Below are 144,179 nucleotides of genomic sequence, written 5' to 3'. Positions count from 1 at the left end.
CAGCCTGCAGTTGGGCTTAATCCTGTGAAACTGCAATCAAGATACACAGCTAAAGAGGCCAGAACCTCTCTCATGTTAAACATTCAACACCCAAAGCACTGCTTTCTAGGCACCACTAATGATAAAAGTCAGGAAAGAGCTCAGGGTGTGCAAGAGCAGCTCACAGATTTCCAATGGCTGTTCTCTGAAGACAGTGATACTCACAGCAACCAATACCAAGAACACTCATGCTGATGGCACTCTTCCAGCAGAATGTTATCAACACTCTACTTCTGTACACAGCTAATTATACCGTGCCCAAATGCCACAGGGAGATGGCTGCTCTATCAGGAAGTGCACAGAAACATATGCTGCCGTATGGAGGAGACAGTTTTCACTGGGACCACTTCTCTGTGTGTAGGAGGCTCCCAGCCCTATTCAAGTATTGTTTGCAATGCAGGTTCCCTAGAAGATAAGCAGGAAAAGGGAAAAGCAGAAAAACATGGCAAAATATTTCTACCCAACTTTTGGTACAAGAGCACCAGCAAGTGTGAAGGAAGGCTATCCCTTCCCTGTGGAATCATAGCATAGTTAGGGTTGGAAAGGACCTTAAGATCATCTAGTTCTAAACCCCTACCATAGGCAGGGACACCACACACTAAACCAAGGGATAACAAAGCTGCATGAACATGTTGCAGAGTCCTAAACAGGAACTTTGCTTTGCTGCTAAAACATGTCAAGCTGATACATCCTACTTTGGAAATTTAACCTAACTGAAGGCTTATAAACCACTTGAAGCCCGCTTAAACATGCAACATGGCTCAGTTAAAATGCAGTTGTGCCAAATTAAATGTCTTTATTTCTAGCAGTGGGCTGATACACAAGGAACAAATCTTGCTTAAGAATGATGAACCTCATACTAACCAAAACCCATTTTCATTTTTGTCCTCAAAGCACAATACCTAACATACTGACATTTTTCCTCAGCTTAAGAGTCTTTATCCATATTCTCCTGTCCTCCAGATAAAAAGAAACAAAGGGATTCCTTCGTGGCTTGTCTGCCCACTCCTACTAACCTCATACTTGGATGGCTGGTGTAACTATCAGTTGCCAGCAATCATTTCCATCAGTTGCAAAGTGACTGGAAGATGGTGCTAAATAAGAATGGCAGCAGTTTGCATCAATGTACAAATCACAAAGTGGTAAATTACAACTGTCCTGCTCCTCTGCTTGCAATCCCAGCTAAGAATTTGCCTTTTACCTTTGAGCCTGTTAAATTATAGCTTTGACATTCCTGGGTCTTGGTGCTTTTAATGCTAAAGTCTCTCAGTTCTCTGCACCAGTGAGGAATTCATATTCCACTGTTTACTGGTGTGACACAAAATCTGAGTAGAAGAATAAAAACAGTTTCATTACACACATGCTATTTAGCTTGAGAGCCCTTTCCTAAACCCATCCTCCCATGGCTTGCATCCACTTCAACTTCTCCCATCTCCATCAATCAGGATGAGATGAGAAAAGAGGTTAAGAAACCTCTCAAAGTTGTAATCTGGAGGCAGTGGTTACAAGCAAGAAGCATTTAAATCAGCCAGCAATAGAAGGAGTGCTGAGTGGGATATCAGCAGGGGCTACATGCTCAGTTTTTACTATTTCCTATTGAAATTCTTGCCCTGGACCTACCACAAGAGATTGTGTGATGCAGTGCAGGGGGCAAAGGCAGCAAACAATGATAGAGGCAACTGAGATAATCAGTCAGAAATGTGATTCACATGGGAATTGTGTGGCAAACAACTTCAGCCCTCAGTAAAGGGGATGAGGCAAGAGTATTCCTGAATACCATTGTGAAAAAGCATCCATCTTAGTACCATATAAGGCTTCCTGAAGAACCTTCAAAGAAAAGGGGCTCATGTTCTAAAGATGCTTGTTATTAATAAAATCTCGTGTGATTTTTGGAAGATTCATACCCATTGTTTCACCTTGCTGAAGACTTCCTCACGGGCACCAGAAACAGAGATGTTGGGCTACCTAGGGTGACTTGGGGTTGATGGTGACTTGGGGTCAATTTGCTTTTATGTCTAAGGTTCAAAATACAGTTGAAGCTTATTCCATGGTTAGAGTTTTAATTAAGGATTTTTAATTTCTCTGCTTCTCTCCTTTCATATGGATTTTCTGATGTCTAATAGGATAACTAATATTGCCATGTTCCTTGAAAGGACTCATCTCTTCCTAACCATCCCACTTCAAAAATCATCTGTAGTAGTTTAACAATCTCTGATACTGATGCTTCTGAAAAGAAAAACACTAAAATGGGTTCAAATAGTATCAGAACAAATGATCATATAAACCTTTCCTTGCCATAGGAAAGCAGGCTGCAATTAGAAAGCAATGGTTTAATAGTGCTACTGTGTTCAGCACAGACCTACAAGTACTTCTACCCAATCAATATGCTGCTGAGGAACTTGCAGGCAACTTCCTAGTAGTGTTTGCTAGCTGGATTGCAGAATGATGCAATGTAGCTCAAGTTGGTGGTGTCAGTATAGCTTCGTAGGGCTGTCTGCTACCCTATGGTTGTCTGATGTTGCTATTTTAAGGTTAAATTTAGGCATGAATTTGTTCTGAAAGTGTTATAGTTGAACCTGATCTGTACCCTGTGCAGTACCAATCCTTTTGGCTTTTACAAGAGCTTCTATAAGCTGTCATTGTTGATGCAAAAAGCTCAGTCTGGACTGGAAGTTCTTGCAGATTCTCCATTGATTCAGTATAGACCAAGTTATTCCCTGCTGTAACTCAGCCCTGTATCTATCTGTCTGTCAGTGGGGCTTGTAACCCCTATCTAACAGGGGTCTTGTAAGATTTAACATCTGCAGAAAACATTAAAGTGTTCAAATGGAGCCAGACACAGAAGTGTTATTCTGTGTTCTGCTCTTGATGGAAAGGATTTAGGCATTTCAATTATTAGTCTCCAGCAGAACCTACCTGTTGTTCACGGATGGATGCACTAATGAGCAGAGCAGGACGTAAGCTTTCTGATAGAACAGTTTTCCATTTGAGAAATGCCAGTTCAACAAAAGCAAACTATTTCATGGGAATGGACCTGCTTAATTGAATTTTCGGGGAGAAACCTGCACATTTCCTCACAGGTTCTCCTGTGTACCTGAGCAGTGAGAACTGAGAGCCCAGCAAACCCAGCTCCAGCTGGGATAATAAAGATTTTCCTGGCAGGAAGCCTGCAAGCCAAGGAGCCCTGTTTGAGTCAGGGCAACCAGGACTGCTAGGATTCCAGCTGTGTGGCAGCAAGACTGAAAGGAAAGCGATGGCAACTTCAAGCCATTTGGACAAATCCGCTTCATTTAAAAACAATTATTCCAAGACAGACATTTGAATGATGCTGTTCAAACTGAATCATGAGAATATACAGCTTTTGGTCTCATGGAAGACAGTTTTACTGTTAGATTTTTATCCCAGGATGGGGTTGTGAGCTGCAGGCAGACCCATGGTTAAGCCTAACTGTCCTGATTTCCCTTTAATTCATGTTCATACCTGGAGGTGAGGAGAAAACAAGAACGGATCAGCAGGAGGAGAGAAAGTGAAGATGTTTGTGCTGATAGTAGTCCATCTGGGCTTCTTTCAGGGGCAGGTGGTAAGGGAGGCCTGCGTTGACCTCATTAGAGGCTTTTGACTGTTCAGGGCACAGGTGGTGATAGAGGGTGTGAAGAACCAAAGCAGAAGGTCAAAAGCCACCAATTACTTTAAAAAACAACCCCAAAGTGATAAGCAGCAAACTGGCAAGCTAAGCAGTGCACAACATTAGACAGCCAGTATAATGGAGTCACAGTCCCTAGTGATGTCTCCAGGGAGTCAGGAGGCCAGCAGATGGGGGAGTGCAGGCGCAGCTGTGTCCAGGTAGACCTGATAGCCAGTGTACTCAACCACAGCTCCTGTTCTCCACAGCTCCTGGTTCTTTCTCCTCTTCCACAGCTTTCAGTAGTCTCCATCAGGCTCTCAGCCACTAGACCCATCAAATGCACATGTCCATTCTCTCTACAAATCTCTACAGCTGTTCATCCAGCTGCTCCAAGTGTTGAATTCATATAAAGGGAAGATGAAGACAGAAGAGGTGCAAGGAGTTCACAAAGCCCAACCATCAAGCTCTACGAATTAAAAGTACAACCCAATAAATAGCTGGAAAGGCCATATTTCCTGGTCCATGTCTGATTGCAGTTCTCCAGCTCTCAAGTCTGCACTTTCCTTCTATTTTTAAGGAGAAAAGCATTTATGAAAAAGAAGAAAACCCAAACTTTTTCTAAGTTTCTTTTTTTAGAGGCCAGACTTTCTACTGACAGTTTCAATGTGTGACCCCTTAAAAATGCACATCTCCCTGCCAAGAGACCCAAAGCTCTGCGTAGACTTGGAAGATTCAGTGCCAAAAGAAGAAACTCCCTTTTTTCCTCTCAAATGCACAGTTAAAATTAAAATATTACTAAAAACATTGGTAGTAGCTCTCATTACATATGTGGAGTGGAGTGGAGTGGAGTGGGGAGAGAAGAGTGAAGAAGGTCATACTGATTCTTCACCTCTTACTTCAGATTTCATAGTGGTAACAATTGCTAATGATTTGCTAGCAGAGCTAATTGCAAAGAGGCCAAGAGGGTGAGAATTTTGCAAGGAATGTTCACTCTCTTTCAAAGATTAAAACATTTAATGCTTCCTACAGTCTGTTGGGAAGGCGATAAAAAACTGGGAGCATCCTCACAAAATAATGCTGGAAAGCCTTCGGTTTTCACTGATTATTGCTTTGATTTCTGATTTAATTGCTGGTTATTGCTTTGATTTCCAAAGTGAAGCAGCTCTGGTTGCTAAGAGCATCGAATCACAGAATGGTTTGGGTTGGAAAGGACCTCAAAGCTCATCCAGTTCCAACCCCCTGCCATGAGCAGGGACACCTTCCAGATTGCTCAAAGCTGAGAGCTTTGAGAAGAATGAATCACCCTGTTGCAGGAGGACAAGACACCAGCACAAGAACAGAAAATGCAGCAGAACAGGTACACTTGCAGCGTTCTGGAGAGAGGGGAGGCTCAGAAAGGATACCTTTCTTACCTTACTCAGAAAGGGTAAATCTGCACCCCGATTTTCCCTGCATGTGTCTTCTTTCATGCGTTCTGCTGACACAGATTCTTGAGTAACAAACATGTGTTTGAACTTCCCCCAAAGGTAGAATCTGGGGCTTTTCTTCAGAGAGGGATGCTCACAAAAAGAGAGCAGCATCGCCGGGGCAGGTATGGCAGCAGGCTCTGGGGAGGGAGAATGACAAGAGGAATAGGGAGCTGAAAATTCAGAAGCAGATGGTACCCTTTTCGTTTTGCATCTTCTCTCTCTCCTCCTCCCACTTGGGCACTTCCATGGTGTGGGACTACAGTTTAGTCTGGAGATCCATTCCTAAAATGAATACCCTTTCACTACCCCACCATCACAACAGAAAACCATTCCTCTCTCCACAGCTTTCACCCTGTCAGCACAGTCATAGCCTATTGTTGAGACAGCAAAAGCTTGTTGAAGGCACAGACTAGGAAATACACTCAGAAACATGGAAGTGAGGAGAGAAACCCAGGTTTGTGATAAAAGAAGAGTGGGCTCAGAAAAGCTCGACTTGCTGCTTTGCAACAGGCCTTCCTCAAAGCAGCTACAGTTCTTTTAGCTCTTGTTCCTTGCATAAAACTTACAATGCAAAGCAGGAAAATCCAAAGAGAGCCTACCAAACTCTTGGAATACCAATGTCAGAACAGAGCTGTGAACTGTCATCTTTGAAAGAAAGAGAGTTTAAAAGCTAGCACTGACTTAGAGGCACTGAAGAATAGCTCAGTCAAGCCAGCAGTCTCAAATCTCACCTTTGATAGAACTTAGCTCATACCAGACCCACACTTTTTGCTGAGCAAAAAGCATAATATCTTGTTAATAATGAATAGCTCTGTGTCTCCTGTACTTAACACTGGAGCTTTGAGCAGATCCACAGCACTTTATGAATTATCTATTGCAGCTGATTCAGGGCCCGTTGGGAGTGTTCTTGCAGCGAGCATCTTGCTCGCCTGTAATGGAATCATACCATTAGTACAATTTCAATTAGACATACATTACAGTGCACAGGTGTCTAAGCAAACAGGCTGCAGGAATCCTTCCCCAAGGACTCATATCCTAAGGAAAAGGTGTGCAAGTTGGAGACTTTCCAAGGGGTCTTACAATCGCACCTAAAAGGTGCCAAAGAAATAAGCAAAGCGCCTCGCTGGACTGAAAGGAGGGATGTGTCTGTAAGGCAAATAAAGTAATTCCAAACTTCCACCTTTTCTGGTTATGACAACTCTCCCATGCTGCTTCATCCAATAATCACTTCAAGAACAAAAACCCAATAATGTTCTTATCAGGTTCTGAGGCTGAACTCATGGTCTCTGATAGGAAACCCTTTTCTCCTTTGGAAACTGCTAACTCATCCATGGAACAAATATTCAGTGGTCCCATGGTCTGGCTGAGACTGAGCCAGTTGGGTTCCCAAAGAAGCAGATGCTCACCATCTCCATAGTCACTCTGGGAACAACAGTTCAGACTCCCACGTTGCTGGCACCAGTAATAGGCTGGTGATGGGGTATCTTGCCAGCTCTCTAACCAAACAAAACCTTCGGTGTATTACAAGCAGTGTTAGTCTCCCTGGAACCAGTGTATCAGAATATCACCCATATCTACATGAGGATAAGCTTTCCCAGTCTACTGCTCAGGTCTACACCCATTCTACACCCAACCTGACCCACCAGGACCCTTTCTCTGAAGGTATTGATAACTTAGGGGGAAAAGGAGCAGTCTCTATCAGGTTGGCTCTCCCTGCAAGGCTGCCAGTGAGGCATCTAATTAGTGTCAGTTATGGCTGATGTTCTTTTTTTGAGGGGAAACCAAACGAAAGATTTGCTATTTTATTTCATACAGGGCCTACCAAGATACATCAGACACTAATAACTACCAATCACTACTAAGCTGAACTGGGTCTGAAACTTGCTGTTTGAGACCCCGTTAGAGACAACAGTCAGAGATAAAACCTTCCTCATCTTCTCTGCTGTCCTGCCCCCTGCTGATCACCCTTATTGATAAATTCTAATATAAATGGCAAAAAATATGAACCAGATTGAACTCATGTCATAATAGTTGCCCGAAAGAAGCATTGCCATCAGTTAATGCAGGATCTTTCTCAATGCTGCGTGAAGACCTCATAGCAGCCTCCCAGTATCTGAAGGGGGCCTATAGGGATGCTGGGGAGGGACTCTTCATTAGGGACTGTAGTGACAGGACAAGGGGTAATGGGTTAAAACTTAAACAGGGGAAGTTTAGATTGATATAAGGAGGAAATTCATTCCTGTTAGGGTGCTGAGGCACTGGAATAGGTTGCCCAGGGAGGCTGTGAATGCTCCATCCCTGGCAGTGTTCAAGGCCAGGTTGAACAGAGCCTTGGGTGACATAGTTTAGTGCGAGGTGTCCCTGCCCATGGCAGGGGGTGGAAACTTGATGATCTTAAGGTCCTTTCCAACCCAAACTATTCTATGATTCAGCAAACAACCTCTGCTCTCTTTCTTTGTGTGCTTGGGTTCAACAGCCCGTCTTTCTTCTCCCATGTCTGTGGCAGCCAAAACTTTGGGAACTTCCAGCTGCAAATAAGCAATTGGTTCTTGAGCTCAAAGTCAGGCTCCTAATCATACAGCCATTAACAATTCATGCTCTCAATAATGAAATGAGAGCCTTTTAGGGGGCATCCAACAGAAGCATACTGCAGTTCTACATGATCACAGCAGGCACACTCTCAAAGCCTGCACTCCTATGCCTTATGAACACACTTACCCCAGATCCTCAAAGTAAGAGAGACATGAAAGACAGACCTGTTCTTCACTTAGTCATAGAATGGGTTGGGTTGGAAAGGATCTTAAAGCTCATCCAGTTCCAGCCCCCTGCTATGGGCAGGGACACCTTCCACTAGAGCAGGTTGCTCCAAGCCCCTGTGTCCAACCTGGCCTTGAACACTACCAGGGATGGAGCATTTACCACTTCTTTGGGCAACCTCTTTTAGTGTCCCATCAACCTCACAGTAAAGAACTTCCTTATACCTAACCTGAACTTCTCCTGTTTGAGTTTAAACCCATTCCCCCTTGTCCTATCACTACAGTCCCTGATATCCCCTGAACTCCCTTAATGTGGAGAGCATTTCAGAAAGCCAATGAAAAGGGTATTTTTATTTGCAACCCACTGATTTCTCTACATAGCAAATGTAAGTCAGATTGCTTTCTCCATTAGCTTTCACTGACCACTTAGAAGGGAAGTGGACGTATCACAGAAAAACCTCTGTGTAGTCATTCACTGCCTTATGAAGGGCATTGATGCCTCCACCTGTTCCACCTTTAACTGACAGGCAAGTAACCAGAGTAGATGTCCCTCACACATCTCCACAGTAACGGAAAAAGCAGGCTCCTTTCAGCATGGCTGAAGTCTCTCCAGGCAGATTCTTGCCATTGCTAGAGGCTGGCTCCCAAAAGTCGAACTGCCTTGACTGATGGAGTGGCTACTGATCAAGGCATCAAAGGGTAATAGAATGCTACTGCAGTATCTGACACTGAACAGCAACTGTAGTGATAGTGACCTTAAGAAAGGGCAGAGCATTAGATCATACAAAACAGTGTCCAGACCTCACACAGCTCCAGGAATGATGGTGTATATTGAGGAGCTGCAAGATACCACCTGATAGATGATGCTGTCCTTTACACCTTTAGAGGAAGAAATACATTTGTGCCACTGTTAGAAACTACAAAACACACAGTAAATCTCCTTCTTCCTATGTTTTTGGTGGCATCTTAGATATAGATAAGGTGTCTGACAGAATGACTTATCCTTGTCATGGTTTCCTCAGAACCATGCTAATCACCACCTTTCAACATACAAAAAAGGAGTCAAAGCAGAAGGCCAAGTGCTCTAATATGGGCTTTTGACTGCTTTTTGTGTTTTCTAAGTGTAGATCACATACACATGGGCCATTTCAATGGCTGTGAATCATATTTCCTGTTTAGACTTAGGGAAATAAACCCCTTTTAACCCACATATCCTCCACTGCAAGTAGCTGTGCAAATCCTTTCCTCAGCACCAATGCTGTGAGAGAAGTCCAGAGGTGATGCACTTGAGCAAAATCATCTCTCAGCAACAACCCCATACACAGAATGTGCTGCTCCTCTGCCAGTGCATCCTTGAAGTGCTGGCCTTTAAAAGGTAATTCATGTGCAAGGCTCCAGATTTAATTAGAAGGCTTCCCCATTTTAACACTACCAAAGGATTAAAGTAATTAGAAAGAAGCAGGCAAGCTGTGCGCCCCTGAGGCTTGACAAGCAACACGGGGTGAAAGGGATAGAGCCCAGGCAAGGTGGAAAATTCCACTGGTTCCCAACTTCTCTGCCCTTAACCTCATATGTTCTGCAGGCTGTTAATTTAATCTGCAGCCTTTCCTCAGCCCCCGCTGCCACAAACTAACCTCAAGGCTCAAGAAGGGCTGAGGTTATCACCTCATTTCCAAAAGAGCTCGTGGAGGGAAACAGCTGGAATTGTCCAACGTTCCCTCAAATAAAGGAAATGAAGGAAAAGGAAGTGCTGTGAGACCGCGTGAGGACGGGAGGCTTTGCAAGCAACAGCAGAGAAGGCTCCTCTGAAGGAAGAGCCTTTAGAAGAGTATTTGTACTAATGGGAGCTGCAGTGAAACACATTGGTAGCAATGAGATTGCTTATGGAACCCACAGTAGCGCTCAGAGTAAGCAGCAGGGAACTGAACCAAGGAAAATAGCACTGACTGCACAGGCTTTGTTCATAGATGAAAGTCCATGAGCCTTGCAGTGACTGCACGTGAAGCACTTAGATGGCCAAGACATCAGATCAGCATCCAAACAGCTCCCTTTGTTGAGCCAGAATACTGTAAACTGCATGCAGATTTGAGTCAGCATCTTCTATAAGCCCATCCAGGAGCTGGAGTGCCCTGAACTCCCATTTACAACCTTGCATTACGGCAGATGAATGAAGGGGAAGGATGGTTTCGGTGTAGTGCCCAGCTGAATCAGAGATTGATCACTCCTGGTTCTGTTCTGCAGTTCAGTTTAGGCATTTCAGGTCATTACAACTTTAGTTCAGTTCCCCCCCCTGCTCAGTGCCTCAGCTCAGACAATATACATAGACTGACCCTCCTATTCCAGTCCTGCCTCACCTCATTTGAGATTCAGTCTTGAATCATAGACTCATAGAATGGCTTGGGTTGGAAAGGACCTTAAAGACATCTAACTCCAACCCGCCCTACCATGAGGAGGGAACTGTCTTGCTTCTGTTCCGGTCCAAAACCTCAGTGGAGTAAAAGCCGCTGACTATAGGAAAGGAGCATGAGTAAGTCTGAGGAGGAGTCTGCACCAGCAGGGCATTCTGAGAGGATCAGGTAAGCAAACTCTCCTGATATGACCTTGTCAAAACCTAATCCCAAAGCCGCAGAGGTGAAATGCCATTTCACACTTCCACTGCCTCCCTGCTTGCTGAATGCTTCACCACATCCTGGGTTTGGCAACAGGAGGCTGAGAACTTCTGTTTCTGATGGCTGGTGAGCACACAGGTTCTGCTTCAGCCCATATGCAGCTGTAACAAGAAGAGGGGAGAGACAATACGAGTGTCTCTGAAGCACTAAGGCAGCATCTCGCTTGCTTTGAACAACTTAAAAGGCAGCTTGTTGCACAAAACTCCTGTGTTTCTCCAGGAGCGACAGATTAAAGTGGAATTTGAATGGTTTGAAATGGTTTCAGGAAAGCTTTAGAGATTCACCTAAAAATAATACTTTCCTCTGTCCAAACTTTCAGTTCTCCCTGGCTATAGATGCTTCAGTCAGTTTTGCTTCAACCCACAATGTTTCTTTTAGAAGCAGGCTTATAACGTAGGAACCTTCCACAAGAGAAATCCCAAATTATAATTCAGAGAAATTGCATATAGGCTGAATTCCAGTGAAAGTGCATTGCTCCTAAAGGAAGGAATGCAATAGTCAGCCTTCCCTGAGGATAATGTGAGCCTGGGTCCTACTGGCTAAAAAAGACAGGGAGGAGTCCTTTTTAACAGAGTAATGTGGATAGAATTCCTAATCCTAGCAAGCAGAATGAACAGCTTAAAAAACTATCACTGAAACTTACTGACAATATCACAGCCTTTAAGTAACCCAGATAACTTGATCCAACTTGTGACATCCAGCAAGAGTCGCTCAAAAGCCTGTGTAGCATCTAGTGGTGAAGGTCAGGATGTGAGAACTTTGCTTTATGTCTGCTTGGGCAAAATATGCTTTACAGATCTATACCTTATAATGATAATAATACCTTATTATACATTATAATACCCACATTCATTGAAAGGTTTGCTACCCTTGAAAATTCCAGCACCTACAAAGGGCAAAAGGTAAGGAACAAGTGAAGTGTTACCCTCAGAAATCAATGGTCTATCACTGAATCAAAACCTCCTCACCTAAGTATAAAGCTTTATTATTCTTCTTAAGCAGGTGCATGTTGTATTATCTCTTCATGCCTACCACCTATAACTGGTAGCTAGATCTGCAAGGCCAGGTTGGACAGAGTCTTGTGAGACATGGTCCAATGTAAGGCATTCCTGCCCATGGCAGGGGGTTGGAACTGGGTGATCTTAATGTGCTTTCCAACCCTAACTATTCTATGATCCTATGTAACTGATTTGCAGAAAGCCTGTGATCTGCCATCCCTATTACAGCCTCCCCAGTGTCCTGCATTCTGCCTTAATGGTGCTGTTCATTGATACTGAGAAGAGGCTGTAAGAAGCTCTCCACAGCAGCAGCCTCAGTCTTTAGTCATGTATCCTGGATTTGGGACAATGTTAGACTGCCTCCCAAAACACACAGAATCTGCTTTCACTTGCAAAAGGAAGACATACAAGAAACTTTGTTGAATGGCAAAATGCTCCCATCTCTGCATCGAGTGGTTACTGAAAAAGGGTTGGGATACCATTAGGGTTAGCTCAGCCCACCGCAAACTAATGATGTGCAGAGAGCTCTTTCCTACGAAAGCCCTGACCTGCAAGCAAATGTCTCATCTCCTTTACTACATAAATATTCACTGGGAAGAGCACACATCATATGTGAGACACATGCAAGGCTCTGCTGCTGGAATCTGGGACTGTTGCAGGATCTCATATTGAAAGGCACAGGCGCAGTCCATGATAAACCATCACCACGTCCTCCCCACAAACTGTGATTAGTTATGGGTTTCATTCTGTCAGAGCTGTTGGTCCACCTTTCCTGACTTGCTAACAACTTGCAGGTGTTTTTCCCATGTATCCAGGCAGATTAAAATCCATAAAATTGTCCCCTTCATCCCCTTCCACCACAGCACGCTAACACAAACCCAGATATATTCCCAGCAAATCCTGTTACCAGCTACAGTCTTTGTATCCTGCTGTTGGTGACCCTGACAAATCTAAGACAATATGGTCTATATAATGGCTACAGCCTATTCTTTAAGCTTCATGAAACCCTATTTCTGTACAGCAAGGAAGCAACTTTTGATGGTATGCCAAGTATGGAAGCTGGTTGGAATTTTACATTCAAAGTTGTTTTTAGGCTGGTTTACTAAAGAAACAAGGAATTAGGAACCCAGATCTCCTTTTGTCCTTTTAATATCCCAGAAAACTTTAATCCTCTGGCCAGTTTAAACCAAATTGAAGAGGGTTTTTTGTCCCCAGACTATGCAGTTTGTGTCTTTATTTGACCAAATCACCACAGTTTTACACAATCTTTGCAAGTACATGTAGTGACAGGACAAGGGGGAATAACATTAAAATTAAAGAGGATAAATTTAGATTAGTTCTTAGGCAGAAGCTCTTCCCTGTGAGGGTGCTGAGGCGCTGGCACAGGGTGCCCAGAGAAGCTGTGGCTGCCCCAGCCCTGGCAGTGTTCAAGGCCAGGTTGGACACAGGGGCTTGGAGCAACCTCCTCTAGTGGAAGGTGTCCCTGCCCATGGCAGGGGGGTTGAACTCCATGATGCTTAATGCCCCTTCCAACCCAAACCATTCTGTGACCATTTACAGGACCTCTCCACCGCCTCTTCTTCCTGTTGCAGACCCTTTACAGATCTGCTTACAGACCTGTTCTCCTTTACACCTAAAGCCCTTTACAGCAGGTAGCTTTGTACACACATGCTCATTTTCACTGAGCATAACAGGACATGTGGGTGCTATTGCATTGAGGATCATAGTTCTGCTGAGAAAGTTAAGTGTATGAAACCAGCACCGTGAACAGGCTGAAAATGCTGATACTCAGTTCTAGCTTCCAGCTGGCTTTGACACCTACAGGTACAATCTAGTCCCACCGAGGCACCTCTTATGATCCTTCCTGTATTTCTACCCTGGCATGCAGCCGTTGTGCAATGCACAAGCGCGGATGTGCCCAGTCCCCGATGCACTCCAGACCCATAGCACCAATTTGCTCTGGGCTTGCTGCCATTTTATGAATAGCTTCCAGTTTAATCTTTGTACAAAGAGCACTGCCTCATTATTGCTTTAGAGCGTGAGGACTCCAAAGCAAATGTCAAGATATTCCTGCCATTACAGGGTGCAAGGCACCTTGTAATGGCATGAACAAGGCAGTCAATATGTAAGCTACTGCCAGAGCTGTGCCTGCTTCGTGGTTCATTTCTAGTCCATTCAGATACTAGAAGTTGAGTTTTTCTGCTTTCCACTCCTTGATTTTCCTTCTCTTCTTGGCCTATGCAGAGATACACCAGTTTATGAACTGTCCCATTGTAAAACATCCCCCAAGGAAGCCGAAGGGAGACACAAAGCTTCCTCTTTAGGAACAACCCCTCTGCTTTAGAGGTCTGTAATATACACAAAGACCATGCAGGACCACTTCTTCATGTATATGTCAAAGGGAAGAGCTTTCTCTTAATCTCCTTTTTCCTTCCTTTCATCATTTTTACTCCAGGCAGCTTTTGCTTTCATGCAAGTTCTTGAACCCCCAACATAAACCTATCCATGTAACAGAAATAAAATTGCTCCATATACATAAAGTTGCCCTTTCATCCATCAAAGGAAAGGCTAAGCATGAGGATGGGGAATTTGTCTAGGGAAACCCAGCCAGGAGCTGTCAGGCTGTAACCACCTCCCTTTCAAGCTTTTATGTTCTGAACATCTATCTGTATCAAGCTGCTCTGGGTCTCTGACCTTATCTAGTATCCTTTCTAATCTGGAATCTACTTAGCGGAAGAGTATTCAAAACACCAGGAGAAGTGCACACTTTGCAGCCACAGGGAAGGAAAGGATCACTGGACCCCATCCTAAGAGAGGACGATCCTTCTGACTCCAGCAATTGCAGCATCTCCAGTACAAAGGCAGAGAGCAACCAGCAGGTACATAGTGCCAGACTTCAACTTGCTTTTCTAGTTACCAGTACTACTTTTGTTAAAGGCAAGGAATACCCACGCACAGAAAGGAGAAAAGGAAATGAAATAAAACCTATTTGGACTACCCAAAAGTCATTTTACATATGGAAGGTTGAAAGACCTTGTTTTATGCAAAAGAAGGGGATAGATGACAACTGAAATTCCCCAAGAGTTTCACTAATTGCCAAAGCATCATCTCAGGAAGAGATCAGCTGAGCAGTTTGGTCCTTAGGCCCGTCAAATCACACAGGAGGAAGGGGAGACCAAGGGAAATCAGTCCCTTGCCCTGTTGTGGATGAACCCACAGTCCCTCCCACCTGGCAATGGTAGCTTTATTCTATGGGTTATCACTTTGTTCACATTGTCAAGTTCTTTCCAGCTGGATGGAGTATCCAGTTCTCATGCACTTTGGAGTCAGCTTTGGGTTCCTTATTGTGCAGTAAGAAAAGGAGATGGGGAGGGTCTTGTGAAGGGATGGGAAAGGGAAGGTTTCGCCCTTCAATCAGTGCAATGAGCACTCAAACATCACCTCTGTGCACTGCTTGCGGCTCCCTGCAGCCTCTGCACCATGGAGCAGCTTTGGCATGATAAGTGAGACTAAATACTGCAATAATTCACATGCTTCCCTTCCCCCTCCCTGACCTTAATGCAAACCACATGAGGAACACAGGACACAGCGGAAGATCACTGGGAAAGGCAAAGCTATGCGAACAATTAGTGACTGAGCTGACAGCATGAAAGCCTGGCACTGCTTCACACCTCTGGTGCCAGGGAGCCACCCTGCTGCCTCCAGCTCTTCATAAGCACAAGCTGCACCTCCTGTCACTGCTGCGAGGTGGCGAGGCAGTGAGTGAGGACACAGAGGGCCAGGAACTGAGACAGAAAGGGCAAATCATCTCCCAACCCTTCCCCTGCTACCTGCACATCCCCAGTGGGATTCTGTTATTACTGTTGCTAGACTCTCAAGCAGACATTCATTTTCTCCTGACCCAAAAACACGACAAGAAGAAAAGAATTTCTTCAAACTTTCCAAAACAATTAAACTTCAAACAGAGACCGAGCCTGAAGCATTTCAGTCTGAAAGCAGATGTTTTCAAAGCTCCAACAGACATCAAAATGGGGCTTAGAAAGTCCTGAAGGATGTAACTACCTTTACAAAGCTATCATGCTGAAAAGGGAATTAACATCCATAAGAAGAGATAATCCACAGGGTGAAGTTGACCTACAATGATGAATAGGATTCTCTAAAGACTATGTGCCAAATGACCGAAGCAGTGATTGACTCTCATACAATTAGCTGGGTTAGCACAGTTCATTGAAGAAAGACTGTCACCATCTTAAATAATCTCTAAAATATACTGTCTCCTCATATACTTTCCCATTCACACAGTTTTCTAGGGAAGGTGATGTAAGGAATTATTGTCATTCAGTCACAGTAGGGTATCGGAAAGCATATCTGTGTATGTGTGTGCATACAAGCATGTATGTCAAACGGCTGCCCTTCCCACTACCTTTTCATTGCAGTCAGTGGATTATTGACTTCAAATTACATTCTCCCGGTCAGTAACGTGAAGGAGCTTACAAACCTTCTCTGGAATCTCTAATGGATCATGGAGGAAAGCTGTTTTATTAGTAGTGCTATGTGTCCTGGGGCTTCAGCGATCAGTTCACAGCTATAACCACTGCCTTCCTGTGTGCCACACGGGGTGAGAAACACCTAACCTCGCTTTCCCTTCATTTCCTTCTCCAAAGTAGAAACAACGTCATACACTTCAAATTAGTCTGCAGCCCCAGAGAGCTTTGAAACCCTCAAAATGAAGCAGGGGAAAAAGAAGGGGTTATTTTGAAGAGCCAATTGATGAGGGTGATCCCAAAAGAAAGAGAGAAGAAACACACAAGAGTGGTTCAGAAAAAAAATATTGCAAGGTAAAGAAAATGTGAATTTTATTAACTGCAGCTCATCTATTCGAGTAACCTTGGAACTGAAGCAGCATTGGAAACAAGAAAGATGATTCTGTATTGATCATGGGATTCATTATAATTTTTCAGTGTATGCATTTGAAAGATGTGATGTCTCCAGAAGTGCTCCCTAATGTATAAAATCCACTAGCTGCCACTCTCTATTAAATGTAGTTAATGAGATCTCTGTTCACCCTACAGAGGAGAGGGTTGTGTCTCCATAGTTCATTGAAAATGGAGTTAAAACACGGCTGGGATTTTAATTGGTTATTGTGGATAGCACCAGGACATGTCTCCTATGGTCTGTCTGGTGTATATGAGGTTCATAAAATCCAATAAAGCACTTAAACAAAATCCAATAGATGCCTGAGGCTCTGGGCTTTAATACCAGAACATGAAGCAGGCATACACAGCAGTGACAATTGACAGGGTATCTGTTGCTGATCTATGCATGACAAAAGAGAAGTAGCTTTCATAGCTGTATCTCCTCCCCTAAGTGCACAACACAGTTTATCCCATGTCAACACATGCAAGAGAAACAAGTTAGAGGTGCCACCCCTATCATGTGCCAGAAGGAGAAAGTGTCTTTTGAGAGCCACCAAGGGGCAACCCTTTGCTTCTGGGGACTCATGGGAGACAAATGATCTGGAGGAAGGACTTGGCTGTTGGGGTGACCCTAGAAACTGGAGGTTGAAAAGGTTGATAATAGGGCTATGCTATTTCCTACAGTTGTCTCATCAGAGATTCATATGGTTTGGTGTTAAATGAACAACTGAAGTTTACCCCTCACCTCTCTGTGGGTGACCTCCCAGAAAGTGACAGATTGGAAGGTGGTCTTGGTTGAAATTCCTCTTCACTTTGTTTTATGCTTGGGCTCCCAGTTCATCCCTAGAACCATACTGATCTCTTTCGCTGACTTCTTTCAGCAGCTTGTTGAAAGTTCCTTTCTCCTCTGGAAAGGGTGCAGGAAGAAAGCTGAAGTGGGGGATCCCTGCCTGACTTTGCTTCCAAATCTGTTTTTCTCCTGGTCACCAGCAAAGAGGGAACAAAACCAAAACAAAACAAGTCAACATTGCAAATTCAGCACATTTCTTCATCTCACAGGGTCTAAAAATACACTGGAATTATTGAGCTGAAAATCACAGTTATAATAAAGTGGAAACGATCCCATCAGGCAAGACAAGCCAGCTGTATCATTACTGTTGCCGGGCTGAATCCTCAGAGAGACCATTACAACATCAGCTGAGCAATTACAAAGACTCTAACTGCACTCCCTGCAATAACTATCCTTAAGTGGGTACTGGCCTAACAAACTGTGCAGCAGCCAGACACAAAGCTGAGCTGAGTGCCTGGGAAAGGGGGTGAATGAAGATTAGATGCCTTCAAGCAATAGGCTGAGTGCTGCTGTATGTTAGGCATCAGCAGTGTTCACTCACGTGTTTCTTGCACTGATTTCCTATGGATCCTCATATTTGGGTTTCTCCTCAAAACACTGCTTTGGTGCACGTAGGACAGCAGCCTCCCAGGCTCACACCTTAATCTATGTGATTCTTACAAGCTTCCAAACTTGGAGGTATAAGAGTGGCTCCAGAGGCTGTAAGTTCTCAGAGAGCTTTAACTCAGGACAAAGCCACATTAACTAGCAGCAGCTTGTTAGCTTTTGGGCTAATCAGCTAAAGCAGGAACTGCAAGTTACAGATGGCAGGACAAGCATATCCCATCCTGCTCTAACTTAGAGGAACTTCGCTGTGATTTGTTCAGTTGGCTCTTACAGCAAAGCTAAGTTCGGCCTTTTCTGTGTTTCCCTCTCTCTTTTTCCTCCTTTGTTGCTAGTATCAATCTTCTTCGCAGTTCCTGTTAAGAAGCCCACTATCACATGAGCTCCATATCTCATCTGGTAACATGTCTTCCCTTTCCCTCTATTTCATGGGCTGGTTCTGCCCCATGGTGCGACGCGGCTGCAATGTGGTCAATTGGGATTACTCTGTTTTCCTTGGCACGGATGGGGCTGCTGTGCAGCAATGGGAGGGCAAGGGAAGAGCTGCTGATTCACTGCAGCTGTTCAAACAATCCAATCACCTCATCCTCTCCTTTCCTTCCCAAAGTCCCACTCAGCACTTCAAGGCCAGCCTGGGCTCCCACTTGCTTTTGTTTTCCTGCTCCTTGAGGTTGCGACAGCAGCAGAAGCATGTTCTTGGGTCATTGTTTTATCTCCAGCCAGGGCCCACCTTTTGCAGTATCCAAACCCACACCTCAGAGTACACATCCAGCACCCCAGCTTCCCCTAAGCAGGGTTTCACGAGCACTAATAGAGTGGCTGAATGCAAGCTGCGTTTATGGCCATGTCCAGGGTGATTTTGCAGGGGAAATAGAAAGCTATCTGGAGGGCAGACCTTAGCAAATCTCCTGGGATTAATAACACTGTGTCAGGAATGTTTTTGTCTTTTCTTGAGGGAAATTTTGACAGATTATAGTAATTTAAATTTAATAAGAAAAACATACTTGTGGGACCAGCAGGAGAAGTCATTCTTTTGCAGGTAATGGAGGAGGATTTGGCCTGCCAAAGGGTGGAGGCTCCATGCATTTTCAGAATGAGCTTATGTATAGCATGGAGATACATGGCATTAAATCCTAACCTAGAAGTTTAAGGAGGCAGCCAAAAGGACTCCAACGTAAAGCTTAGTATGCATAGGACCTGGGTTCTAGAAATGCCTGCAAGAGCAGGGATTAAGATTTATATACACAACTAATAATTCTGTAAGAATTTGTTCTGTTCTATTCTATTCTACACATGATTCTATGATTCTAACTCTTGTGTTGCTATGAGATGAATTATGTGACCTCAGGTTTTGTAGACATTACAAAGACTCTGGGGCACTGACAAGGGATTAAAGGAAGATAAAATGCATTCTATGGCCTGGACTAGCAACCCAGGCATGTGAACAACAACCACGGTGCCTTTAGAGAAACTGTGGTCTAACTGGTGATCAAATAGATTTTAACTGCCTGGATCCTGGTTCTGCTCCTGTTTTGAACAACATTGTGCAAGTTCCTTCACTACTCTCTGCTTTTGTCTTGCTTTTCCTTTGTCTGCTAGAGCAGCATCATGAACTTCAGCACCGTATCCAGACACCTTGGTAATAATGATAATTGAATGCCTTTTCCACACTGATTAGCACATTAGAGACAAATGTAGTACATTAGAGACAAATGGGAGAGAGACTTTCAGGATGCTAAGACATAGATAGATGGATAGATAGATAGATAGATAGATAAATAGATAGATAGATAGATAAACACCTCTAGTAATGGGTGTAAGACAAACTGGGATAGATAGACAGACATCTCTAGTAATGGGTGCAAGACAAACTGGGATGGATAGATGATAGATGGATGGATGGATGGATGGATGGATGGATGGATGGATGGATGGATGGATAGATAGATAGATAGGCAGATAGAAGATAGATAGATGATAAAAAGATAGATAGATAGCTAGATTATAGATAGATAGATCGACAGATAGACAGACAGACATCTCTAGTAATGGGTGCAATACAAATTGGAATTATCAAGTTGACACAGGACATTTGTGCTTTCCCCAGTGAAGGGCATTACCAGCTTCACATTATGTGCAGAGACTGGATGGAAACAAGACCCTATCAACCGAGGCCAAGAGGAGACTCCCTACGTGCGACTGTGGTTTGGGACACACTTTCCTAAGTACTTGGCGTCTTTCCTTTCTCATTAACACAAGAAGGAAAGCATGTGGAAGCTGAGCTCTGCATGGGAAACTAATGCATAGTTTTGGGGCCTGGAAGAGTGATGTTATGTGCTGGAACTGATCTCATACATGGAAAACCTCTGGAGGGAAGGCAGAAGCCAGGGAACACTGAGCACATGCTCAGCACTGCCTCTCCCTGTGGATTGGTGTCTTGTTTTTGTCATGAAGTGACCACTTTTTAGCAAGTTGTATGCTCTATTTGTGGATGAGAGGACAGTGGTGAATGTTGTTTTACCTGGAGTACAGTGGCACATAGCATCATTATAGTCAAACTGCTGAGATTTAGTTCTAATAGGTAGAATATGAAGTAAGTGGAAAATAGGAAGCTCAAAGGGTTGTGCCTGGTGACTAGAGATCTCTAGGGATCAATACTGGGACAGTACCTTTTAATGTCAAATATTGTCTCTGTTAATAAACTATACTTTGAGACAGAGTGCACCTCAGCAAGTTTGCAGATGGAACCCAGTTTGGATGCTAAAAGACAGGGCTCTATCCAAAGGGTCACTGATAGGCTGCAAAAATAGGCTGAGAGGACCTTGATGGGGCTCAAGAAAGAAAAATTCCAAGTCCTGAAGCTGGTACAGGATAATCCCATGCAAAAGCAGCAGTTTAAGAACCTGTATTTCAGTCAATGCCATTTGTCCTGACCACAGCCAGGGAATTTTTTCACCCATTGGGTTGGATGGAAAGTGACCTTGCAGAAAAGGACCTGGGGATTCTAATGGAAGACAAATTCAACATGAGCCAGCAATGTACCTTTGCATCAAAGGCAGCCAAACACATAATGAGCTGTATTAGCAGTAGTGGACTCAGGGGTGATTCTTCTCCTCTGACACTGGTGAGGCTATACTTGGAGTACTGTGTCAGTTTTGGGACCCCAGCACTAGCGGGACACTGACATACAGCAGCAAATCCAAGAGAGGCCACATAAATTAAGCCAGAACACTTGACAACCAAGGAAAGGCTGAGAGAGCTGGGTTTCTTCACCAAAACAGAAAGTTAGGAAGAGAAATTACTATTATCTTTAATTGTATTAGGAGATCCATAGAGGAAACTGAGCTAGACTTCCCTCAGAGGTACACAGTGACAGCCTGAGAGGCCATGGACATAAGCTGCAACATGAGAAATTTCAGCTAGATGTCATGGGAAAAATATCATAATGGGGGAGTTAAACACTAGAATAGGTTCCCCAAAAAACGGAGGAATCTTCATTCTCAGAGATACCCAAAACTTGAGTAAATACAAAACCCTGAGTAACCTGGACAGAGCTGACCCTGCTTTGATTAAGGGGTCTGGACAGGGTGATCTCCAGAGGTTCCTTTTGACCTCAGCTGGTCTATGACTATTTCCAGAAAACATGGTCTTCATCATCTTCATCATATGGGGATGCTGGGGAGGGACTCTTCATTAGGGACTGTAGTGATAGGACAAGGGGTAATGGGTTAAAACTTAAACAGGGGAAGTTTAGACTGGATATAAGGAGGAAGTTCTTTCCTGTGAGGGTGGTGAGGCACTGGAATGGGTTGCCCAAGGAAGTTGTGAATGCTCCATCCCTGTCAGTGTTCAAGGCCAGGTTGGACAGAGCCTTGGGTAATATGGTTTAGAGCGAGGTGTCCCTGCCCATGGCAGGGAGGTTGGAACTGGATGATCTTAAGGTCCTTTCCAACCCAAACCATTCTATGATTCTATGATCTTGCATTCAGGCCAGAAGCATACCTGTGTTTTGAGACTAGATTTCCCATAGTACTCTCTTCCTCCTAATGATCCATCAGGAAAGCCACCTCCCAAGAACAGGGGAAACCTGGCTTAAGTTTCTTTCCCTGCTTTGTGGCCTGAGAGACTCATGCATCCATGAAGCTTTCAGTAGACTTGGGAAGAACAGGTATACCTTTGGTTTGTTGATGAAGTCTTCTGCAACAAACTGATATCAAAACTCAGTGTTGCAGATGAATGCTGACACTTGATGCAGGCAGAACATATCCTGAGGACCCCTCAGTCCTGCAGGCAAGTCAGCCCATGGGCCAGCCTACTCATATGGGGCCAGAAAGTATGGAAGGAGCTGGGCTTCTTCCTGCCATCAGATGGCCACTGAAGTTGTCTTTTTGTTTTGAATATGTGGAACGGCAGCCAAGATCCCACCAGTTTATCTATTTGCTCTCGTTCAGCATGGACCTACCTGGGAGTTGAGAAACCTTTCCCAAGAATGGCATTTTTCCTGACCACCATCTATATGTTTCTTTCACTAACGTTACCAGGCAAGTAGCATGTCTCTCAGAACAGGGCTGCAGCCAGAATGGACACTGAACTAGAGCTGTTATCACTGAACAACATATATGTTATGCATTAGTATAACAAACACTTGATTCAAGCCAAAGTAAAACCAGGCCCTTAGATGTTTATCTAAATTAACTGAATCACATTACTATTTCGGTAGCAGATGAATCAAAAGGAGTTCCATGTCTTATCACAACCCTTCCCCACTTCTTCTTTGCAAGAGCTTAGGCTGTGGGAAAGGCTACATCCTAGTGTAGGAAACCCCAACTGCTACCTCACCCATCTTGCATCAGTTGTCAGGATAAAGCTGTGGGGTATTTTCCATCAGTGAAAGCTTGGCTGAGAAAGAAATTGAATGATTCCAGTTTGGATTGGTAGGATCCTGCCCTGTGTGGAAACAGGCATCTTGGATATAACAAACAATTTAGAATGAAATTGCAGACTCGGTTCCATATGATTGACTTCCCTGGGATTGTGCTGACAGAAATAAAACCAGAACTGAACTCCTCAGATTTCAATTAAGTAGATAAGTCATTGTCTATGCCTCCCTCCTGGTTACTTGGAGAGAAAAAAAAAGTCCATTATTAACTTACAAGACTGTCAGACTTGGAATTCTACAGTTGTCAAGCTGTGTAATGTAATATACACCCAGAGAAGATATTGTCAAACCTAAATGTAGACGTGATGTGAATGAGAGGACTGAGGAAGCTCAATGCACCAAGCGTGAGCCCCCTTGCTGCTGCCTCAATAACACACCTCAAGGTAGTCACAGTTTCATCAGGTTTTACAGTTTTATTTTGCTCCACATAATGCTTTATGCAGGGGTGTGTGATATAGGCTGATCGCTCCTGGTAGCTGACCACAAGAAGCCAGGCCAGTCATTCACAAAGGTATGTTGTTACGAGTATCTCAGACTGCTCTTTGTAGACTCATTTGGCCTGTTAACCTCATGTTGCAGTGCACATTTAAATCTAAGTGGCAGCTAAAACCCCAGATAATGACCTAGTCATCTTCAAGTGCTTTCTTCATTGCTTTTCTTTCTGTATCTGTTTTCTTTCTTGCATCTATTTCTGTATCTGTTTTCTTTCTTTCTGTATCTGCTGCTATAAAGCAGGTCCTGCTTGACTGACCTCATCTCCTATAACAAGGTGATCCACTTAGTGGATAAGGGAAAGGCTGTGGGTGTTGTCTACCTAGACTTTAGTAAAGCCTTTGATACCATTTCCCTCAGCACTCTTCTGGAGAAACTGGTTGCTATGGCTTGGATGGGTATACTCTGCTCAGTAAAAAAACTGGATAGAGGGCTGGGGGACTGGAGAAGTGAGGCTGTATCTCAAATCCTGTGCTCAGTTCTGGGCCCATCACTACAAGAGAGACATTGAAGCGCTGGAGGGGGGCCAGAGAAGGGCAACGGAGCTGGTGCAGGGCCTGGAGCACAAGTGTGATGGGGAAGGGCTGAGGGACCTGGGGGGTTCAGTCTGGAGAAGAGAAGGCTCAGGGGGGACCTGATCGCTGCCTACAACTGCCTGACAGGAGGATGGAGCCAGGAGGGGCTGGGCTCTGCTCCCAAGGAACAAGGGATGGGACAAGAGGAACCGGCCTCAAGCTGCACCAGGGCAGGTTTAGATGGAGCTGAGGAACAATTCCTGCCCCAGAGGGTGCTCAGGCATTGGAACAGGCTGCCCAGGGCAGGGCTGCAGGCACCGTCCCTGTGAGTGTTCACACACCATGGAGATGAGGCCTCAGTGCCATGGGTTAGGGGTGGCCTTGGCAGTGCTGGGGAACAGTTGGACTGGATGAGCTTAAAGGTCTTTTCCAACCCAAACAACTCTATAATTCCTTGATTCAACAATAAATTAGTTTAATGTGTAATGGGTACAGGGGGTGGGTTTTTTCTCCCAACATCCTCAATACATGAGAGAGAGGAACGAAAGAGTGGGGAAAGAACATATTCAGCAGAAAAGTTCTTTTGTGTTCTTCATATTACAGTATAGTATCATGTATTATTCACATTATATTATAGTATTATGTATCATAGTAAATACATAAGAAGAATAACTCCTACACTCTGTCAGCAATACATTGTACTATCAAACCTCATACTTCACCTTTCACATGAAGAGAAAATATTTCAATTCCTGCTTTTTAATCTGCTATAGTCCAAACACAGATTTATCCATTTACTATGAAGTGGAAATCCTTATATTCCTCTTATTCCTCACTTTAAGAACACATCGACTCCAAGGTTCTGAAATGTTGTTCTGAACATGTTTTCAGAGTGTTTCAGGATATGAGAGGAGCTATGACAACTGCTGACATAAAGCTTAATAGAATAATGGAAATACTCTATTACATTTAATCACTAAGGGCACCTGCTACTTAGTACTGATTGAAGCAACTTATCTTAATTTCTAGATCAAGTGTCTTCTGTTAGTGCCTTAATGAAACAGTGTGACATACAAGAAAAATTACTTTGCTTTGCATATTGCCAGTTAAAATGATTCAGGAGGAAAAAAATTCAACCCAAACAAACATTTCAGTATTTTCCCTGTTTTGTCAACAACTCATTTTCCATGAAAAAAAACCTTATTAGAACCAAAGTGTCTCTCGGGTAACTTTAGTCTATGCACAACATAAGCTCATTCCTAAAAAGAAAAAAGGCTCAGCAAAGTCCAAGCAGAAATCATATAGAATAGCTAGGGTTGGAAAGGACCTTAGGGTCATCCAGTTCCAACCCCCTGCCATGGGACACCTCACCCTAGACTATGTTACCCAAGGCTCTGTCCAACCTGGCCTTGAACACTGCCAGGGATGGAGCATTCACAACTTCCTTGGGCAACCCATTCCAGTGCCTCACCACCCTTACAGTAAAGAACTTCTTCCTTATATCCAACCTAAACTTCCCCTGTTTCAGTTCGAACCCAAAGGAAGGGCAATCTTATCTTTGGAACGTACTACTTTAGTGCTGTTCAAATCACTTCATGTTGACTTAAGCAAAGTGTAGGCTCCTGCTGCTCCAAAACATGAATATTCTCATGGCCATGCTGCACTAAGTTAAAAATACCCAGTTTAGTTAAACAGAGGCCCAAACTACATATAGTGAAGGCATTAAAACCAAAGCTTTGCATGTCAAAAGTGGGAGTGTGTTAGTAAGGATATCCGTAAGCATTGCTCCAGAAGTAGAGGTCAGATGATAGGGCTTTTAAGGAAGCAGAGGAAGGAGGGACCAGGGCACAAGCAGCAAGGAGGAAGAGAGAGCAGTAGTGCAGTAGCTTTCAAAATCAGTGTGTGCATTACACTGTTTTTCCCTGTCTTTCTTCCTGTGCTGCTTCTCTCCCTTCTTAGAGAACCCCTGCAAGGGATAGCAGTTGCATTTTGCCTTCTGCTGCTTTGATTCCAGTCCCATTTCCTCCTCTGGTGTCTCCCCTGAGGGATGCTGTTATCCCGCTCTTCCCAACCCCACCCAATTTGTGCTCTTTCCTCTCCAGGCTTAATTTCCCTGACTTTGATCCTTTAATTGGCTGTTTCCCGCTTTCAGCCATTACTCTGCTTCCCTGTGTGCTGGCCACCATCCCATGATTAATCTACATTAAAAGATGGCTAAAGCATAGACCAGAAATAGCACCTGGAGCATGCAACTGAAGGAACTGAATGGGGCAGGAAAACAGGAGCATGTATCTGTTAATGGAGATAATTTGCAGTCACTGTTACCTGAGGTTTTCTTATGAGCAGCCTTTGATATCTTAGTGCAGTAGTTGTGCAGCTTTACGAGATCTTGTAGCACCCAAGACTGTGACATCCTCTGCAATACAGAATGATGAGATCTCCTACCATAAAGATTCTGTGCATAAGGATTTTAGTCTCAAAACAAAACACAAAAACCCAACCAAACCTCAAATACTTCAGCTTACTGCAGGATGAGAAGCTAAGATCAAAATTAAACCCTTATAAACCAATCACAGATGTGCAACAGCTAGTAAGGAAAACATTTACTAGTGTGTGGACATCTTTGAAATGTCTCATATTTTGGAGAGGGACATTCACATGGACTGGAAGAAACTTCCTGAAGTGTTGTAAATCCAGCTCCAAGTTCCTTTTCTACCTTCTAGGTGACTGTCATAGAATCATGGAATGTTTGGGTTGGGAAGGACCTTAAGACCATCCAGTTCCATCCCCTGCCATGGGCAGAGACACCTCACACTAAACCAAATTGCCCAAGTCTCTGTCCTTGAACACTTCCAGGGATGGAACATTTACCACTCCTTTGGGCAACCTGTTCCAGTGCCTCAGAACCCTCACAGTAAAGAACTTCTTTCTTATATCTAACCTGGACTTCTCCTCTCAGACAGCACTAGAATTTTCCTCACTTTCCTGCCATTTTAATCAAACCCAGTACACTCATAAAGTATCTCCCCAGAAAACCCCAATATGTCAAAAACTTCCCAGCTGCTTCTTGAAAGAATTCCTAGGGCTTGGAATAATTTCCTGCATGATTCTGACGTCTTCAAGCCATTAGGCTGGAGTGGGGGGAAGAGAGATTAAAATGAGAAAGAACTATATAAGGTAGCAGCAGGGGAGTGAAAAGGGAAGCTGTGATAAGAAGGGAAACGGAAGGAAGAGGAAAGCAGCATGGGATGCAGAGCAGCATGGAGAGATAATAGGATAGGCCATAAGCTAGGGGTTTTTTTTCCAGGAGGGATCAGCCCACCTCGCAGCTGCTAAGAACATGAGCTGGAGGATGGGAGGGGAAGCAGGAAAAACAGCATTTCAGTGCCAAGCAGCAATTGCACTGGAAGCAGGCACCTGGGAATGTACGAGATGGGATTTGCAGGCAGGGTTATGCAAGGTGGGGAAAGAAACCGTGTTCTGTAGGGTAGGAAAGGCCACTGAAGAGAGCTCTGGTGCCCAATGGGATCCTTCTTCAGAGCTAATTCCCAAAATTTGGAGAAGAAAAAGGAAAACTGCAATAAAATCAATTGTTATTTCTATAGCAGCATCACTCTGTTAGTGCCTATCCTCACAGTGCTGGGTCTCTGGCCATCACTTGTGTGCTGTCCCTTCACTGAGCTTGGGAAGTGACCCAAGTCCAAAGGCACTACCTAAATGCTGCCAGAAAGCACTTTCCCAAGGCACTTTCTCCTCTAGGAACAGATCTTCTGGATAGCAGGTTTCGTGGATCTGTCAACCACAAGGATTTCTAATGGGGGCCATGTAAAAGCACAGACTCTTCATCATCCAAGACTCGCTCGCTGTTATGATATCACAGTCTGGGACTGATATTTTGGGTAATGGAATCAGCCAGAAAGAGCAGTAACTTCATTTTCCTCACGTTTTGTATATACAGGAAGAACTTACATTATAAACACTGACTGAAGTTCAAAAAGAGAGCTGGTCAGGTTACTTTTAGAGCCATTTCTAAGCGAAAGCATGGGGGTTTGAAACTTTAAGGAATTAAATACTCGTGGGAAATTTCACAATTAAAATATTTTCTGAAACAGGCAAAATAAAAGAATAAAAAATCAAAACCAATTTCCATAAGTGAAAATTAACTTTTAACTTTGAAATGGAATTCTGATTCAAACCCAAACTTAATGATATTTTAATCAAATGTATGAGAGTTTTGTTTATGAAACCTTATTTTAACGAAAAAAACTATGAATAAAATATGCACAAAGTAAGAACTTTTTTGACAAGGAATGAATTTTTCTGGTATTAACACTATTTCTTATTTTCAGTTTGAAAGTCCAGCAACAGAGATGAAACGATTGATATTCCCCAGAGAAACACTGAAGTGATTAAAGCCACAGGCATGGCCACCAGGTTTGTGACAGCGTTAGAAGGCAACTGGGGGCATTCTGTAAAGAGATTCTTAAGTTCTGCTTATCAGAACTGACAGCAACTGCAAGTACATTTCATCCTTATCTATCAACTGTAAAGCTGATCTAACTGGATAGGAGACCAGTTTTATGGAGCTCTGCTGCCCACAGTTGTACTTAAGCAAATGCTAATGGTCCTCCAGACATTATAGACTTCATGATGTCTGCACACGATAGAATCATAGAATCATAGAATAGCTAGGGTTAGAAAGGACCTTAAGATCATCTAGTTCCAACCCCCCTGCCATGCAGGCATTTGCAGCAGTGCAAAACTGCATGTGGAATGATTTCCCACCCAAAATGGCAGCAGTTTACATTTTCTTGCCCATCCTCAGAAGAAAGGAGTCCAAAGGGTCAGGACAACCAAGAATGTCGGAGACAGGAAGAGTGCAATTACTATGAGTTACAGCACTGTCAGGATGAACATGTCTCTGTAACAAATAGTGCAAAGGAATCTCAAGACATTAAACTGTCTAGCTCCCAGCTATTATATCTGATCCACAAACACTACCTTCAACAGTACAGTGCCCTCTAGCACTGCTAAAAAGTATTAACCACTAGTTAATACTGACCTTCCAAACTGCTACTTAGAAGCCTCTTAAAGTCTTCCCACCCAAATACCTATCAAGAAAGAACATTCAATCCCCATTTAGAACCGATGTTTTACTGTCTTGAAGTTGTTAACTCTTCCTCATCCCCAGGGGAAGCAAAGCTATCACTCATATTCCATTGGTTTCTAAATGAAAGGTTTGATTAAGCTTCCCCTTGAGTTTTCAGCAGCTCCTTATGACAATGCAGGTGACCTTGGCAGTGCTACAGTAAAGGTTGGACTTGATGATCTTAAAGGTCTTTTCCAACCTAGTTGATTCCATGATTCTACTTCTAATTGCTTCTTAAGTTGCTAATCCCATACAGCTTCTGTAGAGGATCTAAAACTTCTCCCAAGCTCACATTCTTGACATTTAGTCCCTCCTTGTGGACATGAGCATGGACTTTCTAACTGCATTCACCCAGAACATCTCACCCAGTTTCTGTTGCATGGAGAGACAGAAATCCTGTCTTTGAGATCCCATCAGTGCTTTTCCCCAGGACAATCCCCAATGACCAAAGGGGAATCATTGAGATAGCATACAGAAAAAGGAGACCTTTTCCTCCTCTCTATTTCTAATATCTATGTTATGGATGTCACACACAGCAGCTTACATCTATGCCTAAAAGCAACAGGTTACACAAGGGAAACCGCACTAATTAAGTATACAGGTTGATTGCTGTCTCATTTAGTTCCTATCTCTTCTACCCTGGAAGGCACCACAAAGAAGGGATTGTGGAGACTTCAAGACACATGGATGAGGTTTTGCCACAGTTTGGGATACTCACATGTTGGGAAGCCTGGAGTCAGTTTGGGTGGTATGCTCTTCCTTCCATATTGGCTTGATCTTAGAAGTCCGGACCTGTTACTGCAAGCAAAGTCCATTCAGTGCGGTGGGAATTCTTTGCAGACAAGAGAATCTCTGGGCAATGAGGAGCCAGTGATTGCCAGCCAGCAACCTGCTTCATTTGCTGATGGGAGAAGGACCCATCGGTTGTCCCAGTGGTCCTAGTATCTGAATCTGGGAGCTTAGGTGGGATGCAGAATGTGGCAAGAACATTGGAAGCCAGAAAGGGAATCACAGCCAGAAAATCACATGGCCACCTCGTATCTCCTCCAGTGTCCTGTAAGAGGCTTTTATTCTGGCTTGTTTTCAGTCTCTTTGGTCAAATAGTAAGGGAGCAGCTGGAAAACACTTTCCTAATGGCTGTGGTAAAATAATCTCAGCCCAACACACATGGAAGATGACCAGAGTAATTCCTGTTGCTTGCAGGAACTGCGGTAAGGGCTTCTTTCAGATGAAGTGCAAGATCTTTGAAGTGTCAGTGCCATTGATTAGACTGGAAATAAAAACTATGAAGATGTCCTATTTGAAAGCACTCTGTGGTGTAGAACCCCATGATACATGTCCAGAGCAAAGTAAGACACTGTACTTATTGTGTGGTTTGGAACTGTGTAAGTGCACTCTATAGTTCATTAATCCATGGAGGATGGGGCTGCTGTTAACTAACTTTCCATAAACCTAATATATTTAAACAATACCACAGATGACCTCTGAAAACACATTAGCACATAAAACTGTTCTGGGATAAATCTTGTGCTACTAGTGCTAGCTGGTGAACTTTGAAGTTGTGTTATTAGGTATGAAAACCCTGTCTTGTCTTTTAAAAGCCTCCCTCCAACTATTATGTAGGCTCTTCCTTTCCCTTGAACCTTGAAGAGCTAAACTGATAGTACCAAAAGGTCTTGGCTTTATAGAAAGGAGGTGATTAGTATTCCAAATCAAGCATTTCACCTCTCTGATGCATTCCAAGAACGCACTGTGGTATGTGACAGTGAAGGTTTTAGTAGCACAAGTTAGGGATGCCCTGCACATCTCAGTCATAGCTCTGCCAGATGCAGGGTGTTAGAGAGGCCTGCTCTGCAAGGGGCTAAATCTCAAGTCATAGAATCATAGAACAGTTTGGGTCGGAAGAGACCTTCAAAGGTCATCTATAGTCCCACCCCCTTGCAATGAGCAGGGACATGAACCAGTAGATACTACACCTCCATCAAGCAGTGCTCAGTGATTGAGCATGAGCTATATTACCATGGTCTGGAAAGCAATACACAGGTCACTATTCAGTGGCTCAGCAGAAGAACTGAATGCAGTGTCAAGCAAAAGGAAAAGATTCGTAGCACATTATGGAGACACTGGAACACTGACACCCACATCCACACCCACACCCACACCCATTCACTCATAGCAGGTTATTACAGAATTACATTTGTTTCTGCAAAAGAGAAAGAAAATAATCCTTGGAGTTTCCTTTTCATTTCATGTTTAGAACTCCTGATTCAATTTCCTCCCACTCTCCATTTGGTTTGACTCCATTAAGTATACCTTTCTTCTACATCAACCATTTAAGTGTCATAACAGTCTCTGCCACTTCAACCCAGTCATCCATGGCACCTAATAGCTATTAAGGCAGCTCCTGTAGCATACCTGAAATCAGATAAAACTGCCTTTCGAACTTAAGGAGCAGCCTCCTAATAGTGACAGCACAAAATACAAGAGGTATTGGGTATACAAGCATGTACATTAGGCCTTAGAAACTGAACCTGAGAAAAACCACAACCGAGACACAGGCTGAATGCTGAAGTGCATCATCTCTGTTGCAAGAAGAAAATAAAACACAGCCCTCACAGAGCAAATCCAGTCAGCTACAAGCAAAACCATCTGGCTGAATCCTTGCCTTTGCTCAGCCAAAACCCCAGGAGAATGCATCAGTGCTGATATCCAGACCCAGAATATTTAACACACCATGCAAGCAACATCACTCAAGTGATGGCACATGCAGGCACTCGGAAGATGATGAAGCTAACTGGCAACACCAGTTAACGCTGTGTTTTGTCACAGCCCCTTTAGAGCCTTGGATTCAGATTCCCCACACACTCAAAGTCAAGTGAGACTTGAAGATTAGCATCTGCCTGTCTGTTATCTAGAAGCTGCTATTGATGTGTTTCACATTCAAACCAATAAAAACTGGAACACTCAGCAGTGCAGGCAGATAGCAGCTTTTTCACTCTACACTGAAGAAATAACTGTAAGGGAGTCACAAAAGAACCCTTGGTCAGAAACAAGAAACCTTAGCAGTTTTGTCAGTGGAAAAAGCCCACCTAACGCCTGCTCTAATAGTGTTTGGCTCCAACTTGCTGCTTCTGCTTTCAAAGTGTTGAGATAATCCTGAAACTATGCAAAGAAAAAAAGGTGCCATCAAGAAGGAGAAGTGGGAAGCGGAGCAGTGCTAAGAATTCAGTCTTTCAGTGAATAATAGCTCTGATTCCACGGCTGGTGAAGTAGCACATTATGGCAAGAGGAAAAGGGGCCAGGAAAACAAATAGTCCTATCTCACTCAACACCAGTAGAAGCTGTAAAAGAAGGGAAGAGGGATTCTCCTGAGCTCGGTACATCCCTCTACAGTGGGAAGGTCACAGGACAGCTTTTGAGTGTTATTGACCTGGAGGCCTTCCTGCTCTTTGAGGGACACCCTTTCCACATACTGCTGTTCCAGAAAACAGAGACCATGGTTTCGTAGTGGACTTGAACCACCAAGTCAAGGTCAAGGTAGTAGGAAAGCAGTTAACATTTACTACATGCAAAATGCTTAGTATTTTCTTTCTTCCTTGACTTGGGAGGGGAAAGGTTAAATTAGCAAGTTCACTGATGAAGAAAACCTACTGTCAAACATAGCCTAAAGGATTGTTTCACTGTTAATCAGTAGGTTTTACTGTAAACTGAATTAAAAACAACGTGCTGGATTACAAAGCACACAAGCTTTATCACTGAGTGGGGCTATCTGTAGTAGCAGCCACAAGAACTGGAAAACCAGACTTCAAATGTAAGGTTCTTCAATTCGTTCAGCTTACAGAAGGGAAGTTTTAGAGGTGACATAATTGCTGAATATAGGCTTTTACACATAGAAAAACACTGAATAGGAGGAGGAGGCAAGCAGGCAGGCGTTTCAGCCTTTCTGACAAAGTCACAATGTGAGCCAACAGTTGGAAGTTCAACAAGACAAATTCTGTCTTATTTAAATAAGATGCAATTTCTGGGCAGCTGAAACTACAACAGCATAGCTGTGGAGGTCACCATCTTCTGCAGTCTTTCTGACAAGACCGTGTATCTTTTACAAACACACTTAACTAGCTTCAGGGGGGAAATGACAAAGGGTATGTTCAAGCTGGAAATGTCATAGAAACATAAAATGGTTTGGGTTGTAAAGGGCCTTAAGATCTTCCAGTTCCAACCCCCTGCCTTGGGCAGGGATGCCTCACACTAAACCGTATCACCCAAGATTTCATCCAGCCTGGCCTTGAACACTGCCAGGGATGGAGCATTCACAACCTCCCTGGGCAACCCATTCCAGTGCCTCACCACCCTAACAGTAAAGAGCTTCTTCCTTATCTCTAACTTGAACCTCCCCTATTTCAGTTTAAACCCATTGCCCCTCATGAAGTCAAGATACCTCTGTGGTGAGTTCATCCTTCTGGACAGGCAGTGAAGTTTAATGGGTCTGATCACAGAGCAACCTACAACAGCCCCTTTGGTTTCAGTGTTAGAGAGTGGTCCAGGCATTGTATAGACAGAGAGAGCCCAGTGCCCCCCAGCTAACCTTGCACACATGAGACAGCAAACCAACAGCTTCGTGCCACAAAGGTCTAGAAGGATATTATGATCAGTCAAGAATAACTTGCCCAACACAGGGATCACGTATCCTTCTCTGAAGCATTTGGCTAGAGATCACATACTAAAAGAGACAGAGTACTGGGCAGACAGAGTCTGGCAGTTGCTATATCCTTGGCACAGGCTGAGCAGCACACAGGGTGTCCTTGGAGGTCTCCTATGCATGCATCGACCAGAGCTGACCCTACTTAATTTATGAGCTCTTCTGAGATCACAGCCTCATGTATTATGGCTCCAGGCTCTATTGAAATGAACTTCATTAAAATAAATTCCAGCTGCTTGGAAGGAGTTAGAGAAATGACAAAAAGAAGGCAAACTCCTCCATTCCCTAAGTCACTGACAGCAGAAATAAGAAATAGTTACAAGAGGCCAAGCAGAATTCAGCTGGCTCAATTGAAAGGCCATGAGGTAATGGTTTCATCAAAGAACAAGTAGCTGTGATAAAATGGGATGGCTGCAAACACTGATGCAGCACTCAAAGGTAGGCAACATACAGGGCAAATAGGCTTATAGCACAGAGGGTCAAGGAGGGCACTTGATAAAGCATCTGAGTGAAGGTGGGATGCATTTAAATAAATCAGAGTCATTTGCAAGGGGTCTTGATTGCTTGTCCCTTTCCTGTTTTGTCTGTTCCCTGGCCTTTGGTCTGCTGTATTTCCTTCCCCAGGATGCCTGTGGGCTGTTAATAGGGAATATTAGGGAGCAGCACCAGGATGTACCTCATTCTGCATGTTGTTGCCAGCAGCCTACATGTTGATTATTGTCCCTATTTGGTAGATGCTCTTTTTATCCTTGCCTGGCTCTTGGGGAATTTGGAAAGGATGAGATTGCTAATGAAGTCTGGCATTCACATCCAGCCACAACTAATCAGAACTGTGGTCTGCTAAGGATCTCAGAAAGAAAGCTTGACTTTTCTGCCCTTTCAAGGGCCAGCAGCTAGGAGAGTAGACTTAGACCCTACCAGAGCAGCAGAATTGCTCTCCTTGGTCATGAGGTTGCAAGGAAAAATGCAGTTTCCAGAACTCAGATGCTCGGAAACTTACTGTAATGCACAGTGGGGAAGGAACTCCATCAGGGACTGTAGCGATAGGACAAGGGGTGATGGGTTTAAACTGAAACAGGAGAAGTTCAGGATAGATATAAGGAGGAAGTTCCTTACTGTGACGGTGGTGAGGCACTGGAATGGGTTGCCCAAAGAAGTGGTAAATGCTCCATCCCTGTCAGTGTTCAAGGCCAGGCTGGATGGGGCTTGGAGCAGCTTGCTCTGCTGGAAGGTGTTCTTGCCCATGGCAGGGGGGTGGAACTGGATGACCTTAAGGTCCTGTCCAAGCCAAATGATTCTATGATTCTATGAAATGTGATTAATAGTTGGTGTAGGTGGGAATTCACATCGTGTTTCTGAAGTACTCATGAACCTACAAAAGCTGTAACATTCATCTCTCACCATCATGTGCTGACTCCGTGCTCACTTCAGTGATAAGGAGAGCAGTGTCATGGCAGAGCTATCCACTGCTCCCAGCTTCAGTGGGAAACTGAAGCTGCCCCTTGGATTTCCACTATGAGTGCCTAAGCTTTCAAGAGTTAGGGAACTAAGACATTAACTGTGCTTATGTGACCTATTCCCCACCCTATCCTCTGCTTCCCAGCAATGAATTCTCTTGGATTCGTAACAGATTTCTCCAGTTTTAACCAACAGACAGCTTTCAGCAAGGAACTCTGGAGTCTCTGCACAATTGTTACTCGATAGTGCTTCAAATACCTTTTCCTGCCTGGTGTCAGGCATCACAGACATCATGATTGAGGTTTTACCCGAGGTTCCTAGACTCAAGCCACTTACAGGGCAAATTAAAACAGAAAAAAACCCAAATGTAATCTGGGATCTGTTAGTGAAGTGCAAGCAGCACATCCCTACTACAGTCAGCAAAGCAAAAGCATTTGCCAGATAATCCTGTAAATAGGGAAGACCTGCAGATCTTCAACAGCTTCATGGCATGCACTGCCACTGTGGGAAGGATGTGACACCTCAGTAAGAGCAGGTTCTGCTGGATGAGATGAGAACAGTCCAGTTCAGCCGTCACTTCACTTAATGTCAGCTCAATGGCAGGGGTTTAATGTGAATACCGGAGCTGAAAACCATTAGACTTCTCCCACATTTCTAGCATCAACCACTTTTGGCAAGGCCTCTTAAATGGAATAACTTGCAGAGCAAGCCAGAAATAAGGCCTGGAGAACAGATTCTTCAGATCACAAACGTTAAACCATGGAGATGGATTGGTGACAAAGAGGGTGGAGTGGAGAGAGAAGTTTCCACATCCCATTTTTCCTCCCCCATCACCACCACAGATGTGGTCTACACCCCAACATATGTTTGTAATGAGTGTAGCCAAAGAGACATTCCAGATATTACTCGAGTTGAAACTTGAAAGAATCAGCTAAACTTGAGCTTAATCAAAGGGCAGGATAGCTAAGTGTGATGGAGTTGCCCATGTTCGGATTCCACAGGTGATGGATAGAGAGATGAATGACCCTACAGTGGTGCCTTTAATCTGCAGTCCAAGCCTCTCTTCAGCAGCTACTGAAGGGCTGGCTCAACTCCCGGTTCAGATTAGGTTTTCAGCTGAGACCAGGCTATCAATACAGGCCTCTCAGGTATTCCCATAGTTAGAGATGAAACTCACTGCAGGGAAATCTTGGCTTTTGAAAGCAGGCTCTTCAATGGTTCTTTGAATTTTATGGTTCCTTCCTTTCTGACCCCTACCTCCACCTCTCTCCCCACTAACACCGGAGTCAGACCCCAAGGGATCTGTTTTGGTTTACCAGTTTACACAGAAACTCCCTAAGCATAAAAGAAAATGCCTCCTCATTTAGCTAAATCCGAGGGATGCCACAGGATAAGAGGCTGCTGAAGGGTAAATCCACCAGGCCCTGTCAGATCAGAAGTAGGGAAACAAAATGTTATTAACAGAAAAGCAATCAAACTTAATGTGAGGGTGCTGAGGCGCTGGCACAGAGTGCCCAGAGAAGCTGTGGCTGCCCCATCCCTGACAGTGTTCAAGGCCAGGTTGGACACAGGGGCTTGGAGCAACCTGCTCTAGTGGAAGGTGTCCCTGCCCATGGCAGGGGTTGGAACTGGATGAGCTTTAAGGTCCCTTCCAACCCAAACCATTCCATATTTCTAAATACATCAAGAGAGTTACTGTGGGCCACAGCGTACTCATACTGCATCTCAAACAGTTATGTCAATAATATAATACATATAAATAAAAAGTTATTCTATAAATTGAACTTATGCATATGTTGAATGAAGAGAATTTGGAAAAATAATTTCCTAAGTTTGACAGACTTGGAGACTCAAAATTCTTTAAAATTCCTGAAAAGTCACTACAGAACAGCAGGAATACAAATATATGTACCAACACATTCCTCTGGCAATGTAAATTAATTTAGGGAGAACCTATTAGAAGAATGAGTTTATATAAGTATGTTATCACAAATGTTTGTATACTTGATTTAAAAGGCAGCTGAATACTTACCCAGGAGCTGGGGAATTCTATATTGCTGCACATGAAGAGGGAGCAGAAACACACTTCAAATTGATATATTCAGTACTGAGACTTGACCTCCATACAGAGCAACAGAACAATGCTCTCAAACAGCCCCAGCACTGTCCCATTGGGACCTGGCAGGTAACACCTCTGATAACACAATGGGAATGTTAGCTGGGAAATGACCCACCAAATTTTGGCTTTGGTAGGATATTTTCCCAATGGAGTAAATGCATTAAATAATAAAGACCCATGGAAGGAACCAATTGCTGCAGGTCCGTATCTTATCGGATTTTGTGCCTATGTCCAAATGATGAATTAAGTTTTGGCAGCTGAATTTAGGAATTTATAGCCTTAGTACTGTGAATCTATTTATTGCTGGATTTATTCTTTTCCAATGGAGGGAAGGCGAACAGCCAGGAAGGAAGCCTATAAATCTTCACATCTGAGAGGGGGAAGGGTAAGGTGCATGACATACAACATAGGGGCTAGAGAAGAAATTGGGTTGTTTCAAGACAAACAGCAATGTCTGCAGTGCAAGCCCCTTCCTTCTTTTCATTTCAGATTTTATTCATTTTCACGATAAAAGTTGTAGGTGTTTCAACAAGAAATGAAAATATTGTTTCTTTCAGGCAAAAAAAAAGTAATTGCAGATTATTACCAGGAAGCAATGACAAAAAGAAAGCAAAATCTCTTTTTCTGGCATGAGAAGAGTTTGGGAATCACTTCACCTTTAGATGAGGTATCTGACCCAAACCAGTTGTTTGCAGCTCTCCACTATGGGAAATGCACAGTCCCCTTGAGGAAACAGCCAAGTAGAAGAATGTGGCACAAGGCTGCTGTAAAGGGGTGATGGAGCAGCACTTGTAAAGGATAAAGAAGCCTGGCAACAGTTGAAAGCAGTCTGAAGAGCTCCAACCTGCGTGGGAAAGGACAAGAAGTGGCAGCAGATACTTAACTGTTCTCATAAAAGCTTCTGTTAGCTATTTGCAGTGATTCCCTCTATTCCCGGGTGAGATGAACAAATTGCCTCATTGAGTCCACATCTTTGGATGTCCCAATTAAACCAGCTTCTGATCTCCTCTTGCTGAGAGGCACCCCGCATCCCTTGGATGAAGCTCATGGCAGCATCGAATGTAGTATGGCTGAGAGCTTATGGCTAAAGTTTGAGGGATGAGAATCCCTCCCATGCCCTTGCATTTGGGATGGAGCCGGTAAGCAGCAGGCTTTAGAAGGAACACGGACACTTTAGCTTGAAATGAGCCATTGAGGAAGTTCATAAACTCTCTGGTAATAGCAGGTGACGACAAGAAGTACTCGAGGGTAATAGGGGCTGGCAGCAGCTTCAGAAGCAGCTCGCCTCTTACTTTGGCAAGCACAAGGGAAACTCCGTTCTCCTCCTCTTTCCCTTAAACCAAAACACCCCCCATTGGAGCATTTTGGAAAGGAGCATTAGTGCACTAAGACGACAAGGCCGCCTGCCACATGGGTCTGAGGAGCTGCTTCCAAGAAAGAAATCCTCATACAGATCACAGGAACTTGTGCCCCCATCGTATCAAAGCGACTTCCTCAAAGGCCTTCCAAGCTCATTCCCTTTTCCAAGGCCTGATGAAGTTGGAGACCTTCAAGGGATGAGAAAAAGAGATTCCTGCCAAAGCGCCCCACTCCCTGGGTTTTTAAGAGCTCAGCACATCTCAAGCTGCTAGTTCTGCAACTAAATATGGGATAAAATGGGATATTTTATCCCATAGAACAACACTGCCTTCACACTCCTTTTTTTTTCAAGTCCCTATTTTGAGAAGGGTGAGGGCAGCAGGAGGTGAGGAAAGGAGTGAAGTTTCTGAAAGGAGAAAAAGTGCTAAAAGACGATTCAATGACATTTTAAAACCCAGAAAACCGATTTATCCCAAAATATCATTAGAATGAGGCAAGATCACAAGATCAAACACATCTGTGAGCTATTACCTAGCATGATTTCCTCTTTGATTTCCAAGGAATAGAATCAGCGCTTTGATACCTTTTGTGACTCATAAAAGAACAGCTTCAGGTCCCAGCTGTAGGGCAATGGTGACAGCAAGAACAGCAGCTGATGACTCTGCAGCTCCCCATCTAAGCTGTTCTGGTGTGATTTCCACACAAAGACCAGATCAGCTGGAGGCTGAGGTGGAAACTTCGATCACGACAAGCTTTGCTCTGGTGAGTGTTTCATGGGAATCATGTAGGAGCAGGCAGGAAAGGCTCTTTAGTAGTTAAATATGGGATGAGGAATGTGTGGGATTCTAGGATGAAGTGGTGAAAATGCAGTACTCAGTTGAGATCTTGGTCCTTCTGGAACTGAATACTATGAAGTTTATGGAAAGGGAATATTCGAGCTCATGGCAACACAAAGAAGGTCTCATGAGGACTCTATATTGTCGGCTGTCTGTTCTCTCAAGGGTAGCTCTGGTCTATGTCATCATCTGAACACCACATCCTACTGATAAGTCCATCCCTAATCATTCTTTCTTCATGTCAGTTTTAAACCTAGTCCAGGAACCACTTCCCACATTAAGCCTCATGTATTTGCCAAAACCTTCACCAGCCTTTCTCTTAATATTACAAACCCCTGAATAACAGGTTGCCCAAAGAAGTGGTAAATGATCCATCCCTGTTTTCAAGTGTTCAAAGCCAGGTTGGACAGAGCCTTGGGCAACCTGGTCTAATGTGAGGTATTCCTGCCTATGGCAGGAGGTTGGAATTAGATGATCTTATGGTCCTTTCCAACCCAAACCATTCTGTGATTCTATTCTATGAATAGATCACTAAACCCCTTTTTATTCCTCAGCTCTCCCCACTGCTGCCCAAACCTTACCTCACACTCAAACTGTCCTGGCTGGAACTTAAACATCCATTGGCCCTTCTTGGAACCAGCCCTTATTCTTGCCTTGTATTCCAGGGAAGGCAGAACAGAACAATACATCTTAATCACAGCCCAAATCTTGGCCTTAGCTCTGGTACCAACATACCAAGCAGCTCTCTTTGAAGTCCCACAGCCTTATAACTCTGTGCTCTCACTGAAAGATAGAGTTAGGAGCAAAATTACTCAACACCAAGTTGCATTCACAGACATATCTCAAAGGGTAGACACCAGTGACATCCTAGGAACTACCATCACTTGAAGACCATTGGCCTTTAGCGCACCACAGTTTAGACCAGCATTAGGAGGTAATAATAAGCAGCTTTTCCTGCAATACCAGAAGGTTTCAGACAGAACGAGGAGGTTATGGCCGAGCCCCAATGGCTCCTGCTGAGCTTGCAGGGAGGCCAATTTCAGTGCTAAGGTTGGATTTATGCTTCTTTTTCCCATACTACAAGAATCAAAGCATTTCAGTCTGTCTCCTACATGTAGGTTTCCAACAGGAAGCTGGGACTGCATGCCAGAAGGCATGATTGCTTTCAGGGACACAGTGCCTCTGCAGCCTTTGATTAGAGTTAGGATTACAGAGCACAAGTAACTGGGAGCTCCTTTTGTTGATGGATCCCAGAAATTTACACAAGAACTATTGCAGCTAAGGTTCCTAGGGCTGTGCTTTACACGTAGCTGAGGCTGAAACATCAAGCTACCTTAAACACTAGAGGTATAGCTGGAGTTATGCTTTGCTTTAGCAAAAGGACAGGACATAACCAGCACTTATAATAGAATCATAGAACATTTTGGGTTGGAAAGGACCTTAAGATCATCCAGTCCCAACCCCCTGCCATGGGACACCTCACACTAAACCATCTCACCCAAGACTCTGTCCAACCTGGCCTTGAACAGCACCAGGGATGGAGCATTCGCAACTTCCTTGGGCAACCCATTCCAGTGCCTCATGGCCTGCAGAAGTAGAACAAGGAAGCAGCAGCATTCAATGGTGTTTAGAAGACACAGGGTATCAGCAATCAGTCTTGAAATAACTCTCAGAGGAGGCTGGAGGGTGCACAAGAGGGTGGGAGGAGACACAGCCAGGACCCAACTGACCCAAGGGATATTCCACACCATAAGGTGCTTGTTCAGCATGTAAAGCTGGGGGAAGAAGAAGGAAAAGGGGGATGCTTGGAGTGATGGCATTCATCTTCCCAAGTAACAACTACACATGATGGAGCCAGCTCTCCTGGAGATGGCTTTAACAGCTGGCCTGCCCATGGGAAGTGGTGAGTGAATTCCTTGGTTTGCTTTGCTTGCATGCATGGCTTTTTCTTTACCTATTAAACTGTTCATCTCAACAGATGGGTTTCCTCAGCCTTACTGTTCCCGGTCCTTTCCCCCATCCCAACACAGTGAGCAGCTCTTTGTGGTGCTTCGTTGCCAGCTGGGGTTAAACCATGGAATCTTTCCCATCCCAACTCTACCCTGAAATTTAGCCATATATCAATAAGAATTTCAGTGCCAGAAGCCCTCCTTAACTGGAACCTCCTCACACAGCTACACATCCTTCATTCTTAACTCATGCCTCATTTCATTCCCATGAAAAGATGTTACTGAAGCCAAGGAATCCTATCAACACCCGCCTTCAACCATTCCTGAGCACTGGGAAAAATCCAGCTCTAATGTTTTTTGCCCCAACCCTCACTGTTCTTGTACCTAACTCTACATTACTGTACACTGTGCTCTTCAGAAACTTCCTGCCTAAATCCTGGATAACCCTAGACCTGACACAGCGTGCCTCACTGGTCCCCTCTACAAGCCTCTTGTGAACCATGCCACACTCTCAGTCCTAATCCTAGGTTCTAGGACTGATCTTTGGCTCTTATCCTTATGTGAAACATCTCTGCATATTATAAACCAGAACCATCCTCAGCTGTAGCCCTCTCCCTGCAGACAATGGTTAGCTAGTTTTAATGCTGAATTCCAGCATGAACCCACACAGTGTAGGCAGGGATGGACACATTAAGGACATGGCATTTACATGGCACAGAACTGATGGCAGTACTGCAATGTTCTCACAAGGTCCTGGTGGTACTGGCAGGAGCTCATGATGGATGTTCCCTTAGTTTGGGAGAATAAATGGTTGAATGGGAATGGATCATCCTAGAGATTTCACCATCAAGACAGGAGCTCTCAGACCACCCTTTCCTACCAAGCTGATTTCAGGGTAAAGACAAAGAGACTGCTTCCTCCCCTACTCCTGCTCTACCCTCCTCTTTGCTATTGAAGCACAGGAGTCCTCAGCATGGCTTGTGATGAATTCAAGATCTCATTACCATTTTGCTGCCTATTAAAGAGCGAGACAATCTCACTGTGGTGAAAATAAATAGCTGTATGCAATTACAAGAATCGCCAGGCATCTCATTTTATGTCAGGCAAGATCATTGCCTAATAGGAAGACAATGTACTCATGCTGTTGCCTTCTTCAGACGAGACAGCCTAATTAGTTTCCCCTATAGCCAGGCATGAAACTGCCAACTTTATGATAGGAATCTGATCAGTGATGTGCTCTCTCCATCTTCTCAAAGTGTAAAAGCTGGTGTAACCAGCTTCTTTGCTAACAAAGTGCAAGCTCCTCACTAATGATCACTGGGATGTTGAAGGAAATCAAAGAGAAAACCAGAGACAGCTCCCAAATCCCAGACTCTGAAGCCTTGGTCGCTGTTAGGATATCTCCCTTCTACTCACAGCTCATCATTGCAAAGGGATTCTTTGCAACCAAGAGCCTGCAACACTTAGCACAGACAAACTTTCCTATGCAGCTTTGGTAATTTACCAGCCAAAGCAGGAGGTGCTGGGGGCTTTAGGAAGAGCCAGCAGGCGTGAGAAAGAACGTTTAAACAGGGGTGTTACAGGAGGCAGGAGATGGTTTTCATAACATCTGTGGTGAGATTGTATAAAGCAATCGTCAGCCTGCCAATGCTTGGAAGGACTCGAAAGGCAACTCTGGCAACCCAGTGGATTGTTTTATAAACAATTGGTTTCAAGCTGATCCTGAGATTAATGGGAAAGGCAGCAGTCGCTTAAGGATGAAGGTGCTGTGGTTTCTGTATTCCTGCTGACTGTCTGCACAACAGCAGCCATACACCAGAGCGCTCCCACTCAGGTATGGGAGCTGTGTCCATCGCTCTCACACCACCGGGGAGAGCTGATGTGGCAAACCTTGAAAGCTGAAATGCAACCTCCTGCCACCGTGCCTACCTCATGGTCCTGAGAGCAGCTCTTCCATAGGGTCCCAGAATGGCTTGAGTTGGAAGGGACCTTAAGGCTCATCCAGTTCCAACCCCTGCCACAGGCAGGGACACCTTCCACTAGAGCAGCTTGCTCCAAGCCCCTGTGTCCAACCTGGCCTTGAACACTGCCAGGGATGGGGCAGCCACAGCTTCTCTGGGCAACCTTCACCCTCATAGTGAAGGATTTCTTCCTCATGTGTAATGTAAATGAAGGGTATTTAGCCACAGCCATTTGCCCTTGTAAATCTGAATTACTGCTTAGAAAGGAGCTTAGCTGTAATTTGTGTTCTTATTGGCAACTGCAGGCCAGTGGCAGGGGGTTGGAACTGGATGAGCTTTAAGGTCCCTTCCAACACAGACCATTTGGTGATTCCCACCCTGCTTACTATAGAGGACCTGCCCTCTGCTCCAGCTCAGTCTTGTCACGACAAGCCCCACGGTGCCTCCTTCTGTTCCAGACACATCCCTCAACTCCAGCCCATGTGCCAAGGCCATTCCCTCCCACTGCTGCTCCACTTTCCAGAAGCTCCCAGGTGCTTCTGCACCACCTCACTTCCACAGGTTCCTACAGACCTGGCACTGGCACATTGCCGCTTAAGAACAAAGCAAGACCCCCCAAAAAACTCAAACAACAAAACCCATAAGCCCTGTAAATCTGAACTGCTGGAATACCATCATAGCAGCCTTCCAGTATCTGAAGGGGGCCTATAGGGATGCTGGGGAGGGACTCTTCATTAGGGACTGTAGTGATAGGACAAGGGGTAATGGGTTAAAACTTAAACAGGGGAAGTTTAGATGGGTTATAAGGAAGAAGTTCTTTACCGTAAGGGTGGTGAGGCACTCGAATGGGTTGCCCAGGGAGGTTGTGAATGCTCCATCCCTGGCAGTGTTCAAGGACAGGTTGGACAGCTTTGGGTGACATGGTTTAGTGTGAGGTGTCCCTGGCCATGGCAAGGGGTCGGAACTGGATGGTCTTAAGGTCCTTTCCAACCCAAACCATTCTGTGATTCTACGATTTCAGGTTTGATTTCACCAGAGCTCCCTTCCCCAGCCAAGCAAACATCCAATTCAAGTCCTGCAGTGGGAACAACTCGAACAGTGCCACATGAAGCTGGGATTACCTCAGGTGGGATTTCCTGTCAAGATGTCACTTCAGGCTGGGATTTCCCAGCTATATCTATGGTTTTCAAACCTTAACACCGCTTTTTTCCATGCACCAGCTACACAAGGTACAGTTTTAAAGATGACTTCCCCAAGCAAACATTGCATCTACCCCTATTTACTAGCCCTCGATGGATGTTTTTATCCCCATGATCTTGTCCAATCCCTCTTTGAACACACCATGTTGACAGCATCTTGAACAGCACTCTTGGCTATCCCCATGTTAAAACTGCACCCATCTCCCCAGTCTATCCCACCTCAGAAGAACAACACACCCTGGTGTTAGTTCATGTGTTTAAAACACGGCTTTGCAATCCTATTTTGCCCAATTACAGGTCTTCTGCATAACGTTTACTGGGAGGCAGCAAGACAGCAGAAGGAACCCCTCCATCAGAAGTTATTTTCAGTCCTGTTTAAGCAGAAGGAAAAAGAAACCCCATAAACAAAACTCACTTTGTTTTATAGGAACCTACCCCTCTAGGGAAAAACCTGCGTTGCCAAAGGAATTCCCAGCCACTGCTAACCAGAGTTAATTACAACATGGCATTAAAAGGACAACCCCATTTCCAACACATCCTGAAACAACCTCTGCCAAAATGAAAGGTCTGCTCTCTGCTGTGTTATTGTTCCAGGCTGTCTGCAGAGATCACTGCAGGAGTTACACTATTCTGACATCATTTTGCAAGTTCAGTGCCCAAAGCACATGCCTGTGCTATAACATGGTCTTGACAGGACCTCACATTTCCACCCTAGTAAATCCTAAATGGCTTCCAGAAGTGCTACATAGAAAATACCCAGGAAGCATGTAGGGTAAGCAGTTGGGATGATCACATGCTCTGGGATCCTTACTGTCTCTGAAGAACTTCCATATGTCCAGTCTGTAATGTTAAGCAGGGCAAAAAGAAGGAGAAGTTAGTGTGATGCATACTCCTCTACCTCCAGCACTGTCACGAGGGTGGGTTTGGAGTTAAGGCACCTGATGCCAGGAAGCCACATTCAGAAAGAACCACAGAATTCCAGGGAAATTGCTTGGATGAGAAGAAACAACATGGAGAAGGCTTAGTTATAAGTAGGTAATGCTGGGAAGAGCCACAGGTCTGCCACTATAGTGGCATGATGGGGATGTGGGGTCCTGAGGGAGGTGTAGATCTCACACAGGTCTGGAGCAGCAACACGATGGCCTCACATCGGTGTAATCCAACAGCCATAACCTGGTGAACACTCCCAGAACAAAGAGCAGCATCGAGGTACCCCCTGACCTGCTGCCACTGCTCAAAGCACCACTGTGAAGGAATGGAGGTTACTAACATCTGGAGGCTATAGGAGAGAAGGGAAATGCTCTGCAGTTTCCTAGGGACAGGGCCTATCGTGGTTACAGAAGTAGGTTTCTGTTAGCTCTGCATTGCTGTGGACAGACCAGTCAGCCCGTGGTGCCTTTTGTCAGTGAGAGAGCTATAGGAAAGAAGAGACCAGAGAGAAATGTAAGTCAAGTGTGTGCAAACACCATCCCTGGGGGCTAAAGCAGGATTTTCCCCTCTCGGATTCCATGCATCTTAGAACACTCACATACTACCTGAAGCCTATTTTAATGGGGATAATACCTTTGCCTGGAGAACTGAGAATACCTTTTCTCCACATACAGAGCATCGAATATTCCCCTAATCCCTTCCCACAAAAACCAAGCAGCACTCACAGCAGAGCCAACTGCACTATTAGAACCTGACAATTCATACCTATGAGAAGGAATGAGCCAATTGCACTAGCATAACCTGGCAATTCATACCTATGAGAAGGAATGAGCCAATTGCACTAGTAGAACCTGGCAATTTATACCTATGAGAAGGAATGTGGGGCAGGATTACACGATTTACTTAGGAGAAGGTAATTTCCTATGTTTGGCAGAGGAGATTCTTTTGCCACAAGGCACAAAATGATGTGCTCTCCCAGCACACGCCTGCTAGAAGCTGTGATGGTTAGAGCATCCTTGGTACTAGTAGCACTGTATTACTAATAGCTTTGGTTCACTAATGGCATAGTTTTTGCTAAGGACCTTTTGCCAGCTCGCAAGTATTTGGAGACTTCCATGTTAGTAGATTTTATACTGACAATTTATGTCAACCTGGCTTAAGATGTCATTGAGAAATCCTGGCTGCTAACTGAGCTTTATCCTCTGTAATAGAAGGCCAAGACCAGAGCCAAGAGTCTCAGAGGCTAATGGGTTAGAGCCAGACCATGAATAATTGAGGGTATGTTCTCCATTTATGGCACTGAGTGGCAGCAGCTGGCTGTGAAAAGGCATTTGTGGGAATCCCAAAGTCCTCAGGCTTTCAGCAATGAGTCCCTGTGGCTGCTCTCCCTCACCTTCCCCAACCAACCCATGGAGTCAGACACCACCACTTGCAATCTGTCCTTCAGCAGGCGGAAATGAGCTGGGGTTCACCCAGTTCCTCAGCCACATCACCACACATTGGAGATACAGAGAAAAGAGCAGCCTCCATGTGTTATATATGAGCATGTGCTGTGCAGAAACCATCAGAGGACGCGTTGCAACTTACACATACCCACTCCAACCGATGTAATTCCAGAAGGGAAAGAAACACCTCATGGGAAGAATTAAAGCATCTCCTGAGCTCCTCGTGAGCACACTGAATGAGGAACATCACCAGTTCATTCCTAGGGGCCTCGCTTCAGGCCACAGGGAGGTCACGACCATACTCTTGCAATAATAATGGCTGGCCTGGGACAGCTATGGAGCAGCTCACTGGTTACACACAAAATGCTTCCATGTGCTGAGCTACTGCAGAGGCTGGCGCTGTGGGTTTTGCTAGACAAACACTGACTTCCCAAGAAGTCTGAGTGCTGCTCTGATTCCTGGCTCCAGCAGCAAGCCTTTACTGAGAGGAGCTGGGAGCCTGGCACAAGCAGCAGGTTTCTTGCTCTCTGAAGAGCTGAGAGCTTTCTTCCTGGAATCCTTTCTTAGATCAGGTTCAGAAGCATCCAATGCCCCTATTTTCCCCCATACAACAGAACTAATGATGGAGGGAAATAGGAAAAAGAGGGGGGTTAGAACTATATAATCTTAAAGGTCTCCTCCAACCCAAACCATTCTATGATTCTCTAAGTAAAGAAGCAGCCGGAGAAGCTCCTCATGCTATCTTCAACTCCCAGAGCTACTTAGGGCAGAAACCTGAGAAACAAGCACAACCCATATACAGTAGTGGGAAAACATGCAATGAAATATCCAACTGTGCGCTGCTCCAAGGAATGGAAGGGAAAATTATCCCTGAAAATGCCAAGCATGCAGCACAAATCGTTTACAAGGAGAATACATTTGTAATTACAAGTGATTTTAGCTACCCTGCTGCCAGGAGTAACTAGGAGCAGAAGGAAGCGATCAGTGTCATCATCTTGCTCCCCAGGGACCAGGCGATGCTGCTGATAGAGCAGCACCAGGACCGAGTTTTCTTGGTGGAACACCTCCCTCCAGTGGCAAAAGGCAAGTGGTTTCCATAGAGCAGTTGGGGACCCACACTGGGAACCAGCAGCAGTCCTCCCCTTCCCGCTCCACATCAGGCCGAAGGAGAACCAGGAGTGCATTCCTCACCACCCATCTGGTCAGGCTTGGCAGCTCTGTCATGAAGCACAGTCGTTTATATGAAGAGGCCTGAGAAAGCATTGCCATTGTGGGAACACAGCTGTAAAGGAGGGGAGAGTTCATATGAGCAAGAACCAAGCTCTCCTCTAGCACATCCTAAAGGAACAAGTTGTACTCACAGATCAGACCCACCCTATTGTGGGTTCAGGATGCATTTAAGCACCTCTTGCTCCTCACTCACCTGGGTCAGGGTAACTGAAGTCTTTAGACCAGTTGCCACCACTGTTTGATGGTAGCACCCCAGTACCGTCTTCTCTACAAGCTTCTCTCTGCTGCTTCAAACATGTATGAGGATTTTGGTCATGCTTACTTCCTAAAGCAACAGCTCCATTAGGACACTAACGCATGTCCTTCCAAGAACTCTCAATGGTCAGAACCACCACAATACGCAGGATCTGAAGGAATTATTGTTCTATCTGCTTAAGAGCTTTCCCAACAGTCAAGCCCATATGTGGTGGCATAACCTACAAAAATGGCTACTTCAGCTTTCTTCATTCTCACAGTGGCAGAGAATCTCCTATCAAAATAGCAGCCTGCAGGCAGGAGCCTCCTGAGGGTGAGTAGGAGGAGGAAAAATGATAAAGCTGATTTAGCAATTGCTTTATGGGTACAGCAGCAAGCTTATGTTTTGTCAGTTAGTCCCCGAGGCTTATGTCTTCCTATATTCTGTAGAGATTTGAAGCAACATAGAATGGTTTGGGCTTGAAAGGACCTTAAGATTATCGAGTTCCAACCCCCTGCCATGGGCAGGGACACCTCACACTAAACCATGGCACCCAAGTCTTTGTCCAACCTGTCCTTGAATGCTGCCAGGGATGGAGCAGTCACAGCTTCTCTGGGCAACCTGTGCCTGCACCTCAGCACCCTCAGAGGGAAGAGTTATATCTAACCTGAACTTCCCCTGTTCTAAGTTTTAACCTGTTACCCCTTGTCCTATCACTACAGTCCCTAATGAAGAGTCCCTCCCCAGCATCCCTATAGCCCCCCTTCGGATACTGGAAGGGTGCTCTGAGGTCTCCATTCAGCTTCTCTTCTCCAGGCTGAACAGCCCCAACTTTCTCAGCCTATCTTCATACAGGAGGTGCTCCAGTCCCCTGATCATCCTCGTGGCTTCCTCTGGACTTGCTCCAACAGCTCCACGTCCTTCTTATGTTGAGGACACCAGAATTGTAGACAGCACTCAAATAGAGATCACTTAGCTTAGGAGACAGCAGGTAATACAAAGGAACTAGCACTGAGCTCACCCTAGGACAGATATATTCCATAAAACAAGGCAAAGTTTGCTATAGAACATAGCCAAGGAAAAATGTCACCTCTGTCTGCTGGGCAGATCTTAGCAGTCCAGACATCTCACACATGGGCTTCAAACAGCTTTTGACAGGCCCCTTTGCTACCAACAAACAAGGTGTCAGTGATTTGCACGTAAAGCAGAAAGGGGTGGACAGGAAGCAAGGGGAAACCACTGCAATGCACAAGTCACAGGCAAAGAGATGGGGGTTTTTTTAGCAAAGTCTTTATTACAGAAATATTCACCCTCTAGACTTGTATATCTGTACATGCATTTCTTCCAGTAGGAAGATGTTGCTAAAAACAGACAAAAAATAAAAAGGAAACCCAGAATGGGCTCCTTTTCACTTGCAGCTCGACATTGGCATCTGTAACTGAACAAGAATCTTACAAATGAGAACACAGTAGAGAACAGACTTTGTGCTACGAAAGCTAGCAAGCTTTACTGCCGAGAAGAGTGCCTTCTGCTATAGCAAAGGTCAGCTTGAAGGATCTGTGCAGGATGGGGCAGCTGTCTCAAAATAGCAAAGCCTTATCAGACCTCCATAAAACACAGTTGCCCAGTCACCCCTCCTCTCCCCAGTCACTGCTGTATCCAGAGGCAAGGATAAAGCAGGGATCCACTGTAGGGCCCTGATCCCTTGCAGGATGAGCCTTTCCTCCGAGAAGGGACACTGAGCAGGTAGTGAAGCCATCTCATAACCCAATTAGGGTTATGTCTACAACCCAACCCGGACAAGAGACAGACCTGGGACCACCTCTGTAAGGCAAAGGCTCCCTCACTAAGTACCTCATACCAGGTCTCAGGCATGGACCATCCACTTCTCTCTCCTGATGCCTGCCATTGCACACACGTGCAACTGTGGAAAATGGTTTGTGCCCAAGCCACCCCTAAGACTGAGGATGAGCACCCAGCTCCCTTATCTAAGAAGCTGGGACTGGTTTTCACATACCTTTCATACTTTCTGCTGCTCTACAACACTCCTTGCTGCTGGTCAGTGGCTGAACAGAGCCAGCAGCCCAGCCATTAAATATAGAAACCACCCAGCCTGCACAATTGCAGAACTACCTATAACTGCTGCAGTGCTTAAACTTGAGATAGAGCTCAGGACACAGCCACAGCTCCAAAGCACATTCAGAAGACTGGACAACTGAGTAAGAGTGACCCAGGATACCTTGCATTCCAGAACCTAAACTGGACACTGGCAATGGTGTTCTCTCTAATACACAGCATTAGCAATGGCAGTCAGATCTCTCCATATTCAAAACCACAGCTAACAAACTTTATGTTCATACAGGGGGCAGGGGAAGAATCAAGTTAATCATAACCTCTATAAAAGTTGGCAACCCAAGAATGCAACCAGCAGAGCCAGCCTGGGGCTGAACCCATGCTCTGCAGCAGTCTCTGAAGTGCCTCCAGGCTGACAAGAGCCAGCAAAGCAGTGCTGAGGGAAAGGAAAAGAGGCAAATGGGAGAAACATGGAAGTGCCAAATCCAGAACCCAAGGAACCCATTCCAGAAGCAGCTGAGCACCACCACCAGTCTGCCAGGACACACTAGGAATAGGTAGGCTTGGCACCCTCCTGTTGGTTCCTCATCACAGTCAAAGGGAAGAACTCCACTGAAGGCAAGGCATAGCTGACTCCAGAAGCAAGAGAAGCGAGGATGACAATAGCACTCGATAGTTCAGATGAGAGCCTAGGCTGGAAAATGCATAGGAAGAGCTGAGTCAGGTTAACTGCAAGGGAGGAGAGGGCCTATAAAGCACAAGTAGTTACCACCACATGTCAGTGAAGTAGGTGAAGCTACCAAAGCACTGGAATCTCAACAGCAATCCTGGCTCAAGAGACAAAGAGATGGGATTTCTGAGGGTAGTGGGGAAGATGTGTGGAAGGAGAACAAGATTGGAGAGGAGTTGTTGTGTATTAGGCCCACTGGGTTGTAGATTGGGGATATGAGTAGTATTGTTTAACATGGAGCAGGGAGAAAAAGCATTGTCCCCTCAGGTTAATCCGTGTCTCATGTGATATGAGACAGTTAAGTTCTGCTTCTTGAAGTAAAAATAATCCAGAGGCAGGATGCAGGTGGCCCAAGGGCCCTATTGCCAAAAGAGCAGGCTGTACTGCAGCTCTAACAGTTCTTAGCAGAGTGGTATGAGAAATGGGATGTCACAGGAGTAATGGTCAATGGTTGGAGTCTGGGTATGAGGCAGGAATGTTCTGTTTGCTCCTTTCTCTGCAGGGCTGTAGCTCTGGTTTCAGAAGACTCAAGACTTGGGCACTTTGGTGTAGTCTTCACTGTGTATGTTCTTGCAAAGCGAGATGGACAGGATCATCCCCAGCAGCTGGAATAAGAAATGAAGAATGGAAACAAAATCAGCACCCAAACACATAATAAAGTGGGAAGAAAGGGTGATAAAGGGGAGCAGAATACAGTGGTCTCCTTCTAAGGACACCACAAGGGTGAACAGTTAGTCCAAAATGCAAGAAATACACAATAATCAGGACAAGAATAATATTCTGATGCAAAAAGATGTGCCTTTATCTGTAATCTGTTATAAGCTATTTAAGGCAACAAGTGGGATCTTACTAGTGGGATGTTGCTTGTCTTCTTCTTTCTGATTATGCATACAGTGAATTGCCAAGTGTCAGACACAGCAGAGGAACCACAAGGAGACCACAGAGATTTGTTCAGTTTTTAATCCAACCCCTCGAAGCATCAGTTCAAAACATTCACCCAGGTAGACACAGCCAAGAGCTAGAACTGCACTGCCATTAAACCAGGGGTCTATTACCTGAACAAACAGCTCTGCCTTTAAAAGAGTCTCCATGGTAAAATAGTATGGGTCCACATCAGGGAGTGACTTACCTCTATAACAGCAACACCAGTGCAGACCCCAAGAATGACACCAAGGTTGTCCTTCAACCACTGCTCTACACCATCCATACATCCCTATGGAAAAAATATGGTCACAGTGGAAGGAAATATGAATAAAAGTATCTCAAGCTATCCATAACACATCTCCTTGTGCATGCAGGGATTATCCCACTTACTTCTAAACTAAGTTTCACAGTAGCTTTAGCAGGAACGGGCAGTATCCCTGCCTTCCACCCCCAATTTCCACCAGTACTTTAAGCTGTACTGACATGGGAACAACACTAAGAAGAACAAAGACAAGGTGACTTCAGTGGAAGACATACACACTCACCTGCTGATGAACAGGCCAGTCAGCATACGTTGCAGTGCCGTTGATGGGGACATCCAGATTACAGAAGCCAGTATCTACCTGAAAGTCCTTGGAGCTATTGGAGCAGGAGCAGGGATATGCAGTCATGCTTTGGTTGATAAGAATCTCATTGTTTTCCCAGTCCTTTGCTCCAGTCCAGCCACAGCAGGCGATCTGATAAGCAGAAAGAGATCATCACGGTCTTACACTTTGCACTGGTAACATACTGCATGGGAAGACAAACAGGCAGTGGGGGTACAAGTATACAGGAGCTCCCCATGTAACAACAACAGTCAGGCCATACAGTCTACATGAATTAGTTATGTTAGAACATCACCCTGGTTATCAGATGATAACCTATGCACAGTGCTGTCCAGAAGATAGGGGCTTTATTTCCTCTGCTAGCAAGACAAGTTAAAGGGCCACTTCTAGCAGCCTTTGAGCTTAGTAAACCAGAATATGCACAGGTCATCCATAGAGTTCTAGCACACCAGTCATGCTAGAATATGAATCCTTTCCAAGCCTTACTGCATGAGGCATAAATACTCAGATTTTAGCAGGCCATACAGCTTGGCATCAATTCCACAGAGTGCAATTCTTTGCAGACTAATGTCAAGGAGAGGTAAAAGTGAACAACAGACATTGCTGGTGGGTCGGCTGGAGGAGGGCAGTTGTCCTGTGTGATACGTTCGAGAGGCATTTTTCAGTCCCTCCAGTTCACTGTCAGCAGATGCCTTGGTGAGGGTGACACAAGGCAGGCAAGAGATTAATGTGTTGACCTCACATATATTCAAAGACACCTCAAAAGGATGGAGCCAGGAGGCAGCTCGTCTCTACTCCCAAGGAACAAGGGATAGGGCAGGAGGAAACAGCCTCAAGCTGCACCAGGGCAGGTTTAGATGGAGCTGAGGAACAATTCCTGCCCCAGAGGGTGCTCAGGCATTGGAACAGGCTGCCCAGGGCAGGGCTGCAGTCACTGTACTTGTGAGTGTTCACACACCGTGGAGAAGAGGCCTCAGTGCCATGGGTCAGTGGTGGCCTTGGCAGTGCTGAGGAATGGTTGGACTGGATGATCATGAAGGTCATTTCCAACCTGCTTGATTCCATCATTCTGTAATTACCACTAGTCACCTTCCACTTGCGATGCCACTTCCAGAGGTTAAAATGGCAAGACTTGATTTTTCTTTCAGTAACACACATCTTTTGATCAGACACTAAGCGGTGAATTTTCACGTTCTGGTTCCAATTCAAGGTACCACTGACATGAGCTGTGACCCCCGGGGGGACACCAGCAGCCACCGCACGATGGCGTCAACATGCCACCGAGCCCCAAGGGGGCACCACGAGCTCACATCCACATGGCTGCAGCTGGGGCTGGCTGGAAGATGGGACCAGGGGAATTTTCCACCCGAAGAAACATTTACATTCCTGCACAGCCACGTGATAAAACGGCAGTTGCTGGAGGGGAAAGCACATTGGGAAGTCCAGCAACGACGGTTCTGGGAGTTGGGCTTGTTCAGCCTGGAAAAGAAAAAGCTCCAGGGATCCAGGGGCAGCCTTCCAATACCTAAAAGGGGCCACAAGTAATTTGGAGAGGGGTTTTTACAGGGGCATGGAGTGACAGGACAAAGGGAATGGGTTTAACCTGACAGAGGGGAGACTGAGCTGAGCTCTTAGGCAGAAGCTCTCCCCTGTGAGGGTGCTGAGGCGCTGGCACAGGGTGCCCAGAGAAGCTGTGGCTGCCCCGCCCCTGGCAGTGTTCAAAGGCAGGTTGGACACAGGGGCTTGGAGCAAGCTGCTCTAGTGGAAGGTGTCCCTGCCCATGGCAGGGGTTGGAGCTGGATGAGCCTTAAGGTCCCTTCCAACCCAAACCAGTCTGTGAGTCTATGTTCTTATCTTAAACATGGATCCTAGTGCTTGTAAGGTGGAACAGAGCAGAAGATTATTAAACTTGAGGTGGAAGTTTAGGGGAAAATCCCTCTCTGCTCAGCAGGAAGAGTAATGTTTCAGTCTGATGTAAGAGACATGAGAGCGGATGTACAAACAGCTGAACACCCACACCAGAATGAGCACTTGGTTTCTAAGCAAGAGTTGAAGCCCCAGCCTCTAGAAGGAGCTTCCTCTGCCTCACAGAGGTTTGGACTTCTAACTGCAAGCTGTTCTCTGAACAACCACCCCCTTTCAAATGCTGACTCCAGTGTATGAGAGGAACTAAGCTCCTAACGCTTGACTTCTCCACCTCTACAAAACCTTCTTCTTCTGTTCCCACATAAAAGAAAGGCTCAAGCATGATAGTTCACAGTAGACTTAGCCTTCTCTTGGGTTCACTAGCAACTACAGGGATAGATGCAACTATACTGATAAAGCATAAATAAATCATTTCCCATCCAAGGAGGAGAAACTGCAGGTCAGTGTTTTGCAGACTGAAGACATAAGAAAAACTCTCATACTTGCACTTACTACACATCAGTCCCATGCTGGGCATGTATTTAAGCACAACAGCCAGCTCTCTTGTGGTTTGGCAGTCAACAGCTATGGTGACTCTAGTGTGCCTGAACACTGACCTAGTTGCTCAAGTGCTGACCCTGATGCTAAAACAGAAACCATGGGCAGTTGGATGGCTCCCAGGAACACTGACACTTGCAGAAGAGCCATCACAATAAGCAAGTGATATGCACCAAGCAGTAAGGCAGGAAGTGCTGCTGATTTGCCTGGCATTAAGTATGCACTGTGGCTTTCACACAGGCTACTATTCTGGAGGCCCCACAGACAAAGAAAAGTGTTGGGGTGCCATCTGATAAGCCAGATATACTAGGCTATGCAGCCAATACTAGCTAGTCCTAACAGCCAGCATGTAGGAATGTTTTGGGCTCTTACCTTGCAACAGCAAACAAGACAGCTATCTAGTCTGCAGGCACCAACCCTCACAGGCAACCTTGTACATCAGCCACATCAATGCACTATGGTATTGCCTCTTGCAACACCCGTTTCCTGTCCTCAGCATAGTTCTAAAGGCATTTACTGACAAAGAGCATTATCTGTCTCTTGCTGACCCCCATGACTCACCTGGGTTTGCACATAGTCCCATGCATCTTGTAGGTTCCTCTCATCATCATTCAAAGGGTCATATTTTTCAATCAGACTTCGAACTATGCGAGACAACTCTTCTTTCAGCTGGCAAGGAAAATAGGCAGGAGAGTTATTAGTCAGTTCCTTGTAGCCTTTCTTTGGGGCTTAGGGTATATATAATGTAGCTTTGGTCACTAAAAATACACCAAAGCTAACTGCATGCTGTGGTTTGACAACAGGAGATTGAACAAAGTAACAGATAAGGTAGTATATACAGCCTCTGTCACGAAGGGAGAGCAAGACAGCAGCTTTGCTATGCAATACAACAGCCAAAGAACCAGTATTTCCCAGTGAGTCCATACCCAGGCACAGAAGAGAGTTTCAAACTCCATGAGCAATAAGGAAACAGATCTTGGTATGGTTATCCTGGTAAGACAGAGGCTGAAGAACTGCTGCCAGTCCCAGGCGAGATAGAGGTGAAAGCTGAGTGCAAGCTGAAGGGCAACACTGCCTTAAGTACTCACAGGTAATGTTATTTCTAACCTTGCACTGCAAGGGAGACTCTGTCGCAGGATCTCAATCACTGCAGTTCTTCTCCACCACGCAGGGAAGGTCTGAATCACTGTGCTCCTGTCTGCAGCTGGGTTTTGACACACAGCTGGAGGAAACTTCCCCATTTCACAAGGCATTGATCTACCTCTCCCCACACTCCTACAACTGCTGCTTCTGTATCAAGACAGGAAGTACTACAACTGCCTAAACTGAGTCTTCTCTCAAAGCTCAGGTGTATCAAATCATCCCTTCACCCCCATTCTTTATCATATTCACACCACACAATATGAAGAGAGGTACAAGCTACCACGCAGCAGGCTCCTTCACCTTATTCCTCCCACCTCCCTCTGAAACTCTTCTCAGCCAGCCCCTACACAAGGATAGCTGTTACTACTAAAGTCAGACCCAGCTCACAAGAGGTTGAAGAGAAGTGAAGAGAAGTACCATTAGACTGCTTCAAGAATAGGACAGTTACATCACCCTGAGTGTTCAGATGCTCCCATCCCACATATTACCTTTGTGTCTATGGTGCTACAGCACATTTCAGGTCAGTGGAAACAGTTTTTTCCCTGTCCTGCTTCTGTTAAGCATTGCAAATGACTATGGCAAACCCAGAGACACCCAGCAAGAGGAAGTAGTGCCTACTGTTAAGAGAAGCTTCTCTGTATCAGCAACTCTTCTTCCCAGGAAACCTGCAGCTCAGGTCACTGGGATCAGCTATGTCAGGCCAGACAGATGGGAGCTGCATGATCTTTCTTCTCATGATGTCTAGCTCTTCCCCTTTTAATTACTTCGCTTCCCCTTTTCCTTCCCTGTGAACCAAGGCAACCTGACCTGGTTCTCACTAATGAGATTTGCCTTGGCTGCTACCATAAGCCTTATCAGTTACTGAACCCCTGAGTTCCCATCCTTACACTGCTGCTCCACATGCAGAGGGGGGCAAGGGGAGCTGGGCTTGTTGTTCTACCCTGGGCCCACTTAGTTCCTTAGCTATTAGGGAGGCTAGTGTCACTTCTGCATGAATCCAGGCAGTGCCTCTGTTCTCCATCCCAGGACCCCACCAGAAGCAGAGAGACAGGGTCTGAATTAGATGTGCTCAACCACAGCTGCATAGGAAGTGGTATGCCTGCTCTTCCTCTACTCTTACACAAGAACAAGGAAGAAGTCTTCAAACAACTCTGCTTTCAAAGGGTGAGGCATTCCAGTTAAACTCAGGCTTTCTTAGGTGTTTCAGGAAGTAACTGGAGAAAGGGGGAATGCTGTGAAAACAATAGCCCAGCTCTGCAGAGCACACACACAGGCAGCTTATTCACAGGCTTACCTGGCAGAGCAGCCTAAAGGGGAAACACAGGGACCTGCAGCTGGTCACTGAAACAGCAATGAGCTAGAAAGGCATACTGAACACTTGGGCAAGCTTTCAGTATCCTATCTTCACCCATTTAAGGCCTGGCAGGACTCAGTGCTGTGTGGAGCATGATTGCTACCCTTGCTTTCTGCTGCTTCCCAGCTCTAGCCTGGTGTCAGAAGGCAGAACTCCAGCACCCCAAAGCAGGGGCATTCAAAGCCAAGGCATCAAAGCCACAGACCGCTGCCAGCAGCAAGACTGTCAGACTTCCCTTCACACAGGCTTACTCAAGAGGGAGCTGGGCAAAGCTGAACACCAGAGGCAAGAGCACAGGCCTTTGGTTCCAGTCTTGCTCACAGAATGAATCATGAAGGCTTCTTCCACTGTCAGACACCACCAGTTGTCTATCATGCCCTCTGTCTGGGACTCAAGCTACATCCTTCCTCCAGCATTCACTAGGATCTAGCCTGCATACCTAAATAAGCTCAAAAACACACGAGAGGGCTCTCATTCCCCCAGTCACTTTATATTCTGAAACTAATGCACAGAGCCCCAGAGAAGTCACTGCACACAATCACAGGGGGCCTGTCTGCTGCAAACAATAGCTACCAAGTAGGGTAACTCCCAAAAGGCCACTGCTCTGCTTCACTCAAGGCATTTAGAGCCAAGCTGCAGGGAACTCTAAAGGGAGACCTTGCCCAGGGCTCTCGTATGCGTAAGGGCTTGTGATCCACTCGATGTAGGTAAGTATCAACATTCAGCTCACAAAGCACAAAGCCATTTGTGGCATTACTATTTTTGTTGTCACCAAAAAACCCCACCCCAGAGTTTCAGTTGCCAACAGACATAGGGAAATGGGTGTTGCATCGACATCCTCCCTGTAGCACTGGGCAATTCCAGTCTGAAGGGGCATTCCTCCAGCAATGCCCATGGGGCAGGCAAAGCAGCAGCCTTCCTGTCACTCTGCCTTTTACAGTTACATTAACTCTATTTCAGCATGCTTTCGTATGTAGGGGTGGGGATTTGGCAATGAAAAGGAATAAATATTCCAACAAAAAAATCCCATCAAGTGAATCTGTAGCAACCAAGCAGGAAAAGGGCATGTAGAGGGGAGTACAATAACCCTGTCTACTGCAGTGCAGTAATAAATACTTTGGTTACAAGGAGTGGAGGAGCGAGTATCACCCACGATCCTTTCCTCCACTCTTGTAATTCCTTGTTTTATGTCTAACCAAGTTCCTGACGTTAGAAAGAAATAAACACAAAGAACACAATAGATATCCAGGGCCTGGATCCTGAGCAGTTTACAGTTTGCTTTTTCGCTGTACTGGGATGACGTACATCAAGTCAAGCAGAGCGACATGCATAGCATCACTGAAGCGCAGCCACCAAGCAGTGTATGGTTTCAGCCAAGACCTTCCTGAAACAGCTTTTCCTCAGTGCTCTAGGCAGGGACTTTGGAGGATCTCTGAAATACAACGGTTCTAGAAGAGCTTTTCCATGAGTTTTGTTCACTGAGCGTCTGTTCAAAGCCTATCTCCCCCCATAATTCTGATGAATACATACAAATGATGACCTCAGCCACACCAGCTCCAAGGGCAGAACAGAACCACCCCCCCCCCCCAGCACTTTCATTCTCTCCCTGGTTTTAGGTTCAAATGAAGAACTACAGCTCAAAAGCTGGCATTTTCTAGAGCAGTGACAGCTGGAAGAGAAATACCAACAGAGGTATGGAATTTCATGGTCTGCAATAGTCACATTTCCCCACTGCAGGGGAATGCCCATCCCCATACATCCTCCTCTGCATGAGTCAGAGCTATGTGTTGAGAATCATCAGCTCATTTAACACTCTAACTTTACACACCAGCTAGCCAATGTTTCAGTTTCTCCTTCAGCTCCAGCCAGCCCAGAGAGCAAGCAACGTTCACACTGCCAAGAAACCCAGCCAACAACTGCTCACAGGCAACACAGCCCCTTGTACAAAACTCATAACCAGCTACACCAGGGCAGACCTTCACCTCACTCCTCATGCATAACTTCCTCAACTACTTGCTTTGTATATCACCTAGCAGGAGGGCTGGCTTAGGAGAAGCAAGTACAGCAGTGCAGTGGTATAGATACACAGCTATGTGGCAGAGGACAGGGTTATCCGCAACTGGTACAGCAATGGGCACACCAGGGCAGGAGCCAGCAGGGACCCCACAGTCATAACTTGCTCCCAGTTTAGCTGTCAAACAGCTGCAGGCCTGACTGGGCACTGCTTGGCCAGAGAACCTATAGCCAAGGAAAAGCTGTTGCAATGCACTCGTGTAGCTCAAAGGTTATTCCCTTTAAGCTACCAAGCCTATTGGAGCTCTGGAAGCATACACTGTGCAACTGCATTCCTGACAAAGAGATCCACTTCAAAATGTTAAACCACTTGGCTTCAGGCTCAAACTGTAGTACAGGAACTGTCAGATACTTGGGTTTGCTCTTGGGGAAAGAGGGCAGCTCTTCCAAGGAGAGCTTTAAATACAGAGGCAGGAGGACTGAAAGGATGGAACAAGATGACACAAGGAGGGAGGCCAATCAAAAGCAATCACTCGGGCTGGTAACCCCTCAAGGCACCAGTGATGGCAACACAACAGTAATCACTGCTACCACATGCCTAAACAGTAGTCTACAGCAGGATCAAGAGGAGGTGTGGTCAAAAGCCTTTCAGGAATTTCTTCTTACTGTTCCCACTACCCAAAATAAAGCCTGCATACCAAACACAGCTTCATAATCCTTGAGAAAGCAGCACTACTGAGGCTGGCAGATACAGAACTGTAGAGCAAGGCTGCTAGGCTGCGGTAGAAGAAAGGAGAATCCACTTATTAGAACTAGATGATGTTAAGGTCCTTTCCTACCCTAACCATTCTGTGATTCTATGCCTGCTAATGGTATAGTCCAGTTTAGAAGAAAGAATTTCCAGATGTCTCCTGTGCCACCAAGCCAAGACCAAGGAAAGCATGCACAATAACAAATACTTACAGTTTCCTTCTGGAAGTAGATGACCAGTCCAGCAGCAACCTGAGTTATGAGGATTATCATCAGGCAGGTGAAGTACTGGAAACAAAAATAGATGACCACTATCAGCCTTTAGAAAGGTCTGTACATAACAGTTTTAGTAAGATATCATCCACAAGAGAAGACACAACACTGAGCCAACACCCTTGTCAACAGAGAAGCTCTGCTATCAGCAGTGCTCTCCCCAGTAAAGGGCTTAAATACAAGCATCTACATCAGGCCAGTGCACTTCAGCACTTCTCCCATCAGGCCAACAGGAAGCCTTCAGGAGGGAGAGGGTTTACAAGCACCTTCTGCATGTGCCATGCTCCCTCTCCCACCTCCAGCTCCATTCCCAGACCACTATGGCCTCAATCAGTTGGATCCTGCCTACCCCAAAGCCACCAAGACCAAGAAAAGTAAATTTTATGAACCCATTTATTATTATTATATTGTCTTTTAAAAAAGCTATTTAATTTGTTTAAGGATCTAGGTTTAAGGAATTTTAAGGAAAATTTGAAGGAATAAAAGGATTTTAAGGAAAGCTTGACATCTGAGGTTAAACAGTGGTGGCTATTACCATTAATTAGATGTTCCTAATATCAGGACACACAACATGGCCATACCTGGTTTCTTCTACATATATACTCTGAATAAGCAGGAGTCAAGTAGCAGGCTGAGGTATATGAAGCTAGTGTCACCCCATCCATCACAGACAGAAAAAATCCTACAGATGAACCATGTGAAGAAAGGCCCTAACATACATGACATTCCTAGTGCAGGAAAAATGGCTTTCAACTGAAAGAGGGAGATTTAGATGAGATCTTAGGAAGAAATTCTTCCTTGTGAGGGTGCTGAGGTGCTGGGCCAGCATTGGTGTCCAGAGAAGCTGTGGCTGCCCCATCCCTGGCAGTGTTCAAGGCCAGGTTGGACAGGGATTAGAGCAATCTGGTCCAGTGGAAGGTGTCCCTGCCCATGGCAGGGGGTTCGAACTGAATGAGCTTTAAGGTCCCTTCCAACCCAAACCATTCTGTGATTCTATGAAGTCTCTCTTGACTCCTGCACTTTCCACAGAAGCTGAACTTCGCAGCACAGCAGGACACTGTCACTCTTCTCTCTCACTGCCACTGATACTTGTTCCTTGCACCACTGAAAGCACAATGCAAACTGGGAAGTTGGGGATGGATGGATGTCGAGATGAGGTACAGGGTCACCTCCTCAGCTGGCAATCCTCAACCCACTGTTTGCACAAAGTGTCAGTGACATCCTCTCTCATTTCACAGTTTTAGTTCACCATCAATAATGTCTGAGAAACCTCTGCTGCAGCCTGTTGACCCAGAGAATTTACTGTGTGCAAACTAAGACCTAGCACAGGTACCACCCCCAGGAGATCTGAGCCCCAGCTACAATCCAACAGACAGTTTGCAGGTATTAAAGGTTGGCTCTAAAACATAGCATGAATTCTCTCACCAGACCCAAGAGACATCGGATTTCATTGACTGCTCCAAGACAGCCCAGGAAGCCCATCAGCATGGTGAGAGCCCCAACACCGATGAGGATGTAAGCACCAATCTTCAGGGAGGGAGATGACATCTCTGTAGGGGCCAGGAGAAGGAACAACATTAGCTACTGAACAAAAACTACATCTACCATCACCATATAGAGAACTGCCTCTATCTACTTGTAATAGTCTGTCGTCTTCCACCAAGGGACTGCAAAGAGGCATGCTGGACAGGGAGGCACAAAGCTGCTTCTGGGTGTGTTCTGATGAAGAAAGACTTTCAAAGCCAACCTGCAGGTCTCCATTACCTCAGAGTCTCAGAGCCTGGGAGACTCAAGGTCACTCCAAACAAATGAACCTTGTCTGGAGAAAGTTAATGCTGACTGGACTTTTAACTCCCTCATGAACACACTCTGAGAGGAAGATAAAGCATGTTCTACTCCACAGCTACTGCCTGTAGGCTTCAATTCCTTTTGCTATCTGTTAGGGAAGTGTTTTTTCAAGTCATAAAACCCCTTTTTGGTTTGGCTGTTCACTTTAATGCACTACTTGTTCCAGCCATTCTGGTTTTACTTATCCACCTGCAGTCAGCACATAAACTCTATGCAGCAAGAGCTACAGCTAGTGTTGAGCATCAGTGATGTGACAGGTTACTTGACAAGTCAGTGTTGAATGGCTTGTGGCCAGGCACTCATTGAAGGCTCTTGCTCTTGCAGCACTTGTGTATGACCACCGGCAAATAGAGGCTATTCCTCTAACATCAAAACAGGTATGATGCCCAATTTAGCTGGTTTTACGTATCCTCCTTCTATTGTGTCTGCAATAAATTGTGCTCTTGAATACTCAAGAGAGGTTTAAAACCAACTTTAGGCACTATTATTTCAGACATGCTGGTGCTGCCAGTCCTCTCCCTCCAACATTTAGTCTGCAAGCAACAAAAGAACAAGCTTTTACATTTGGGTTGGCCAGAGGATTGTTTCTTGCAGGGTAAGATTGGTAGGAGCAAGCATTACAGCATGCAAGTTGAAGAGACACTCTGGCTAGAAATAGTAACCAGAAATCTCATTTATCATTAAGAGACATTCTTAAACCTGCAAACTGAGCAGTGTACGGGAACTCTGGGTGTCCAGTGATTAATGGAAACAATGTTCCTAGAGCTCAGCATTTAGTTTCCTGGACAGAAGTCCCAGAAGGCAAGCTTCCTCCGAGCTCCTGAAATAGGTTAAGAGTAACTGAATCCAGACTAATGCTCTCCCACCTAACACATTCCTCCCCTCCTTTGTGATACCTGGTGCAAGTCACTAGGTTCCAAACTGTTTCCCTAGAACACGCTGAGCAGAAGAAAAAGATCAGTTACCAGAAACAATGAACCAGAGCTGTTTGCCACACAGGTCACTTTGGACACTTCAGCCTTGATTCATTTCCAAGCCAGACTCTCCCTGGCTGGACACACATCACAGAAACCAGGATCCTGCTCCTGCTTCCTCACCTTGGGACCCTTGCTGGGCAGGCTAGGTGCTGATACTGCAAAGCCTTTACTGAACTAGCAGCCTTGCAGGAGTGGCCTTCACAAGACTACACTATTCCCTCTCCTAAAACCTGCTTACCACCATACAAGTGTGCCAGCACCTTCAAAGTGCTAGAAAGGAGTTGTTCAGTCAACTTAGGAAAGAGAAAAAGGCATTTCCCACTCCAAAACCCTTCAGAGAAGTGGCAGAGGGACCAGAGCCATTGCTCCTCTTCTCAATACATCTCCAATACATCTTGTCTTGCAAGAGAAAGCTCTGCTGGCAGGATGATTCCTGCTCTGTCTGTTGTTGCTCCGTGTTTTCCCCTGTGCTGGGCAGGCGGCCAAGCAAGTACAACAGGCTCCTTTGGCAGGGCTGGAGTGCCCTGCTGTGCCGAGCTCCCTCCCTGGTGCCTGGGTTACTAAAGCAGAGGGAAAGAGGGGCAAGGCCTGGGAAAGGAAGCAAGGGGGCAGGGAGAAAAAGCTGATACTGGAAATCTCCAGGAAGGAAGCTAAATCCTTCAATGCTCCCTTAGCAGAGATTCTGGGTAAAATGGGAAGAAGCAGAGCCAAGCTGAGGGACTTCTAACTTCCACAAGTGATAGTAACACCCATCAGCCTGGGGAAACAGCTCTGGCTCACTGATACTAAACATGCCTCAGACTGTGAGGAGTGCTGCAAATAGCCAGGCCGTGATAACCTCCTTTTTGGCTGCCTATATTAGAATCATGCCCCCACTATTAACCAACACCCTTTGTTATACTTCTTGCCCTTCTAGTATCGCAGGAGCAAGCCAGATGCTACAGCATAACAAACAGCAGCAATATCTGTGTGTATGGCATTAGTGGGAGTGTTGTTTCCATCCAGCACCTTCCAAAGCCAGGCTGGAGTGTTCAGCAGGACTTGGGGGATAAAACCCTTTACAGTGGAGCTGGGAAGAGGGCAATGAATGCCAGTATTACAGTGTGCAGGCAGCCCTCCTGCAGCATCTGACACTGATGCCAGAGTCAGCAATGCTGGCGTAATCAGACCAGCCAAGCAGAAAAGTTGTTGGATACCCCCCTAGAACAAAGCCCCAAGGAAGCAGAGCTTGTGAAGGCTGAAGCTGAGCTGCTCATTTGGTGATTAAGCTTCACTTCCAGCTCTGCAAAGCCCAGGCTCTGCTAAGCCAGCTCAGGTTTTTTGGTTGTTGCAGAAAGCAGACCCTCTGTTAAGACTCAAGTTGATGCACTTGGCTGACTTAGAGGAAGGAAGCAAGCTAGCACCTGCAGCAACACAAACCACTTCTAATGGCCAGGCTAAGCCTCATGAAGCGTGTATAAGTCAAGTATGTTTTAGAAGTCAGAGCAGTAAAGACTCGTATCTTCCACACACACCCCCCTCAGATCTACATCCTCTCCTGCTTAGCAACAAACATACTGTCTACTTTCAATGTACATTAAGCATCAATAAAACCAGGTACTTACTTTCTTTGGCATTTAAAATTGTCAAATTGAAACAGATCATTACAGAAAGCAGTGGGAGCACGGGGGACTCAGAGAAACCACATTAAGGCATTGGACATGATGGTAATAAGAAAGCTGTTGTGGAAACACAGAGCACGCAGCAAAGGTAGGATGAAATACTAGCCCTTATGTTTAACACGATGTATTTGGATGGTTGAGTGAAGAGGCAATGGTCTCAGTATGACCCTGGTGTTGAAATCCACAAGACCAGGAGGAATGCTGTGTCTCCAGGGTTGCTCTCTTTCCCCCTTCCCCTGATAGGGTCCCACTGTGCTATACCATGTTACTGTGCATAGAAGTATTGCTGTCCCTAGATTACGCCATGGTCAAGCACAGCCCCGGACTAGAGTCAATTCAGAAGGAGAAACAAGATGAAGAAAGATGGTCTTACGTAGAACTGCAATGAAACTGGTTTTGTCGGCCAGAATCCATATCCCAAAACCCAGGATCACAGCACCCAGGATCTGAAAGAACAAAACAACATTAACTGGCTTATTAGTTTAGACAAAGAAGATGCAGCAGTCACCATTTTCCATACTTCCAGAGTGAACACAACCATTCTTTTGCTGTTCCCATCCCATCTCCGCCATGCTATCCTCCCAGAGTAAACAGGATTAGCATGACTCCAGGAAGAGCACCTCAGCCAACTGCACAGGAGCCCAGGTGCTGCTTGGCAGTCCTTCACACAGTACTGCAGTAGTACATGATGCTGTACTGGGTAACTGTTTGAAACTGCCTGAGAAAGGGCCTCCCTGCTGCTAGAACCTTGTTGTCAGAAGCAGAAGGTAAGCACAATGCTGCTGTGAAGAACTGAGGAAGGACAAACACATCTAGCATCTGATTTTAAAGATGTTTTTGTAATACAGAAATCCCTGACCCTATGGGACCAGGCTTCAAGCCAGCTGCCAAAGGATTAGATATCTGGCAGCTGGAACCTTCCCGGGAAGGAAATCTGTCTTGTCAGGCTCTGTTTTAACAGTATAGCTGCAACCCACAAATGCAATAAACCAGCAGCATTCACTTTGCATACAGATTCCCTTGAGTGCTTTTCCCCTTCCAAAGCCAAGCTTAGGCAGTATGGCTTGGTCACTACTTTATAGCACAATACCCCAGGCCCCCAAGTCAACACATCTTACCACCAACAGAGTCAAGCATTATGAAACATCAGCCATGGCCTCTGCCTTGCTCACCACAGCCTTATTCAGGGCAAGGATTAATAGAGCAATATGTCCCTGTGAGGATTCAGCTGATTCCAGACATTGAATTGAGAAGACAAAAGACATACAGTTTTTCCCATATCATTTTGAAGGGGCAATAGAGGGAAAATGTGCTCTGTTTTAGCTTCTAGGTATCACCATGCCTTATACTACACTGTGAGGTGTTTGCAGGTAGATGACCCTGACTCCCAAACTAGGATGAAAGCACCATTACACCCATAATAAACTAAGCTGAGAAGCCTTTAAATCTGCAGGTTTGATAAGGAGCTGAAACTTGCGCTGTTCAGCCAACAAGCAGCAGCAAAGACCTAAAACAGACACTGAAGAAACAAGGGAAGCACAAGGAATGTGAGATGCTTCCAGAAGCGAACTGCAAGCAGCAACTCTTATATCAGCAGGATTTCAAGGCAGGATAAAGTGAAGTACTTAATAGACCAACAGGGCTGAAAAGAGATTGCAATTCTATGCTTCACTAGAGAACGTTGGGATATTTGGGAGCCAAAGGAAAAGCCAAACCACCATCCGAATATTGGCAGAAAGGTGGCAGAGAAGGCTGTATGGGCATGCACTGGCTCCACATCTTGAAAGTTTACACTATGCTTCAGCTCCTCATACAAAGAAGCTTTTCTGAGCAAAGATAAAGCAACAGTCTGAAATAAGCAGCTTCCAAGCTTTCCTTGCTTGGCAGAGGACAGAACATGTAGATAGCTCTGGGGACAGGAGTAGAAAGTCCCCAAGCGAGTTCTCCATCTAGGAAGAAGGATGAAGACGACTGATTCAGCTGCATAAGAGATGTAGCCTTTGTACCCCAGAAAAACATAATAACAACAATAATAATAATGGTAAGATGGCAGTAACAAGATTCCCCTTGCTCAATCCGCTGATCAAACTAGAAAGGCCCCTTGCACATGCAACAGATGTGGTGCCTATAAAATCCCTCTCAAGCTTGGTATTGCCAAGAACTGCTGAACTGACAGTTTTGAGGCAGCCTCACACTTCAACTATAGTCTTACTAAAATATTTGTCTTAACAAAGACACAAACCGGGCTGTGTGTGACATCCCTCTTGGCTCGCTGACCCTGAAACGTCACCTAAGTTTTGGTGTTGCTGACAAAACACAGCACAGCTGCTGAGCCGAGTTCCTGGGAAGTTCTTTGTTACGAGGTGCTCAGATTATCCGAGGCCTGTTTTCACTCTGATCTTTGCTCTAGTCCACAACTTGTGTGTTTGCCAGGAGCTGCTGTGGAACACAGTAAAAGGGGAAGGCAGGGAGAAAATGCTGCGCTATTAACCACAGTGTATTTAACTCCTAGCGGGACAGCATCTCTGCTCAGCATCTTCAGGAGCTTGCATAGCATGGTGAGGCTGCTTCTGTCACTGGCTTGGCTTCAGAACCCCCATAGAAAATATCATATTTGCCTTCCATAGGGATTAATTCCTCTGCTCCATTGCTTTAAACTCCCAAAGCAGGGGATGGATGTTTCCCCTCCACCCTCGGGATGGAGATTTCATCCCTGATTTCAGCAAGATCCTATTCCACAGCCAAGCCAGAAGGATGCAGCTCCCTCAAGGCAGGGCCAGCAGCTTGCCATAGCAGAGCCCAGTTAAGGGCATGGAATAGCTAAGCTGTGATGGAGCTGACACCTTTCTGGGGTCCCCAGCCATCCTTCCCTTCACACTCAGACTGCGTGAGGTAACATTGAGCCTGGCACAGGGAAAGGCTCTTAAACTACAGGCTTTGTTTTAGGTAGGAGCCTTCTGTTCCATTTACAGAGGGGTTAGAAGTAGGACAGACAGTTATATATTCTAAACAAATAGCTTCCAGAGACTGCTGAACTTGTCTCACAGAACTGTTTTCCCTTTAAGGAGAAGCATCTGCTATGGCCTGTGTCTGCTACCCAAGAAGGTAGAGATGTGTTAAGTTTTAATTAGAGAAACTAAGCTCATGCTCCAAGTGTATGGTTTTGCTGTCTTTTGCAGCAAGTAGGCAAGCAGTCCATATAACTTTAATCAAAGCAGGTCAAACCCTTCCCTGAAGTGAGCCTTTATGTCTGCAAAGTACCACCAAGTCCCTGAACTACTTCAGCTACAGCAAGGGACCTCCTTACAGACCTCGAGCTGTGGAAGTGCTATTTCAATGACTGACTGAACTCTTAAAGAGTCCCCAGAACGTGATTAAAGGCTTAATTCATCAGCTTCAAGCAGGGCTGGAGAACACACTTCAGACAGCAAGGGCCGCATACATTGTCATCACAGAGGCTCAGCTCAAGGTTCAGAGCAGATATGGAGCTCCATCACCAGCATTAATGTTCAGACTTGTGCATGCATGCTCCTCACCAAAACTCAGCAGCTCCAGGAAACCAGGATGAGATATAGAAAACCAGCCTGTGTTGGGAGCTCACAGCAACTCAACAGTGGTTGTGCTGCACAGTGGGCTTAGCAAAGAGGTAATGAAAGCAGCTTCTCCCTTTGGTCAGCACAGACCTCCTCACACCCCACCTTAAAACTCTTAACGCTAAAGGACCAGCTCAGTGCATCAGATGAGCCTTCCCCAAGACGGAGAGGGGCTGGCTGCTACACCAGAGGAGTTGGTTTGGAGCAGGGCGTGCACAGAACAAAGAAGAGCTGCTTCCCATCACTTCCAATCCAGACACAAGTGCTCAAGCCTCTCCAGGACCCACAGTGGGATTCAGTGCCTGGACCCAGGCTCAGGGATAAAGGAAGATTAGACAGTGCCCAGGCACTGGGCTTCAGCAAAACCCAAACACTGCCTTAACCTGTGTCTCCTGTGAAGCAGAGCTGCAGTTAAGTTGCACCTTAAGGTGAAACTTAAGTTGCACCTTAAGGTGCACATTCAGAGGAGTCCTGCACTAGTAGGAAGACAAGCCTGAACCCAGCTGGATTTTTCCTACCCTTAAAGTGAACCAAATCATATTCCAAAAGATCTAGTGGCACTTGAAAAACTCCTCTCCCTTTCCTACCAAGAGCCTTCCCCATGGATGCTCTGAGCACCTCTGACTTTCAGCCCTTAGACCAGGCTAACCACTCTTAGGATGGAAGCAAGAAGCAGAGAGGGAAGAGCCAGCAGGGCAAGCCAAGGGAAACCAGATCCAGATGTGCTTCAGGCTGAAACCCACGTGCCAGCAGCACAGAGCAGAAAGCAAGAGTGAAGCTCTCTGCAGGGACAGAGACCAGAAAGCAGGGCTCACCTTGCCGTGCTCCATTTCCCTCCCTGCCCAGCCCTTCCTTCCCCTTACATGCTACACAAAGAATAATGTCACAGGCCCTTTTCTTGCCAGCATGTGGAAGGCTGAAACCCTATGCTTCCCACTACACCATGCCACTGCAGGAGGGCAGCACCAACATTATCCCCATGGCACAATATCCAAGCTTCACGAAAGGATGCATGCAAGGGGGTTTGTGGCCCTCCTAGACCCACTCTGATCCAAAGAAGAGCTTACCTTTTGCTAAGCCTTACACTTGAAAATAACTGCACCCAGTGGGCTGCTTCATTTCCCCACGCAAACCTTCCCCAGTGTTCCCCATTTCCCAATTCTATTTCAAACAGGGGACCTGGACTAATTCATCTTGTTAAAAACCAAAACCAGCCGCTGGGACTCAAACAAAATTAGAGTTGTTCTTTCAAGCCTGCCTGGCCTATTTAGGAGGGCACTGCCATTACTTGGCAGGTTTTGTACTTTGCTGCTCAGGGGCAGCTCAGCTGCTGCTCTAGATGTGGCAGAGAAAGTAGCTACAAGTATTGTCCTTCCAGAACAGACCCATAGCTCCTGCTTTCCCTTCCCACACCTCCCTTCCATACAAAAGGAGCTATGTGGTTTCGAGAACAGCAAGTGGGTACTGGGAGCAGAACATACCTGGGAGCCACACAGCAGCTCTGATGACCTGCAGCTTCAGGGATTCCCACCCTCCTTCCAAAACTGACAATTTTATTTAATGAACACACTGGGCCAACATCCAGAAACAAACAGCTTTCCAGGTTACTTTAGTACAGGCCTTCCTTTCTACTCTGCAGATGCCCACGATACTTATGAGGAAGAGGAGATTGAAGAGGAAGATGCCCATGATATTTACAAGGAAGAGGAGACTGAGGAGGAAGATGCCCATGATACTTACAAGGAAGAGGAGATTGAAGAGGAAGAGGAAGTACTTGGTGACTTTCAGGCAGCCAGACCCCATCTTCTTTCACTTATAAGACCTAAGGGGAAAGCAAACAGACAACCAGTTATGCTAGTGACAGGTCATCCAGGTAATTTCAGAGCAACACCCTTACCCTGTGCAGAGCTCTGGATCATCTGGTATAGCTCAGAGCAGATACACAGAATGCATACGCACCATAGACTACCTGAGTTGCCTTCTCAGAGCAGCAAAACAGGACATCACCATCACTACAAATACAAACAGCCACTGCTGCCAAGACCTCCTGGAGAGTGACAGAGGACTATAGGCAGTTACAGAAGACATGTAATCTGGTAGAAGACATAACACTGGTAATTCCATCACCATTTATACAGACTTTGCATTAATAGTATCAACCCAAAGCATCACCTCTAACTACTACTCCCAGCAGAGAAAAGGGATGCACATATCTGAGGAAGGAACTCACAAGGCCAGCTCCCTTCCCCAGATAATCTCATCTCCTCATGACTCCTAAGCAACTGAAGGGACAGTAAAGAGCAAGGCCAAGGGGTTAAATTGAAAGGCAGCACTAAATCAAGCTTCCTGAATGCAACTTGGCACCTGATGCTTTGACAACACATGAGGAACAGCAAGTCAACTCCACAGTTACATACAACCAATTCCACTGCAAGATCAAGACAGGCAGGATTTCAACAAGTCTGTTTCCAAAGCCAACCCCACAAGTCGGAGGCAGTGTGGCAGCACTGATAAGACAGGATGCTGGTTTTAGTTTGTTTGTACCAGCCACACAAACTACACATATCCATGGGGTGTTAGCACACAATACAATGAGGGCAAGAGACCAACTTCACTGCAGGTCTTCACCACAGATAGAAGGTTTTTTACTATATCAGAAGTTAACTTTGCTTGATTACCATGGCTGAAGCCTATGTAAAGCATGAGAAGAGATGCCAAGGTTGCTCTCAACACTGCACATTAGGCAGCTTATCAGGAATGGATGTGAGGTCTTCCTGCTATAAGACCCAGGGAATAAATGGATCTCTATTACTGCAACCTACTTCCATTCCCACTTGTCTGACAGCACAGAGCTCAGATGCTAGAAAACAGTCCCACAGATCATCTTCACTAGTGCAGTGAGCCTCCTCCTGGGGAAGCAGCACAACCAAGTGACACACGAGGACTGGTGGGAGAACATCTCAGAGGTCAGCTTTCCCACCTCTCCTTCCTGCCTTGTGCTCAGTTAGGTTTCCTGCAGAGGCAATGGAGATGTTTTAGGTTCCTTAAAATGTGCTCTAGCAAGTTCTTTGCTCAAAATAGACCATGCTGATTTAAGAAGCATCAGCCAAAGGAAGAGCAATGCTAGGCTGGGGTCACCAGTGTGGCTTGGGAGGAGCCAGTCCCAACAGAGAGCAAGGTCAGCAGGGTTCCCTGCTGCCAGCCTGGGTGTACCAAGGGTCACTGGAGCCTAGTATGCTCTTTTGTTTCAATCAAAGGCTTTTGCTTAATCCTATTAAATATTTAGGTTAACTCTGGAGCTAAACTGGTCCGGGGGATTCTAGTCTTCCTACCAAGCAATGGTCACCCTCCAACTACCACAAGAGAGCATGAGTCTGAACTCTGTGGCTGAAGAAAACAATGCTGTGGCTTCAAGGGATGCCATAGCTAGAAGCTGTGCTAAGCCCATTGCTGCACCACACCTAGCAAGGTGCTACTGAGATGGGAAACAGCACAAGAAACAGTCTCAGCCAGCTGAGCTCTTAAAAATCCCATGATATATCAATATATATTGCACTTAGGGAGCTCTTACTGTGCACTTGGGTTACTTTAACAAGCCTTGCTCATTTTAGAGCGGTTCTGCTACAGCTGATATGCCAGTTTGCTGTCACAGAAGAGCTGTAACCCAAAGACTACCATACCCTTTAATGGTATCTTAGAAGAGGGATGGGTATTTAAGGAGAGCACTAATGTTGCTTCCTTAAAACCCTGTGCTCCCTCCTTTCCTTTGTAGGAGGAATGTTCTCTCAGGCTGTTAATCCTGGCAGGCACCAACACCTAAAGACTGCACTTGGAGAGGATAATGAAGTTTCCCCATCCAGCTGGCTTTATTACTGGCTTCACCATGAACACATCTCCTCTTAATAGCATTGCAAACTGGAGCCTGGCAGTCTAACCAGAACACTGAGGCAGCCAGGTCCCCAGGCAATGATGTCTGTCTGTTGTGGGGGATACAAGCATTTTCCTACTCTTCAACATAGCCAAAAACTAAGTCATGCACAAGGCACTGGACTTCTTACCTTAAAATGTCTGGTCCCTGGTGTAATCCTCCTTATTTTCAAGCTGGAGATGCAACCCCCGGCAGTTGCTGATTTGCTTCCTAGCACTAAACAGCCATGTGCTGCCTGTTTCCAACTCTGTCCACACTCCTTTGATGAGTTAGGAAAGCAGAGATTTGCAGAGCTGTTAGGATCTTTACAAGAGTTATCTAAGATAATTAAGTCATCAAGTTGAGAAGAGCTGGTGTGGAAGAAGACCTGCCTGAGGCGACAGATTGCTTTCAGGGCTCTTCTAGCTATTTGTTAAAGGCAGACTATCTTCAATGTTTATTAAAGAAAACAACCTCAAACTGTGCATTACAGCATTACACATTGTTCTTCTCTTGCCACAAGGAGATATAACTCTTTCATAGCTCTTAGCAGTAAAGTAATTCAAAGTATAGTTTTCAAGCCAAAAGGAAAACAGGTTTTTAGGGGTTTGCTTTCAGTTTTTGAGATAGTTTAGGGCTCCACATGCAGAAATATTAGAGATTTTCCAATTCTTCTGCTATCCTTGAGAAATTAAACTTACTTTTGTTCATTACATTAATGAAAATCCTTTTCAGGTGAGACATAGGGAAGTTCAGGTTAGATATAATGAAGAAGTTCTTTACTGTGAGGGTGCTGAGGCACTGGAACAGGCTGCCCATAGAAGTGGTAAATGCCCCATCCCTGGCAGTGTTCAAGGCCAGGTTGGACGGGGCTTGGAGCAAGCTGCTCTAGTCTAAGTTGTCCCTGCCCATGGCCGGGGGTTGGAACTGGATGAGCTTTAAGGCCCCTTCCAATCCAAACCATTCTAGGATTCTAAAACCCTTCCTTCTGAAGTTGCACAAGCAGTCACAAAACATACAGTAGAAGGAGCAGCTCAACCAAATTTGAGATGGGTCAGGTTTGGAAGCAGATGAGCTTGGAGTTATCACTAAAGGGCATATCCCCACCCAACTAGTGGTGTAGGGTTGACTTCAGTACAGAGTCTTGCCTGCCTGTGGACTGGCAAGTCATCATTTGCCTTTTGAAGCTGGTCAACTTCAAGCCTGCAGCAATGCACACAAAGGTTTCATACATGAAGTATCATCTGCATCTGTTTCCTCCTCTCCCTCTCCACCCCAGCTGCTCTGGCCACTCGTGTTTTCCTTCCCAAGCATTCGCACCTACTCTTTTCAACAGTCCTGCCCATATGCCTCCAAGTTTTCCCTGTCATTCTCCAGACCGATGCCAGCTCTGCAGAGGATTTCATAAGAGACTGTACTGTCAGCTTGCAGAGGGGTGTTTCTCCCACCCTCTCATTTCCCAGCCTGTAAACATATGCAGGATTATTCATGCTCATCTATCAGATTGCTGCTTTGAGGCATCACTGCCATAAAAACTTGGTGGCCAACACAGCCTGGTCAGCTTCAATGTAGTTAATCACGGGTCTTTCTTAGACCACCTTCAGCACCTGAATTTGAAGGAAGAACTAACTCCAGAAGGCATCAAGTGATCCAAGACCCCAGCGTTTCCTATGGGAGAGAAATGAGACAACTCCACACAAGCTAAACCAGTACCAGGGGATGGCTTACTGCCCGTTCCACCACCTCCAGCTCTCAGGCCTGATGTTTTCCCAGCAACAGCGATGACTGGTATATGGAACACAAAATCCAGGACATGCGTCTGAGGAGAGGCAGACAGAGGCCGGCTTTGTTAGAGACAGCAGAGGAGTCCCATCACAGCTCACAGATTAGCTTATTTTTGTCACAGCCACCCTCCTGCAGAAGGTGACTGCAGTGAAGGACAGGCGATATGAGGAGAGCCAAACACATCTGCCTCCCACCAGCCAGCAGCACAGGAGCAGGAACACTCGTGCAGGGTTTTATGATCACAGCAGTCAAGGGACAGAGAGGGCAAGTTAATTGATAATCACAATCCTGCTCTCTTGAATTGCATTCTCTTGGAGTCTGCATCCAGCTCTAGGGCAACAACAAAAGAGAGATGTGGAGCTGTTGGAGCAGGTCCAGAGGAGGCCATGGAGATGCTGCAAGGGCTGGAGCAGCTCTGCTCTGGAGCCAGGCTGAGAGAGCTGGGCTGGGTCAGCCTGAAGAAGAGAAGGCTCCTGAAGGGGAGACCTTAGAGCAGCTCCAGTGCCTGAAGGGGCTGCAGGAAACCTGCAGAGGGGCTTGGGACAAGGGCCTGTAGAGACAGGACAAGGGGAATGGCTTTAAACTGGAAAAAGGCAGATTTATATGAGACATTAGGCAGAAGCTCTTCCCTGTGAGGGTGCTGAGGCGCTGGCACAGGGTGCCCAGGGAAGCTGTGGCTGCCCCATCCCTGGCAGTGTTCAAGGCCAGGTTGGACAGGGCTTGGAGCAAGCTGCTCTAGTGGAAGGTGTCCCTGCTCATGGCAGGGGTTGGAACTGGATGAGATTTAAGGTCCCTTCCACCCCAAACCAGTCTGGGATCTTACGGATTAGATCCTGCACTTCCTCCACCCAGCCAGCACTGCATACTTGGTGCTTGCTGAAGTTTATGACTCTTGGCTCAGGCCAGCACTGTACATGCCTGTGCCATGCAGCTCTGCTGGTAAGAGCTCAGCCTTCCTCCGCAGCACCACCCTCGCTCTTGCAGTGCAGGTTTCTTCCTGACGAGTCCTGGCAGCTGAAGCACCTCAGCTGCCAACTTATTGTACAGCACGAATAAGGGGCTCATTTATGAGAGCGGTGAAAGCGCAGCAGACAAGCAGGAACAGCCTCAGCACAAACCACAGGAGCTTAGTGTGGAAATCACCGTCTTGGGACATCCACGGCCAAGTGCAAAGTTCCCACAAACCCTCAAGGGGAGCACAAGAGCAATGAGCTCTGAAGGTCAGCCCCGGTGCTTCAAGTAAAAGAGGGTTCACATCTGAATGCATCTACATAGCCTGGAAGATGCTGTCTTCTGTCCCCCAGGCCCTCTTCCATAAGGAAAGGAAATGGGTTACAAAGAAGCTGCGGGTTGTTCCTATGTACTTTGGCCAGTTGCTCCCTACCATCAGCCCCCAAGCTCTAACTCCAGGGCATGTGAAACAAAGGCGGACCCTACAGAGGTGCTTGTACTAGCGTTACCAAGCTAGGAAGAGGTCAAACCAGCACCAGAACTGTGTTTTTCCAGTTCTCTTTGCCCCCACAAACACCTTGAATGCCCTCTATGGCTGCATACCAGCTCATTTCTGCTGTTCCTCTTGCTGAAGGGGAAACTTCCACCTGGACAGCTACAAAGAATTGCAAACTAAGGTTCTGCACACTAATTTGCACGAGGTTAAGGCCATTCTGAAGGTTAGTGCAGTTATGTCCTGGGTTTGGCTGGGATAGAGTTAGTTTTCTTCCTACCACAACAGGTTACTTTTTGCAGTATTATCCCAATCCAAAAACCAGAACCAGATCAGCCATAGCTGATCTGAGCTTAGAGACCCACAGAAGCCAGCTGGGGATCAGAAATTGCTCACTTGATGTTTACTTCTCCTTCCAGCTCCAAGCCATACACCTGAAGGGTAGGGACAGCCTAGAAAGACGTGATCTTTAATGTCAGGGGGGGAAACAGATCTTCTTTTGTTGGGTTCTAAGCCCTTGCACCACAAAGCCCAGCTACTGGGAATGCTTCTCTACCCATGCACATGAAGAACAAGCACTTGGCAATCAGAGTGATGAGACAGGACAGCTTCACACAACAGTACTAGTTAATGAACGACCAGAGAGTTACTGAGTCCCCTGTTAACAGCACAGCTCTCAGGGCAGAGATTACAGGTTACAGCCACATTAACATACAAAGACTACCCTAAGGAGTTCATCCTGTTGACATTAATACTCAAAGGCATTGGACTCTCAGTACACCTGGGAAGTACATCTTGTCTCTGGTAAGTAAATAATCACAGAGCTAATGAAAGACTCAGGTTTGAATTCACTGAACTTTCCGTTAAGCTCCACTGAGATAATACCAGTGGTGTAATGACCTTGAAAAGACAAACAAGATCATGTTTGTTGTGGGGATTTTCCGAACAGCATCTCTTCAAAAGTTACAATGGAGGCATTGAGGGGGAAGCTGGATCCTAAATAGTAAGGCTGCTGGTTAGGGTTACCCTCTGAAACAGGCCACACTTGCAGATGCAGTGATTTCTTATATATATTTATGTATATACATGTGTGTGTGCATGTCACTGATTCAGATACAGTTTCCTTTTGAACGGACGTGTCAGAGCAAGGTAGAAAATTATTTGTGGGTAATACAAACTCTGGAAACAGAGGAAAGAAAAGAAGGTGCTCAGAACAGACTATCTCTTATTCCATCTACTCTAGAGATAGTTGCTTCTTATCTTAAGTAGACGCAATTGCCTTCAAGCTAAAGGAGATGGTTTGATTGCTAAGTGCAGAGATAGCAGTACAGCTACATCAGCTTGCAAACCACAGCACAGTACTTGTCAACAAACCTTGATGTGCCATGGAGTACAGCTATAGTGACAGCCCAACATTAGCATCTACAAGATGCAAGCTCAAGAATGCACATTTGCTATCTTTAGAGTAAGGGGAGCAGACTTGCAGCAAGGCATCATTTGGCAGCAAGTACTGCAGAAACACCATGGGAAAGACTAAGATTTCTCAAGGAACTAAATAAACTTCTGATAAAACAACTCACAATGCAAAGGTAGGTTTATTCCTGGTGCACCTGGTAAGATATGAAGCTTTTCCATTTGACTCCTGCTTTTAATATACTGTTGTGTGAAGAACCTGAAAGCAACAGTGTCATTTGGTGAGACACTAGATTAGAAAACACCCATAGGACTGTCTACAATGGAAAAGGGGTTTCAGCATGTTTTACCACAGCAACCACATGTTGTCCAATTGGAAATACACCTCAGATGTGTATTTCTGACGCTCGAGGGGAAGTGATTAGGTATTTATAAACCACTATCCTACTGTTGAAAAGAAACCAACTCACTGTTCAGCATCAAACTGCAGCATGGCTTTTGGAAGGGCCTGTTGCCATCTCTATATTTGCAATCAGAAGAACATCTGGACTTCACACTTCAGTTTGGAAGCCAACATTTAAGTAGGTCTTCAGTCCTTACCACTGGCAAACTGAGAAAGTTCTTGGCTGCCTTCAGCCTGTACACTCATACTTGCACAGCACGACAGCATTGCAGGACAGTATTTCTCCCATTTAAGCAATTCTTTCCATGCAGCAAGACCAGAGATACAGCTCTGCCAACAGAAAACCTGGAGGAAAAAAACCCCACAAGCACCCCACAACCTATCCCAGAGCCATTTGCGTCTCCTCTCCCCCTAAAGAAAAACAAACCCACAAAACACAACTTACCAGAAATAGCAGACAGAAGAAAGAGCCAAAAGTACAGCTTAGTGGACTTTCTGTCTTTTGGATTACCACGTACTACTAGAATGTTACTTGTGCAGGTAGGGACCAGAAGGAAATCTCCACAGTGCCCAAAACCAGCACCCAGCTCAGTAAAAATGCATAGTTTTCACAAAACTGGTTGGGCAACTCTTGTCACTTGACTACACTGGCTCTCTAATGGCTCCAAAAATGAGACTGGTTCAGCTTTGTTTTCTGCTCTTGGAGCTGTTGGGCTGTAAACATAACCTCTGAGATGGATTCCTCCCTGCCTGTGTGTCAAAGGCAGTCCCTAGCCCCTCCCCATGGAGGAGCAAAGGCCATGAGTCAGGACCTGCACCTCAAACTGCAGCAGGGTGGCCAGCAGAGACTAGAAGCACCCTCCTTGCACTCATGCACAGGCTGGGCAGAGAAGAGATTCAAAGCAGCCCAAGGAGAAGGACTTGGGGGTGCTGGTTGATGAGAAAATGAACATGAGCCAGCTTCAGTGTGCGCTCACAGCCCAGAAAACCAACCGTATCCTGGGCTGCATCAAAAGGAGTGTGACCAGCAGGTCCAAGGAGGTGATCCTGCCCCTTTATTCTGCTCTCGTGAGACCTCACTTGGAGTATTGTGTACAGTTCTGGTGTCCTCAACATAAAAAGGACATGGATCTGTTGGAACAAGTCCAGAGAAGGCCACGAGAATGATCAGGGGACTGGAGCACCTCCTGTATGAAGATAGGCTGAGAAAGTTGGGGCTGTTCAGCCTGGAGAAGAGAAGGCTGCGTGGAGACCTCACAGCAGCCTTCCAGTATCTGAAGGGGGCCCATAGGGATGCTGGGGAGGGACTCTTCATTAGGGACTGTAGTGATAGGACAAGGGGTAATGGGTTAAAACTTAAACAGGGGAAGTTTACATTGGATATAAGGAGGAAATTCTTTCCTGTGAGGGTGGTGAGGCACTGGAATGGGTTGCCCAGGGAGGTTGTGAATGCTCCATCCCTGGCAGTGTTCAAGGCCAGGTTGGATGAGGCCTTGGGTGATATGGTTTAGAGCGAGGTGTCCCTGCCCATGGCAGGGGGGTTGGAACTTGATGATCTTAAGGTCCTTTCCAACCCTAACTGTTCTATGATTCTATGTAGGCTTCTCTGTAGTGGACAGAGGATGCTACTAAGCCTTTGCCACTGGTATTAGACTCATCACAGTATAAGTACATGCATAGGATGGGCTCCCAAGCCTTTCATGCAAGTAATGCCTTGGAGGTCAACAAATCTGCTCCAAGCAGTTGTGCAATAACCCTCCCAATGCCACTTGGCTTGGAGATACCTTCCAGAGACCCAGCAGCCTTACCCCCCTGCCAAAGCACCCAAAGGTTTTCACAATCCAGGCAGGAAGCAAGCCTTAATACAAGGGGTTTTCCATCTTATGAGACAGCACCAGAGACTGCAAGATTGAGGGAGAAACGAGGCAGTATTAACTGACTTTCATCTTTTCCATCTCCTCCTCCCACAAGATAATAGGGGTCAAGGTCAAGGAATTGCACCTGCAACATTCCCTTTCAAAACAAACTGGTTTTCAGTTCCTTTCATTTTCTCGGATGCTAGGGCACATAACCAGTGGGCGTTCAGATTCATTACGCCCATGCCAAATGTGTTTCTGAAAGTCACAGCATCTGCCTCAACTGGGAAATGACGTCTCCTATTCTTTTTTGATTCTTTCCAGGAATTAGCAGCCTTCTCCAGAGATAGGTAGATGGGGTCCAGCAGAGCACAGGCACCAGCAAACAGCAAGGGAAAGAAGCCAAACTCAGCTAGGCTTTAGCCACCACCATTCCCAGCAATAGCAGGATCTCCGGTAGTTCACTCCATAGCTGAAGCCAGACACTGCTAGAAGCCAAGTGCTAGAGATCCCTTTACCCAGAAGAGCATCAGAGGACGCGCATTCCCTCATGCTTCCCAGAAGCCTTTGGAAGCAGACACCAAGCCAAGTGCTCACCAGAGCACTGGAGTCCCACGATGCTGGGTACCAGCCCACTGCAGAATGGAAGTGTCTTCTGGCAGCAGGATTCCCTCCAAGGCCTGTTCCCCCTAGGGACCATCAACAGCATTTTAAGTGGCAGAAAGGAAGAAAAGCAACAGGCAAATCAACAAACCAAACAACCCCCAACTCACACCACAAAGCAGACACCTCTGTCTTGTAACTCCAAATGGTAGTGAAGATGTAGAATTAAGTCTGCTTTCTCAAACAAGAGAAGAGACAGGCCATTAGTCTACTTTAATCATGCTTTGTATCAGTTCCTTTGCTGATAACAAGGCACTGATCTCAAGAAGCAGAGGCTTTGACCCTTTAGCCCCACAGATCAAGCAGAACTGGAATACTACTGCAGATCCAGCATGACTGGGAAGTCACAGAAGTCCTTCTGGCACAGAATAATGCCTCAGCCCATAAAGGGATGCACCTTTTGGCCTGCTCACAAAAACAGCCCCTTTACTATTTATGATCCCAGGAGTCTTGTTTTTGCCAAATACAGCATTTGCTTATTGCAGCCCCATCACCGTTTACCAGCTGTCTGTATTCCTGTGGCTACTGAACCACTGCTGTTCCCCTGCTAGTATGCTGGCACTGTTACATGGGATTCTGGAGCAGAAGACCACAGATCAGCAGCTGTAATAATCACAGAATTGTTAGGGTTGGAAGGCACCTCTCCTCAACAGGGTCTGCCCTACCATAACCATGGGCTCTTCATTCTACAATCTGCCAGTACCCAGAGTCAGAAGTACAGGATTCCTGCAAGATCCTCACACAAAGCATCTCACAGCCTCCCTCAGACACAAATATCACAGAAGACAAGGAAAGCAACTCAGCAAACCCATTTGCTACAAGTAGATGGAGATGGCTAAGCCAGGGGTCTCCAAACCCAATGGACTCCATGGTAAGGAGCCATTCACACACCAGCAGTGCCACGGCCACAGAAAGGTTACTGCCGGACCTAACCTCTGCCCTAGGAGAAGCTTTACTTCCCATCAGAGCACCCCAGGGTCCCACTGGAGCCTGGTCTGCTCACTGGCATGATGAGCACTGTCACAGTCTGAGGATGAGCATTTCACAACATCCTGAGTTTCACACAACAGTTACCACTTGACTCTACCAGTGGGCATGAATGAAAAGGGAAAGCCAGAGCTATAAAAAGCTTCAGAGGAAGGGACTCTTTCTCAAGCAGCCTCTCTTTCCAAAATGATGACTTAGAGAGTCAGAAGGGGAAGAAATGCCCTTAAGTACAAGAGTTTAGAGCACAGATATTTTGAGTCATTCCTTTCTACTAAAAACCACCCACCTGCAACCACATTTTCCCCCTCCAGTAGCACAGAATCACATATTGGTTTGGTTTGGAAAGGACCACAAGCTCATCTGATTCCAACACCGTGGGCAGGGACACCTTCCACTAGACCAGGCTGCTGACTGGAAGGAACTGGCCATAACAGCCAAATCCCTTGCTGGCCTGAACACCATGAGGATGCAACTCAGAAGCAATTCCATGTTTTCCTCTGGAATAGTCAATCCCAGGCACGGCTGCTGTACAGTCTAAGAGATGTATGACAGCACTGTCTAGCACCTTTTCTTTCCACCTTCACTGAGCAGTCTCCTTACTCCAGGCTCTTCCTACAGGAGGAAGAAAATAAAACTGCATTGTACAGCATTAAAGGGCAGTACTGTGAGGAGCAGGAACAACACAGCACAAGCTGCTACAGAAGCTGCAGCAAAGCCACTTCATTCCCGGCTTCATTCCCATTCACAATCTCAGCAGATAAAGCTGGAAAACAAAAGGTCCCTCTAGAAAACGCTTATCCAGCTGGAAGAGATGCCCCAAACCTTCTGGTTTCCTTGCTATGAAGAGGAGGAGGCCAAGGCAGACTGCTACTTGCCACATTATCAGTGCAGGTAATCCCAGTAGTTTTAATTGAAGCAATGGGATTAGTCACTTATAGACCTGCCATCTGCAGTTAAGATCTCCCCCCCTCCACCAACCACCATCCAAAAAAAGAGGAAAACAATCAATCCATCCTTCCAAGTACCACATGCAGAGGGCATGGACAGGGCTGCTTCAAGCCAAGAGGAGCAGACATATGGGATCCATTCCCCAGGAATCTGGCATTAAAATAGACAGCAAGACTTTGAAAAGCTGGGTCTGTTTTGGGAACAGGAGAGGTCTCCTTGGAGCCTAGAGACTTACGCAGTGGTCTGGAGGATGGGCTCTGCTGAACATGGACCAAACAGGCTGGGTGGCCTCTCGTACCTTCTTGAAAGGATCTCCTTTCCTAAGCTTAGAGCATGAATATTCCAGGGGACTGCTTGATGGAGAGATGTTAGAAGAATGAGATGGAAATGGAGTAGTTCAGAGGTATTTGTTTTAATAAGAAAGAACTTTTAGCCAGAGTAACTGATTTACAAAGATAGGCCTCAATGCAGAGATAAATGCTGCCATTTCAGAGAGGAAACAGAGCAGGGCTGTATCACCTTTAATCAGTAAATCCCGATTCAAGCTTACTTAATAGGGCTGCAGACACATCTTTTTCCTTTCTCTGTCCCACCACATTGTGCTCTTTCCCTCACAGCCCACTCTCAAGAGACTTCTACATCACGACAGTTCTACAAGTTTTAATGAAGCCATATTTACTAATGACATCAAATTACATCAAGGGCTCTCATGCATCCTACCTCAGCAGGTTATGGCTGAGACACGAGGGTTCCTTTGCCCTTAAGGATATGTGCCCACCCCTTGTGCAGCAGCTTTGAAAGCCAGCTCTGCAAAGCCTCATTGCCTGCTCCTCCTCTGATGGATGGATGCTGTGTAGACAGCCACACACTGCAGGGCTCATGAGACCCTGGGCACAGGAGTAGCCATCAGCCAGCACTGCAGTAACACAACTGCTGACCTGGCTCAGCTCACACTGCCACACAGACTGTTCCTCCTGACAGCAAACACCCCATGGAGAAAGCTGCCTCTCTTTTGAGCAAACAAGGAGCAACTGTTTAGGTTCCCATGGGACAACACCGGGTGCATGACCATCCACTTGTATACACGCTGGTAGGTCTTGCTTGTAGCTGACAGCTGGGCTAGGAAGAGGTTTCCCATCTGCCTGAAGCTATGCAAAGCAGGAACTTACTGCTTTACCACCGCCACAGCAGCCTCTGAAGCTGTAGCATGATGGATTGGAAATGAATGCAGACACCCAGGCTCTGAGACCACCAGCAGGACTGCAGCATCAAAGCAAAGGAGCCTCTGAGGTCTTGGCCATTAAAGCAGCTTGCTGTTCCTCAAAATAGCCCTCCCTTGAAATAGCCTTTTCTGCTGAGGTTGCAGGCAGTTCGATGCAGCTTTTGACATGAATTCCCACTTGGTTTCAACAGCAGCATTTTGGCCACCTCGGGTTTGTTCCAGGAAGCCACAAGTCACAACGCCACCCCCAGGGAGCAGGGGCGAGAGGAAACTCTGACTCCCCTCACATCAGGCACTGGTATCACCTCCCACCCCTTGGGAGCAGACACAACCACCCCTATTTTAGCTGCTCTCAGGCAATGTGTTATCAGCTTTGGTGCAAGGGAGCAGCCATCTCCTATGGAAAGTCCCATAGAGGCGATGGGGCTTGCAAGCAGGATGCTTGGGGTTTCCTACCTCACCACCAGCCTCTAAGGTCCTCTGTTATACCTGCAGCCTCCCCTTCCACTCCTGTCCCAAGGGAAGTGCAACAAACCCTTTGGGAGCAGCCCCCTGTGTGCCTTTACCTTATCTCACACACAGCAGTGGTCCAGCACTGTCCTGCACAGCAGCTGTGGAGCAGAAGTCTTCTCTAATTAAAAGAGCTTCCTTTGGGAATAGGCAGATTTACTGCACGGCTCAGAGGGCTCTTTAGTTATTCCATGTGTAGTGTCTCTGCAAGCCTGCATTAGAAAGGGACCTGAATGCAAAGAAGAGCCCAGCAGCTTCTTAGACCATTGGGAAAGCATATTCAATCCAGGCAGCTGGGTTTTGTCTGGGTGGATTTCATTCCCCCCACCCTCCAAGAGACTTCAGAGATGAGCATAAATAGAACTGCTGCCTGCCTTTTAAGCTCCAGTTTCTTCAAGCATACAGATGATGCAAAATAGTTCTCAATCTCTGCTGGGGCAATGCAAAACTTGAGGCAACAGCAGAGGGGAAACAGCCCTGATAATCAGCAGTGTCTTCAGTCCAAGCCAAGCACAGCACTCTGGATCAACACTTCTGTATTACTAGGGAGCCCGGCTCTGTGATCACAAGACACAGAAGAGGGGGAGCAAGGGGAAAGGAGACAGAGTTTACTCAGTAAAGCACACTGGGAAGTTGAGGACGTTCCAGCGAAGCCACTCAAAACTGACTCATCACCAGCAGCTTCAGTCCAGGCTGACACACATATAAACGCATGACCAGCTTCACAGGATGCTCTGATTGCACCACACCACCAGCATGAAACAAGCTCCAGAACCAATGCATGATTATAACTGAGAGGTGGTGTTCTATCATCACAGCAGACAGAATGGCAGAGTACTCTACAATTTGATTACAAGCAGAAAGGAGAGAAGAGCAGTCCACATGGTGCCTTTCAAAAGCAGGCACTTTAGCTCTGGGGTCCAAAGTCCAAAAAATCACTTGATCCTGACACTGCTGAATACAGAACCTCTCCTCAATTTCTGTCCACATATATTCCAAGTTAAAGAAGCCATTTGCAGGACCAAGGAGAAAATGGGAACAAAAATCTAGTAGAAAGCGAGTAAGAAATTCCCAACATAGATATTTTAGCATCTAAGACTCGAGTACCTAGAAAGTGAAATACCGTGGAATGCAGAGAAACCTCCCTGGAAAGGTCTAACCAGAGCACTGAGCCATTCTGTGCAGTTCCTCTACTTGGACTCCACAACTGATTCCCAACCAAGCTGCTAATCATCTACCACAGGAGACATGCCAGCTCCAGGCTTTGCATATTCTCGTATTAGAGGATGATGGCAACAGCCCTTGCAGTCCTAGCCAAGTGGTAGGATGCCACTTCCACATATGCTCAACATGCTGCTCCCTGCACCACTCAGCGCAGGTGATGATCCTGATGCAGAAAACACCTAGAGGAACCTCACCGGAACCGGGGCCATGGCAGCCCAAGCACAAGCAAGGTCCTGGAGTGGGTTGCTTTTCAAACCCAACAGACAGCAGGAGATGAGGGCATACAGCTTCCATGTGGCCCTTCGACCCCATAACAGTGAGGGCACACAAACTTCATGGATCACAGAGGCAGTGGCCAAAAGAAGCTGCTGGTGGAGGACAAAGGCACATCCAGTGACTGTAAGTGCTTCTCCAGGGCAGCTCAGGGAAATGGTCTCCTTTGTTCCCAGCAGGTAAAGCTACTTTACAGCAAATTTGGGCCCTGCTATGCAAATCCCTGTAAGCTAGGCCCTCTCCCTCCTCTTTCCCCACCTGGCATGGATGGGAGCAGCAGCAGAAATGACCAAGTCCCTGACTCCAGTGATGGGCAGCTCAGCTTGGCTCAAGGTCCACAGTTGCAGCTCCGATGGCTCATCCCTTCCCTTGCTGGCATACAAGAGGTCTCCCTGAAGCAGAATTAGTGTTGCCTATAAGGGGAACTCTCCATTATATAATTTCACATCTCCAGGCTACTGGATATCTTAACGTGGATAACTTGCCCCAGATCAGCATCTCCCAAGTACACATGGCCTGGGATTATCATCATACTGGAAGAGATCAGTGATGTGCTTACAGCCCAGCAGCAATTTTGCAGTAAAAGGTAAAGTGTTTTTGTGATGAACCTATTTGCTCACACTGTGCTGCAGAGAAACTAAAGCTGCAGCCCAGAAGCATCCTCTGCTCCTGGTGGCAGAGGAGAGACAGATGTTCCCGGCTCCTGAGCTCCTGCCTCAGCAGCAAGCCTTGGAAATTAAGCACACACACCACACTTTGATTTAACTTGCTTTTAATGGTGATGTCCCAGTTCTAAAGCTCCATCAAGGAGATAAAAGAACTAGAGCAGTCAGCCAGACAGCCCATGTATGTGCCTCTTCCCGCAGGAGAAAGCCCAGTCTCCTTCCCTTTCTCCTCTATATACTGAATGAGCTCTGAATCACCCAGCCTCCCTTGCCCTACTGTGTCCAAGAGGACACAGGCTTGGGCACTGAGCTGGCAGTGTCTGCTCCCTGTCTCCATCCCAACAGGCTCCTGTTTTATTCCCTTTTTCTGCTGTCACCTACCAGGCGGTTCCTTTCAGAGCTGCCCACAGTAATGCCTCATCTTTCTTCCAGAAAATCAGCTCGCTCTGATCTGTCAGAGCAGGCAAGCAGTGATTTAAGCACTCTCCAGCGTGCAGCTCCCTGTGCTTCACTTATTACCCTGTCTAGGTTCAAGTCAGCCATTAACTGCTTCAGTGTCTCCAATCCCTGATGAACCAGAGAGCTTTCAGCAAACAGGCTCTGACCAACCATCGGAGAACTGGCTGCATCTCCTGTATTACTCCTTTCGCCATGCCAAGAGAGCCTGTGATTTTTAGGCTTTCCTCCATTTCATCCCTTAAAAGAATACAGATGAGTCAGGAAGAGACAGAAGGGGTTAGATAACCACTGCAGCTCACTACCTTCATGCACGTCATTAATCATTTGTCCATGGAAAGCTCCAATCCCACATTCTTCCCACAGAATCATCAGTACAAGAGCACAGTTTATTTCTTAGGCCACCAAATCCAACAACTGTGGGCAGGGGGCAAGGTTAATGGGCCCCAGCTCATCCTTTAGTGTACATAAGCACCCCAGATCCCAGGATGTCACGATCCATGTTCAGAAACAAAAGAAGACAGTGAAGGAAAAGAAGGGGATGCAGATGTCATGCTCCTATTTTAGAGAGGTTAAGTTAAAGCACTCTGGTCGAGAGCCAGAGTTCCTGGCAATAAGAAGTTAGTTTTGATGCACATAAGTTTTTCCAAAGAGGAAACTGAAGAAGTGAAGAACTGAGGCTCCGGTTATCCCTTGCTGAAGCATCGCTACCTCCTCCAGCTTTCCAAGCCACTCAACCTTGGCCTGAGTCCTCCCATTCACCAGTAAGCAGAAACAGAAAGGAAACCAGGAAGAAAGTGGCTGACACGCCACCCACACCATTAAAGTGAAGCAGTAATTACCACTTCAGATAGCATGGGGCATGGTCCACCTCCCAGCATCACCCTGGCTTTCCTGTAACAGATCCTATGCCTGGGGTTTTTGCAGCAGTGTCTTTCTGCCTCTGCTGTGTGCTTCCTGCTGTAACAGTGCCAGTGGGCACAGGGACCCACAGCCATGGTTTGGGGAAAGCACCTCAGGGTCTGTGGTTACCAGCAGTCTGCAAAACTCCCACCTGTATCTTCCTTATTTAAATATCTGCTGGATGAACATCTGCAGTCCTGGATGGTCCCCTGCTGCCTTACAGCTGTGACACAAGGACATGGAGATACAGGAGTGGGATAAAAACTTTCCTCAGCTACAGTCAGGTAAGGAATTTCATATGATCATACACACACACACTTCATGGATTTTGGAGCAGAGACTGTCTTGGGGGCAGGAAACCTCCATGCAGCTGTAGGAAGGCCTTGTTAGAGCACCTCCTGCACCAGCTTATGGTTGTAGGTCACACTACACCTGCCTGTCCCCCCAAGAACTAAAATAGAGACAATAACAGGAATGAAGAGAGTCCAGATGAGCTGCACCATTAAAGCTGCTAAATCCTCTTAAGGGAGGAGCTTCCATGCAGCAGGACAGAGATTGCCGGGGGGGGGAGAGCTTTCTCCAGGCACTGAGCTTGCACCTTGCTCTATTTCTGTCACAGGCAGGTAAGAAGCTGAGCGAACGCTGCAAGGCTTCACCCAGCCACCCCTGCCCTGCAGCACAGGGATACAGATGTTGCCCCAGCCATCCCCAGAGCCCTCAGCGAGGATGGAGAAACCCAGGCCAAGAGGGTTTCAAGCCCAGAGAGGCTCCACTGAGTAAAAGCTGTATCGGAAGCAAGATCCTTCTATGAAAGGAGTGTTAAATGAAGGGACATGCAGCGAGGAGAAGCTACTCACTTCCCTAAACCACTCCAAATCCACACATTGGCTTGCAGAGCAGTTGGCAAAGGTCCTCTTTACTCATGTGGCAGCCCAGTATGAGCAATGGATTCTTTCTCTTTCTCTTTAAAAAGCAGCACAACTGTATGTGTGGGAGTTCTTGCTGCAGCCAAAAGACCAGAAACAAGTGTGAATGTTAAAAACCACCCCACTGTACCAACCATAAAGAGGCCTGGCAATGGGACACTGGCAGGACTGCCACTACTCATCCAGCAACACTGCAGAAGAGGTCACTGACTGCACCAACAGTGCCCTTCTCCCCCATTAATACTTTCTTCCCACTTACTTCTTGTGAAGTATTTCGTAAGATCCAAGTAATGTGTCATATTTACAGCTTGTCATATGCTTGACGTCAGCACACCATCAAGACTGCTCCTCTCACTAGACTTTCAGAGCAATGGTGTACCTTGTGGCTCACCAAAAGGATCCTAGCCACATGCTTCTACTTACTGGTTATCATGCAGCGAGCAAGCTTCACAGCAGCAGGCTCACACGTAAGGCTTTGAAGAGGGTTTTTCTCAAGCCCAAGGTGCCTGAGAAAGTTAAAAATCATCTTCTGCGGAGAGGAAGTATCACTGATGTCAGATGCTGAGACCACACTCTCCAGCTGTGCATCCTCACTTGCGCAGAATCACACTGGTGAGGCTTCACTAGCACTGGGGATGGGTTATATCCCTGCAAGCCTCTATTGCCAGCAGCAGCACAAACCTCTCCAAGAGCTGCTCTTCTCCCCAGCCACCAGCTCCCACAGCACGGCAGCAGGACAGCCTGTCCCGCCCTTGCACAGCCAGTAAATTAGCCTCAAACTCTCATCTCATGCACAAGATGGAAATGCTAGAGCTGGTCCAAGACGTAGGAACACTTCATCCTCAACCAGCTTCACAGTTTACTGAAGCCAACATTTAGATTCCAGGATGGCTGCTCTTTTCCTCCCCCCTCTTTTTTTGTAGTGAGTGCTCAATTGCACATTAAAGCATACACAGCAGAGCTGTTATGCTCTGGGGCAGAAACAGCATGCCTGGGTTTTAACAAGCCGTTATCCCTGTACCAACAGATTCAGCAGCCACACTGCAAGGCAATCCACAGCCAGCACCTACCCAGCTGTTGAAATGGGAGCACTACTCTGAACTCTTCCCCAGCATCCTAAAAGGGAGGGAGAAAAAAAGCAGGGGTACAGAGCAGGATGGGCAAGTACCAGCTTTCTGCAGCTCTAACAAGGGTAAGACTGCTACAGAAACACCTAATAAACATCTCAGCATCAACGAAGGCAGAGTCCTGATAAAGGCAGCAGCACTGCCCGGTCTGAAGCACACTCAGCCTGCCAAAACCCTTTCACAGCGATACGGCACCCTGCCTGCGGGGCTCATCCTGCCCCAGGTGTGCTGCACCTGGCAGTGATTATTTCTCTCCTTTCAGGCCATACACCAGCTATACAAGAGGGTCAAATCTCAGCACCAGCTTCAGTCTGACCGGGCATACGTGTGAGCACCGGGGACATGGCCCCAGAGAGGCTGCCCGCTACCCTGGGAACAGCCACCCCCCGGGGGGAAAGGAAAGGGGAACGGAAAGAAGGGGAAAGCAGAGGAGAGGAGCCGGGGGTCTCCCCGGTGCTGCCCCAACCGCGGCAGAACGTCCCCGCTCCGCTGAAAGCCCCCGGGAAGACCCCGCGGCCCAGACCCTGACCGGCTGGGGCTCCAGCCCCCTGCACCGCACCGCCGAGCCCCCCCCATGCCGAGCGGAGCGAAGCCCCCAGGCCCAGCAGAAGGAGGTGAGGTGAGGCCAGGCCAAGCCAAGCCCGCCCCGCTCCCCCAGAGTGGGCAGCCGCAGCGCCTACCTGCTCAGCGGGCTCCGCACGGCTCAGCTCCCCGGTCCGTTCGCTGCCTCCCAGCCTCCCTCCGCCGATGTGGCCCCGGCTCTGCTCCCAGCCCCGCGGGGCGGAGCTGGCGGTTGCTCTAAGCCAGCCCTGGGGCGGGCCGCTGGCCCCGGCCCCGGCCCCTGCTGAGGTGGTTGCGGAGCGGCGGCGCCTCAGCCGCGGGCGAGCCGTGGCCGGGTGGGTTCTTGGCTGCGCTGCTGTCCGGAGCCTGCCGCTTCCCGCTTTAGGCCCCTTCATACTCGCTCCGTAAAGCGAATGATGCGGTTTACGCTCCCCGTCAGCGCTGGGCTCCTCACGGCCACTCACCTTGCCCACCGCATAGCTTCAGTCCCGGGTCAGTTCACTCGGCGGCGTTGCTCCGGGGCCGTTTGCATTTGTTGTGTTTGCCTCACCTAGGGCTCTTCTTGCCTCTGAAGCCCATCAACTTGGAATCATAGAATGGTTTGGGTTGGAAAGGACCTGAAGATCATCCGGTTCCAACCCCTTTGCCATGGGGTTAATGTTTAAGGCTGCTTCCGTGAGGTGTGCACCATAGCTTTCTGCCAGATGAAAGCAAGCCTGATGACCCACTCCAGCACTGTTCCAATGGGTAGTTTTGCTGCCCCGGTGTGCCCTGTAAACAGCAGCAGGGCTGCCGCATCGTTCACTGTTCAAACCCCATCGTACTCCAATCCTGGGTTCGGTTTGGGGCCCCTCACTGCAAGAGAGACACTGAGGTGCTGGAGCGGGACCAGAGAAGGGCAACGGAGCAGGTGCAGGGCCTGGAGCACAAGTGTGATGGGGAAGGGCTGAGGGACTTGGGGGGTTCAGTCTGGAGAAGAAAAGGCTCAGGGGGGACCTGATCGCTGCCTACAACTGCCTGACAGGAGGATGGAGCCAGGAGGGGCTGGGCTCTGCTCCCAAGGAACAAGGGATGGGACAAGAGGAAACGGCCTCAAGCTGCACCAGGGCAGGGTTAGATGGAGCTGAGGAACAATTCCTGCCCCAGAGGGTGCTCAGGCATTGGAACAGGCTGCCCAGGGCAGGGCTGCAGTCACCGTCCCTGCAAGTGTTCACACACCGTGGAGATGAGGCCTCAGTGCCATGGGTTAGTGGTGGCCTTGGCAGTGCTGGGGAATGGTTGGACTGGATGATCTTAAAGGTCTTTTCCAACTCAGTTGATTCTGTGGTTCTATGGTTCTATGATTTATGCTCTTGTTTGCCCCACTGATTACAGCAATGAGAGGACGGTGAGGCTCTGGGTGGCTCTGCTGACCGATGTCATTGCATTGTTTCCCCGGGCTTCCCTGCTTTGTGTAGTGTATCCGCTCCACGCAGCAGGCAGCAAGCTCACAGCACCGGTTCTTTGTTCTTGGTGTGTGGCATAAACCAGCACAATGGGATCCTGCCTCTTCTTTCCTGGCAGAACAGAGATAAAAATAGTAGCGATAAGGCAATCTGATAGTAATAATAATGTGATCCTCTTTAAATCCCCCTTTCAAAGGTACTAAAAACAAACCAGGCAAGCCTATTCTAAAATGAAGGAAGGTCAGGAGGTCCCTCACCCTTCTGAGGAGCATCATTCTCTTTCTCTGGTACCAGGATTAAACACGTCCTAATCCCCTTTTGCATCAGCGGTGCTCATCATCTTTCCCCTAGCATGTGTATTATCCTACAGACATCTCACAGTGTTGGCAGGATGAGCATGTGGTCATATAATGGGTGAACAGTGGCCAAATAACAAGTCCTCCTTTCTGCATCTTGGATAGCATGAGACAGGAGGGGCTATGGGAGGGGGCTGCACTTGGAGAGCAGGTACCACTCACCGAGTGCCACACATTACATGCAACACCCTCAGGTGCACAAGGCCATAGAATGGTTTAGGTTGAAGGGACCTTAAAGCTCATCCAGTTCCAACCTCTGCCATGGGCAGGGACACCTTCCACTAGAGCAGCTTGCTCCAAGCCCCTGTGTCCAACCTGGCCTTGAACACTGCCAGGGATGGGGCAGCCACAGCTTCTCTGGGCACCCTGTGCCAGCGCCTCAGCACCCTCACAGGGAAGAGCTTCTTCTGTCTATCTAATCTAAATCTGCCTCATATTGAACCTAAATCTATCCTTTCAGTTTAAAGACATAATAAGAGCAAGGGTGCCAACAGCAGCTGACTGCAGGCTCATAAGCTGCAGCTGCCATGTGGGCTCAGCCAGGCAGAGGTGGTTGAAATGCAGGTGCTGAAGCAGAACGGGGACCATAATGTGGAAGTGAGATGACTCATTCTGCACGGGGGCTTTTGCAGTTGTGCTTTCACCACTCTTCTTTCTGCAGCTGCCCACAGCGATACCATGGCCTGCAAACTGTCTGATAAACCTGGCTTTGCTCAGGCTCCTCTCTTACCAAGAGAGTTGTAAGGTCGGTTGTTAGTGTCTACAATGAGGACAAATTGTGCATCAGAGTTATTGGGGGCAGCATCTGAAAACTCATTTACAACCACTCTTGGAGTTGTTTCTCTCTGGAAATCAGTAGCCCTCCAGCATCTCTTTTTCAAGTAGAATTAACCTTCAGTAAAAACACTCCCATTCTCACATTCTGAATATTGGAAGTATTTTTCCTTCCTTCTTTCTCTCTCTGTAATAGGTTTTGGTATTAATTTAAGCATCTGGCCAGGCTTATGTCCATCGTCTGTAAGCCAGAATGCTTACATATAAAGATGCAAGGCTCTGTGGGACAGTGAAGTAGTGTCTACCTGTCCTTATATTCAGTCTACCTCATCTGTGCACTAGGAGAGTATCGAAGCCTATAGGTACTGAGCATGTAGCTTGTTTCTGATTCTTACAGAAAGTGCCCTACTTTGAGGAAGGAAGCCTGGGCTCAAAATATTCCCCCTGAGGATTAGTGCAAAGGCTGCTTCATAAGGAAAATGGGTTTAGAATAAAAAGTGATTACAAGGTGCAGTGCAAATGGATTGTGTATGTGCCAGCAGCTCCGGTGCCTGAATGAATTTGTGTCAATGGCTTTGAGAACGGGATACACTTTAGGCAGGGCAGTGTGGAGGTATATATGCATGAGTGGTTGCATGTATAAATGGTTATGCTTCGGTGCCACTCGGATATGAATCAGTGAGCCTGTAGAAAAGCATTAAATCTATAGCACTGCATTTGCTGAGAACAAGGGGTAGGGTTTTAAAGAGAGCTTCCAAAGAACCTGAGTTTTATTAGAAGTCTGAAGTGAATCATGCTCTTCTGAAGGCTTGCAACAGGGACTTGGCAGCAGAGGAGAAACAGATCTGCAGAGATGTTGCAGCTGAGCTGTGCACAGATGGTAAACTAAAAGCCTGAATATAAACAGCATCTTTTACAACATACACAGTAGGCTGGATTCTCAGCTAGTGATTAGACAAAAGTGCTTGTAAGAAAACACTCAGGCTGGAGAAACCCACCATTATGTGGCATGTAAAGCTGAAGACGGAATACCATTTCAAAGGCAGTCAGAAACCAGCCAATAGGTCACTCAGCCAAGCAATCTGTTTTTGCCTTGGGCCATCTTCATTTCAAACACAGCAACCATCCCCTGTCAAATGAATACTTTCTTTTGAGATGGAATTAATCTCTTTACCCAATCAAGTCATGGCCTATTCTGTGGATAAACATGAGAAGTCTGTGCACGAGTCCAAGTCCCTGGGATCCAGCCTCGTACAGGTCCTGCTTCATTTGTACACAAGCTCTGACTACTTCAGGCACAGGGAAATACTAATGCCCTGCACAGAGCTGGCTGTGCTGCACCTCTACAGCCGTTTGCAGCCTTGCTCTGGATTGCCAGAAGCTGCACAGTCCTCAGAGCCCCACTGCTTTGCAATGAAAAACACAGCTACTACTAATGATAGGTGGCTTCTAATAATGGAGGGAGCTACAGCTCCCTCGTCCTCTGTGGGTAAAACCATGCCTGGCTGGTAGGAGACATCCTGGAGCAGTGGGAGGCAAGCAGGCAAGTTCCCACCATTTTAAATACAGGCAGCACTTTACATCTCACTGTGAAGCAGGGATGGAAGGTCTCAGGGTTGTTCTGCAGCAAGCTGCAGAGTGGGAGGGACCAAACTGCTTTTCTCTAAGCTCAGAGCATCTGTGAGAAGGAGTCTTAAGGTTCAGCTGATACAGGTTGCTGCCCAGCTTTACATACATCAGGAGCAGGAAATGAGTGCGTGGCATTAGAGATAACTGAGAAAGAGGAAGACACTTGTGGATTTGTAATGTTTGCATATTTCTTTCACTTAAAAAAAGTCCTTGAATTGGCCACACGTTTCTGTGACTGAAGGGGGGAAGGATTTCTGCGCTGACAGGGCCAAAACATTGAAGCGGTCTGGTGATAAGTGCTGTAATATATCAGTACAAGCTGCCTTTGAGAAAAATACTTCCAATTCCTGTTATAAGGAGGAAAGACTTCAAAAACAGAGCAAAGAATTGCTGTATTTCTGTTCACACTTGGTGTCTGTTTAATAAAACAGTATAAAATAGAACACAAAGCATGGTTTAAAATTACAGATTTTGTCAAGTGCTTTCATGGCACTGTAAGTGGAATCCTCTTATATTTGCCAAAAGCTGTGATTTACTGCAAAGAGTAACGGTTAGAGGGAACAGCAATGACAGTGCAGTGGTTGCAGTGCTCCCCTTGTCTGTTTTAACTTACATTAGGAAAAGAAATGCTTACCAAAAGGTATGGTTTTAGTCTGGTGGGGTTTTTTTTCACAACTAATTTTGTGTTTCGTGACTTGGTGAACAAGCCAGCCTTCGTAAAACGGAACTCATTTTCCTGATGACCAGTTGCCCTCCCCTGGTTGCAATGAGAAATGCAGGCAGTTGGGATTCTCCAGCAGAAGTTAAGGCATATAGAAGCCAAAGGATAGATAAACTGTTCTGCCAGAGGTACCACGTAAGTGGGAAGCAGATTCCTCTGTTGCTTGGTTATTTTGGACCCGGGTAGGAGTCCTTCAAAGCTGGCTGTTACAGAGGTGACTCTACTCCCAAACTCAGTATTTTGCAAGGAAAGATTGTTTCTACTTTGATGGGTGCTGGAAAACACAGCATATGGGAATGTGTCTTCTAGGCACTAACTCCGGGACTTCTGAACTCTAAGCTTTTGTGATCTATTGAGCATTAGCAAGTGTGGGAGCATTATCTCTCATGAGTTGGATGTCTGTCTGACCTTTGGGTTAGGAAATCTGCTGGAAATCATGATTTACTGTCCCTTTTTTAAACCCTCATGCAAACAAACATCTAAAGGCCGTCTGCAGAGTGTGAGCAGGTCACAGACATCTCCAGATTGAGAAGAGACCATGACTGTTGCCATTTGAGTCAGATAGAAAAAAACAAATGTGTTTCAATAAAGCACCCCAGTTACTTAAGGAGGCCTTTCTTGTGTTGCTGAGCTCTGTTCAGTACCTGGGCTAACATCCATAGTGTGACTTTGTGGAACTTGGATTTATCCCAATTTTCTAATCAATTTGTGCCTTTTGTTTGCAGTCATCTTTGGCAGCCAGAAACTGATTCTAAAGAGGTAGCATTCAGGCTCAGCCTTTTTAGGAACCTACCTTTTGTAGGTATAGATGAACACCTGGAGAATTTGATCTTACTCCTGAGACTTCCATATTAGACACCAAAATCTTCCGTTTCCTCTTACACCTGAGCATTATGCTTCTTCCAGTGTGTTCTTTTTCCTTGGAAATACAGGGCATCTTGTTTGTGCCTTTTGCAGGTGAGATCTCTGGTTGAATCACAGTCTTCTATTCAGAGGGCAACAGGAGTATCTGCTGTTTCTCCAGGAACTAAGTAGGGTCTTGTTTCTAAAGGCAGCCTCCTGGAGCACAATAGGTTCCATTTACAACCTTGTTTTGATCTAGTACGTACAGATCGGAGTGATATTCTGAATTTAAGTCCAGCTTTGTATGAGGAGGTTATGAAATGCCAAAGCACCATGAGATCCCTTCCCAAGATTTGAGCTATTTTTTATAGTTTTGCGTAACAGTGTTCCTGAGGTTAGACTGCCTGGATAAGTATATGAATTGGAAGAAAGAGCCAGAGCACTGATCATAAGACTACTTTCCTCTTAAGATGATAACTTGAATGCAAAGCTTCATGGATCTGCCTTTGCCTTTCAAAAGGAAGTACAGAATTGGCACCAGAGAAACATAGAATCATAGAATAGTTTGGATTGGAAAGGAATTTAAGATTATGTAGTTCCAACAATATAGGAACGTCTGGACTGATCTCATTCACTTGTAGCACCTATGTTGACTTAGACAAGCTCTGTCTGTGATACAAGGCTGAGTAAGTGTGTTGAAACACTCATCTGTTTCTTGACAGTTCTTTTAGCTGACTGTTACTTCAGATTGAGAAGAACATTACCCAGCAATGAGGAAAACTTCCTGTAGATCTGCACTGGGGATGTGCCAGAGCAGATACGATTGCTTAGGCAGCATTAGTTCCATACCCCACGGCCATGGAGGCTGATGAGGAGTCATTCCTTTCAGTCCAGTTAACAGAGGCACTTTAGAAAACCTGAAGGAGAACCCAGTTCAAGGTCTGCCAAAGTAAATGGAAGCACTCAGGAGTTGGCACTGGCAGAGTGGATATTTCTCAAGGCAATGTGTGCAGCACTGGCACAATTTGCTTGAAGGAGCAAGGCAAGGGGAACAAGCAATCCTATGATACTAATACTTCTTACATAAGCTCAGATCCACAAAAGTATTTAGAGCCTTAACTCCTTTCAAACTCATTTATGAAGGCATCCGGGGGCCAAATTTAAACCTTGCGTGGAAAGCAGTCTCTTTTGCACCTTTGTCTGCCTGCTCTTTCTCCCCCAAATGCAAGTTTCCATGCCCACATGAGCAGTGAGGTGCCCAAATGCGCTCCTACATCGCCTATTTATGCACACAAACCCGTAGTGAGCCGCATGTGGGAATTAAACCCTTGAGGCCCTCTGTTTTACAGCCGGTCATGTGCCTTTCTTCCACTTGGTGTCTCTCTTTAGTCTCGAATCTGGGTCTGGATCCCAGGAGTAGCTCTCCTGAGGATGGTTGGTTGTTATTTGCATCATAGAAGTATCCCAAAGTTTAGGTGGGGCACCACCAGTCTATGGTGATTAGGAACGTAGAGAACTCACAGTGTGAACCACGCTTTCCCTCCCCTCCCTGATTTAAGACCCATCAGTTTCAAATGTGTGTAGGAAAGTCAAATATTTGTTTTGGGGTTTTTTTTTCCATTAAAGTAGCACTTTTGTTGTCCAACTTCGTCTAATTCTTGTTACAGACAGCTGGGGCTGGTTTGATTCACCCTCTAAGTAAAGTACTAGAGAAGTTTGCAGGCATGAGATTGAAACACAAAGTGTTCTTTGATTAATTCAAATAATAGCATTTTTCAAAGGGAACATTAAATCAAAGCACAATCTTTGTCCTTGTGCACAAACAGAGAAGATGAGGGAGAATTTAAACAACCTTGAACACTTCTAATGCTTTTTCATATTATAGTGGAAACAATTTACGGATGGGGATGTGATTTAAGCTGTTTTGCACCAGAATCCAACTTCTTTATGGTACATAAGACTGACTCAATAGGGAAATCCATAAACTTGGCTTCCTTTTCAATTTCTGCATAGTGCAAGCTAGTTTTAAATGACAAAACCTACACTGGAACTTTCTGCTTTGGAAGACCTCAGATACTTGCTGCTACAAATACAAAACACTGTAGCTTACAGTATAAAATGCCTTAATGTGCTTGATTCACTCCTGGTTTGGGGCCTTTTCTGGTTTGCCATTCCTCTGAGATTAAATCTGGGAGAGAAAGTAGTCCAAATCTAACATGTTTGGCAGTCCCCTCAAATAAAAGCTCCTTTCTCGAAAGACCACTTGGTGTCTTGCTTCATTCTGATCTGGAGACCTAGAGACTAGACTCTCAGCTAGTATAAATGGGGTAAGTATACCACATAACAGCAGCTGAGGATCTGGAAAATTGTATCTACCAATAACTTCTTACTTCATGTGGGTTCTACCCAAATAATTCACTAGCCCTCCTGTGGAAGAACAAAGCACTGTATATTTCCTTTTACGAGCTGTTTTGCACATAAATGCTCTTTGCAGTCCTAGTCCATCTCCCGTGAAACCAGGGAGAGCAAGTTTGCTTTAAATCCTTTCAAAATCACAGCGGAATGTTCATCAGATTGCAGATCCCCCATGCCAAAGAACTGCATAGTGTGCCAGTGTTTTCTTAGAGCAGATGCTGAGATAACATTTCATCCTTTTGCTGTGCCTGCATGGGATGATCCTGGACTTTTGTGGGCTTCGGACAAGGATGGACGTGCCATCTAGTGGCTGCTTGTCCTGATTGCTTAGAGAATCTTGGCCCAGATTCTGAACATGATGCTTATTTCTTTCTGGAAAGTAGAAAATTAAGCATTGCATGTCTGAAAATCTGAATTGGTCCATCTTTTCTATACAGCACCAAGCTGGAAGGTCTGTACATCAGGGTCTGTCAGTTAGGATTTACCACAACTCGTGTTTCCAGTAGTCAATTGATTGAGGGTTTGTCAAGTATCATTAACACTGACCCAAGAAAAGGGGCTTCTGCCATTTGCCATGGGTAAAGCTTTCCCTCTTTTTCCCTCTTCTCCTTTATTTCTCCCTCTTCCACGTGCAAGATTCCCTGCCTATACCCCCTTTCCCTACTACCCTTTTGAGCTGCCTCAGCAGCTCCTTCCAGTCCCTAGTGCAGGGGTACCGTAGGGGTGGCAGCACTGCAGAGGCTCCAGAGCAGCTATAAACAACCCTTTAATTCTCCTCCTCGTGCCAAAAACTGACTAAGGCAGCTATGAAAGGGATGTTAGATGTGGGAAAGCAATTTGCAACCCTCAGGATCCTGCTTGCCACCAGCAGAGTTTCCCCAGCGAGAAGAAGGCAGAGAGGCATCCTCCACGCTGTCTCTAGACACCCTCCACTGAGCCAGCACTGAGCGATCCCATACATCAGGCCAGTATCAAATGCAACCACAGAGGAGGCTTCCCCTTATCTTTCAGGACAATTACCAAGCTATACATCACTTGAGCGGTCTGGGAACTATGGGAGATTGTGGTTTCTGGTAAAACAGGAAAAATCTTTTCATGGTTAGCCCTGGCAATGAGATCTGTATCCCACCTCCATCTGGGCTGAGCCACGGGTGAGCGTTCCCTGAGAGATGAGCTCCTCTCAATGTCAAAGGGCACATAAATAACTAACTATGTGTGAATATGCGTTTCAAGGAAAAATCATGCTGCTTTTTTCCCCTTTCTCCCCTCCTGCCCCTCGTTTTGCCTTGGAGAAGTTACGGGTTTCCTCAGGTCCTCAGAGAGGTTGAAAACTGTCCAAAATGTGCTTCAGGAAAGTGATCGCTCAAAGTGAATCAGTTTCCAGGGTCTGCTCACCATCTGTGTGCCTTTAGGAGATTGTCACACTTTCGGCTGGCTTCATCCATCTCTCTAATTCCTTGGTTACAGTCAAAACAGTTTTAAAAGGGTTTGGTTCCCACAGTGGGAAAGTAACTGGGACGCTGCCTGCTAGCATCGCTTCACCCAAAAGAGCAGCTGACGCCCCATGGAAAACTTGGGAAAGCAAATTTCTCTTCTGAGTCAGTTCTGCTGATGCAGCTTCCACTCAGAGAATTTCTCTGCTCCCTTCTGCTTCTGTATTTGCAAGGCCTTTTGCATGAGAAGGGGGATCCTGCTTTCCTGGAAGGATTCGCTGCTTCTGGTTGAAGTCACAAGGATCTGTGACATGGGTTCACCCACCCTGAACAATCTGGACTGGCTGATATTTTAGGCAGAAGGAGTCTGATATGGTGAGCCCTAGCTTTCTGGTCTGGCATGTTTTGAATTACTATTCCGCCTCTGTTACAGAAGTGCCCCAAGCCACTGACAGATTCTGTTTAGCAATAGAGAAATAACCGTCTCCGCAGCAGCTAATGGGATGCCAGCAAAGATGCTCTATGGCTGAGTCATCTTCGTGTTGCAATAGCGCTGCCCAGCTAGCCACCCTACGAGACTTAGCAGGCCCAGACTTTGCAGCTGGGATAATTCATCTCTTGCAGTCTCTCTCAATAAGCTTCAGTAAGTAGAAGAGTGAAAGAAGAGCCCCTTTCATTGCAGAAGACGACTGATGGTCTCACCACCTAAGGTGCTGACTGTCCCAGTATGTATCTTCATTAAATGTGGCAGTTAGTGAGGAGGCTTTGGGAAAAATGCAGTCTTTTCAGTGTCTGAGAGCTTGGAGAATGATCCCATAGCACCCAGTCATCTGTCGCAGACAGTTCAGACTGTTGGCCAATAGCTGGATTTTTAGTGCAGTTCGTGGCTGCTAAAAAGAAGTCAGATATCTGAATAATCCTGGGGGATTGAGGCCTGGATTGGAAAGAGAGAGGGAGCAGGAGCCCAACGTTCAGTTTGCTATGAATGAATGATTACGCCATGTTGCTTACTGTCTAGAGGGATGCTTGCATCAGCACCAGCTCTCTGCTGCTTCCATGCTCTGATCAGGAATGGGTGTCCCCATGACTTTTCTTGTCCCTTCTCATCTTTCCACCTCTTACTGCACCATGAAAATGGTTTGACTTTGCTCTCTTGGGCCACCTACCTGTGCTAGATCCATCCTAGTGGGGTAGAGTTGCTGTCATCTCATTCTAAGTTCGATGAGGCCCTATGCATCCTGCTCAGGAGTGAATTGTCCAGGTTTACTGGGGCTCTAGTCATTCACCTCTCCTTTGGCATCATTTGTACATTGGCTTCTAGATGTGAGATCATAAAGCAGCTACCAAGCTGTGTTCAGATCTCAAACCTATTATGTCACCTATTACTAACTGAGGCCAGATAGAGTTCTGGACACAAATGAAAGGAAAGGTAGCATGTTGTGTCCTGCTTTTGAATGCACCACCATACTCAAGATAGAGGTCCTTTCTAAGCAACATCTGTAGGCACTTGGTCCTTTCCGCTCTAAGGGTGACTCCACTACCATGACAGGGAAGGGGCTACTTTCTGATGGCCTCAGGGGACATCCTACTTCATCCTGGCAGCGTAGAGCTCCAAGTGGACATTTAAAGCACGGCTTCTCATAAGGGATTTATGTCCTGGACCTGCACTGTGGCAAGCTGCTAAATACTCAGAGTACGGTACAAATTGGTTGGAGAAGAGGCACAAAGCCAAAGCTCCATGAGCAACATGGAGGTCTTGGTGACTTATGAAGTGTGTGGCAAAATGATGGCTGAAGAGGCTGCTACCATAAATGTGGGTATCACATGTGTCGCTCCAGTAGATGCAGAATAATGTAAACATTAATGCTAGGGCTCTTAAAATGGCATTCTGTAAGCACAGGGTTGTGTTTCCTCTGCAAAACATCTCTCTTCTCTATTACCAGAAGAAATGAGTCTACCCCTCAATTCCTATCTCACTTTGCCCTCCCTTGCACTGAGACAAAAAAGAAAGAGAGCGAAGAGGGAAGTGGTAAAGGAGAAAAAGATGGGTTTGCACTTCCAGCACTCAAACAGTTTGGACGTTGCAGCTTCACTTGGACCTGGAAGCACATTCTGGACCCTAGATGAAGGCCAGTCACTTTTGCTGTGTTTGCAAATGGCTAACAATCCATTGGGCTGAGGAGGGAATGTCAGTGCATGGCATTAGACATTTTCCTTCCCTAAATTCCCTCTGATGGCCTGAGGATCAGCGTGCTACAGGAGCATGAACCCAAAGCAGGGCTTGAGTGTGCCTGCAGGCATTCCAACACTTCGTTTCAATGTGCACTGAGGGGCTCTGGTGACAGAGGGGAAGGCTCTGGTTAAGATCCCGTTGAGAGCTGAGTGTTACCAGAGGTCATCGCTGCTGATGGCTCTTTCCTGTGTGAGAGGAGCAGTTTGGTCTCCATCCAAGCCTTCGACTCAACAGTGCTAAACCCATCACCACATCTGCTTGTATGGCTGCTCAGCCCCTCTCTGGCAAGCTCAGTGGAGAGGATAGTGCTGAAATATGGTGCAAAGACTGATGACACAGTGTCTTTTGTGGAGATAAAGGGAGGCTGATCCCTTTCATCACTGCTTAAGCAATTGTTTCAGATGTCTGTGCCTTGCTTTTGTCCTGGGCCGAGTAGAAGCCAGGGGCCATGGCGGCTGCAGGACAACCTTTGCCAGAAGGCACAGCTCCCTGTGGGGGACTGGGCAGTTCCCACTCCCAGTGTGCTGGAGGGCAGCCCCACACTGGGGCATCTCCATCTGCCTTGGCCATATTAGAAGCACCTGGTGTGCAGGGATGGCCCTCCTCCTGTCCATTGGGGTGTCTTGTGAATAGAAACATTCTTCAGAGAGGTTTCTACTTCTGGCTCAGGAGCAAAATGCAACACAAACCAGCGACACTCACTCCCATCTGACCCCCGCTGGGGTCCTTCTCCTAAGTGGAGGCCCAGCCCTGCTGTTCCCCTGCATGCAGTATGGCAGCCAGGAGCGTGGCTGCAGAACATCAAAGTTAATTAGCATCCAAAAGCAAATAAATCAATCAATCCAGTTCCCAGCCCCCTTAGAAAATCTCATTATTGGGAACCGACCCAGGCAGGGACTCCCAGGAAGAACTACAGAGAAAGAGATCCTCCAAAGCTGTAATTTTTAAGGTTGTACCACTCGGAGAATAATTATAACCAGCAAAACAATGTTCACATCTCACATTAATATAAAGTAATGACTGCATGCCTGTAGCCAGCTAACCACAGAACTGAGAAGAGACTGTCAACTCTTCTGTCCTGCCATAATACAAAGCATCTTGGAAATGCTAACAGCCGCTGCACGCCAGCCCCTTGTCATCCCTCCTTCTTAAAGACACAGACCCAGGGCTGCTTCGGCCTCCCAGTGCTGCTTGTACAGGAGATGTCGTCACCGAGGAGTTGCCTTTCTGCCTAAACTAAAAATGAAAACTAATATGTTTATGATTTTCAGTGCAGCAGAATTTTAAGATCATTTCAGACATCTTAAAAAGCTTTTGTTTCACAAAAATACTGTTTCCAGTTTTGGAAATGCACTGCATTTCAAAATACCATTTTGTTTTCCTTTCTAGGCTATATTAGCTATCCTTTTTACACTCATTTCCTTGGCAGTGCTGATCTCTGGGAGAAGAATGGGCCACTTACAATTCCAACCTGGTCCTCAACATCCTATCAGTATTTATGACTCTTTAGTTGAATATTTGCTAAAAAAAAGGAAAAGAAATTAAGAAAAGAATGCCTGCAGGATTAAATAATAAAACAATCAAAGTGAAAATCATTGACTCATAGAATGGTTTGGGTTGGAAGGGACCTTAAAGCTCAACTAGTTCACAGGCAGGGTCACCTTCCACTAGAGCAAGTTGCTCCAAGGCTCTGTCCAACCTGGCCTTGAACACTCCAGGGATAGAGCATTTACCACTTCTCCGGGCAACCTGTGTCTGTGCCTCACCAAATCAGAAATCACGGACTATGAAATCAACATCCTTTAGACTGAGGCTGCAAGTGAATAAAGTATGGTAAGAGTGTTTTCGAGATCAGGATTGAGAAAGGACAGCTATTTTGCTGGTAGCATATATCAAAGGCATTGTTACAAGGTCATCTGCCATCAGGAGGAGACTTCTGCAAGTCATTTTGAGCCCTAACATGGGTATGTCTTAGAGGCAGTCTCTACTCTTGGTAGTGGAGGAAGTTCAGGTCACCATCATCATCTGTCAGATTGACTAGCTGTCTTAACCAAAGTGTTCAGGAGGTCACACTATTTCCTCAGCGTATTCTTCTGCTGTGGCTTGTTTTGACTCACACATGGGCACATGGGCTCTCACGCAGGGTTTTGGAAGGTTCCTTTTTGTTCTCCCTTTTGCCTGGTTGTGCTTTTAAGGCTGTCAGGAGGGTTAGTAAAACAGTTGTTCAGTAGCTGTTGATGCTTAAATTAACTAAATAACAAAAGAAAAGTCAAAGGGATGCTGAGGGCAGGATCCGTGAATTCAGCAGAGCCTGCAAGGACCTTCAGTGTTGTTTTAAAGGGCTGGAGTAAATCTATTGCTACTATTACATCAACAGCACGGGTGTGAAGTTTTTCAAATGACGTTCTGCAAAACAGACCAAAACAGCAATGATGGGCACAGCAGAAAATGAATCCATCCACAGCCAAGAGTGTGACATGGGAGCCAGGTACAGAGGAGGGAAGAGGAGCTTCTTCTGGTATTACTTGGAAACCGGAACGTGTCATTATTTCTTCCCCAGAAGATTAAACACTGACTGGACACCTGCTTTACCTCCGGATAAGGAGGAGCTGGGAGCTCCTTATGTGCCTCTTGCCACCAAGGGGCCCAAGCCCTGGCCTGGAGGGAGGCAGCCAGCATTTTAAACTGCATCAACAGGAGTGTCCCACTTGGCAGCCACTAAAGACATTCTTTGGCTCATCTGCAGCTTAACACCAGGGGCATTCGTGCCTTCTGGGAGAACAAACTGCAGGATGAGACATATTCTCTTCCTCATTTCAGTCCCTTTGCACCCTCCAAACAGCCCAAATTTTCCTGATGTCCCAGTGCAAAGCTGTCACCACTGGGCACAGGGGGGGGAACCGCTCGTTCCTGTGCCATTCTGCTGCCACCCCTTGAAGAGACCAGGGGGAGGGATCCAAAGGGGAAAAAGTGGCTTCAGAAAATGTACTCTCACTCTGTGCCATTGGGAAGCCACCCCTGGAGGTCTGTCAGCAGCTGACATATGTAGGATATAAACTTTATGCTTCTGCAATCCAGTCCAGGGTTGAAAAGCAAAATACAGAAGGTGGCATCAGCTCACAGCTGGAGCTTCATCTCCTTCACTAGGAATAATGGCAGCAAAGTGGGAACTTTGGCCCTAATTCACAGGATGAAGCCACCAGTTGTGTTGCAGCGAACAGTGGAGTTTCTGGGTGTCCTGTGCCTCCACAGCACTAGGCAAGAAGGCAGTGGATCTCATTTATCTTCCAAGAATCTCAGCGAGCCTGGCAACTGCCCCGGCACCATCTTGCTCCAACTGAGAACTAAGGAATTTTGCCGCAAGACCCATCCGAAACCAGCTTCAGCTTTCCAAGCCCACTGCTCCCTTGGGGCAGGGGAGGTGGGGAGAGAGGCTTGTGTTGATTAATATTAGCAGAAACTCCCCCGAAAGAATGATAGATCATGGGTTGGTGACTCCAGAATCTTTTCTTGTTCCTTTCTTTGATGGGAGGAGGGGGAACTGGAAACAAAAGGCCTAGGAAGGGGGGAATGGAGGGAGGGGTGTGTTTTGAAATCTGCTTCCTTTTGGCCACGCTTGAACTTCCAAGAGCCTGGCTTTGACTGACATCCCTAGGAAATGGGAGAGAAAACTCCATGCTGAGCCGGCTCTCTGCCCGGCAGTGGAAGGAGGAGGCATCTGGCTCCAAGGAGCTGAAATAGATGCCTTTAATGTGTCTGTCATCCAACATCACAGAGGTGCACTTGGGTTTTCCAGCCGGAGCACTCTGTTTCTGAAGGCTTCCAGGGCCTTTTCATCCCCCTCCGAGGCCCATTTAGCTGGGCACTGCATCCACACTCACCTTGGTGGTTCAGACATGGAGCTACTGCGTGTGCTCACAGCAAGCAAGAAGGGAATGGAGCCACCTTTACCAAACCTGGCTTTGCCCTTCCCTGTGATCCTCTCTGCCAGTGTGGGAGGGACGGCAGAGAACTGGGACTGCCACCAGGAGCATTTCAGGGACATCCCTTTTCAGGATCCAGGTATCACCCATCAGTGCCACTCATGCCATGCATCCCCAAGGGGATTGTGGCATATATGTGGGGCTTATGACAGAACAGAGCATCACATGGGAAAAATGGGAAAACAGCCCTGAGAAGGGAGATCTGCTGCTCGTGTTGCATGGAAGTGGGATGGGAAGGTGGGAAGGGAGTAAGGAAGAGGTTGGCAGCATCTGCAGAATGGTTGTGCCAGGGTGGGTGCTCAGTGGGAACACTGTGATTCTGATTGTCTCCAGAGAAGCTGTGGTGATGCTTCCTGGGTGGGCACTCATGGAAAACCCATCTGATATTTGTGAGTGGCTCCACAGCTTTAAAAACCCCTTTTTGCCTTCTAAAGTTGCTCACATCCTTCACCCTGGACACATTACATTGTGTCTGCATTTATGGCCAAGCCAATTGCTTATTGCTGTTCTCTGTGTCAGATCTCTTGTGCTGGATACAAGCTAAGGACATGAGCTCTCTCCCAACAACTAGGAGCCTCTAAAAGGCTTTTGCTTCTGGTCTCCAGTTTTCCATGTCCAACCCATGGATTTCTCATCAGAGGACTTTCAAGGTTCCTCCCAGCAGAGCTCAAATCCTGCTGCCTTTTATTACGCGTGAAAACCTTTAGTTGTTTGCATTGGCTTTTGCAAATGACCTAGTTTTAGTCAAAGGAGGAAGAGAGGAGTTCCCATGTTTCTTTTACCACTAACTTCTCATTCTGTTGTTTCATTCTCATTGTTAGGATATAGGAGGCTTGGAGCAACCTGGTCTACTGGAAAGTGCCCCTGCCCATGGCAGGGGGTTGGAACTGGACGAGCTTTAAGGTGCCTTCCAACCCAAACCATTCTATGAACGTGGACAGGGTAAATGCTACTGCAATGCAGTTTGAAATTTGATTCACCTTTCTCAAGTCACAGAGGAGGTTTCTTGGCATCCTCCAGCCAATGTAGTTTGGCAGAGGTTGTACTTTCATGAGTGACTTAAAGACTCTGGTCTCTTATCTATCACTTTCAACTCAGGTTTCTTTAGATTAGGGAGCTACTGGTGCCAAATTTAAGCAACAAAGGTGGCTAATGGCCCAAGATACTGTCAATCTACCTTTGTGCAGATGGTCTGCTCAAGTCCATAACATGTTGGACAACATCCTCGCTTGTAGGTTACATTTGCAATCAGTCAACATGCATTTGTGCAGCTGTTTTGGACTAGTGCTGTTGTCTCTGGACTGGACTTGATGATCTTCAAGGTCTTTTCCAGCCTAGTTGATTCTATGATAGTTTCGTTGCAAGTTCCTCTTTTCTCCCTTGTCTTGTCTTCTAACATCACGTCTTCCCAACACCACTAAGGCCACTCAATGCCAGCAAAGGAAGATTCCCCCTTGCTGAGGAGATAAAGAGAGTGCAAGTTCAGCCAAGAGCCACAGAGAGCAGAGCTGACCCCACTGTGCTCTTGGGGAGCAATGCACAGGCTGGCTGCAGAGCTCGCCCCTCTGCAGGCAAGAGCCGACCGTGCTCCATCCCACATCCCACAGCCTGTCTCCAGTTTGGCACGCTGCCTGTGATGAATAGCAAGCCTGGGGAAACCCACGAGGGTTTATCTCCCCATGTTTCAGCTCTCCCAGCACATTGAAACCCTGCCCTCACTGTTGAGAGACAGTAAGCTTGCACGCGTCCAGATGAGGACTCTACAATGATAGATAATACCAATAAACCCCCAAGCTGTTCTGGGGAGGGGAAGGTGATTTATCCCCAGCTGGACAGCTGGGCTGAGCGGAGCGGAGAGCGGAAATCCTACGGGAGCTACGGGGCACACATCAAAACTACATGTCACAGCGTCCGCGACACCCGGGGCGCCAGTTCAAAGCCGTCACGTGCTGCGGCTGGAGACTTCAGGTGATGCCAAGCTAATGAGCAAACGAAACAATAAATAATCCCAGCGATCATTACACAAGGTTCCCCCCTCCTTGGAGCTCGCCTGCTCTGGCCCTGGTGAGCAAGAGCTTCTCACACCCAATTACTCATGCCGAAGCCCCTCAAATGGAGCCTGGAGCAGGCTCAGCAAACCATTCATCTTTGCAGAGTGGAGCCCTTTCAAGTTCCTCCGCGGCAGCCGCTCTGTTTATTGTTAAGATGAGCACACAGTTTACACGGACTGTTCTTATTTATCTTTGACTTTTACCTTTTAGGTCATTTCTTTGCACGTCCGGCACTTTCCAAGTTTTATTTATGTCCTAAGCTTTGCTGTCTGAAACTCTGCAGTTCCCAGTGATGGAAAGGCGAGTTGAGCTCCTGACCGGGGCCTTTGCTCCAGCAGAACTGGAGTCCCCAAGGCAAATCAGTCCTCAGAAGGGAGGTTTAGGAAGCTGTGAAGGGAGGGACCGGTGGGGTTGTGTGGGGAGCTCAGGTAAGTGCTAGCAGCTGAGCTTTGCGTGACTTTGGGCTGAGGATGGATGTGCAGCCGTGTTGGGAGACAGGATGGATGGATATGTGGTTTATGCATGATGGCATTGAGAACTGCTTGGCCATGGTGTTTGCTTTGCAGGCTGATGAAGTATCCAATGGGAGAACAGGCCCTGGTATGGTCTTCAACAGGCTTTGCATATGGACCACTGCTGCACACAGATACAATCATTCCCAAATTCCCAGTCTTCCTCAAAAGTCACCCCAGCCACTGCTCCCCTGCCTGCTGTGCCAGCCTGAGCCATCAGCATCACTCCCAGCATTGAGCAGGACACAAATTCTGCTGCTTTTCAGATCAACCCTGTATCAGTGACAAGGAGTGAGGAGTCTGTCCTTCCCTTTATGGTGATTCACCCACACCTGGAGGATTTCAATTCTCCTCAGGGCCAGCAAATGGAAATATCTTTTATAATATAGAATCATAGAATAATTTGAGTGGGAAGGGACCTTAAAGCTCATCCAGTTCCAGCCCCCTGCCATGGGCAGGGACACCTTCCAGTAGACCAGATTGCTCCAAGCCCAATCCAACCTGGCCTGGAACATTTCCAGGGATGGCTGTGTTAGCCAGTGCCTCTTTTTGCCTCAGCTTTGACCCATGAAACAGCTGAAGAGCCTTTGCATCTCATGTGTCAAATCATTACATACCATCAGAGTACTGTGAGCACTTCCCATAGATGGTACCACAGAAATGTGATGACTTCACTGCATCAAGGATATTTTCTCACCCAAAAGGAGCAGCCCGCAGGTGTTTCAGTCCAGAGCTAGACCATTACAAACCTGCTCAGAAATATGCAGGGCTAAATCCTGCTCTGATTTACACCCACCCAGCTCAGGAGGAGCCAGACGGGTTCTTGTCAAGGCAGATGGAGTAGGAGCTAGAGCTGGGCCCATTGATGATACATGGAAAAGTATCTCAGTTAGTGGGGTCCAGTGGTATAAGACTCGTCTCCCAACCCAAGCAGTTGCAATGAGCTCCTAAAGGAAAGGAGAGAAGTAACAGAAGTATCTTCTGAGAGGCTTTGCTGTGCTGGAGAATTATCAGACATAGCCAGGTTATGTTCATGTCTTTCTTCCTTTCCCCTGGGGACCAGAAAGGGTTAAAAACCCCTGTGATATAGGTCTGTGTTCACATTGAATCTACACCCATCATATATATATCAGGTTTTGAGGGCGGGGGGGTGGTTTACACATGTCACTGGCCGTAACTCAGACTTTTATTATAATCATGACCATATGGTTAATGGGACTTAATAAACCACTGTTGACCTGGACTCTATGCGCACAAATCTCTTGCTCCTTTTCCTTTCTTCCTCGCTTGTCTGGACACGCTGTGCCAAGCAGATGCAATTTAGTGACTCTAAAACACCAATTTCAGTGGCCAGCAGCTAGTTAGTTTAGAAAGAATAAAGCCCCAGGAAAGCCACATTGCACCAGAACCCAGTGGAGACAGGGACCAGTGTTCCCAGGATAATGGGGTGCTCTGTGCATTGGACAGACATGAGCAGCACCTATGGGAAGGCTAGAACAGGGACAGAGCAGGGACAACAGGCAGACTTCTGCCCCAAACAGCAGAGGCCCTGGGTGAGCTACAGTGATTGCTGTGGAATTAAATCCATGCTTCTCCTGGTGCAAGCGAGAAGAGCATTTAGCCAAGCATTTCAAAGAGTCCTTGCATTCTGGTTTTGGCAGGCACAAAGGCTTCCACTTAATGGAAATTAGAACTGGGAGGGGGCAATGCTATTAAACCCTATCTCAAGCTTTCCCCTGGAGACCCAGTGCTGGACTGATCCAGGCCATGTCATCTTCAACTCCTTATCTAATCTAGCTTTAAAATGACCTGAATGATGGGTATATGACCCCATCCTTGGTAGGACATTTAATTTTGATCAATGCCATGCTGCCATCTCTCCCATTGCATTGACACCCATGCTTGGCCAGCCACCTCATCCCCAAAGGGGTAATACAGACCCTCAGTAGGCATGGATGGACATTTGCTCACTGGTATCAGTTACCTGAGCTATGCTGCTCCTTGGGCTTTTGCCTATAGCCCTTTACAAGACCTCCCCATCCTAGCTTGGTTTCATTGCATTGCTCCCAGGAAGGCTGCTGCAGGCTGATTTTACAGGAGGAGAAGCTCCGCAGCTTTCCCAGAGAGCCAAACAGATGTGCCTTGGAGGAATGAATAACCCTGAAGCAATAGGTATTGAAGCATGTGGCTGACACATCAGGTGAGCCAGGGTGGAGGGTTTGGTTCATTCTTTTGATCTTGAGCTGAAACGTAATGTTTTTACTATTTGATTGGTGTTTTTGTGATGACCTGCACCTGCAGTAATGATATCCAGGCACACGTGGAGCTGGGGTGCTGCTGAAATTAAACTCTCTTCCTTCCCTAAAATGACTGTGTAAACACCAATTCCAGCTCCTTGTGTCATGTTTAGGAATGAAGGCTCCTGGTACTGTATTACCCTTCCTGAGCCATAGCCATATAGAACCAACACAGAGGAAACCCCTGCACTGTTGTGCTCTTCTGACCACTTTTTCTTTTCTTTTCTTTTTTCTTTTCTTTTTAAATCAGTTTTCCTGCTGTTTGGGAAATGTCACATCTTTGCCACATCGTGCACTAAGAGCTGTGCTTCTTCTGTCCTGTGATCGTTCACATGGCTTCATTTAGGACCAGATCCAAGGGCTGGTGGTCACAGCTGGAGTCTTTCTGCTGTCTTTGATGGAGTTTGGAGCAGCCTGAGTAGATTTTGGTACATCTTCAATCACGTTGGGTAGGTAACAACTGTTAGCGTTCCCAAAGTTCTTTCTCTCCTGAGATTGGAGGGTTTTCCTACTCAATGGCAGCATTGGTACTTGGATAGACGTGAGAAGCATCAGAAATAGATGGACACATAATCCACGCAGTGATTTAGCAACATAAAGGGATGTGTTTAAAATGTAAAAGCCAAAGATTTGCATGAAGACTTGGCTTTCAAAAGGTGAGATATGAGAGGTGAAACCTTCCATGTCATGAAGAACCCAACTCCAGCCCCAGGACATCTCACCTTCTGCTCCATCTGTCTTCACACAAAAAACACCCTTCCCACAGCTGCCTCCTCTAGCATCAGCCTGCTCATTTCTGCACCAACACACACAGGTACTGCCTGGCTAACAACTGCCAGGTCGAGGGCTGGTTGCCAGAGGGATGTAGCCTGCGTTAGTTGAGGGGAAGGTGCAAGTGGCAGCACAACCATCCATGGCACAGGCTGGAGAGCATGATGCAAGCGGTGGCTCCCCAACAGCATCCTCTCTAGTGTCCTTCACTCTCCATCAGCATCCCTGATGAAAACCAAACTCTGAGAGCATAGCACCATCTTTGCCTGTGTTGGATCTTCCGTTACCTCTATTTCTTAGCACTGGCAGCCCAACACAGGGATGCAGGCAGAAACATCCATGGCTCAGAAAGCCTCCTCCTGCCTGTCAGAAGGAGAGGGAAGGGCTAGAGAATGACTGGGCAGCTCTGGGGCAGTGCTGGGGGACCAGGGGCAGTGCAGGCACCTTCGCTGCCATTACCATATACTACATACAGATGAGAAGCATCCAGCTTCAGGAGCATCCATCCAGCAATTTTCCCTTGCTTGAAAATCAGTGTGAGCAGATCAAAGAGCAGAGCAGCATGCAAGAGGCCACTGCAGGATTTTACCAATAAATTGTGGTCTGCCTAGTGACTCTGGCCCAAGATAGCATGACACACTATGCCTTTTAAGCATAGAATCATGGAACAGCATAGAATGGTTTGGCTTGGAAGGGACCTTAAAGCTCATTCAGTTCCAACCCCCTGCCATGGGCAAGGAAACCTTCCACTAGAGCAGGTTGCTCCAAGCTCCATCCAACCTGGCCTTGAACACTGCCAGAGATGGAGCATCCACAAAAGCACAAGTGTTGCTCCTCTGAGACCATTTCATCCACATTAGAGACTGCCAATACCATGGGAAAGAGCCCTTCAGAGCAACACAGACATGCAGCATCTCTGCCTACTGTAGGAGAAGCAGCAGGGCTCCCCACAGGAAGAGTGTGCCCAGAGGAGCTGGAGGCATGTGGTCTTCCCTCCGAAAGTGCTGGCACTGTTTACAAAGTCAGACACGTCAGCGCAGTTACAGTCAGCAAAGTGAGTGTAAAACTGGCCTTGTTACTTCCCAGATCTGAGGGATACGAGTCAAACGCGCACAGATGGTCGGCCACTTTCCATAATGAAACACGTCTTTATTGTCCCGAGGAAGCTGCGTTTCACAACCTAAGCATTGAGGCTTGCTTCTTTTTTTATATATATTTTATTTTCTCTGCAAACTGTGGGCAGTTTTGCCCCTTTCCTTAAATCAAAAATCGTGGACGATAAAGACGTGTTTCATTACTGAGAGCTGGCCAAGCATCTGTGTGCAATGGACCTCATTTTCTTCTCTAGGTTGCTGGCACAAACATTCCCAGCCGAAGCCAGAGAGGAAACTGAAGCGAACGCAGGGATCTGAGTACTCCCAAACTTGGGGAGAGTTCAGACTTTGTGGCTGCTTCTTTCTCATATGTGCCCAGCTGCCACATCCCAAACGCTAAATGATGTGGTGAAGCTTAGACACACATGTGCCAGACATGGAATGTTTGGGTGCCTGTACTGTCACAGCTCCCAGAAGCAACAGAAGCTCAAAAGAAGTAGATGCTGTCCATCAAGGGATGATTTAACTTGGTGCAAGGCTGCCTTGAGCAACCTATCTAGAAAACACATTATGCTAGTGATCCCCTGGCTTTTCTCTCAGTTCCGCCCTCAACTAGTGGGATTTCATCCCTTTAGTTCAGTTTGCACATCTGGATTCATGACACTGATGGGGCTCATGAGTGCTAGTTCAGGAACATCTTCCATGTGCTGGTCCCACACTCCTCACCATCAAGGCAGGGAAGTGGGGCAATGTTGAGTCCCCACAACTGCCATTCATGAGGGTTTAGATCCTGCCTGCCCAGCAGAAGTGACACTGTCTTGTTCTGATTTACTCCTCTGACAGAATACTTAACAAATACACTACTTTAAAGCATTACCATATTCACCTTGGGACGAATCCATTCAGAGGCACAGTACAAAGCATATGGTTGTGATGACAGCTCTGGGACCAGGATGTATTTGTCCCCGGTGCAATGGGGTTATGCCTGCAAGCGTATGTCTTGTGAAAAATAGTTGGCTTTAATGATGTTTAAACAGCCAGTCCTCCTTCTCAGGAAAGACGGAAAGAATAAGAAATCAAAATAAAGCAAGGAGGAAGGGAGAGGGCCCCAAGAAAAGACATTTTAACCACAAGTGAGGGGCTTTCGACCAGGCACCTCAATAATTAGAAGCATGTTTTTAAAAGCTTTCCTATCTGCATAATTCATTGCCTGCCTGCTGGTGGGTTCTCAAAGACAATAAAGGGCTGCTCTTCCCTAGGGCTGGAGCCAGCCCGAACACCAGTGCCAGTTCAGGTCAAACTCATAGTGCAAGGCATAAGGGTATTGAGATCCATTCCCACACTGTGTGACAGGAGGATGACATCTCATGCAGTACCTCTGCTGGGGATCCGTGTTTCAGGATGCTCCAATAACAGTTTCAATGGGAAAATCAGGCATACTGGTGTTTAACTTGCACAGTTAAAGGTAACTGACTCACTAGAAGAAAGCAGGTATTAAGCACTCTTACTGTGCTGTTGGAAACCTTCCATAATATAACAAATACAAAACAGAGCATATGCATGTTCAACTCTATCACACTCATCTTCTCCACTATTTAAATCCCATCTTTAGCTTCTTAAGTTGCAAGGACAATAAAGGCATTTAATTTGCTAGTCCCTTGCCTACAGCACACAGCTTCTAGCAGACCTGCCCGTCACAGAGATTTTGGAATCTTGTCTTTAAAACATGTTTGGGATGGAAAAAAAACCTCCAGTGAATGCACTGTCCTGTGGACAGTTTCATTAAAAACCCAAATGATTTCTGGTGACAGATTTGAAGTGAAGTTGGTGTCTTAGTAGAGCTGAAACCTGACTGAAATGCTCTGCTTGCCCTTAGGAGGAGCCTGTCTCTATACATTGACTATACAAGGGACAAAGGAGCCTGGCCTCCTGGCTTGGCTTGGCCAGGTGAGGTGCTTGGTGGTGGATGTTGTGACTGAGGAACGAAGTAGCAAGAGTAGATGATCTTAAGGTCATTTCCAACCCTAACTGTTCTATGATTTTATGATTCTATGGTTCTATAATACAGCTGAGCTTGGATCTGTGCTAGAGGGCCAACCTGTGATCTCAGCAAAGTGGTTAGAGTAGGAAGCAAAAGAAGGGAAAGCCTGTTCCCAATTTCTTTCCATGCTGTCATCCTCTGTCCCACCTCTTGCCACATCATCAGATGTCTGTACAGCACTGCATGGAGCTTGTTTGCAGCATACCCTCTACAGCTCTGGTGTAGCTTTCTACACCTCTGGTTACCTCCCAGGTCATAGGCTCCATGGTGGACTATCACCGGGCCAGGTAAGTGACCAGAGTCCCCCCTGCAGTGTTCAAGGCCAGGTTGGACAGAGTCTTGGGCAACATGGTCTAGTGTGAGATGTCCCTGCCTGTGGAAGCGGGGCTGGAGCTAAATGATCTTAAGGTCCTTTCCAACTCAAACCATTCTATGAGTCCATGGTCTTGCACTGCAGGTATATGAGTCTCTGCTGTTGGTTCTTCTCTGCCACTGGGCCTGGGGAAGCTACACTGAAGACAAGAGCTATGTGTGTACATGATGGTCCTTGAATTGCAGCAACACAAAGTTAAATCTTGTGAAATGCCAGCTTTTAAGCTGCAATTCAGAGGCAACTCTAACCTGCATCTAGAGACAGCAAAACCACCTGGCTCTCACAGCAGACAAGCCTTCATGATCTTCTCCTTTAAAGCATGTTCAGCAGCAGATAAAGCAGAGAAGCCAAACAGTTCCCAAAGGCATTCAGTGTTTTAACAACACCACCATCAGTGAACAAAAAGCCAGTTGTGGTAAAAGCATCATGTCTTTGCTTTTTTTAGATCGTAAACCTTGGCTAAATATCATTGCATGAAGTCTTCTTTCATTGGATTCCTTGTGTTTGTAAGATCAAAGCCCCTCAGGATGTAACAGGAATCTGGATACTCATTTTAATAAAGAGTGGCTATTCAAATAACTCAAAAAGAAAAAAAGCACTAAAATCCACATCCTGATGGGAGAACATATTTATTCTCTCTCAGTTGTTTTCAGCTCTGCAAGACGAGTCTCAGAAGTGCCTTTCCCACATCAAGTTTGTCTCATTGTGTATCCCAGCTATTCAAGTTGAGATGGCATGAGGCAGATTTTATATGGACTTAGGAGTAGACCAGATGGAAGCAGAGCTACGCCAGCAGCCCAAGAAGATCCAGAAGTGCTGTGCTGAGAGGGAGACTCAGCAAGGGCTGTACTTGGAGCCCCAGTGGCATCAAAGTGCTCACCTCAAGACCCCTAAGGGAAAGCTTGGTGGTCCAGGAATGCTTTCTAAAGTAGCTCAAAACCATGCACTCCTGTATGCCCTCGACTCTCAATCCTGCCACTCAACCCTTCCTGAGATGTTGATGGAGATTCTCCTCATATGCCATAAGCACTCCTCTTACTTCCCTTAACATAGCACAGCATCCCAGTGAGTGCTTCCTTGGATCAACAGCCTCCCATCTGACAGAGCTAGCTGGGGGAGCTAGAAACATCCCGTTCAGCAACACAGCATCATCCACAGCTTGATATCCACCTTCTTGTCAAAGTGAGGAGCTCAGGGTGTTACAGAGAGAGGTTGGGGTAGGAAAAGAAGTTGATAAATGGTCTCCCTCTGAAGTCCTAAGCAGAGAGTGTGCCTGAGTGAAAGCCATAAAGCAAGCCCTTCTCCCACCACTGAACTGACAGGAAAGCATGCTGAGGGTCAGGCCTTTGGTGGGTGATTCATGGCTGAGGGTCGTATGGGTTAAAGATTCTCATCTGAAGGGGATTAGGCGTTTCCAAGGAAGCACAGCACTTCAGTGCCTACAGCATTTCCCTGAAGCTTTTGGAGCCTCAGACCCACTTAAGACCTACCTCATTATTCTGTCTTACCGCATGAAAAGTCCATCATGGCTTTGGCAGGAGGTATGGAGGGTGCATGGTGCGGGGCACACGAAAGGAAAGCATTTGAAAGGTGCCAGTTCCTTCCATCCAAATACATGTGGGTGCAGGCGAAGCCAGGCCAGCTCCTGGGAGTCCCCTTGGTAATACGTTCATCCATCTGATAGCCTGATACTTTGCTGTGCAACTGCACCTTCACCCTGCCTGATGCAAACCAGCACAAAGACACATCCTACATGGTGGCAGCTCCTCCAGAGAAGACAAACATGCATGTGAACACTGAACACAGACCTGGCTCTCCAGACATGGACGGAGTGGGCTCCATTGGCCCTTATTTGCGTCCTGAACTCTCCCTCTGCTCCTCTCTCCTTTTCAACATAGAATCATAACATGATAGAATAGTTTAGATTGGAAGGGACCTTAAAGCTCATCCAGTTCCAATCCCTTGCCATGGGCAGGGACACCTTCCACTAGGGCAGGTTGCTCCAAGCCCTGTCCAACCTGGCCTTGAACACTGCCAGGCATGGAGCATTTACCACTTCTTTGGGCAACCCATTCCACTGCCTCACCACCCTCTCAGTAAAGGATTTCTTCCTTATATCCAACCTAAAGAACCTTCCTTATATTTAACATCAAAAGCTTCTCCCCTAGAAAGGTGTTTTCTGATGCTTTGCATTAAGTTCACAGTGTCAAATTAGAATGTATTGGGCAACTACAAGATGCTGAGGCTGTTAAAGCTGTGTGTGTGCATATGCACATGCACATGTGTGTGTGTGTGTACGTGTGTGTTTAATGCAGGGCTTTACAAAACTATCAAGCACTCTTTAAAGTGCCATAAAATTTAATGCTCAATAGGGAAGCCTAAACAAATGAAGCTGCACTATAAAATGTTTAGTGTTTCTATCGCTTTCACTTTGAACATGAAGATTTACTGAAACTCACAAGAGGGATTTCTCTGTCCTTTTCTCTTCCTTATCCTTTCTCCCTTTGCCTTTTTAATTCTGGATTCCCAGAGAATTTAACATGGTTTTTGTACGGGAATATCTCCAAATCTCTGTGCACTTGGTTCCAAAACATGTTGCTGTCTGCTACTGAAGGGAGCTGCTTGTTCTCTGATTGTTCCTTGGCAATTATGCAGCTGAGATCAAAATACAAGAGCACTACTCTTTCATCTACCCCAAAAGCCATGCCATTTAGTTATTTTACTGTGTAAAGAGACTGCCAGAAGTGCCTGGTGCAACTCTTACCCTCGTCCTGTTGTGATCTGGTCTGCTTTCATTGTGACTTCAAACACAGATCTCACAGCATAATCCATGGACAGCCAAAGTGCACCCTAAGGTCTCCTAAGACACAAGCAATGGGGACATTTTGTAACTGCCCAGTGAAGACATCAACATAGCACATCCTTGTTACTGTCAATAAACTCAAACATGTCACTTCCACCTCACTTGCACATCTCTCAACACGCTCTTTCTAAAGTAAGGCAGGTTATGAGCATTGGAGGTGCCCTTGCTGCTGGGAGAGGACTTCTCAGGTAACCTGCATAGAACAACATAGTTGAGTGTGGGTGTGTAAAGTTAGGCAGTCCAGTGAATTACCTACATTCAAGGGCAATGGGGGTTAGATATTATCTCTAGCATCCTGACTGAACAGTATCTCAGCCTTATGATCCTCACTTGTACTCCAGGGGTGGCAACGTTCACCTTCTTCTGGCATAAAGCTTTTAATTTGCTCATTAAAGCTTGTGACATTTGGCTTCTCAGCACTGAGATGCAGGCTGAGATTGTCAGGGAAGACCAGGACACACTTGTGTTGTTTCCACCAATGGGCAATGTGGGTTGAATAAGTGTCAGTGAAGACTGTGAGCGATCATCTTCATCTCTTCTGGGCTGTGGCACAGTATTATGTAAATGTATGGTTTCATTTCTGTCCCTACTGTGATCCCTTGGGAGAAAAGATGTAGCCAGATGCCTTCATCCAAGTAATTTTTCCAAGTGAAAAATTATTGTTATGGATAATTGAATCCAGGAAATGGAATGGCTCCTCTTTTTCTAGACCTCAGAGAAGCCACAGCTCGTGACCTTTCCTATTATTTCAGCTGTGTATTTCATTCTCCTCAAGGGAACATTCCAAGGTCCCAGCCTTTCCTCCTGACTGGAACCCAGGAAAGTAGGGATTAAACCTTGCACATAATCCAGCACCCCTGTATTTGGACACAAGTGGCAGGAGTGTGTCTGGTTTCTAGCTTGCCTTCCATCTGCCCCAGGGCCTGAACTTAGCTGCAGGTTTCGGCATGAGAAGAGGCACGAAGTTCCAATGTGCACATCTGGAATTAAGAGCCGAAAATTGGGCTCGGTGCTGATAACGCTTTATTGACAGGAGATGAAAGTCTTGATTCCAATAACTTTCCGAGCTCCAGTTCCCACTGCTTTACGAGGTGTTACACACTTTGGTACCTTTGAGAGAGAGTTTGCTTCCCCTCCTTCTCTCCCACATCTTTATTGCTTCTGTTCCACAGACTTGAGTCATTAAAGTCTGAAATACTTCAGCGCAGGAGGGTACGGAAACCTCCTTTTCCTGAGCCCCGGTGAGAAATGTCAGCAGCCAGGTTATCAGAGAAGGATGGGCACGTCCGACTCCAGGACCAAAGTGCTTCCATCAGCCACTGGCAGAGCTCAATGCTAATGGCTCAGGTCAAACTCCACTTGCAAAGAGGACAACCACCTATGATATGTCCTTGGTTCATCTTCCTTCCTTTGCCCCCTGCATGGCACCAGCATGGAAACTCCCACAGTACCCAAAGAGGGCTCATAGTGAGATGGGGGTGGACACAAAGCAGAGGCAGAGGAGGGAAAAGTAAACAGGGCACTGTAGGAGGCATGGTGTGACTGTCATTCCCCATTGTGTGTTCTGGCACTAGCAGCATTGCGGGTGAGGCAGGACTCCTATGATCATGTCCTTACCCAGCATCAAGAATCAGATTGAAGGATACAAAGGCAGGGGGACACCGGCACTTCTGTCAACCATGTCTTACATAGCCCAGGTCATCTGCTTCCATTAGACCACAGAAAACCAAGACAATATCTGTGTTCTTGTTTCCCTTTGAACTGACTTCAGTTACCACTCTCCTCTGTGCTCTAGCCATGGGTTGAGGGGCTTCCTCCAGCTTGTCTTGCTCTCCTGCTGCTGGAAACAAGACCTAATAATAGTTAGTTGCTGTGAGGGATCCCAGTCCCTAAATCAGGAACTGGGATCTTTAAGATCCTTTTCAACCCAAACCACAGTGTGATACTCTGAAATTTTCTTGAGAAATTAAAATGCCTGGAAAAAAAGTTTGGAGTTTTCAGCCAAAAATACGGTATTTTGTCCCCAAAAACTTGCAATAGGATCTTTAGCCACCTGCCATAAGTCACTGTTCACTTTTAAGACCCAATGCCTTCAGTGACTCCTCATCACATATCACTACATGGGCATCATCTGATCTGTAGTCTATAGATGAGATCTCAGCATCTCATCTGTAGAGTTGGGGCATGAAGAACTCTTTACTGCAGCTCCCATTATGTAAGGCAATAACATACACATAAAACAGAAAAAGAGAAACATTTTCAATGTTAAGAATAATTGTGATGAAATGTTTCAATTTTAATGTTAAAACCCCATGTTTTCAGATTAGCTGTAGCTGCAGCTCTCTGATGGCACTGTTAAGGCTCCTGTTGCAACTGCAGGCAGCCTGTTTCCCCTGCAGGAAGCTGCTCCAGTATTTATTACAATACTGGGGTTATCTCCAGTGTTAACTAACAGCTTTCCCTAAGGAAGAGTGACTAAACTGTGATCCAGAAACCTTATCTCTTCATTTGCTGTCTCTTGCCCACTTCCTTTTTCTGACTTTGACTCCAAATTGAGCCAAACTGAATTGTCACTGAAGCCACAAGACTCTGAGCTTCCTCCTTACTGCTGAGCATCTCCTCCTGTAGTGATACCCACCCGTAGCTCATGTGGTCCAGTGCTTCAGAAGCCATGGAAAAAGAGGCAATTCGAAGTAGAATGAAATTCCCATTTTCCTGGCTGGCTTCAGAAACATGCAACCTCCATCAGGTCTCTGAGATGCTGCTTATCTGCAAGTTTCCCTCATTTGATCTGAAGATTCCAGTTGACACAGTCCTGATGCATTTGGGGAATAGATGCCAACTCTTTGGATTGCTTTTCCAAATGCTCACTGAAGGAGTTGGGTGGCTTTAGTTTTACACCAGATACCAAACAGCAGCTCCAAACATGTTAAGCTCTTGAGTGCTCACTTGAAAAGATCCCCAGAGAGCCCCATTGTGGAATCCTTTCCCTGCCTTCACAGATTTTATTTTAAGCTTTACAGCGAGCTTTTTGGTCTTTCCTGGACCTGAATTGTCTCTGGTCTGTCAGCCACATGGTGCAGATGTCTGCATCCCCTTCCCTGCCAGCATTCTCCCAGTTATTATTCCCCAAACCTGATCTTCTTGTCTGAGCCTCCATGTGTTAAGGATCCCTTTGGGACAACTTAATTACTTCCCTCTGCCTGTTGTGCATCCCTAACAGCTTGCCTGGCAAAAGCCAAGCTTTGCCCACAGTCAGATATTACTCTCAGAACTGGTTCATCCTGAGGAAAGAATTACCATTACATGGAATTCAGTCCTCTCACCACCTGGGTTAGTCAAATCTTCTATCCCTGCAGTAGAAGAGACCTAAAAAAGAGCCCCAAACCAGCTAGTGACCAACTCAAAACACCCAGAGATACTTCTTCAGCCCAAGTTAGGCCATGGAATTCCTTGTTATAGGATGTTTGGATGTAAATAGTACTAGAAGAGTAAATTGAGGGAAAAATTCATCTGGAGCTGTTAAATGTAAAGCTATTAAATAGCTGGAATTCTGGGCATATGTGCTTCAGATCTGCCTTGTTTGCCTTTCCCTAGGTATCTGTTATGCAGGTATCAAAGGGTGGCAGAACCTTTGGTCATCTTCTGTGTCAAAGGACTACACAGGCCCTTGTGTGTTTAGACTATGTTTCACTTTCAGAGGACCTTGCTGCTATTGAAAGCTTTATGCTTTTCCTCCTTTCTATGCACAACCACAACTCAAGAGAGCGACAAAGCTGTAGTTTGTGCACTGGGGAGATTCTTAGGACTATGGAATGGCCAAACCTGTTTTTGCACTAAAGGCAGGAGGATTGTCTCTCCCAAGGCTTAGCCTCTGCTGTAACTGGAAAGCGATGCTCCATCTCATAGAATCATAGAATCATAGAATAGTTAGGGTTGGAAAGGACCTTAAGATCATCCAATTCCAACCCCCCTGCCATGGGCAGGGACACCTCACTCTAAACCATATCACCCAAGGCCTCATCCAACCTGGCCTTGAACACTGCCAGGGATGGAGCATTCACAACCTCCCTGGGCAACCTATTCCAGTGCCTCACCACCCTCACAGGAAAGAATTTCCTCCTTATATCCAATCTAAACTTCCCCTGCTTAAGTTTTAACCCATTACCCCTTGTCCTATCACTACAGTCCCTAATGAAGAGTTCCTCCCCAGCATCCCTATAGGCCCCCTTCAAATACTGGAAGGCTGCTATGAGGTCTCCATGCAGCCTTCTCCAGGCTGAACAGCCCCAACTTTCTCAGCTGATCTTCATATGGGAGGTGCTCCAGTCCCCTGATCATTCTCGTGGCCTTCTCTGGACTTGTTCCAACAGTTCCATGTCCTTTTTATGTTGAGGACACCAGAACTGCACACAATACTCCAGGTGAGGTCTTATGAGAGCAGAGTAAAGGGGCAGGATCACCTCCTTGGACCTGCTGGTCACGCTCCTTTTGATGCAGCCCAGGATACGGTTGGCTTTCTGGGCTGCAAGTGCACTGAAGCCGGCTCATGTTCATTTTCTCATCCACCAACACCCCCAAGTCCTTCTCCTTGGGCTGCTCTGAATCTCTTCTCTGCCCAACCTGTAGTTGTGCCTGGGATTGCTCCCACCCAGGTGTAGGACCTTGCACTTGGCATGGTTAAACTTCATGAGGTTGGCATCAGCCCACCTCACAAGCGTGTCAAGGTCCCTCTGGATGGCATTCCTTCCCTCCAGCGTATCAACCGAACCACACAGCTTGGTGTCATTGGCAAACTTGCTGAGGGCGCACTCAATCCCACTGTCCATGTCAGTGACGAAGATGTTGAACAAGACCGGTCCCAACACCAGTCCCTGAGGGACACCACTCGTTACTGGTCTCCAGCTGGACATTGAGCCATGACCACAACTCTTTGTGTGTGGCCATCCAGCCAGGTCTTTATCCACTGAGTGGTCCATTCATCAAATTGATGTCTCTCCAATTTAGAAACAAGGATGTCATGTGGGACAGTGTCGAACGCTTTACACAAATCCAGGTAGATGACATCAACTGCTGCTTCTGTCTTTCTTTGCATTGCACCCACAGTCATATAATAAATAAATACTTAAAGCTTAAATTTATACTTAAATAGTTAGGAAAACTCTTTAAGCACAAAGCGTAAAGCACCATGCTTATGAAAGTACTATCAACCACTAAGAAAGGTATAGTCTCTTTTGACCTCTTCAGTCAGATCTCAGAACTCCTCTCAGCCTGTCATGTAGAAGAAGAACTGGATAATTCCAGATGTACCAGAGCTGCTCAGTAACCAATTGGTCAGAGCCATTCGGCATTTCTTCAGGATTTCCCCAGCATTACTCTCTGTATGAAGTATTCCAAGTACAGGTATTTATTAAACATGGAATCCTGATTTCAGCTAGCTCAAAAGCAAATCCCTGGCAACACCAGCATAAATTTGCTGTTTCTGCAAATAGATGTCTAAAAAAGGAAACAAAATCAGACATAGAATTGGTGAATCCTGGACAATTTTGTGTTGTAGACGTTGGTTATCCGAGATACACACATCTCAGCTCTGGTGTGAAACATTGCCTTTCCTTCTGGCTCCAAGACTCATAAACAAGCCATCCATTACACCACTTCTAACAAGCCTATTGCCTTCCCTTGCCAGTCCTAAATGAGGGAGCAACAGGTATTTGTGTGTCTGTCCTGATGGTCAAGGAATGATTCAAACCCTTTGCAACCATGATCAAGCAAACAAAAAGCAGCAAGTCAGGCAAGCTGCACCTCTGCTGTGGCTGGCTGCCATCTCCTGCTCCACTTTGACAGATGGGAAACACCCTGAAGCAAAATTAAGAGGAGCCCTCTTTATTCTGGGACTGCAGATTACTGTCAAACGTGAAGAGAGACAATTATTTCCATTGTGGAAAATGTGGCATTAACGAAGGAGCAGTTCCCCGTGCCTGGGCTTTGTGTTTTGCTTTTCTCTAAGGAAGTTTTCCTCTTTTTCTTTGCAGCACAAGCTTGAATTAAGTGGGCAGAGAGGCATTTAAATAAAAATATTTGTAAACGAAGTGGTTTTCCTGAACAAAGTAGATCCAGATGACAGAACAGTCTGTTGGCTGCAGCATCTCGGTGCCTGTCGTATGATGGCCCCTTTGTTTGATGGCAGGATGGAGGAGGCAGGGCGTTTTTAGAATCATAGAACCATAGAATGGTTTAGGTTGGAAAGGACCTTAAAGCTCATCCAGTTCCAACCCCCCTGACACCTCACACTAGACCATGCCATCCAAGACTCTGTCCAACCTGGCCTTGAACACTGCCAGGGATGGGGCATTCACTGCTGCTTTGGGCAACCTGTGCCAGGGCCTCACCACCCTCACAGTAAAGAACTTCTTCTTATATCTAACCTGAACTTTCCCTGTTTAAGTTTGAACCCATCACCCCTTGTCCTGTCACTACAATTTTGGCCACAAATATCAACAGACCTGAACTCAGTGAGGACTGTGGTAAAACTGATGTTATCTGGAGAGCCCAAATGTGCAAAAGATACCATGGAGGTGCAGAAGAACACCTCACTGGTGTCTGATGGATTTGTCAGAAGGCAAATAGACCCTGGCAGTGTGGTGGTGTTGTAATGTTGGAGGCACTGTGGATGAGCAGCTCCAGAGGCAGCATCAGCTCTAAACAGCTCGAGCAGTTCCTCAGGTTGCAATGAGGGTGCTGAGGCACTGGCACAGGGTGCCCAGAGAAGCTGTAGCTGCCCCATCCCTGGCAGTGTTCAAGGCCAGGTTGGACACAGGGGCTTGGAGCAAGCTGCTCTAGTGGAAGGGGTCCCTGCCTGTGGCAAAGGATTGGAACTGGATGAGCTTTAAGGCCCCTTCCAACACAAACCAGAGTTTCTCATTCCTCAGAAGGTCATCAAGGTGGATGCCCCTTCTCAAGGACAGCCAGCAGCTAAGGCTTCTCTGGAGCCACAGGTGATGCAAACTGAAAGCCCTTCCTTAGGGTGGGTCTAAGAAGTGCCCACCTCATTAAAGTTGTATTTCCATTGTTTTCATTGAAAATCTTCAAACAGGCTTCTCAGGGAAGTGTCCCTGGAAGTGTTCAAAAACATGTGGATGAGTCCCTCAGTGACATGGGTTAGTGGTGGCCTTGGCAATGTTGGGGGATGGTTGGACTTGATGATCTTAAAAGTCATTTCCAGCCTACCTGCTTCTATGATTCTGTTCAAAACCAAGCTCTAATCCATCCTGAAGACAAATAGAAGGAAAACCTTGGAAGTACAGGATGGGAAACACACTCCTTGCCCATCAACATGAATTATTACCCCAGGCTTGTACTTGCTAACACAATTCCTGCCCATGTTGGTCCCCTCCCATGGATCACCTCCGCAGTGGTGGTGGCTCCTATGGAGGTCTGCAGGGCAGCGCTGCACCTTGGACTGCTGCAGAGCTGTGCATGCCAGATGCAGGAGAGTGCCAGGTTCAGCTCTGTGAGCTGTTATTTTTAATTCTTAATAATGTCCTGAGGCTTTTGTGACTTTCCATTGTTCTTTTCTAGGGGGAACCATACTGCCAAGGTCTGTTCACTTGTTCTGGCTCTTTCTGCAAACGCCTGAAATGCCTTTTTTCCTCCCTATTTGTTCTCAGAAATAAAGCATCTCTGCAAATGGCACGTATCATCTTTCCCCCCTCCCTGTGTCTTAACCACAAATGTCTGACTCCTGACAGCTTCTCTCCTCCTGACTTGGTCTTTCTGCAGCGGCTCCTTGCATTCTCCTGTTCTGTCTGTACAATGATGATGAGGAAGGAGAACTAGTACAGAATACCTGCATGGACCACCCTTCCACATCATCAGGATGTACATCACCATCCACTGAGATGTGGGTCCTGGGCCGTCTCCCCCAGTCCCCATGAATTATATCCTATATTAAATTGCCCATCACATTACTGAAGACGACACTGGTGTATTTGATTAGTAAGGAAGCTCTGAAGGAACCCATCTGTCTTAGCATTTATCTGTTTCATGGGTTTTCTTTTGTCCAAAGGAACCGTTTACTCTGATGTGAAATAATGCGAGATCTGGTCTCGGGGATTTCAGCAGGAAGCTATCCTCCCTGAGCCTCATTTTAATCTCCTATTGTCATAAATCAGGAATAACCGCAAGAAAGTCAGTAAAATTAAGTTTGTGGAAACTGATGTACAAGACTTGGGGCCTCTGATTGCCACCAGCAATGGAGATGAGCTCACCCCCTGAATCTCTTCTCCCTCTGTACGCAAATGCCGCTGATCTGTTGAGACGCTCAGATGTGGGTTTGAGCTTTGTATGCTGAAATACAGCATCCAGGCTTTGGAAAGTGGCTCCTTCACATGATGTTACTGACCAGGTAGAAGATATTAGGACTTACAGGGAAAAAGGTCTCTTTTTGAGGGATGCTCAGGCCAAGCCAATAGAAATAGGAAATTCCAGTTGTGCAGAAAAGCTTTTGAACCTAGTCTCATTCCAACCAAGGTGCTGCAACACACTTCCTACTTGCATCTATTAAAATGATTGATATGGATCAGATTCAAGAAGCAAATCTAAAGGGTATTTCTGTGATATCAGAGCAGCCTGTTGCTATAGATGTGTGACCATAGGTGCACCAGGAAGCAGCATTTTGCCTTTTGTTCTGCCTACACATGAGATGTGGTCAGGAAAAATGATTTTACTTTTCCTTCTCTTTCAGAATGGCTAAAATCCGAGCTCAGTTTCTATTTTGCTTCAGTTGAATGGAATGGATTCTGATTAAAAGCTATGCTTAACTCAACTGCCAAGATGAGAAAATACTTGAAGATTTTGCTATGTTGAAAATATGAATTTAAGAATAGAGAAGATGCCATTTTTCGTTCGTTTTCCTTCAACATTTGATTTGTCTTGGACAGAAAGAATTGTCCACTAGCTTTCGTAGTCTGGGGAGATGCTGAGATTTCAGACCATGCAGGAAATACCGAATAATGGCATTTCTTCTTGCCATTCTCATGCTTTCACATTAAGGTTTGGCATGAGACCAGGTTTAAGTATGAAACACTGCCTGTCTGTCAAAGCTTTATGGTTCTTCCAGTGATGTCTGGGCACCTCATTGTTTTTCTTAAAGCCTGAGAGATGCACAGAGAAGTGACCTTTCTGCTTTTGTAACTTGTATAAATAAAGGGGCTTGGAAACTGCTGCTGGCAGCTCTGGGTGATGGAAAGCTGAAACTCCACTTGGTGAGAAATGCTCACTTGTAAAACGGAGATGTTGTTCTGAGTGGAAGTGAAAAGAACGTCTTCATTAATTTCCCTTCGACTAAAACACAGAAACATTTCCACTTGTAGCTGTCAGTGCATCATCTTCTGCCTGTATGGAGCTGCTCTGGTTTTATAGCCTTAAAACCAGAAGCTGCATGTTAAATGTGACACCTTGGTACATGCAGGAATATTTCATACACTTTGCAAATGGCCATGATGTTAGCCAGAACACTGATTTTGAAAGCAAAACAAAGGATGGGGAGCTGTGGGAGAGGGAATTGCTGTGCTGGGGCTCAGCACATCACTGGGGCAGAGGAAGGAATGGATGGAAGGAAGGACAAGGATCCCACAGCTGTGCCCTAATTCCTGCTTCAAACTCCAACCAGTCACGGCAAAGTCTTGCTCTCCACAGGAGATCTTGCTGCTCACTGAACGCTAGTGAAATGGTGAAATGGCAACAGCCCAAAACAGCTTTAGCCTGCAGAACTGGACACTGATTCCCTGCAGCCTTCCTAAAACTTAACCCCCCTTGTTGGGTTTGCTGCTATGTACAAGAGGGGCAGTCTCAGCTACATATCCTGATGGGGAGGGACTCTTCACTGGGGACTGTAGTGATAGGACAAGGGGTGATGGGTTCAGGCTTAAACAGGGGAAGTTTAGATTGGATATAAGGAGGAAATTCTTTCCTGTAAGGGTGATGAAGCACTGGAATGGGTTGCCCAGGGATGTTGTGAATGCTCCATCCCTGGCAGTGTTCAAGGCCAGGCTGGACAGAGCCTTGGGTGACATGGTTTAGTGTGAGGTGTCCCTGCCCATGGCAGGAGGGTTGGAAGTGGATGATCTTAAGGTCCTTTCCAACCCTAACAATTCTATGATTCTATTCTATGGAGCCTCAGGATGCTGCAAGGTTTAATTAATCCCATAATACTACCTGAAGAAGGGCAAATCCTCCCAACTGGCCTTGCTAGATTTGTTTTGAAAGCCTCCTAGACTGAGAAAAAGAAAGTGGCTGCTGATGTGAACATCTGACAAGAACATCTACCCATACCCATCCTCCTTCTAGTGGAAGGTGTCCCTGCCCATGGCAGGGGGTTGGAACTGGATGATCTTTAAGGTCCCATCCAACACAAACCATTCTATGACTCTATGACTTAGGGTTTTATAAATGGTCTGATCTGAAACCTTCCCTTTACATCCACTTAAACCATCCTGACAAGTGCACAAGTAGAGCAGCTTGTTTCCCCACATGTGTTTCCCTACTTATGTCCTCCTGTCTCACTCAGGGGTGTGAAGTGGAAACCACCCGTGGCCCTGGCAAGCCTTCGCTCCATGGCCCTTCTCCAAGGGGACAGGCTCCACTGCTCTCCATTGGGTGCTGATGCGGACTCCATCTCTTTTGTGATGGATGTCATCAATTTGTTCCTCTCTAATTTCTTTTCCCTCCCCCCTGTTCCAGATCATCACACAGACATCAAGAGGATGTGATAGGCATGTTTGAATAAGACAAATGAACAAAGACGTTCCCCCTGCACTTCCCACTGGATAAATTACAGATGGGCCTGAATCAGTCCCTCCTCCTTGATCCAGCATGTCGTTATGTATCTGCCACTATTGCTTTCCAAAAGGAAGGATGAATATAGCTTTAAATGATTAGCTGCCTTATGTACTAGTATGTCTCAAAGCAGTGGGGGGTAACATGGGCAAATAACTACACATGCAAGGAAGTACATGAGGGCTGAGCATTCAGGACTCTAACAACTGTGGTTTCTTTATAAAGAGCAATAAAGATGGTTTTAATGTACTGTATATGATGCAACAGATGCAGGATGCCTCTGGCAAAACTCCTCTGGTCCAAAGCTGGCTGAAGACAGTTTGATGATTTGCAGGGAGTTACAGACCCCAGAAGGGGGATTGTACATACCTGTCAGCTGGTAATCAAAGCTCAAACAGGCCTTGAAAAAGCCTAATTAGTACTGACACCAGCATAATGCTGTGAGCTCGGGAGCAGGCGGCGAAGGCGGGATTTGGTGCCTCTGCTCCAACCTCAGCCCCAGTGAATCTCAGTGTCCAGTTCATTCTCACGTGTGCTTGTGCCTCTGTGCCACCACACTGCACTGGTCTTGTCTCTGGGCTCAGCAGGAACAAGCATCAGTTTATGTTCGTGTCTATACCTTCTGCCAAAGACAGATTAAAGGATGCACAGACATAGATAAATGCAGGGCAAGAGCACAGTCAAGAGATAACAAAATCCCCTGTTAAAAGAAGTCCATGGCAAGTAAAGGAAGAGGCTGCAGCCTGTCATCTCCCAGACATACAATGATTCTTCAGCCTCAGATTTATACCTAGATTTAAACTGAGTCTTCAAACCATGACATGGAGCTCCTGCCCCTTTCCTTCCTGTAGTGAGAGCTGCAAACACCCTTTTCCTTTACCAGGACTTCAGGATTAAAACCAGTTTTACATATCAGGATAACTGTGATGCTTGCCTTCATGAATAAGGTCACTCGTTTGATTTAATGTCCCACTTGAAGTGCCACCTAGAGATTTTCTTGGCTTCCTTTGCTGCCTGTTGCCTTTGCAATCCCTCCATGATATCCGCTTAAAAAAGCCTTCCCAAGCTCCTGTAACTGATGCACTAGAGACAAGTTTTGCACCAAAGCCCAGAGACAGAGCAGGAACTGCAAGGGGAAAGCAGGAGTTTCATTGTATGTTGCTCACAGGTGACTGCAAACAGTGCAAGTACCTACCTGCGACTGAGATAAGCCCATGTCTTGCACAGTTTGGCCCAGAACTGGATCCAAAGCTGGATTTCCCCATGGACTTGCAGCTATGTCATTGTGATGCTCAGCACTGCAATGTCCAGTTGTGGGTCCAGCTCCAAAGTTTCACAAAGTCCTGGGAGAAGAGTGTGATCTTAAAGTCCTTTCCAACCATAAGTTCTTTATGATTCCACAGTTCTATGAAATTGTGCCTACCTCCACATTACCATACACTGCACATCCTCCGTACCCCCAGCCTCTTCTAAGAAAGACTGGAGACAGCAGAAACTTAGCTCTGAAGCCTCTAACAGTGTCAGAAAGAAGGGAAAGGGAGTATTTCCTGCTTGCTTTGTTAGAACTAGAGAATAGCAAGTATTATATCTGCAGATAATTTAACGGAAGACTTTGTCAGTACCATCAGACACCAATCACCATGCACGTTTCAAGCTGATGCAGTGACACAGTGCCAGTCCTGAAGGTGTCTGGAAATGGATCTTTCAAGTGCACTTAGCAGCAGCTTGGTGTGGCTTCAGACCTGAATTGGGTGAGATCAGGCAATCTGGGCTTGATTTCTCAACACGGTCAATGGGATGCTCATGGGATGAAGAGTGAAGAAGGGAATTGTGCTCTGTGCAACAGGAGCACTTCAGAACCCCCTATTTTGTGAAGAATTCTTACCTATTTTTAGAAATTCTCCCAAAAATCCCAACAAAATTCAAAACCAAACAGAAAGCTGTGTACATCTAGAGGGAAGATGCAACCAGAATTCATTTCCATTCCAGAGAGAGGGAAGTAAATAAGCAGGATATTCTCAATGGTCATCTGGCCAGAAATGACCAAGTTTTCACAAGCCCCATATGAATATGTCCATTTGTCTGGAAACCACAACAGCCCTAGTGGTGCCAAGGGGGCAGATCTCAGGGAGCAGCTTCCAGGCAGGAGATGACATTGTCCCCAGGGCTCCCATTGTTCCACGAAGATGGCAGCTGGCCTGGGCTGGGAGCAACACTGGATCCAGGACAATGCAGTGGGGTTGGTCCCAGCATCTCATGCTGGTTTTCTTCCTCCTGCTTCTGCAATTTGGACTCACCAGCAGCCCTCCTGTCAGCACGGTACCACTGTCGGTCACAGGATATAGCCCCACACGTTAATGTCTCCAAGTCATGGTGGGTTACACCCACAGTAGCCTGGCAGCCTTCCTTTAGAATAGAATCACAGTCTGGTTTGTGTTGGAAGGGACCTTAAAGCTCATCCAGTTCCAACCCCCTGCCACAGGCAGGGACACCTTCCACTAGAGCAGGTTGCTCTGAGCCCCTGTGTCCAACCTGGCCTTGGACACCACCAGGGATGGGGCAGCTACAGCTTCTCTGGACAACCTATTCTGGTTCCTCACCACCCTCACAGTAGAGAACTTCTTCCTTATATCTAATGCAAACTTCCCTTGTTTCAGTTTTGAACCCATCACCCCTTGTCCTATCACTACAGTCCCTGATGAAGAGTCCCTCTTGGCCATCACTCTTGGCCATCACTGTAGGCCCCCTTCAGATACTGGAAGGCTGCTTTCTGTTTGAAAGGAAGCATATGCAAGCAACCTGGAAGTCAGAACCCTCAGATGTCATCCATGCAACTGCCAAGGGTGTGTAGACAGCCTTACTTCTGCCCTCTCTGAATCTAAAACCAATAGCAAAGCATCTTTTACCTTATACTCGTAAATTCCCTAATGGCCAGGCCTGGGTTCTGGACAGATGATGCCAGTCATTCATGATGTATTTACTGGTGCTCTATGGAGGGTACACTGCTCAATTCCTTGGCCAGATCTTCCCCTTCTTTCTCCATCCTACCTTGCAATAAAAGCAGCTATAAAGACAGGAAGCATTCTCACGTTAGCTTGCCAGGTGAATGACTTCAGGATGACTGGAGCAGAGCGAGAGAGAAGGAAGGCTATCCATGCCCTGAAGGAGTGCAGTCAGGAATGGAAAGAAGCACGAGGTGCTATACTGAGATCTGATGCAAACAAGGGAACTGCTTGTAAACTCCTGAATTAGACCAATCATACTAAATTTATGGGAATGCAAAACCCCAGTCTCATCCGTTGATGTCTGTTGCCAATTGTCAGCTTGCCAATGCAGTTTTTAGACTAGAGGAAGTGACATGCATGCTCAGGTTTTTATCTTCCCTTCCACTCAGGGTTAGGGTTCAGGCAAAAATACCTTTTGGCAGTGGAAGTTCATCTTCTGCATTTATGTGATGCATGCACATAAGCTCAACAAACACTCTTGCACTTGATCACAGTCAGTTCTTCACCTAAAACACACTTAAACATGCTTAAACCACTTAAACGTGGTCCTATTGCCTATGCTTGTCCAGCCTTTGATGGACTGAAGGGAGAAGCAACGCATGTGATCTCCCACCTCCTGTCCACAGGGGCAATTCATGCGTCTCCTGGCATGACTGAAGCTGGATCACACCTTGCAATGCCACGCTCTGATCTGCCTGGGCAAGCACAGGCCCATCGGGCTGCATGTGCTATAGCTACACCCAAAGCCACACGCGTTCAGCTTCCCTTCCTTCCAACAGAGGCATCCCTCACAGCACAGCCTAGCAATAACCATGGACTTCAGAAAGAGTATTTATGTCTTTCAAGTTCAGGATGCTGGAGTGCTGCCAGACCAGGTTTAAAATGCTGTAGGATGAGAGCAAACAGCACTGAAATGGCTAACAGGCATGCAGGATGCATCCATGAGCATTCCTGAAATGAGGATTCTCCTTGTTCTCGAAGATCCTCAACTTCTAAAACCCCAGCTCTTCCCTCACCAGAGAAACCCTGTCCAGCTCCCAGTGTAGCTTTTATTTTGTACCATTAATTTTGCCAATAATCCATAAATTAGTGAAAGGAAATTTGTCATTCTGTGATTCAATGAAACAGGAGCTCCCCAGGCACTACTGTGGGGTGGAGGAGAGGCTGGGTGCAGCTCAGCAGCACCGCTCAGAGGAGCCACATAGAGCTGTATCCAAAGTCATGCTGATTGCATCCGGTGCCAAATGTACATAGAAGGGAGACTGACACACAAGTGATTCTTTTCTGATGGAAACCCTTATTAAAAATGGACCATTTTGGTTTTAGCAGTGCTTCAGGGTGGTGGCTATGGAGAAGGGCCTCCTGTGCTCTGCACTGCATTCATGCTGTCAGCTGGATGGGGCTCCTGAGCACATCTGAGATTCTCTCTGCAGCCCTGGCTGTATTCTGGCTCTGATCAGGACTTGGGGAATGGAAATGAGAGTCAAGCAGGAAACACAACTCACACTAATCCCCTTGTTTGGGAATGAGGCTTTTGCACTCCGCTGTTCCTTTTGGGAACAGTAAACAGGGAAACAAAGCAGTTTGCGAGCTCAGAGGAAATCCTTTAATGCTCTTCTGCTCACTACACAGGGCTCAAAATGGTCGGGTGGTAGAAGCTTCAGATTAGAAAAAAGCAAGAAGGCAACTCGTGGCAATGCTCTGAGGGGTGTTACTGCTTTGGGACCTGAGAGAACCGTTCTGGCTGTCTCCCACCCCAAGGGGATCTTGCAGTAGCTGCAAAGGCATGTGAAATGGAGCAGATGAGGAGTTAGGGACTTCTGCATGTGTAATGGGAGCTGGAGCAGATGAGCTCCTCAGAGTACCCATATTGTTATACACATGTCCAGAGCGGTGCAAAGAGCTGAACACATCACACATCGAGATTGAATTGGTTTTGATGTCATGGGCTCTAAGGAGGCTCAAGACAGTCTCCTAAGGAATGTATCTGGGCAGGTGGTGTGTATTTGGGTGAGGAATCAGGTAACTGCATTCATAAAGGCTGTTGCTGGGAGCTAAAGATGTGCCTGAACAGCTCCAGACCTAGCTTGGGATGAAGGCTGGGATTTTTGGCTCTCTTTAGCTGACTGCTCTGGCCTATGGCTGCCTGGAGGCTGAAGGTCCCCGTTTCCCCCAGAGTCCCTTCAGACTCAGATACTGGGTAGAATTGCTCCCAGACAATAAAAGTCTATGGGTTTGTATGACAAGCTGCAATGTGGTTTTTTGTCTAGAAGGAATTCTTCCTTGGACTGGTGCAGGCAGCAAAATCTGAGCAGAGAAACCATTTCCTTTTGCTTACTATGCTCAGCCTGACCCTGGGCATGTTGCTGCATGGAAATATGGGCCAGTCTGTGGGTCCGATGGATGCAGAGGTGTGCCAGTGTAACCAGAGCAGGGAAATAGCAGCTCCTTCCAGCACCTCCTCTCTCTAAAGATTTGCCTTTCTTCAGTTCCACTCTTATTAATGGGCAGTTCTGTAACAAGGGGGGCAGTATTCATAGAGTCACAGAGTTGCTTGTTTTGGAAGGGACCTTAAGTCTCATCCAGTTCCAACCCCTGCCATGGGCAGGGACACCGTTCACTAGAGCAGGTTGCCCCAAGCCCCTGTATCCAACCTGGCCTTGAACACTGCCAGGGATGGGGCAGCCACAGCTTCTCTGGGCACCCTGTGCCAGCACCTCAGCACCCTCACAGGGAAGAGCTTCTGCCTAAGAGCTCAGCTCAGTCTCCCCCCTGGCAGGTTAAATCCATTCCCCTTGGCCTGTCCCTACAGGCCCTTGTCCCAAGCCCCTCTCCAGGTTTCCTGCAGCCCCTTTAGGCACTGGAGCTGCTCTAAGGTCTCCCCTTCAGGAGCCTTCTCTTGTCCAGGCTGACCCAGCCCAGCTCTCTCAGCCTGGCTCCAGAGCAGAGCTGCTCCAGCCCTTGATTTCTGGTGGACACTGATCCAGAATTCACTTTCTGTCACTGTGATGAGTGCATTTATGCAGGGACTGGAGGGGCAGAGCCTCCCTGCCCTCTGCTCCACATGCACTATCCAAATGGTTGAGCACGTGGCTATGCAGTCTCTTTCCCCCCTGCCCAGCACCTCTGCATTTCACAACGTATCTGGGTAGCTCCAGACAGGAGGATGCTTGAGTCCCTTGCAGATGCTCCCAGCATGGACCACACCGCAAGGGAGTGATGGGTGGGATGAGCAGCTCCTACCAGGCCACCCAATATGCCTGCTCCCAGTTTTAGGGAAGTTTAATACAAATCACCACAATTTCCCTTCAGGTTTTTATTGCAACCATTACTCCAAATACCACTAATAAAAATGGTACTAATGATAAAAACCTGTTCCTCACTTTTCCCCTCTGGGACATTCAGACTTTGATAAATGAAAAACATCACAGTGATAATGTACTGACAAAACTGAGTATTGTAACTGCAATCCAGGTTCTTTGAATCGAGACAAGCCTACCCAGGTTGGATGGGGCTTCAAGCAACCTGGTCTGTTAGAAAGTGTCCCTGCCCATGGCATGGGGTTGGAACTGGATGAGCTTTGAGGTCCATTCCAATCAAACCATTCTGTGATTCTATGATCTTAACCCAGGGTTCAGCTGAAAACAAAACCAAGCTATCTCTGAGATTCAATGAGCATGACTAACTCTTTCCCTTCCCTGCCCTCCCGTGCTATTTGATTATTTGTTTCCTTCTTTTTAATGCTTTGGTACCTCAGGAATAGTGGGATCCAGACAGGTTAGGAAACAGCATCTCCATAATATAATATAATATAATATAATATAATATAATAGGGGGCCTATAAGGATGCTGGGGAGGGACTCTTCATTAGGGAGTGTAGTGACAGGACAAAGGGTAATGGGTTCAAACTGAAAGAGGGGAAATTTAGATTGGATACAAGGAAGAAATTCTTTACTGTGAGGGTGGTGAGGCACTGGAATGGGTTGCCCAGGGAAGTTGTGAATGCTCCATCCCTGGCAGTGTTCAAGGCCAGATTGGACAGAGCCTTGGGTGACATGGTTTAGTGTGAGGTGTCCCTGCCCATGGCAGAGGGTTGGAAGTGGATGATCTTAAGGTCATTTCCAACCGAAACCATTCTATTATTCTATATGGTAGCCCTGAGATCACCCTATCTGGGGTCACCATGGAGCAGGTCTCATCTAACCACAACTCCTGAGCTAGCACAGCTCTCGGACACCACCATGGCTTTGCAGTAGCTCTTGGGTCCCTGCTCCTTCTGCATCCTCCCCCCTCTTCTCCCACTGCCCCAGTTCACTGCTCCTGGTATTATATTTTCCCCTCTGACAAAGCACATGCAGATGGCGCGTTGTCTGCCACAATCAAGGGGCTCAGGTGGGTAATGGGGAATGGCAGAACTTGGCATGTACTTGTTTGCCTTAGTGCAATTTCCCTATAATTGCACTTCCTAGCTTTTCAGCATCTGCGAAAGATCAGTTTGTGACACAGCAACATCGGCCTTGCGCCTTCCTGCAGTTTGCACCAGGTTAGGAATCAGGCATCCCTCTTTTGGCTTAAATCACTTTGGAAGGGTGGGAAGAGAACCCCCCCATCCCTGTGCATAGTCAGGACTGGCTGGACTTTAAAGCCCAGCAGGAAAAGCCCTGCCTGTCAAACACATTTAGCTCAACCCTCTGATGCTGCTGTTTGGGGGTTTGGTTTTAGAAAGGTATTGATGGATCTGGCACAAGTTCTTTTAATTTGCTCAGGTTTTGAGGTGAATTCACTGAAAGTTGAACAAGGGGGGAAAAGAAGGGGAGACCCTGGAACAGAATGAAGCCAAACCTTGGAACTCAAAATAGTGCAGAGATGCAAAGGACAGGCAGAGGTTTTGCAGATGGACAGCTTTAATGTGACAGCGACTCCTTATCTATCCTTATAACCCTCACTTCTTTCCTTTAGACATATATAGATGCCAATAATGCAATAGAGACATAGTGAGGCATAGAAATAACCTTAGGACTGCAATGACCGACCTCCCTGGTCACCTGGGAGAGGGCAGAACCAGACTGTGGCATATCGAGGCACTAAGAATGACAAAGAGCAGTCCCTGCCTCAAAGAGCCTGCAGTCGTGATGATGGGAAACAGAAAACAAACCTTGGAGGTTTTTTGGGGGAAATACCTTCTGCCCAGACAGTCCAGGAGACAGCTTGGGACCATGCTCTGTTATTTATCAAGAATCGCAGGTTTTTGTGCTGGAACAATCTATTCTTGTATCTTCCCCAGTATATTTCATATTCCTTCAAGCTGCAGCATTAACCTGGAACAAAAGTTGGGCTGAAATTAAACTTAGTTCTAAACAAATGGGAGAGCACGGTTTACTTTTCTGGAAAATCTCAGTTTTAGTGATCCTCTTACATGTGTTTGCAGCAATAGGCACTATTCAGCCACGCAGCACTGTATCTTTCTGCTGTTTCTGCAGCATTTTGTTCCTTATTAACCTGTCTTTTTAGCCTTTGAACACTCCAAGGAGGTAGTTTATGTTCCTGCTTGTTTTGAGATATCCAAATCTCCTATTTTACCTAGTGGGGCTTTCCAGGTCAGACAACTCACCCATTACCTCCCTCTGCTTTAATGAACAGGTTTTCGTCTGTTTGTCATTTTATCAGCTTAGTTTAGGCTTAGAATAAAGCTTCATCATAAAAGGGAAAATAAAAACCCTAAAGAAAGCTAAAAATAAACTTCTTGTTTTGTTGATGTTGCTTTTGCTCTCAATAAATCCAGGGCTGGATCCAAATAACTTTTAGTAGTGTTGGAGACCTAAACAAAACAATACCTGCCTATGGCATGAAAACTGCATTAAACTGCCAGGAGAGGAGTTTAGCTTCACAACCCAGCCAGAGCTTACAGACAAATATTGAAGAGAATCATAGAATAGTTTGAGTTGGAAAGGACCTTAAGATCATCCAGTTCCAACCCCCTGCCATGCGCAGGGACACCTCACACTAAACCATGTCACCCAAGGCTCTGTCCAACCTGGCCTTGAACATTGCCAGGGATGGAGCATTCACAACCTCCCTGGGCAACCCATTCCAGTGCCTCACCACCCTCACAGTAAAGAACTTCTTCCTTAGATCCAATCTAAATTTCCTCCTTTCAGTTTGAACCCATTACCCCTTGTCCTATCACTACAGTCCCTAATGAAGAGTCCCTCCCCAGCATCCCTACAGGCCCCTTTCAGATACTGGAAGGCTGCTCTGAGGTCTCCACGCAGCCTTCTCTTCTCCAGGCTGAACAGCCCCAACTTTCTCAGCCTGTCTTCATACAGGAGGTCACGCTCCTTTTGATGCAGCCCAGGATTTCTGGGCTGCAAGCGCACACTGAAGCTGGCTCACGTTCATTTTCTCATTGACCAGCACCCCCAAGTCCTTCTCCGCGGGGCTGCTCTGAATCTCTTCTCTGCCCAGCCTGTAGCTGTGCCTGGGATTGCTCTGACCCAGGTGTAGGACCTTGCACTTGGCATGGTTAAACTTCATGAGGTTGGCATCAGCCCACTTCACACAATGGAGGTCTGTTGTTGTTGTAGGAGGTTTTGTGCATGTGCTGGGTTGTTTTAGTTCTCTTCAGCTCAGAACTAATTCTATTGGTTTCCAGTTCAGTCTTGTGTTGTTCCTTTTTTATTCTTTCATTGCAGACTGGAGCTTATACAAACCTTTCAGTTATAACTCAGTGCCTGCTTTAATGCTCAGGATGCTCAGATTGAGGTTTTGGCCTCACACACACACATACATACACTCAAAAGAAGCACGAGAGTGCAGCTTGCTGTGGCTTTTGACAGTGAAGTAAAAGCTAACCAAAACCTAACTACTGTCTTAGCAACAGAGGGCTCTTCTGTATTCTGAATTACATCAAGTAATTGGGGCTAAATCTCTTTCCACTTGAGTTATACTCCAGACCTGCAAAGTGATACCCAAACCACTACTTCACCCCAATAGTCTTCCCGTCCGATGAGTAGCAGGAAAAAATCTTCACAGGGCTGCCTACGTTAATATTGAGCATATGGGTATGCCTAAGGAGTGGTGCTGCAATCCCTCCTAAATCCTCCTCTTGCAGGAGAGTTGGGAGGGAGTTAACTCTTTATCTACAGGGGATGAAATAGTCTGGGGACCTGTTGCAGTGCAGAACCTGGCACAAAGCTTGTCTAGACAGATAGGTAGGTAGATGATAATGATAGATAGATAGATAGATAGATAGATAGATAGATAGATAGATAGATGATAGATAGATGCATACATACATGGATACATATATACATAAATACCTAAGGTGGCAGGGACCATGCCCAAATGAGCTTACAGACTCATATTAAGAGCTAATGCCCAGGACAGTGAAGTGCTGCTGCCCTGGGAGGAGTCAAAAGAATCATTAGGACACAGAAAAGGAAACATAAAATCATATAATAGTTTGGGTTGGAAGGGACCCTAAAGCTCATCCAGTTCCAACCCCTGCAATGAGCAGGGATGTCTTCAACTAGATCAGGTTGCCTAGAGCCACATGCAGGCTTTGAATGTCTCCAGGGATGATGCACCCACTACCTCTCTGGGGAACCAGTGCCAAGATTTTACTACCCTCGTTGTAAAGGATTTGTTTCCCACTTCAAGCCTGAATCTCCTCTTCTTAGTTTAAAACCATCACCCCTCATCCCATTGCAACAGGACCTGATAAAGTCTCTCCCATCTTTCTTATAACCCCTTTTAAGTACTGCTGAGTATTGAAAGGATTAGAAATAAAAGAAAAAATCCAACTGACATTTGGTATTGGTACAAACTGCAAAATAATAGTAGAGAAAAATCAGACCAGCAAGAGAAGAGGGGTTTTCACCCAACACTTTCATGTTAAGAGGCAAGGATCTTAGGTCTTAAATTCAGAAACACAGTGAAAAGAGCTTTCCTCAGGATGGATTGATTTTGTCAAGAGATACGAACCAGTTGATATTGCCAAGAGATACTGATATTGCCAAGAACCAAGAGATACTGCCAAATAAGGAACATGGAGAGGAACAGGCTATGATGATACGACTGTAGCCCAGTGAGTGATGCAGGAGCAGCTGCTGAGCTGGCCTCAGCATCTTCTGTTGGGACAAAACTGTTGTTTCATCTTCTTTCCCTGCGCTTTGGGTCTTTCTCCCACAGAAAAGAGGTGTCCATGCCCACACTGTCTAATGAAGCAGATAGAAGATGCACCAGTAATTAGTTAAGTTGCTTATCATTCAGGTAGCTCTAAGTACCAGGACTGGGAAACCCGGGTTGCAACCTGCCCGCTGCTCTCACATGCCCTATGTTGTAGATCAATATGTTCTGCTGTCTCCTTTAAAGCTGCCAAGCTAAAAAAACAGGTCCAGGTTTCAGATACAAGCAGCAACCAGTCATTATTCCTAAATTTTTAGAGGGTTTTTTTCCATTAAAAAAGGGTTTCTCTTTCATCTTGAGGGGCTTTTTTGGTTTGTTGTGGGATTTTCTCTTTTTGGTGAAAATGGTGTAGTTTAGGGCCTCCTTTTATTGGAAAGCTAAGGATTGCTTCTAGTAATAACAGGCTGCTGGCTTGGGTTTTATTTAAACAAAACTGAGAAATCACAAGGTATGGGCTTGGAAGGATATTGTAGTTTTCCTTTTTGGCTGTCAATTTTGCCCTGTTCTGGCTCTGAAAACTACATCATCCTTCTGCCTTTCCCTAAATAGAAAGAAGATATTTGAGGGAGGTAGAAAAAGAAGGGAGAGAAAGGATGGAATAGAAAATGAGAGAATGAAAAAAGGTATATAAGTATACAGATTTTATATATATATGTATTTATATATATAAAATGGAAAAGCCCACAACACTTTTCAGACTTGCAGAACAAGCATGGCCTCAAAACTGCCTTTTCTTCAAGAGCTTTTTGACAGGCAATGATGCTCTTTTCCAGTGTGCCTTCATTAGAGTTCAGTTGTCTAGGAAGAAGGGGAGAAGAATCCTGTGAGCCCCGCTCTCATGCATGCATTGAACTATGTGCCATGATAACAGACCAACATCTGGGTGGCTTCCCTTCCCCGTACCTCACTAGCATCATCCCTGAGTATTCACACTGGATCCCAACCATTCCATTCCCACCACTGACACTGTGCTGGTGGTGGGTCTCCAGCAGAAGCTCCCACGTTTCACAGTGTGGTCACCAGAGAAGCCCTGTTAGCCCTCGGTGGCTTGGCAAGACATCAGAGAGATGGCAAATACATTCTGCAGGCTGCTGCTCTGGGTGGATTTTTGAGCTGAGGCTATCTATGTGTGCATGTCTGCTGAGCTTGCTTACCAGAAGAGGTGTGGAAGAGAAGGGATGTGCGTCTCACCCTGGGTCTGAATGACCTGGCTGCAAACCCCACATCAAAATAGCCTTTAATTTTGGAGGGAATCCTTTCCAGGTCTGCATCACTTGAGATCATTGCTAAAGCTGAATTCTAGCCCAGCAGCCTCGCAGTCACATTGCAATTAAAACCACTCTGTTTACTTTCACATGCAGCTTGTAGTGATTTTGCCGTCTCGCACTCAGCTATGAGTTTGGAGGAGGTGAAGAATATTATGTGCCTGCCACATCCTGCATGCTTTCCTACCTACATATTGTAAACTCCGTGTGCAATGGGCCCTGTTACTGTGCAACAAGAAGGAGGAAATCCCTGCAATGGACATCTTAATGCATAGAATCATAGAATGGTTTGGGTTGGAAAGGACCTTAAGGTCATCCAACTCCAACCCCCCTGCCATGGGCAGGAGTGCCTCACACTAGACCATGTCACCCAAGGCTCTGTCCAACCTGGCCTTGAACACTGCCAGGGATGGCGCATTCACAACCTCCCTGGGCAACCCATTCCAGTGCCTCGCCACCCTCACAGTAAAGAACTTCTTCCTTATATCCAATCTAAACTTCCCCTGTTTCAGTTTGAACCCATCACCTCTTGTCCCATCACTGCAGTCCCCAATGAAGAGTGCTTCCCCAGCATCCCTATAAGCCCCCTTCAGATACTGGAAGGCTGCTCTGAGGTCTCCATGCAGCCTTCTCTTCTCCAGGCTGAACAGCCTCAGCTTTCTCAGCCTCATCTTCTGCAGCCTGGTCCCACAAGCAGATACAGTTCTCCTTTGTTTCCTCACTTGCTGTCAACAGCCCATCTCCACAGACCTGCAGAATATGTATATATTCACAAGCAGGGAGGCAGTCCTTTCAAATGACCCAGGAGATTCTCACCGAGCCGCTCCATCTGAGCACCAGAGCTTGCTCAGGACAAGGGGAAAGTGGGGTGCTGCTTCCATCTTATTGCTTCAATCCCCCTCCACAAACTGACTTGCTTTGTGTCAGGCAAACCCTTGCACCAGGCCAAGAGTCACCTGGAAACACCCTTCCATAAAACTAGCCCTATAAAAGCTATAGCTACTCACTTTGATAGTTCCCAAATTGCTTTTCTCTCTTTCTTTTATTGTTCATAGGATCAGTAAATGGTAAACCGGTCCCCACAAACTACTTGGAAGGAGCCAAGAGGCACTCAGGAATATTGTCCTATTCTAGAAGCTCAGCTACCTGCTACAGGGGCCTGCAGAGTCACTACCCCCCTGCAAGTCAGAAAGATGAGCAAGAATGGCTTTTCTCCTTGAGAAACGGTATCACTTCCAGTCTGCTCTGATCACTGCTGGGTACCCATTGCTTCAGCTTTGGGAAAAGCAAACCACCAAGAGTTTCCTTTGAGATTCCATCAGCAAGATGGCAACTGGCGTCTTTGTTACTTCTTCTTTTGGGAATGGGAGAAATGAGATACCTCCTGCCCTCATCGTTAGCAACAGGCAAGCGCAATGGTCTGCAGAAGAGAAGCAAGCCCCTAGGGAGATGGCTGTGATCCTGTAGGTACCTGGGAACCCCAAGGAACCAAAGCTGGCCAGGGCACCCAGAGCCATAACAACATAAATACCAAAGCAAAAGTCCTGCAGGCTCTGAAAGACAGAATCCATCCTTCGGGAATACTTAGGTAAGTTGGGAGCAAATGCATGCAAGGAGGTAATATCTACTCAAAGGTGAGACCTGTCAGTCCTTGGAACAAAAAGACACAGATGTGTCTGCAATGAAAACAAAGGGTCATGAAGCAAACCAGGGACAGCAATGAAAGCAGGAGTCTGGGTTTGTGCATGCACAGACCAGAAGGAGGCGTGCACACAGTCCCAGTCCTCTCTCTTGGCCAGGAATGCCCCAATAACTCGCTATCCTGGTATCCTGGCCTTTTTCCATCCTTTCCCATGCTGGGTTTTTGTGATCTATTTTCTTGGCCACTGGAAATTTGCTATAAATACCAGGTACTGAGCAGCTATTGTATATACTAATATCTCCTAACCACCCTTTCTAGCTGCCCAAGGTTGCAAATGATGTGAAAATTGCATATCCCAGTCCCTGGCCTTAGTAGCTATTCAGGGTTTTGGCCACATGTCATTCGTTATTCTTGACTTATGCATACATTCTTCTTATTTATTTTTTGTAAACATTTGTGTATAATTATTCACTCCAGAGTTTTCCAGCAATTTTCCCTGGCCCACAGATGTGGCAAAGCTTGTTCCCTGCATCCAGGAAAGAAGAGTTCTTTCGACTACTGCAAAATGGGGTCCTGACAGATTTCATTCGGCTGCTTCCGTGTCCATTCTCATCATACATAGCTACCCATGGCAAGAATCATATAGAATAGTTCAGGTTGGAAAGGACCATAAACTCGCCCAGTTCCAACCCCTTGCCATAGGCAGGGATGCCTCACACTAAACCATGTCCCGCAAGACTCCGTCCAACCTGGCCTTGCACGCTGCCAGGGATGGAGCATTTAAGAGACGACTATCTTGTTAAATATAAACCAGAAATGGTCCCAAGCCACAGATTCCAGATCCAAATTTGGGGCAGTTCAGATTTGCTCTGACATTTTGCATTTGGGCCCAGGCCTGACTCTCCTTACAAAGCAGTTTGACATTTCCAGTGCTGGGAAGCTCATCTCCCCAGTGCAAAGCCACCCTCAGGGTCTGGCTCTTCCCTGCTGCAAGACTCTCCTGCTGCTCCAGGCTTTTCAAAAGCCCCTGCCTGTCATTACTGCAGCTGATTCAATTGCTGCACTGATGGGCACACGCCTTTCATGATGCTGCCATGTCATTTTGGTTCCTACCAGTGCTAAAACCTAAACGAACCGGGCTCTCTGCAGCTATAGGGTTGGATGAGATGACCTTTGAAGGTCCTTTCCAACCTAAAATATTCTGTGGTTCTACAGGTCGCTCACGCAGGAAAAAGAAACGATCAAATGGTCAGAGTTGTTGGGAATTCAGGGGTTGGTGTTGGGACTGAT

The 144,179-nt window shown here is 46.3% G+C and overlaps 1 protein-coding gene and 1 long non-coding RNA gene across 5 annotated transcripts; one reads left to right on the top strand and one right to left on the bottom strand.

Annotated features, from left to right (window-relative positions):
• Positions 1–49,711: 49,711 nt before the first annotated feature.
• CD82 (CD82 molecule) lies at positions 49,712–90,288 on the bottom strand. 4 transcript variants are annotated; one of them, XM_061343613.1, is made up of 9 exons: positions 90,240–90,288; positions 70,588–70,669; positions 65,628–65,700; positions 62,194–62,318; positions 60,709–60,783; positions 55,797–55,904; positions 52,713–52,904; positions 52,373–52,456; positions 49,712–51,848 (listed from the first exon to the last, which is right to left on the bottom strand). In XM_061343613.1, the coding sequence occupies exons 2-9, from the start codon at positions 70,648–70,650 to the stop codon at positions 51,771–51,773; spliced, it is 798 nt and encodes a 265-aa protein (XP_061199597.1). In that variant the 5' UTR covers positions 70,651–70,669; positions 90,240–90,288; the 3' UTR covers positions 49,712–51,770. The 4 variants fall into 4 exon arrangements, with proteins under 4 accessions (XP_061199597.1, XP_061199596.1, XP_061199598.1 ...); XM_061343612.1 differs by lacking the exon at positions 90,240–90,288 and adding an exon at positions 84,042–84,207; XM_061343614.1 differs by lacking the exon at positions 90,240–90,288 and adding an exon at positions 78,245–78,351.
• Positions 90,289–123,081: 32,793 nt separating this feature from the next.
• LOC133206947 (uncharacterized) lies at positions 123,082–124,043 on the top strand. The gene is made up of 2 exons (XR_009723905.1): positions 123,082–123,351; positions 123,641–124,043. It is a non-coding gene; the product is annotated as an uncharacterized LOC133206947 (long non-coding RNA).
• Positions 124,044–144,179: the final 20,136 nt, after the last annotated feature.

The sequence above is a fragment of the Neopsephotus bourkii genome, unplaced genomic scaffold (assembly GCF_033783945.1).
Source record: "Neopsephotus bourkii isolate Nb327-2 ecotype Australia unplaced genomic scaffold, CSIRO-AGI_Nbou_v1 NB_1825, whole genome shotgun sequence".
NCBI lineage: Eukaryota > Metazoa > Chordata > Aves > Psittaciformes > Psittacidae > Neopsephotus > Neopsephotus bourkii.
Note: the sequence above shows the minus strand (reverse complement) of the source record. Positions and strands in the feature narration are given on the sequence as shown.

Excerpts from the sequence above, each read along its gene's own strand:
- CD82 (XM_061343613.1), bottom strand. The coding sequence starts at position 70,650 with ATGGGGTCTGGCTGCCTGAAAGTCACCAAGTACTTCCTCTTCCTCTTC. Across the intron at positions 62,319-65,627 it reads CAGTTTCATTGCAGTTCTAC|AGATGTCATCTCCCTCCCTG; the intron begins GTAAGACCATCT and ends TGGCCCCTACAG. Across the intron at positions 52,457-52,712 it reads ACTGGCCTGTTCATCAGCAG|GGATGTATGGATGGTGTAGA; the intron begins GTGAGTGTGTAT and ends TTTTTTCCATAG.